The sequence below is a fragment of the Phaenicophaeus curvirostris genome, chromosome 25, assembly GCF_032191515.1.
Source record: "Phaenicophaeus curvirostris isolate KB17595 chromosome 25, BPBGC_Pcur_1.0, whole genome shotgun sequence".
NCBI classification, from domain to species: Eukaryota; Metazoa; Chordata; class Aves; order Cuculiformes; family Cuculidae; genus Phaenicophaeus; species Phaenicophaeus curvirostris.
In genome coordinates this window covers 5,058,195-5,199,603 of record NC_091416.1, presented here as the reverse complement: position 1 = coordinate 5,199,603, position 141,409 = coordinate 5,058,195, and the positions used below count along the sequence as shown (strand labels likewise).

The 141,409-nt window shown below is 44.2% G+C and overlaps 1 long non-coding RNA gene across 1 annotated transcript; it reads right to left on the bottom strand.

Annotated features, from left to right (window-relative positions):
* Positions 1 to 55,362: 55,362 nt before the first annotated feature.
* LOC138730921 (uncharacterized) lies at positions 55,363 to 125,364 on the bottom strand. Its single transcript, XR_011339117.1, has 5 exons — positions 125,118 to 125,364; positions 120,335 to 120,391; positions 83,466 to 83,637; positions 56,070 to 56,147; positions 55,363 to 55,421 (listed from the first exon to the last, which is right to left on the bottom strand). It is a non-coding gene; the product is annotated as an uncharacterized lncRNA (long non-coding RNA).
* Positions 125,365 to 141,409: the final 16,045 nt, after the last annotated feature.

The following is a 141,409-nucleotide window of genomic DNA, read 5'->3' as shown; positions in this document are numbered from 1 at the left end:
GAAGGAAATAAACCCATCCAAGCCCTACAATCAACCGTAGAGTCACGTTAGAGGTGGAGGTTGGTACTTCTCCCTCCCTCCCAGCCCCCCAATCTATTTTTTTAAAGCCACTTTCTGCAGCTTGCGACTGTTCTTTCTCACTGAGGATTTCTTCCAAGGGGTTGCAGGGAAGCAGAGGTTGGGGAGCAGCCTAACAAAAGGATTCCCCCCCTGCACGCAGGCTCCTACCCCACCCTTTGGCTCCTTCCCTCTGATAGGAGTTCACCCTTGCCCAAACATCACGGCCTTTCTTTTGATGCAATAACACCGCGAAGAAGCTCAGCATCACGGAGCAAAAGCTTCCATCAAAATCCAGTACGGGGCTGCGAATACTTCCTTCAAACACATTCATTTATCGTAAGCGACTGATTTTATATATATATATTTTTTTTAGATAGTGTGTAAAAATAAGGTGGGAATAGATTTTTTTAAAAGCCCCTAACTTCTCTGTAGATGAGTCGATTTATTTTATTTTACTTATAGAATCATAGAATCACAGAATAACCAGGTTGGAAGAGACCCACCGGATCACTGAGTCCAACCATTCCTATCAAACTTGATGCAACAACAAAACTATTGGGACTGGTACCAAGGCTAAAATCCATTTAAATGAACAAACAGCAACAAAAAGTCGTTTGCGATCCTTCTCAGACTTTAACTAGCTATTAAAAGCGTCACGGCGGCTTATGCTCAATATACATCATGAAGTATAGAATGATAGAAAGCTTCCATCTGTGGGAGAGCGTTCAGACACACACAGAGTCAGACTGAACGACTGCTTCTCGGTGCAGATGTTGGAGGGACGTATACTTCATATCTGAGTAAAGAAAATCCCCCCTCGGACACGGTTCCTTGAGTTACCCGTGCGGGCAGCCCTACAGGCATATGAAAAGCAGGCAGAATGGCTGGAAATGACTATTTTTCCCAGTATATAGGTGACTGTTTGTACAGCCTACGAGCCAGAAAATGGAAGCTGTTTCAAACATGCAATAATCGAGGGTGAAAACAGCTCTGACACCAGCTGTTAGACGCGCAGAGGTTTGCAGCAGAACCAACTGCAAGTCACAGAGGATGAATTCACCCCCGTATTTCAGATTTTTAAGAGGAATAAAAAGAGCCTACAGACAACTTAAAGTTTCTCTGAAAGCCAACAGGGTGAAACAAAAGCAGCGTGAATTAAATAAGGGGGGGGGGGTGGGTAGGGGGGGAAGAAAACAGAAGCTTTGTTCTAAAGTGGAAGCATAAGATGTGAAATTTCAAAATCAGATGGCTTGGTCTGTGATTTCTTTCATTTAAATGAATTGATCTGTTGCTAAACTGCTGCTCTTGTGCCAAGAAACTTTAACTCTTTCGGCTCAAAGCTCCTCATGTTTTGCTGTTTTCTCTCTCCTCCCAAGCAGACTAGAATTAAAGCAGAAATTAAAAACGAAGGGGGGGGCAATAAAAAGCAATAGCATAAAAAGAACAGGGGAATTAAACCCACGAGTACATGCAGAACGCAAAAGAGCCACGACCTGGAGAGTATCGGTGCTTCATTTGAACTTCTACTGTATAAACAACGTGATCCTTTTTCTTACTAAAACTTGGAAAGGAGACAGAAAGGCCTTCAACCTTCACAATTCCACATACGGCAAGAACTCCAGGGCAAACCCAACCGAAACAGGGCGAGCAGCAAGGAAAACAACACAACTCCTGACCTGATTCAATGCAAACACTCACTTACCGAGAATGCCTTAAGCATTTCCAACAGAACCCCCTTTTCTATACATGCTCGCCTATATGAAAATGAACAACAACAACAACAAAAAAACAACCCGAAAAACTCACAAAAACAACCCAAAAGAGAGCTGCTCTGGTAAAATTTTGAGTGAGAGTTCCTGGTTCCTGCTGCTTTTCCATTTTGTTTTGGATTTGGTTTGCCCACTTCAAAAAATAATTAAAAATATCGAATTAAAAAATTGAAAATAGACTTGTAATTAGCGATAACTCCAGGGGGGGAAATATTTACGTGTAGAACAAAAAAAAAATAAACAAAAAAGAAGATGTTTCTATATCTCTATCTCTCCCACTCTCCAGTTCTGCTGCAGTTCCCCCTAAACTGCTGCTGCTCGCTCCAATCTGCTGCCTGCTTAACAACGGAATGACAGGCAACATCTGTTTGTATAGAAGCCAAGATCAAGCCTTCAAAAATTTTTTGGCTCGGTTTCTTTTATTTTTCACCCCCCTGCTCCCCCCACAGAAAGCCTTTAAAAAAAAATAGAAGGAAAAGAAAAAGTAAAAGCAAGATTTTGACAGCAACTCAAGTGAGGCAGTAACTATTTTCCCGTGAGTTATTTCAAGGTACAGTACTTCGAGGAGAGCTCTTTCCTCCCTCTCCACCCGCCGTCACCTCCTCCCCTGCTCTCCCCACCCTCCAGCCTCTCTTCTTGCCCCGTGCTATCAATAAAGCATCACACAAACTGGGGGAAAAAAAAATAATCCAACGTACCTTGATCACTACAAGGCCACTCCCTCTGATGGGGAGGGAGGGGGTTCTTCAGGAGGCAACTAAAAAATATCATACAGGGAGGGGAATAACAGGCTAGTTCGGGGTACAGTCTCACCCTGCCTTCCCCCCCTCACCTTACTCCATTTTATCAGTTCTAAACTATATTTTGGAAAGAAAAAAAATTGTTTTACAATAAATAAATATGCGGGGGGGGGGAATATAAATCAGCCTAGATCCAAATACAATTCAAATGACTAACAATGTCAGGCGACTGCCAATTCTGTGGCAAATCGGGAGAAAGCACAATAATTCCACATGCTGAGATGCGAACAACTGGAAAGAAACCAACTCGCTAGAAGTCACAATGAAAACTCTTACAGTGCCCCCACCCCCAGCCCCACTGCCACCCCTTTCGGAGTCTGCCCCGTACCCTCCTCCCTCTAGGGGGAATAAAAAAGAAAATTAAGCCACTAATTTAACAAAAGGAGAAGGAGAAGGCAAAAAATCCAACACAAGCATCAACCAATGCTATTTAAAAACTCGGGGAATGTTTAATTCACTGGTGAATTGGGACAAGGCTCCCGTGTGTGTGTGTGTGTGTGTACACACACACCCCCCCCCCCCCAGGAAAGCAAAAAATCAGACAAGTTGCTACGGAGACTTGTGTAAACTCAGCATCCAGGCACATTTCTGGCCTTTTCCCCCGATATTCCATCTCGTATTCCGATCACGCACCACTGCGGCACGATTGCACCAATGCACTGCATTAATCTTGGCCTTAAACGGGCTGCCTGGCAAAGCAAACTGTGTGTATATATCATCTTTCCAACTTAACAAGTTAAAGGGAGAGAGGGTGGCGGTGGGTGGGGAGGGCTGGGGGGGGCGGGGACCTCGGTGCTGAATATAAAATATAGGAGCCGAGCTTAGTAAGGGAATTTTAAAGAGGAAGTGTTATCCAGGCATATATATAAAGCTGCAAGCCTTCCTGAGCTTTCTGGCGTCTCTCTCGCTCCTCTCTCTCTCTCCCACTTCTTCTACAAAATCCCTCGTCCCCTGGCAGATGTCTGAAACCCTGCCAGCTCGAACAATGTCAGACCCACTCGCTGCCACCAGACACTTGGGGCCGCAGACCAGCTCATTCTCTCAGCACAGTGGGGTCATATATACATATTAAACAACCTCTCCCCCTGAGCCCAGTCCCTGATCTGCGTGTTTCTAAACGGCAGAGATAATATTTTCACCTTCTGCTTTTAGGAAGCGGCGGTTTAAATCAAAGCCTGACCCAGTCGTGGGAGATTTGGGCAACCTGATGCAGTGGGAGGTGTCCCTGCCCATGGCAGAGGGGTGGAACTGGATGGGCTTGGAGGTCCCTTCCAACCCAAATCATTCTAAAATTCCACGTCTGTCGCTTCACAGCACAATCCACCAACAATGCACCAGCCCTTGGCCGGGACAAAATTAAACTCGGGGGTTTATTTTTCTGTTCCTTCTTATTTGAGCACAGAAAATGCGCCCCTTTCCTAAAGCCTTCCCTGCATGTATCACAATCTCAAATCCTCTCTCCCCTGACAGGCAGCTTGGTACAATCATTCAACACCTTGTACAACACCTGCCTTTTGCTTGGTTTTTTGTACACTGTGTTTCACCAAACAAGGATTTCAATCCTCACGTAAGGAATCCAATAACCTACAAATTCAACAGCAGCACATGCAGCAAAAGCCAATTCCACGGGTTGTGCCTTGGAGCCAGTCCTAGAGCATCATGCTGCTTTCAGGTCCAACCAAGGGCTTTTACTGAAGGCAGCGTATTGCAGAATGGGAACCCAAACTGCCCTAATGGACATCATCTTCACTTTCATAGAATCATAGAATCACCAGGTTGGAAGAGACCCACCGGATCATTGAATCCAACCATTCCCATCAATCACTAAACCATGTCCCGCAGCACCTCATCCACCCGTCCCTTAAACCCCTCCAGGGAAGGTGACTCAACCCCCTCCCTGGGCAGCCTCTGCCACTGCCCAATGACCCTTTCTGTGAAAAATTTCTTCCTAATGTCCAGCCTGAACCTCCCCTGGCGGAGCTTGAGGCCATTCCTTCTCATCCTGTCCCCTGTCACTTGGGAGAAGAGCCCAGCACCCTCCTCTCCACAACCTCCTTTCAGGTAGTTGGAGAGAGCATTGAGGTCTCCCCTCAGTCTCCTCTTCTCCAGGCTAAAAACACCCCCAGCTCTCTCAGCCGTTCCTCATAAAGACTGTACCCAAGCCAGCAAAAGCGAGTCCGTGCACTCAGCCTCAGAGCTGAGAGCGGTCCCTGGCTTCATTTCAGCACAGTCGATGTCCCACCACGGTGCCTCCCCATCCAGGAGAAGCCCCCACCATGTGTCAGGCACGTAGGGTCGAATGCTCACTCCCTGCCCCGGTACTTGCTTTTCACATCAGGGACTCAAACCCCATGAGGGTGCTGAAAGCCACACGTCCCAGGGGCTTTGTCTCAGCTGCAACATAAGATGCGAATGGATAACTGTGACTAATGCTCTTGACAAGGCATAAAGAAGGGACAATATGGCAATCTGAAAGAAAAAGTCTAGCTGGACTCCAGAGCATCATGTGGAGGAAGGAGAGGCTGGCCCTGAAGAACAACTCCACTGGTATCTTCCACTTAATCTAATGACAGTCTCACTCATAAGACTATTTATCATGGCACCCGGTGGGGTCGGTTCTGGCAGCGTGCCTTCCTTTCAGCTCCAAATGACAGTGTGAGGGCATTACTAACAGAGGAGAAAATTATAAAGTTCTAATTGCTGAATTTGGGCTCCAAAGCAAGTCAATCTGTGGCACTGCACAGGCATCACGGAATTAAATGTATTTAAAAATGGGTTAGCGCTCAGGTGGCTGTAGAGCCACCCTGAACCTCGCTCTTTAAAATTCAGAAGTGCCTAGCGCTGCCCCCACTCATCTTTTCTCTTTTCCTTTTCCATAGATCTACTGGAAAGCAGGATGTTTGACTCACCTGTCTGCTTATCTTTGTTCAGGAAGAACTACCTGAAACGATAAAAGCAAATTAAAAAGTTAAATCAATGTATTTAAGAGAAAGGTTTATCTTTTCTCCTAGGTAAGGAAAAAGTAGGAATTGTCATGAAAATATTATTTCTCACATACTAGTGGGGTTTTTTAAGTTAAAGGAGAGCACACAAAATGAACATTCCCCTTTCCCAGCCTGGCAGTCCCTTCGAGCAGACAGATGCTCCAAGCCCAACAATGTGGAGCTGAAGCACCAGCCAGAAGGACACCAAGTGTTCAGCTCCACACATTTAGCAAGGGCTGAAAGGAGGTTTGAGATGTTGTTGCACCTTTAACAGCTTCTGAAGGAGGTTATGGCTTCTATGGCAGAGCCAGGAGAAGGGACCATGCCACAGCCTCTCAAAAGCGTCAATGAAAAATAAATCATTTTAACTTAAAATAAGAAAAAGAGATGATCTAGACCTCACCAGACACTGCGCTAGCAGGAATTAGCAAGGCACCAACATGGAGAGAAAACACAGAAGGAATAAAGCAAGGTAGAAGAGGTAAAAATACATTAAAACCACTGCAGAGGCAGCACCAGGCACTTTACGTGCTTTCCCAGTTCTGGGCCCAGAGGTTTTCAGAGGAATTTCTAGTGCTGAGGTTGACTAAGTAGTTGACAAACTACATTTTTGTTTTGGCTGCAAACTGGAAGCCACTATTTTTATCCCCAAGTCCCCCAAAGCATCTGTTTCTCTCTAGCTATTTAAGACTTCCTTTTATAAGACCTAGTTAGAGGGATATCATTATTTTTAAATGTTACTCCTTGCAGTCACACTTACATTTTTATCATCATTACGTGTGCCATTATCTGTGTGTTTGAACTGTGTAATTTGAAGATGAGGAGATAAAAACCTTGCAGGGGGTCTGAGAGTTCCTTTCCCTTGAGCAAATATTTTGGGATAATACCTACCATTTGGTACAAGCCAGTGCATCCCCAATGAAAGGAAAAGCAATCCTTTTACAGGTCACGCTTTAAAGTCACCTAGAGAAAGAAACTGTGTGGAAACATCTAAAGAGTAGGCTAAATCCCCAGCAGAGAAGGAGAATACCCTGCTTGTTCCTAGCTCGTAGTCAAGGCAAAGCCATCTAGAAAAAAATCTGTACAAGCATCGTTTGCTTTCCCTGGAAACGCTGCATTCACAGGGAGTTCTGTTCATCGCAAAGAGTAAAAGATGGGGATATATCAAGCTGTTTCATGGTTGGACTGTAAGACAGAAGACAGTATGTCTTATTTAATGAGCTACGTGGAGTCACAATTACAACAGACCTGACAAGGCGGTAGTTTTGGACCACTTAAGGGTTCGTATAATGTGACGTAAATGCAACTCAGGTCATTTAATTTAGGAGGCCACTTTGGTTCTGCTGCTTCTGGAACTGATTTACCTTGCTGCTACTAATGGCTATGGGGATTTTTTTATTGCCTCATCACCGCTGGCCCTAAATGACAGGCAAGGAAATGAGATCTACTCCAATCTCATCCTATAGCACGGAAAACACACCCTCCTGTCACTTGACAGGCCTGGTACATCATAAGCTTCCCCAAGAATGTAAAGCACAGGTAGTGGGATGCTACCACAACGCAGGCAAAGCAGCAAGAGACCAGAAGTCTCAACCTCTGGGTCTAATCTGAGAGACAGGTGCATACAGGAATGATGTCTAAAACCACGTGTCAAAGGAACAGTCAGATGTGTCATGCAACCAGCAACAAGACATGTAGAATTTCAGTTCCTGACAAGTAACAGCCCCAGTCTAACCTAAGACTGTTGGACTTGATAGTGCACTTGGAGTAAAGCTGCTACACCGTCCAAGAGAACAAAGGAGTGAACAGTCACACATTATGGGTTTGGGTTACATTTTTCACACCTGCCAAGGCCTTCTAACAAGAAATTTTGTCCTCTCTGTAACCTGTCCTAGAAATCCTAAAGAGAAAATCACGTTTCCTCTTCCACTCTGGAGTTAAAGTTGTAACGAAGAAACCAATCACAGAATGCTTTGGGTTGGAAGGGGCCTTAACCCAGTTCCATCCTACCTGCCATGGAGACCAGGATAAACAAAGCTGAATTTTAGACAGAATAGCAATAGTTCACCAGGAGTGACAACAGCTGTTTGTAGGTAAGAAAAACACAGTGGGGACAGTAGGGGACCTTTTCTTCGACTTCTGCTATCCAAACCTCGATCAAAAAGAAGCTGCCACATGAAAGTTCAGTGAGTGAAAACTAACTCCAGTGTCCTAGGCTGAGTAATACACCCAAGGACTTTGTTTTCATTACCAAGTGCCACATCGTGCCACAGGGACACCTGGAGGTGTGGGGAGGCGTGTCAACCCATGGACAATTCCCTTCACTCGTACCCAGCACACCCTGGGTATCACTGGGAGGTGTGCAGGGTGCTAAGACCACGGCCGATGCACGCGTAGCTCACCCAGGCTGCCCAACCCTACCTGGAGCTGCCACTGCCTGCCACGTGCCCCCCAGGGAGAACGTGTGCACACACCTACGCATTCCTTCTGCATTATTCCATGGGAGGTTCATTCCTTTGGCCACCGATTCACTGCGCTCCAAGCAAAGCAGCTCTCTGAGAGTCAGCAGGAAGACAAAAAGCTTGACTGGCATCTCATCAGATATGAAAGACAGATACAAATCATGTGAGAAAGATGTTTCAATAAGCGCTGCTGTCAGGTTTATGTGTCTCCAAACCTTCAAACAAGAATCACGACATCCCAGAAGAGGACAATTGATTCTGTGTATTATTCTAGACACACAAACCTACAAGTAGGTACAAGTGAATTTCGTCTGAAATAGATGTTGACATACTGAAGGGAAGTCTCCAGCAACTGCCTTTCCTTCTTCTCTTCCCCCTCAACAGGAAGCTGGCAAGTGTCCACACCAGGTGCCAGGGAGACAAACCTTCATCCTAGTCTTCTCCATCACATTGTGACTGTCATTTGGGGAGTCCTTCTCCAAATGAGTAGATTCCAATAATCAGAACCGCTGCATTTAAAATTTATTAAAATACAGCTATATAAGCATACGATATTGATTCTTCATGGCCAGCCTTTTAGCATTGCCCATGGCGAATCATTCCTTGAGCATCCAACTAAACCTAGAGAGCCTTCATTTCCCAGTGTTTCTCACTGTCTTCAGGCTGAGTAAATAGCATTACTCACTGTATCCGTTGAACTTGTCATGCTTTTGTGCTCTTACTTCCAAATTTTAAACTATTTCCCTCTTGTAGGTGCATGGGGCTAGAGCACTAATTAACTCTAAAGTTAAGACTTTCAGAAAATTACCTGTGCCATCAGTCAGAAGCTTTCAGAATTGCAAGTTTGCTACAGAAATCATGAGAGAAGAGAATGGAGGCACGGAGGGAAGGAGCAATTTTCAGAAGCTGACAGAGGAAGTGCACCACTGAGTTTGGAATTCATCTCGCATCTCTTGGTTCCAGTCCAAATGCTTAAACCACAAGATCATCCTTCAGGCCTAGGACACCAACAAAATCTTTAACTCTTGTGTTGTAAGATCCTGAAGCATTTATAATAACTGTTTTGTAGCACAGGTGGCCTCCAGTTTAGGAGAGGATCCTGATCTGACTGCTCAAGGCTTGAAGACAGAGAGACAGGGTTTGTGAGGGGTCTGTTGGATGACAGCCCCCACAGTTTTTAACATCTGCTTTGGGCATTTCACACCCTGGACATGATGTAGCACTCTACATATTTCTGCCTCAGCTGTGCTACAACATCTTGCAGGGATCTGAAAATGGTGAGAGAGATTTTTTCCAGATACAACGTCTTACTGAGTGTCCTTCACCAATCCTTCCCTGTCCAACCTCAGAGGGGGAAAATGAAATATTCAGAAGTTTAGGAAAACTGTAAAGTTGTGAGTAGAATTTCTAAGTATCTTGGAAAGAGAATATTTAAGCACAAACTATCAAGGTCTCTCGGAGACAAACTGTGGGGAGGAAGAAGGGAGGTCTTCTGCTGTCCAAAATCTTGCTTTTCAGAAGGTATAAAAATACTGTGACCCCATTTCCCTTCAGCACAGAATCAGCCAGAAAACGAAGTGAAACATGTTAATTATCATAGCAAGACTGATGGCTCGGGAGGGAAAGGAAGAGGAGGAGGAGTAAGAGACATGTGTCTACATGCTCAGTACCAAAGCAAGGAGGGCTGAAACAAAACAGATGCATATTTAAAAGCAGCAAGTCTCACTGAGGACAGACACATGCACGCACACACATGACCCTCACGGCCACTCACCCATTTCCCCTTTGGCCTGAGACCAGAGAAAGGCCAATTGAAACAAACGGGGTCACAGTTTAGCACGTACAGAGCCACCTAACGGGGAAAAAACCTTCCTCTTTCAATTTCCAATGACTGAAGGAGAGATTGTTCCACCACTTCAGCTTTTTGGCTGCATGGCCCCTTAGAACAGAGTGCAGCGAGCATTTTATCTCATCTCCATTTTCTAAATCTAGGTCACCTCAATCTGTGGCTGCACTGCTAGTGATACCTCTATGATGTGCCACAGCCTTGGCTTCTAGCAAGTCAGCAGCAACTTAGGAAACACTGAACAGCAGGCAGAGAGCCCAACTAGCAAATGGAGGAGCTGCTTATAGAATCACAGAATCATAGAATCACCAGGTTGGAAGAGACCCACCGGATCATCGAGTCCCACCATTCCCATCAATCACTAAACCATGTCCCTCAGCACCTCGTCCACCCGCCCCTTAAACCCCTCCAGAGAAGGTGACTCAACCCCCTCCCTAGGCAGCCTCTGCCACTGCCCAATGACCCTTTATGTGAAAAATTTTTTCCTAATGTCCAGCCTGAACCTCCCCTGGTGGAGCTTGAGGCCATTCCCTCTCGTCCTGTCCTCTGTCACTTGGGAGAAGAGGCCAGCACCCTCCAGTCCCTGCACAACCACTGAAGGACGCAGATCACCTACCTCTCATCATGGCTCACTTATGGAGAAAAGCATCTGGGCCCACAATTAAAACCCAAGGATCGTAAATAGTTTGAGTTGGAAGGAACCTTAAAGCCCGTCCAGTTCCTATCACCCTGCAGGGACACCTTCCACCGGATCAGGTTGCTCAAAACCTCATCCAACCTGCTTTGAACCCCTCCAGGCATCAGGCAGCCACAACTTCTCTGGACTCACTCTAACAGATCTACATCCCTCCTGTGCCGAGGACTCCAGAACTGAACGTGGGACTCCAGGTGAGGTCTCATCACAGCAGAGTGTCCTGCTGGTCACACACCTTTTGATTTACTTCTTCAGCTGCTGGACACAGCAATGGTAGAATGCATCAATCTGTTACCACCATGCTGGTTCAGTACAGCTACAAAACTCGCCTCTGGTAAGATGAAAAAGGGATGGAACAGCCTGAGAAAGTGCTTCAAACACTGCTGTCAAACTTTCTAGAGACATCCTGATGTCTCTCTTTGGGATACTGGCAGATCTAAGACCAGCGTAACTGAAGTAAGGAACTGCAATCTGAAATCCGCCTTTGTAGTTCAAGAAATGTGGACTTCTCCCTTTCCTTGCTTGTGTGGGATAGTTCCTTGAAAAGGCCTAAAGGATGTACACGCAGAAGACTGACTTATTTGTCATAGCAACGTTGACTGGTGCTAACTAGAAGAAGTGGTGCTTCAGATCTGCTTTAGATTAGGAAGAGACAGGAGAAATAAAAAGAGCATCTGACACCAAAATAAAACTATTTTGGTCACTGCCATCTCTCTCATTCTAAATGAAGCAATTGTGGGCTACGTTTGCTTTGCATTCATAATTAGCAGACAGAACAGATGGCAAAGGCGTCACTTAAAGCCACACGTCCGACAAAATAACCCAGGCTGCCAGTGTAATTTTTCACTAGGAACAAGGAATACTTTCCCCTCTTCTTCCCATTGAAACGTATCCCAAAGAAATGAGGCCAGCAAATGTTTGCATCAAGTAGGGGATCCACCGCAAGAAGAAACCCATTGTGTTTTAGAGCGTGTTGATTACTGGCTGAGCAAGGAAGAAAAGGACAATACCAAAAGGATTGCTAAGAGAATAAAAAATAGGGATGGAAACTAGCAATACATTGCCAGCAACGTAACAAGGGGCTCAAATAAACATATATTCTCTCCTCCCTTTAGTCTTGTGGTTCAGGCATAGGCTGGAAGTCAGGACATCTGTGTTTCATTTATAAGAGAGCTTAAGAGGAGGATCATTATCTGTAAAGGTAACCCTTGTCCCACACCCACCCTCGACTATATAAGCGTATTAAATACACTTGCCCTCTCCATACCTATCTCAGTTTAAGGATAGTGGAAAACAAGCAAGGCACAGTTCAATATCTCACTCACTGCATGCAAACAGTTTGTAACCATGGCCAGGGGAGGCTCTTTCAATAGAAATCTGGAGCGTAAAATGCACGTGTGGCACTCTCATCCTATTTTCTCTGCCACAAGGAATGAGATAAAACCCCAAACCAAATACAGCTTGCTGAAAATGCCAAAGCATTGCTTCTTGGTCTTTTGGATAGTACTGTACTGTGTTTGGCTTGTGACCTTCAGAACACAGGTATGTGAAGATCTCAGAGGAAGAAGTTCTCTGAGGAATCTCTTCTGACAGCCCATCTGGTGTGACCAAGGCCCTTTGTGAAGTTCTTAACCTCCTACAAAACCCTGACAATTTAATCACCATGAACATGCCTGCTTGTTGAGAAGAAAAAGGAGATAGATACTAATATAGTTTTGCTCCTTTTATAGCCTTGTGAGGTCCTCCGACAGCCTCGCTGATGGACTACAAGAGGGTTTTGGCACCCCATTCTCTGAATGCTAGGGATAAGCTGTTCCTAGCATGCATGACTGAGCAGTATCAGGACACAGACTGATGGGCAATATAATAAACGTCATGAGCCTCGACGCACTCATATTGCAAAATTGCTAGTAAGCAGGGGCTTCTGTAGCTGTTGCAGTCTCAAAATGTTGTCTCTGATGCTATTAAGATGTTAATAATTGTGAGTCTTTTTCAGCTATTGCAGCCACAGGTCTCCCCTCTCAGGCACTGCCAATGTATTAATACTTGTATTGCTCAATAGCTACTGCAGAGTAAGACTCTGCTCTCTGATGTTGTAAATACACTGAAAATAATGAGGCGCAGCACTACTGTAGCCTGCTCAGCTCATCCTCAGCAAAACAAAAACACTTGGAGAAAAAGCACAGACCTCTAGGAAAGGCATAGGTGTCTAGGAAAGAGCACAGACCTAGAGAAAAAGAGTATAGGTCCCTGCAAGAGTAACGTACCTAGGAAACCATGTAGACCTAGGACAGACCTCAGCAGGACCCAAAGCTACTCTCTCCACCTCCCTCCCTTGGTCAAAGACTTCTGAAAAATGTGAAATACATTGAGGCAACCCCTCTATCTGCCAAGTGTGTCCATTAGGAGCAGTATAGACAGGCTGCCTTAACACAAACCCTTTCAGTGAGCCTCCCAGGATCCCAGTGATGCTTTGAGCAAACCTCTTAGCAGTTCTGCTTCAGGCCCTTCTGTCCTTGATTAACCCCATTTTCCTCCAAAAGAATTCATAGAAATTGATTAACCCCATTTTCCTCCAGAAGAATTCATAGAAATTCATTGGGTTGGAAAGGACCTTAAAGATCACATAGTTCCAACCCCCTGCTTTGGGCAGGGACGCCTCCCACTGAACAGGTTGCTCAAAGCCTCATCCAACCTGGCTTAAAACTCCAACTGCTGCGTGTGCTGAGGAGACCTTACAGCAACCTTCCAGTATCTGAAGGGGACTACAAGAAAGCTGGGGAAGGACTTCTTACAAAGGCTTGTAGTGATAGGACTAGGGGCAATGAGTATGAACTGGAAAGAGGCAGATTTAAACTAGGCATAACGAGGAATTTCTTCACTAAAGAGAGTTTGGAGGCCCCCTACATGCTAAGCCATCAGGACACACAGCCCAGGGGCACAGCTTAATACCCTCCAAATTTAGAGCTTGACATTGGTCCACTGGCATGACTTTAAAACATTCAGACACTGCTCTGAATTAGGAAAGTGCTCCACAAATGCTCCTAGAGCTGTGTTGCATCTACTAGGAATTCCCTTTAGACTTGTAAGAGAGGGAAGAGCTGCTACCAGGATCCTGCTCCCACCACCTCTGCTGCTTGCAAAGAGGCCCAGGAACGTTTCACAGGGGCTACAACTCTTGCAGGAAAAATATCACACTGCAAGAAATCCACCCCAACGTTCTCAGGCTCATTCCACAAACTGACTCAGATTGTTTACAGCAAACTGGGAATCTGAGGTGCCCAAGAGAACAATTCGCAAAATATCAGACTCAAGTCTTAGCTACTCAGTTTGCTGCTCCGATCCCTGCTTCAAGGTCTACATCTATAATCTGTGTTAAATAGTCAGCAATTAAAATGCACAAGCAGTCTTCAAATACGTAATCTTAATATAAAGAGTCACCAAAATAAAACAATTCTCGAGTCAAATCATTAATACAATCACTGGAGGAGACAGGAAGGTGAATACCCACCTTAAGACCTGTCAATACTTAGTTATTCATGCAAAGTGGAACAGCGTTAGCATAGGCTGGAGTTCAGCACACATTCCTGCAAGCTGGATGTGGTTCAAATTTCCTAAAGGTAGGGGCGGTAACTGAACCAGGGTGTCCTACATCTGAGGTGACCGCACTCCTGAGACGCATAATGAAAAGAAGATGCTACTATGGCTGCTGCTGCCCACTGCTCTTCCTTCATCTTGTCAAATCCATCCTCCAAAACTCTTTGTTTTGCTTTCTGAAAGCTCAAGACTTCTGTCAAGCATGAGAAAAAAAATGTAGGGGTAAGAGATTCCTTTTTGGGGAGGGGAAACGTAGACTTTTCTCCCCCAAATTCCCAATTATGCCACTGACCTCCCTCATCCCTAAAAACAGTCCATTATTCACACAATCCAGGGACAGGTGAATCCCACTGAAGTCAAGGGTAGTTATAAGACTTCTGAAAACTTGGTACACTTCTAATTTAGGCGCCAATTAATTCAGCAGATTAACAGGTGCCAACATATTCACGCACAGGGCTTAATAAGAGCAAAAGGCATTTGGTCCCAGAACTCAACAGCAGCAGAACAAAGCTGGTATGCTTATTGTTTAAGCATGCACACACGTTACTCATCAGTTCACAAGCTGTATCATCATGCTATCCATACCCATATCTGTTAGTCACTATGTTACACAGTAGGCACGTGTACATTCAATATTTAATCTGCAATAGCACTCGGGTCATCAATTAGACACATGTTCTCTCTTTTAGGACATACATAAGTAGAGAGAGATGAGTCTTGATGCAGAGGCATTTCAAATCTTCAAAGGTGAAGCCCTTTACAACGGGATTGACTGGGTCAGTTCAGCTTTATGAACAGTCCTCCTCTAAATCTTAAGTGCTGGCTATTACGTGGTGTCCTCCCAATTATTCATGGTGGCAATTTTACCTGATGTGTGTAAAACCTCTCGTTTCCACAGCGTTAATTTTTGCCCATAGGCAAGATCTCAGAAGTGCCATAAAGTATGCACTTACCTCATTCCTACTGTCTAATCATAATTTCAAGAGAATGAGGTAACCAACCTCACCACCAATAAATATATTATCATTGTTCAACCCAGGTTTCCTCCTTTCTTTTCATTTATTTAATTAAACCTACTTAAATCTATGGTCTTGTATTAATGCCGTGCCTTTATGGCACTTTGAACGACAATTCCACAGTAAGACGCAGCTCTGAATTCCACCTAGAATTCCAGATCTCCTGCTGGAAGGACCCTAAACTTGAGATGAGATGTCTCTACCCAGTTCTCAGCTCACAAGAGAAGGGATGTGCAGCACTACTGGCAGTGCAGAGGCTCCAGGTAACTTCAGCAGAGCTACCCGAGGCTCTTCGTGGCACAGGTCAAGGAGGCTGGAAGTGCTTTCCCTCAACTAAGCTCAGGCAACTCGGCTGAGATACCTTAAGAACGCCTTAACAATTCTCACAGCCTCTTGAAAATCAAGCTTTTTATTGATTTTTGCATTTCTGAGCATGCCGCAAACCCTCAGAACTGTGTATTACCAGTCACCTCTGACAATGGGACTGTGTTATTGCTTGGGGCTTGCAAAATACAGATAAACGTTATCCCAACATTAAGACATACTTTCTGATAACGACTTTAAGGTTCCTTTGGCTTTCTTTCATCCTGATACTATAAATTCCTGCCTAAATTTCTCAGGAAGGCAGAATTCAAATCCATTTAGATACACCCATGCAGTAATAAAAAAAAAAAAAATAATTAATAGCTTACTTAGATAAAGGCTTTCCATCTTAAGGCAGAGGAAACTATTAGTTAATTAATCATCAAGTTGGCATTAACTTATCTTTTGGCACCTACAATAAAATGTAAATCTCAAACGAGCAGTAGGGGGGGAACAAAGGAATAAGAAACCAACAATAGTTTTGGAAATGGATGACAAAATCCAAATGTTCTGCCTCACTGCTGCTAAATTAAGCACAGTGTTATCAGTGCAAAGATTAAAAAAAGAGAGATTTTCCTCTGAACCTGAAGTCACACTTCTTAGCTGCACAGGACATGACAGCAGTAGTGAAGACAAGAGAATTCACTCACCCTGAAAATGAGTGGAAATAATAAAAGGTTCTGTTCAGTTCTTGATTTCCCCAAGTGCAGTTCTATAGAGCAGAAAAAGAAAGAAGGACATTAGTTTATTGTATGCAGCAGACAAAGAAGTGATGCCCCGTGTTCCTTCCCCTCCCAGGCAGCATCCGATCCACCTTTGCCTTCGGCTGTTCTCCCCTACAGGGCACGAGGCAGGAGTTAGAGCCAACCTGCAACTGGAAAGGGCTCTAGCGAGATCCCCGCTTTAGCCAAATACTCCTCTGGATTTAGTTTGGTGTAAAAAGTATGAGAAAAATTGTTTTCCCACCTTCCACCAGAGGCTCTCAGCTGCTGAACAAAGATGAAAGATCCTCACGTGGAATTGACTTTTCTCCAATTGATTTTGTTTAGCTTTTGAGTAAAACTCATTCTTTCAGAGAGAGGTCACGGCCAGAAACACACGCACAGCGTTCAGTGCATGCACCAATTTGGGCATTAAGGGATGCCCAGTTCTCCCATGATTCCTCTACCCACAGCCAAACCGCACCTCCTCTGCCTCTTGCTCTGTCTGCGTAATGAAAAGTCGGTGAGGTTCTTGTTTTGCCCTGTTATGACTTTCCAGGATCTTTGCAGACGCAAAAGAGGCCTCTCAACACCTCTGTCCATATAATACAACAGCAGCACAGAAGACATTAAAAAAGGACATTATACTCCCCTAAACTTCTTAAAGAATCATCTCTTTTCCAGATTAACATTCATGTGTGGGAAACCTAATCTTTAAGCTGCTCCACTGTTTTCCTCTTGTTTCCTATTATTACTGATTTTTGACGGTATCACTGATAATTACAACTACACCAGACCACAAACTGGTAGCCTCAAGCCTAACGGATCCAAAGACCTAAGAAAAACTCTCTCTGCTACAAACCCTCTCTGAGACCTTGGGCAAGTCACATGCTCTTCTGGCACATCAGTTCTCTATCTCTTAAGGTAAGACGAAAGCTCTTCTCTAGCTCCCAGTGATGCAGTGCTATGGGGTCCTTGAGTGCTACAGACATGGAAGTTATCCAGGAACCAAGTTGGAGAGACACATTTTGATGTTCTTGGGCTCAAAGGACACTTCTACTGTAAAGGTTTTGGGATTGGATAGTGAATCCTAGTCTTTACTATTGACTTGGTAAAATCACTTAATCAACCTGTATCACCATTTCTCAGATAAACCTAATGATATTTCCTCCCTCAGAAAAAAAAGACGGTGAAAACAATTAATGCTCTGTAAAACACTGCTAAAAAGAAAAATATTACATCTAGCACTTTTACTCCAAGTCCAGAGGAGAATCAGCAAGGGAAACAATTATACACATTTCTTGCAAAACTACAATTCATAATCATTCAGTTCAGTTCCATGTCAAATGTTTTGCAACCACCCGTGGGTGTTTATTTGATTAAAGTGAATGTGCTCCATCCTGCCCAGGCACAGAGCTGCCTGGTAAAGGAGACAGAAGTCTGGATGTGCACTTTTACTCCTCCAGAAAGCTGGTTTATTACCAAATGATCTGTGAATAAAGGAAGGCAGAAAGACAGCCTTAAACTATCTTTGCTCCTGCCTTTAATTCAAGATATCCTGCATTTGTCTACAATGACTTCCCAGGAGCCTTACTACCTTCCAAGACTCTCAAGAGTCTATAAACCCAGTGTGCCAGAAGGCATGAAGGCACCTGAGACAGGGCAGCTCCAGCAGCCTCATGGCACCTGCAAAACTCATGGTATTCCTCTAAGCCAAGTTGATAAAGCAAAAATCAATGTATTTCTAACCAGCAGGGCTACTTAGGCACAGCACAGAGCCCACAGCTTCTCCAAGTCCATCCAAATGAAAACATGACTTCCACAGATTCACATACTACCTCTAACATTCTCTTTCCTTCTGTTCCCCTTTTTCCACCAAAACGATGGGAAGTCCAACAATCCAGCATGTTCTGATTGAAGGCACAAAGCCCACCAAGACCTGCTCTGAGCTGCATCAAATTCCATTCAGAGGCCACATTTTTTTCCCCTCAACTTGTCCAGCCACAGTGACTCACAAATCCAAAGCAAGGAGAGACAAAACGTTTCTGGATCTCTAAAGAAAGAGAAGATGCACTTTTAGGTGTTGCAGTTTTCTCTTTTTCACTGCATCTTGCATTCATTAATTTCATTTCAAGAATGAAGTCAAGATTTTTTTTGTTTTAATGTGGTTGGTTATTTGACGAGTGAAGCATTAGATTTGTGAGTTGTTCTGCAAGCCAAAACACGCTCCCCTTTCATTCATAACACTGAGCTGCTCTGCGTTAAACAGCCGATTATCATGAATGAAGTGGGTGTAACTTCCTTGAAATCCTCCAAAGACCTGTCAAAGCAGAGCTACTGCAGCTCAGTTTTCTCCTTGAAGCGCACAGATCATTGGTTTAATTGTTCCACGCTGAACTTGAAATATGCTTGCCTGGTTCAAAGCATCAGGCAGTATCACTTTTGGAGGAGGAAAAGGGAAGGGTGGAGAATGGCGCCTTGGGATAAGAGAGAAAAGTGGCTGTATGTCTCAACCATCACATTTAGATTTTCTTTTGGAATCTAAATTGAGCTTCATCCATTTAAAAGTGTGTCAGGCAAAACCTTAGAAATCAAAGCCCTGGCCTGTTTTGCATGGATAATCAAGAGCCGCTGGCTCTTTTTGTAAGAGGAAACATTTAACCCTAAAGAGAAGAGGACCGATCATATGGTTAAAGTACTGGCCAGTGACTTGGAAAATTTAAATTTCACTCCAGGTCTGTCATCCTCCATCCTATCCCAAACCTTTTGGTGCCACTTTTACAATGGAATATGCTGATATTTGCAAACCGTGATGGTCTTTGAGCCTAGAGACTGCGAGATTGCACTTACACTAATAAATAACCATGCTAAAATCTGTGTCTATCAACTCTTTTAATATAAGGAGCTTACCAAGGATGGCCATTATCTTCAACAAGAAGACCTGCAGCATCTCATCTCTACATATTATCAGACCTTAGGACACTCATGGATGGATCTTGGCTAGTAAAAAATTGTGACAGTACCATTGACTTCGGTGGATCCACTAAATATCTGATTCACACCTCATCTCTTGCCTAACATTTTTAAAGCCTGACAAGCTAGAGATTCCTAGAGTCATGGAATGGTTTGGGTTGCAAGGGATCTGAAAGCCCATCCAGTTCCAACCCCTCTGCCATGGGCAGGGCCACTTTCCACTGGATCAGGTTGCTCAAAGCCCCATCCAGCCTGGCCTTGATGGTCTAGATGACTACAGGAAAGTAAGCAGAGAAAAACACAACCCGTGAGTACTAACACACTTATAAGGGTTAGTCTCAGGAAACACCAGGGCACCAGTGAAAAGTATTATATGTTTTATATTTCAGCTCAGATTTTCTGCTAAATTTAATTATCTCCCTCATAACAAAAACCACGACAATAAATCTTGATGGTAGTTTCATGACAGCAGTTTTTACACTACCAAAGGCGGGTGCTCTTGGAAAATATAAATATTTGTCCAGCATTTTGGAAATCGTAAAACTCATAACACACCACAGCCAGCTCCAGAGATGTAACAACTGCATCCAGCTCCAGAGACAGCGCTGCTTCCCACCGGCTCCTCACTCCTTTATCACCTCCCTGCAATGAGGTGATGCCCACCTGGGACCATTCACACTCGACTGGAGACCGTGCTCTACTGCAAAGCCGTTCCCTCTCCTCAAGGCACCAGCACACTGAGCTGAAGGTGGCAACAGCCTAAGCTAAAGGTGCCCACAGCAGGGCAGATCCTCTACCAGCTCCATCTTATAAAAATCCACAACTCCTCCGTATGGAAACCACAAGACCGCGTCCCGCAGCTTTGTTCTGCTCCCATTAAAGTGAGCAAGAATTCTGACAGTGGTTTAAAAAGCAGCGAGAGCTGGCTGACATACAAGCAGGTCTGACAGGTTGCATTTTCATTCTCATTACTCTTACGGGCATGTGGATTCATTTCTGTTTATCTTTAGCTGGCATTCGGTCCTGGACTTAAACTGCATCTGTGGTTGCATTGCTGTGAAATGTATCACTACTTATGACTCACACGGCAAAGGACACGTTTGTAAACTGACCCACCATTGACAAAATCCTCTCTTTCTTCATTTGTAGGAGGCGAGATGAGGCATAGGTTCCTCGTCTGATTCATTTCCTGAGGAAATTTTTACTCTATGCATCTTTTTCAGTCCTTATTCAGTCAGAGAGTAGTGAAGTGATTAATACAAAATCCACGCTTGACACGGAGTGGAAGGATTCTTTCAAATTCTTTAAAAATCAGCGCTTAATTAATTGCTTAGAAAAACAACCCGCCGCCAAAAATGTGTGGGGTTGGTTTTTGCCTTTTTTTTTTTCTTCTCTTCTTTTTTTTTTTTTTCCCAGTTGAGAAAGCTTTTTCAGTTGAGAAACTAATTACAGGCAACGACACACAGCAAATTGCACGAAGGACAAATCTGGCATCTTTGGAAATCAGCCCCTCAGAAGGAAGAATGAGCAACCTGGACAGAGCTCCGGGCAACTCCAGCTCTGCTGCGTCTGGTGCTCGATCTAATTCACTTACAGCCAGCTCTGGTTCTTTCTCACAACACTGCAGAAATCCGAGGAGAGCTGGATATCTAACACCTCTGTCACACACAGACAATGATCAGGAAATTAAAATTGCCAGAAATAAAAGATAACAGACAGAGAGCCCTGAGGAAACTGCAGTAAGTTTCTTGACCGCTTTTATCTACCTGATTATTTATATCAAGACAGTACTAACCAAGTCCGGATCGGGATGGGGTTGTGAACAATCCCTGGGGCTTGGAAGGCTGTTCAGAACTTGGCACTCAGGATCAGGCACTTTTCTGCATCCTATTAGGGTGGACAATGTTAGCCTAAAGAATCAGGGAGAAAAAAAAATGAGTGTGTCCTTTCCCTTCGTTTCTTCTCCCTCTCTCTGCACATTCTTCTCCTCTCGTCTTTTTCACTGCGAGCACTGAATGATGGGATTTTTGACATCAGAGGAAAGTCATCCTTTCTCCACTCCCCCAGCTCCTGTCCGCTTCCTCCTTATGCACGTCTGTTCGTTTGCATATTATATCCCTGCTCAAAGAACGGGATCAGCTGATCCGACCACAGCTTCATCTAACTAAGCATCCTAAATCCTGCTCAAAGTAGACCAGACTGACTGGCTCATTCCCCCTGGCAGCCTGCTACCAACAAGCCTTTAAAGTACATTTTGTAACCGCTACGTAGCTGGCACCGACTATAGCAAAGTCATTATTCAGTCAAGGTAAAGTGACCTCTGTTTACTTAGACAACTCGGCTGCCTACAGGGAATAACTGGATTGGAGATAAGTGACAATTTGCTGGGAAAGTTTCACTTTGGCTGGGCTGACGCTTACTTACAATCAGCTAAATGTTTGGCTGGTTCATGCCCTTTCTCCTACAGTTTCTTCAGCCCTTTGATTTATTACCTGTGACTAGACAGCAAAGGACCCCATCCGATTTCAGCAAATTTGTGGCAAGCCAAAGACAGACGAGAGGCTTGTCCAAGTAAGTATATTTTGTGATCCCCAATAAATACCCTGTTGATGATCATAAGCTGCCAGGCACCTGCCATAAGCTGTTTATTCGTGTATTCAAGAACAGCATAACTCAATCAGGTCTTTTTCTACATGCAGTTCCTCATTTTTACCCCCTCAAACGACTCCAGGCATCACTGCAAGAGTGCAAGTTCATTCCAGCTGCATTTTAGGGGGTGGTGACCAGGACCGCACACAGGGTCAGGATCACGACTGCTACAAGCTGAGCACCACCCCAGGAACCACGTAAGCAGTGACTCAGGCATGACTTTGAGTCACAGCTCTTCTCTGGCTTCCTCCTTTCTCCGGGGGGCGGAGGTAGGAATTTCCTGCTGCCCTATCCTTGTAAATCACAACGTCCTGTTGCAGTAACACAGCTGGGAGGGACAGTGAGTGGGAGAAGTGGAGCCGGTGCCCAGTCCACCTGCCCCAGAGGAGGAGAGATGGGGCAGACTGCCCCACTCAGGCACGTAGACTGGGAAGACGGCAGAGATACCAGAGCAGGACCTCATTCCCCTTGCTTCACATCATTGTTCAACCTGTAGAAGAGCCCTGACACCTTCAAGCATCTAACAGCTTGACTGAAATTGCACACTGTCCATCCAGCAAACAACCCAGGAACACAATTTTCATCTTGCAAACACACAAATTACCCTGATATAACCTAGGTAATTTCTCTGCCTTTCTTCTAGACAGCACCACCAGTGAGAAGAGAATCAAGTCCTAAACGTCTGCATGTTAAGGTGAAAATCAAGACATTAAGTTGAGATTCTAGGACAAATCCAACCATTAGTCGTCACCCTGTGCAAGCCTGCCCTGATGTCCTTCAAAAACGTTGAACTCAATTGCAGTTGCAGCTGGAAGGATTTCACTATCACAAAAGAACTCAAAAACATGAAGGAGCTGTGCCATGATAACCCTGCAATAAACCGAGGTATACCTGTAAGAAAATGGACCATGCATAAGTAGGAAGGGAAGGAAACGTAGTAGCCTTGTGAGGAGCACCTTCCAGAGCAGATCTAACCCAGTCACTGGTGAAAACTGGTGTTTGGAGTAAGAAACTGAATGATGGAAAGGAAAAGACGGATGCTTGCAGAGATAGTTCTAAGAAGAGCTCATAGAATCATAGAACGGTTTGGGTTGGAAGGGACCTTAAAGCCCATCCAGTTCCTTCAGACTCCACACAAAGAACTGGCCTGACAGACAGCGCTAATTTACTCCACAGGCTCACCTGATTCACAGACACGTTGTACAGTGCCTAATCACTTTACAGAGAGTAACAGTTAAGTACCACACAGTGACAAATAATATTAAACAACATTAATGGCACCCACCACAATAGGATTATGTCCCCTCAACTACACTGGTGCAGCTACATGACTTGCCACCAAATGTGGACACAGCCAGTGGGACTTTTAGACTCCTCTCTGTATTTTCAACTATGCACCTTTGCATTGGTTTAATTTCATTCCTTCTAGGGATAACTTTGCTTTTAGCCATTGCAGGGAAACACATCACAGTGTTCAGCCAATGGAGACGTGTGCAAGAAGATTCTCACTTTAGACCAGGACTCTTAAAAGCACGCTGCTACTGGAGGGGGATTTTGTGGATAGTCAAATCTGAAAGGGTTTTGGCACATTCTTTAAGAAGTATGGGTTTTGAGAGAGATCAAATGGTTACAGTCTAAATTTCACATCTTATCTAGAAGACGATGGCTCTTGGAGCATCTTTTGGAGCACATAGGATGTGGGCAACAGAGACTTCAACAAAAAAATTATCACAAGAGCTCTTGTAGTCTATAGATAGAGGTATAACCAAATGCAACAACAAAAAAATTAAAGCTAAGTACATTCTTACCAAAAATAAGACACTCATTTTTAACATCCAGAGGCAATTAACCCCTGGAAGCACTTCTGAAGGACAGTGGGTGGTTTTCCATCACTCAGTGTTTAAAAATCAAGGATAGATATTTTTTATCTCGACAGATGCAGTTCAGACGGGGAAGTCTCATGGCCAGCATTACGCAGAAGGTCAGAGCAGACTCTGATGAGGGTCCTGGCCGCCTCCAGAACCTACCCAGCCATTCACCTACTGACTCCCCAGCCCTGCTCTTGCAGAACATAGCCTTGTTGTTCCCAGTCAGCCTGTTTCCCCACGGATGACCAGACCTGACCCTGCTTAGATTACAAAAGTTAAAGGGTTCAGAAGTGAGGAAAACAGGAAACCCAAACAGTGAAAATCTAAGCAATAACGTTTCCTAACAAAGACCTTCAGATCTCACTCTCAGCCAACAGCTGTCTTCATGACGTCCAAAAAGGACGATGTTTAGCGCAGTGAAGACCGTCTTTCTGCCATTTATTTTTACCCCGTTTATTTTTCTATATGGTGACATTTTCCTCCTTGTCAAAATCTTGGTCATAAATGAGGGCGCTAATCCAGACCTAAGAAAACATCCACGAACACACATAGTCCATATGCTTCAATTACATGGGCTCACAGGGTGGAATTCTCCCTACAGAAAAGCAAACTAATACCTGTGCACCACTTCAATTCCCCTTCGGGCCACAAAACAGGCTTGAACATTGCAGAGCCTTTTTATTTGAAGAGAAGTGAAATGAGATGACCTGTAGCTTAATTTATTACACCGCAAAGTCTGGGGCTGCAAAGCAACTGAAAACATCATCCCGTGGAGAAGCGTGAACAAAAGATGAAGAGTAAAGAAAGCTTAATTTTGGAAGAAAAATATATTTGTTTGCTTTACTGTTTCTGCATTTTAAACCTTACCCATATTTCCTGAGCCAACGTCATACGCATGCAAATCACAAGTAGGGGTGATATTTGTGTGAGCAGTGGGGGCCAAATCTGCGGGCGGCATAAATTGGAGTAGCTCCTGTGCCATTGGGACATAAGTGAAGACCTTGTCCTAGGTCTTCAGACAGAGCATTACGGGAATTTGAGAAGACTGAATGGGTATTTTAAGGTCTGGCTGGTTTGCATTCAAATTTTAAATTTCATCCACTTTTTTTTTTAGGTGAAATTTGAGTTTTCTGCCTGGCAGCACAGGAGGGCAGGTTTTTTGCCATTACGCTGCCATCTAGTGATGCGAGGTTGCAAGGCAAAAGAGCTGGTGAAAAAGATGGCTGGCCAACAGCAAATGCTTGTTCTGAAAGGAGGATCCAGAATTAAATTACATAGAATTAAACAAAAGGGCACACCCAGTGGTGGCTCTCAACCATCTATGGCAAAGATAAGCATTACGGTACGTAAGATAACACGTGAGGAGATACTGCATAGAAGTTCATCCATTATCACAGAATCATAGAATAACCAGGTTGGAAGAGACCCACCGGATCATCGAGTCCAACCATTCCTATCCAGCTGTTATCCATGGTAAGGGACATGTAGGACATATAAATTTGCAACTATAAGTCTCAAAGTCCAGTCTCTCAGTGATACAAGCTGCTATGGCTCTACTGATTTATAACTGCCAAGTTCACGTTCAAGCAAAGCCCACGCAGAAGTTTTTCACAAGAAAAAAGCTCTTGCAAGCGCCTGAATGCCTTTGGCCATGTTTCTTCCAGCTTTCCTGGAAACGTTCCTCAACAGAACTCCCTCCTGCATTCACCCCTGTTGTATCAGACTATCTGGGTCAAATTTATTCTCTTTGTAATTGATTTCAGAGGTTTCCACTATGGATCATTCTGATAGTCTCCATCCACAGCCACTACAATGGTCAATCAGCCTCCAAAAAGGATCTACTAAGCAAGCACGTTATATTGCTTACAGAAAACCCTCCTTATAATCCCCTCTCTCAAGGACTGGCCAGCAAAGTTAAGGCTTAACCTCTGAACCTGAAATGAACTGACCTTTATGAGTTAAAACCCCAGCCCTAGTGTTTTACTCATCGTGAGGATATTTGTCCTCAGTGGTATGTGTGTCAGAGGGCGTGAAAGTGAGAGTGTCTTGAGGTTAACAATTGTTCATACTCATAGTGGATGAATCATATGATAACACCACAGCTACATCCTGTATAATTGTCGGGAGCCTCTATTTCTGGCAGTGCGTCCCTAGTCTGTCTCATGAGTAAATGTTATTTGTGCTTTACTATATAAAACCAAAACCAAACAGAATTAAACAACTGGACACTATTCCACAGGCGCTGGCCAAAAGCACAAGTGCCTAATTGAGCCTTCAGTTACCCACTTCAATGATGAATTGTGTGATGAAGTTAATAGGGCTGAGATGGATATCTCTGTTCTTCATCTGATTAGTGCATGAGCAACTCTCCACATGTGAGGAACAATATTTGTGTTTCCTTAGCCACAATTGAACTCAGTGGGACTACCACACACGTAAAGAGCTGGGACTTCGCTAGTAAGGCAGTGGGTGCTGAGGGAACAAGCATTGTATTGCAGGTCAGAAGATTTATGCTTTCCTTCTGGATGACTACCAGCAAGTCGCTCCCTCCTTTTCTCCCTCTCGTCTCTTCAGACCTACAGCCTGCAGGCTTCACTGCTCCTCGAGCAACAGAGCTGCACCAAGAGGACACCCAGCTCGCTTCGCCAACCTAAACACCTGTGGAAAGCAAAACGCAACCTCACAGGCAACGCCAGAGCATTGCAGCAAGCCACAGATTTAGAGCAAACCCCCTGGGACGCAGCAAAAATACCGAGTATCTGGACCACCCCTAGCACAAAAAGGCACCGACCCAGCTGGAGTTTCAAACAGAATCACAGAATGGTTTGGACTAGAAGGGACCTTAAAGCCCATCCAGTTCCACCTCCTACCACGAGCAGGGACACCTCCCACTGGATCAGGGGCTCCAAGCCCCATCCAACCTGGCCTTGAACCCCTCCAGGGATGGGGCAGCCACCACTGCTCTGGGCAACCTGGGCCAGGGACTCCCCACCCTTGCAGGAAAACCTTTCTCCCTAAGATCTCATCTAAATCTCCCCTCTTCTGGCTTAAAACCATTCCCCTCATGCTATCCCTGCACTCCTCAATCAAGAGCCCCTCCCCAGCTTTCCTGGAGCCCCTTTCTGTACTGAAAAACATCACACCAGGGGCCACACGGCTAGCATCCTCGGGTACCCACTCTTTGGGGTGCATACAAGGCTGCTGTCAGGCATTCCTCTGTTGGGAAATGTTGTCATAGGCACTCTCGTAACACACACGCGCAGGGCAGAGGGCAGCTCTTGTTTGCCCTCATAAGGTGATGGCAGGATTTTGGCCTGTGGTTTGTGACTCCGGTTCCGATGCGCTAATGAAACAACACACTGGCTAACATCTCATGTTTTATCCATAATCACAGAAGCTTCAAGGGAATCGTGGATACATCATTCTAGGAAAAAGCAGACCAATGGTGCAATCACCCTTTTTGCATGGAATAAGACTAGGGGAAACCTTTAAATCCTGTAAAACCATCTATTCAAAAATTTCAGAACAGATCATAGAATCACCAGGTTGGAAGAGACCCACCAGATCATTGAGTCCAACCATTCCTATCAAACACTAAACCATGTCCCTCAGCACCTCATCCACCCGTCCCTTAAACCCCTCCAGGGAAGGTGACTCAACCCCCTCCCTGGGCAGCCTCTGCCAGTGCCCAATGACCCTTTCCATGAAAATTTTTTCCTAATGTCCAGCCTGAACCTCCCCCTGGTGGAGCTTGAGGCCATTCCCTCTCATCCTGTCCCCTGTCACTTGGGAGAAGAGCCCAGCTCCCTCCTCTCCACAACCTCCTTTCAGGGAGTTGGACAGAGCAATGAGGTCTCCCCTCAGCCTCCTCTTCTCCAGGCTAAACACCCCCAGCTTTCTCAGCCGTTCCTCATAAGGCCTGTTCTCCAGCCCCTTCCCCAGCTTCGTTGCTCTTCTCTGGACTCACTCCAGATGTTTTAGTTCTCATTAGAAATAACTTCTTGCTTTGACATTTACTAGCTTTACTGTCCAGTTTTGATACGTTAAAGAAAAACTCAACGTTGACAGAGAACCTTTTTAATTCATCTATGGAGAACAGATTCTATTGTTTAAAACAACAAACATGCCTATGAAATAGTCAAATCTGTTCAGATATTTTTCTGAAGGAGGAGAGAGATAGGTAGAAGAAAAGCTTCCTCTGGAGAATTTCAAACTACAGGCTTGTTTCTGAAAAAAAAAAAAAAGTTGAATTTGAAATCCTTTGCAAAAATTATCTTCTGTTTAGCTCTAAAAATAACATATTTCTAAAAATGCCACTGATTTCAGGAGGCTCCAGGAAAGCTGGGGAGGGCCTCTTGATCAGGGAGCGCAGGGATAGCATGAGGGGTAACAGTTTTAAACTGAAAGAGGGGAGATGGAGATGAGATCTTAGGAAGAAATGTTTTGCTATGAGGGTGGGGAGGCCCTGGCCCCGGTTGCCCAGAGCAGGGGTGGCTGCCCCATCCCTGGAGGGGTTCAGGGCCAGGTTGGATGGGGCTTGGGAGCCCCTGATCCAGTGGGAGGTGTCCCAGGGGTGGGAGTGGATGGACTTTGAGATCCCTTCTAACCCAAACTGTGCTATGATTCACTAAATGATTACCATTACAATATTTTCATTATCACTGGAAACACTTTCAGTGTTTTACCCACTACTTGCAGTAGGAATTTGCAGGATATTCACACTAATAAGAGCAAACGTTTTAATACAATCTAGGGGATTAGGCACACATCTTCCATTAAAACCAAAGTCCCCGTGACTGCTTTAAAGTCTCATGAGATTAAGAAAGTCGATTTAAAATGAACACAGAAGTGGGATCTGAAACCCTTTTCACTGTGGTGGCAGCAGAAGGGACTTTCTACACACGTGGCACCGGAAAGGTACCGGATACTGAAGACCTGAAATTATTTAATTCTGCATCCAAAACAACCCAGAGCCCTAAAACAAACCCAAGCAAACTAAAATCAAATGAGAACATCAGCAACAGAAAGCAGAAACACTTTATGAAGTCGCATTTACTATTTTGGCTTCAGATATTTGGAGCATTTCGCTGCTTTCAAACCTCAAGCCTCAATCCCAACGCGGGTCTAACACAAACCCAAATTCTGCCACCTCTTCCCAAAGGTTTCAACAAAGCCCTCGCTGCAGGACCCGCCGGCCTGAGCGTTCCTTGCTCCAAAATATGAAAAAATCCCGTCAAATTCAAAAAATATCTTCACTGCTGCCTCCTCATTTCCTGGCTGCAGCCGAGAGCGGAAATAGCTACATTTCCTGAGCAAGGCTGTTCCCCAGGGAACGTCAGCCTGTCTGCAGCGAGCAACCACTGGATGCTAGGGCTGGATTGAGGCATCTCAGGGGGGTTTAAATCTGAGCTGGAATAGCAGCACCGCAAGCGTTCCAAGTTAGCAAGGGACACCTCGGAAGACAAGGCGAGAGGGGCGGGAGGGAAGGTGGGAGGAGATGGATGTAGGAAAACAAGATGAGAATATAAATATGTGTTGAAAAATAAAAAAGACGGGCATGAGAAAGACAGAGGAGAGGGTTATCAACAGCCAAAGTCTGTGCTCAGTGAAATCAGATGCAATTCCACAGCCCCACAAGTTTTAAAGCAGAGTCCCCCCAGCCTGCGTTCTCTATCTGTTTGGTCCCGATGACTCTGAAGGGGTTATTTTGCTCCAAAGCACACTCACGTTCAAGAAGAAAAGCAATTTATTAAGACAAGATGAAGGCTTCGCTTTAGCAGAGTGGGAAGAAATTTAATAGCTGGGGGGAAAGATGGATGAACAGAGACTACTTCTGAGAAACTCCGCAAATAGGTGGAGCAATTGGCAATCCAATAAACCCCACAGGAAAAGCCTTATATTTTCTTCCTGCATTGGAAATCCATTCTTCCTTGGCTCTTTGTGGCCAGGCAAGTCTCTAATTATCCAGAGAGGTGTAAAGTCCAAAGGAGTCCACACACCTTTCAGGTAGTCATCTTAAATTGCTTTTGCCAACTGAGAAGGTAACCAGAATTCCAGAGTTTTTACCACATCACCTTGGCAATGTCTTTGGGAAAAGAGTGTTCATGGTTACGGAGGCCAAGAAGCAGCTGGAATCGTATTTTGGGTTTGTCCTGTGCAGGGACAGGAGTGGGACTCAATGATCCTTGTGGGTCCCTCCCAGTTCAGGACATTCTAGGATTCTACATTAATCTTCCACCTGTAACCATCTAATGGTTGGGTGTCAATTCTCATCTAATTGTTTAGTGCTTTATATCACAAATTAAAAAAAAAAGAGAGATACAGGAACCTGTGGGGTCAAATCAATCAACAATAAAGCAGAGGGAAATGATAGAGACAACCCAACTCAAATGCTACCGGTTACTTTCCCAAGTAGCAGCTTGGTTTAGAACTTGGTTCAAGAGAAGTCTCACTCACATTAGCAATTTAAGGGAAAGTAATAAGAAGAATCTATATATAAAGGGCTTAACTCCCACTGTAAATAAATAATAATCTCAATAAATGGCCATCAGTGACCTAAGTTTTCAGCTGCGAACCATGAATCCCTGAGAGCCAGTCTACTAAGAACCAGGCATGGCCCTGACCTCTGTATCATCCTGTGAAGAGGATGTTGGTTGATAAAATTGCACTGAGTTTAATTGCAGAAAATATCACCACAACCTGCCCATCACATAACCCAATCAATCTGCTGAGTCTTCACAATTTTTACCCACAAAACATCTTTGCTTTGGTAATTATCAATCACCTCTATGCAGAAAGGTTCTTCCAATTTTTTTTTAACTGCTCAATCCTTTGAGAGACAGATGAATTTTAATTATTTAGATTATTAACCTAAAGGTTGCTCCAGACTGGAAGGAACAGAATAATTTGTTTAATCATTATTATTATTTATAATTATTTAACATAGGGGAGAAAAGTATCACCTTAAATGTCATCATGATGCTTTTTAATTGCCTCAGATGAAATTCAGAATACTCATTGCTCCATAAATGTATACAGATCTAATTTTAAATACCCTAAGATGCTGGATATTTATCTGGAAAATGCAAAGAATGCATATTCATTACTGTATAGGGAGTTGCAAAGACAGAAAATAATTGATCAACCATTTATTGAAAACTCATTCTTTTCCCAATTCACAACCAGGCTGTAACTTGACACAAGGCAGAAAAATAAGCTGAGCCAGGTAATTTTTCTTATTCATTCATTCCAGGGCTTTAGTGCGTGTCCATTATGAAGACGTCTGGTTTATGGGTGTGCGAGAACATACTTTTCACAGAATCATAGAATGGTTTGGGTTGGAAGGGACCTCAAAGCCCATCCAGTTCCACCCCTGCCATGGGCAGGGACACCTCCCACTGGATCAGGGGCTCCAAGCCCCATCCAACCTGGCCTTGAACCCCTCCAGGGAGGGGATGGGACAGCCACGACTTCTCGAAGAATGTGGCTATAGTTCATAATATATATATTGTGGAGCTACCTCTGCACTCAGAATGGTCACGCTGAGGGATGCCCAGGATACCAGGAATTTCAGGAGGAATTTTGGTACCCAGGCTGATGCAAGGAACATCAATACACAGGAAATACACGATACTCAGTAGTTTCAAAGGATCTATGGTTTGGTTTGGTTTAGTTTGGGGTGGGTTTTGCATTCATGTAGCTACTTCAAGCAGATGCACATCCATGTAAAAAAGGAGGGTTTCGGATGAAGGACAATCTTGTGTAGGTCCAGCATCTCAAAGGAACGAAAAGCACTGAAATGGGATATGGGAAAGGTAGGTATGGAACTACCTGGGGATGTTCCAGACCTGTGCTTCTCAGGAATGGTTGGACTCAATGCTCTGGTGGGTCTCTTCCAACCTGGTGATTCTATGATTCTCCAAACACACCATAATTTAGTGATAATGAGCCCAGTGCGAGTTACATTCAAATTTAAGTGAAATGGAAACTGTTTGCTTGTTTTTCCACATTGAAAAGACTGTCTGTTGTCAAAAAGCCTAGGCAAACAAGCTCAAAGAATTAAGCAATCATCTTTTCATGTTTTAAGATAATGGCAAGCTTCAAGCATAAAGACAGTCATGCCAGTAATTGACTCCAGCTCAAAGCTGATGCTCTGGGAGAGAACACAGTTTACATTGCATCAGGTCTGGATGCAGGACTAATTCAGAAATGCTGTGACCAGCTGAGCTAGCAACACAAGTAATAGTTTGTATGGAGTTAGGAAAGAATAATCGTTATTAAATAGGGGCAACTCTGAAGTTTCAGTACTAAGGAGCATCAAGGTACACCAGAGAAAGAGGGAAAAGATCTTACCGGTTCAGAGAAACAACTCTATACACTCATCACCACTCTCAGTTAAAGACAAACTCCTGCACCCTAGTAGACACCATCAGTGTCTGATTCACTGGCTCTGATGCTATCCCTCTCGAGCCACCCATAAAACCTGGCTCCAGTGCGAGAGGGAACAGCCCTCGAGACCAGGGCTCCTCAGCTACAGCAGCACAGACAAGGAAGAGCTCAAACCATCAAGCAGGGTCCATCAGCTTGATGGACCTTCAACAACAGCCTTGCCACCAGGCTCCACGTGCAGAAACATCACTGGTATCTCCCAGCTCATCCTATTCATCCCCACAGGTAGCAAGGGGCTGGGATGAGTCTGTGACCGCGGTTCTCCCAGAGCAAATGGTCTCCAGTGACACACTGGTACCCAACACCAGCCGTAAGGATGCACTCCACGGCAGCATTCCTGCACTCGGAGGAATAACCTTCCTTCTGACAGGAAACCTTCTACAGTGAAAAACAGAGATAGATAGATAGATAGAGAAAGAGATATCAAGTTCTCCTGTAAATTAGTAAAGGATCCAACAGTCCAGTGCCAGGTGAGAGGGTAATGGACTATGGAAAAGCCAGATTTCCAGTAGGTGCCCTACATTTTGCCCTGGTCTGCCTTATTCCTGCTTCGTTTTCCAAAGCCCTTTGTTTTTGAGTTAGAGCAAGACCTCCCCATTTCCCAGCACATCCATGTCTCGGTGCCCCCGCTGCTGCCGCTATCGGAGCTGGGGCACAGGCGCTCCGAGTGCCTCTGCTCGGGGAAACATTTGCATTTTCCTTGGCACAGGTACAGCATTCAGGATTCTTTCAGGCCAGGCCAATTAAAACAAGCTGAAAACTGCTGAGTGAAGCAGTTTCAGCAAGGATCTGCTTACATTCCCCCTCTGAAAAAAGCCGGGGGCCCACTTGCTGTAACCTCCCTCCCTCTCTGCACGGCATGGGTTTTGCTTTTTTTCCCCTTTTTTCTTCCCCCCCCCCCCCCCCTTTTTCTTTTTAAGGTGGAATAACTTGTGCCCTTTACACTGTGCCTCTAAGAGATGGCTGGCAGAACTTGGGAATGCAGCTCCATTCTAAAACCAGAGCCCAGGCTCCAATACAGAATTCAGGCATGGGAAAAAAAGGAAAAAAAACAGAAAAATCACCGCCCCAAAGACTGGTAACCCTCCACAGATTAACACACTTTACCTCCTTCACAAACCTTGCATGGCATTTTCTTAGAAAGGCACAGAGCCACATAATTAGCAATCAGTCGAAGCCTAAGGCTTTTCTACCACCACAGAGACTATTCAATGCCTACTGGCTCTACTAACACACTCTTATTACTCTTGGGTTTCTTTTTGGACAGCCTCTTTCAAACCTCAGATGTGTTGTAAATGCATACTGACAGGTTAAAAGATACCACTTCTATACCCCTGAGCCAAAAAAAGAAAAATATCCCATCCTACCAGCGCTGCCTTCTTTTCTACTGGTAACCCTCAAGGGCTAGAACAGGACACGAGGATCTAGGAACAATGAACCAGCTCAGAGAGTCTTAGGGAAGGAAGGATGTGCTCCAAAGGGTCACGTCTCTGCACACACACACACACACGTCTTAGAAGGATGGCAAGAAATGGCTGATGGAAGCAGCCCTACAAGAGCCCAGCTCTGCTAGTCACCGTGGCCACTCTTCCCAACACCTGCATGCCAGGATCCGGCGTCAAAGACAAGCACCACAGAGCAAACCCCCTGCAAATGCCCTTGCATCAGCCTGGGGAGGGAGAGGGAATGGGCTAATCCAGCCGAACAAACCACACACAGCACATGGATTTGCATTTGTTTTCATCTCTGAGAATGAGGCAGTGTCAGTCTTAGACTCGGGCTGAATGGACGTGAAACACGTATTGCATGTAAAATTTGGATCCATTTGGAGTTAATCTGGATTTCAAACAATGACAGGACCCAGAGGAATCAGAATCAAAATTTCTTCCTTCCCATTTCCACTTAAAATGATCTCACCTGAATAAATAAGTGCTGGGTTTATACAGCAATCTACACAACACGGTTCCCACCAATGCCCGTGCACCCAGGAGTTGTGGCAGTACAGCTAGAAATGAAATTGCAATGCAACACTGACACATACTCTGCTCACCCAATCATCACAGCATTACTAATATGTTAATAGGAGCAGCATCGAAGAAACAAAGCAGGTGACAGCTGGAGTAAACAAGGAAAGATTCAAGACAACAGAAATACCAGATTTTCTTAGATCATCCCTGAGAGAAGGCGATTCTCTTCTGTTCTTTTCTATCTGCTTTCAGAGCCCTGTTCTAGGAACAAGCTGGCCCAAGGGACCAGGAAACTAGGACATCACGACTATTCTGGATCAAAATCCTTTTCTTTTTCAAAGGTTGCTGGAATGCCCTCTTCAGTGACCTCAAGCAGCTCCACTTGTCACCTGCTACACAGGTGCCTACAAAGGGCATTTATTGATTTAATTAAGGCAGACAAAGAAAAGACATAATCAATCTCTGCAGTACATGGAACACGCAACGAGCATCCTGTGATCCCAGCTCTGCCTGTTGGAAGAATGTGAGATTATTCATCCTTAAAAGTGCGAGCAGACCCCTAACTTTACTAATAACGGATAACAGCATCTGACCTTCACACGGTGACTTTTATGTTGGAGCGTCCTCAAATAGTTGAAAAGACACAGAGCTGTACACCTCTCCCTCCTGTCCTGCTCTGCGGCTCCACCTCCGCAGTGGCCTCTCTTCTCAAATAACCTGCAGGTTGAAACAACCCCTGTCCCTTTTATCCAAAACCAGTAACGGTTTCCATCTTTTAGAAATCCTTCTGACCCTTTTTCCCCTCGCCAAGGAACCTCATTCAGTCTCCATTTTTATTCATTTCCCCGCAGAGGAAGCAAACAATAACAAACAAACATAGAGTAAAAGATCCTCCATGCAGGGAAGTCCTCTTGGGGTATAAGCAAGGACTGGAATGAATGATATTCAACAGAAATCCAGGTACCACAGAAAATATAAAGAAAATCTTTGCAACTGGGCTACCTTGGTGAGTCAAGGTTATCACTCTCTTGGGACACTTGGCTTTCTAGTGACATTTGCTATTGGCATCGCCCATGTTGGGATTCCCCCAGCCATGCCCTGCTGGGCAGCCGTTTTTTTCCTGGCTCCTAGGGGAATAAAAAAAAAAACAAACCAACAAACCTAAAAGAGGGGATCAGGAAACACTCACTTGGTCATGTCCTGAGCAACTCCCAAGATGCGAATGAGCCTAAGCTTCCTGCTGTCCCCTCAAATATGTTATTTTCCACTCCCACCTTTCTTCCTCCTACTTATCTCCCTCCCTCCTTGCCTTCTGAGCCTGACTGAGTCAACCAGTGCAGATTAGATGCCAAGCAATGCAGTCGCTGTACAAAGATTTGACTCCCACAGACAGGCTAGAGAGATAAAAGCAGTCTAGTCAAACACTGTCCAGAGACAGCACGGGGAGAGCTGGGCTCCCAGTGCCCCTGACTGGGTGATGGCTTGAACTGGTGACACTCCAGCAACTGAACTGCAAGCGCTAGAGGCATAAGAGCTTCTTCCTGGTGCCTGTGCTTAAATAAAAAAAAAAAATGGGTCAAATTTGCCAAAATAGCTGCTCTGTGGAGATAAGATCGACTGATGGAAAGACTGATCCGGGCATCAAAGATCTGCTGCTGCTCAGAGGTGCAAAGAAGCAGCTCTCCTCCTTACATCACTTTACTGGGACCTGACGCTCCCAGGCAGACAATGACAAACACTGTCCCTGGTCCAGGAACGCTCATATTCCCTTGGTATTGATACAGTCGTAGGCAAAGACAACTTAGATGCACGAAACCATTTCTCCTGCCATTTGAAGTGTGAGAATTTCTACAATGCAAAATGAAACCCATTTAACAATGCACATAAACAGCACACAAACGTGTGGCAAGCACTACGGTAGGTATCTGAACCCACACAGAGAAGCTGTGGCAGTCTGGAAGGCAATGACCCGCAGGGAACGTGGACAGATCCTCCCTCTGCAAAACCTGCTCTAACAACACATGCTCTGGGTAGGCAGACTTGCCGAGCTGCAGTCACACCATTCAGTCTAACCTTGTCATCGAAGAGACCCATAGATTGGTTTGGATTGCAACGGACCTCAAAGCCCATCCAGTTTCACCCCCTGCAGGGACACCTCTCACTGGATCAGGGGCTCCAAGCCCCATCCAACCTCGCTTTGAACACCTCCAGGGATGGGGCAGCCTCCACTCCCTGACAAAAAGCCCCTCCGCAGCTTTTTCTACTGGTATTGTTTTCCTCTTGAATGATGCTTGGAACACGACAGCGTTCACCAGGGTAAACAGCTCAGTGGCAAAGTGTCCGTCCCATCTGCGGACCTCGGAATGACCCTGAACGCTGAGGTAAAGAAAAGCTTTCCACGTTCACTTGGCCCATCTCTGGTTACACGATAAGAAATGAAGTTGACACAGCAATATTAACACTATTACTGACAACGTTAAGATAGACAGTGGGTGTGGGTCAGGCCACAGCATCCAGGGGATACTCTATAATGGTAGCTGTCATATTTATCTCTGGCTTCTTCAGAGCCAGTCTTAGTAGCTAGAGACAGAGCACACAAAAGGACTATTCAGTGTGATGCACGATCTGAAATAAAACAGATGCGATGTGGAAGTTTGCAAACTCCCCGGCACAGAAGGTTGGCAGATCTCCGCTCCGTAACTAGGGCCCATCTTCTTGGCAGCAGCAGCAGCCCTTCCGTAGCCCTGGTGCCATCGTACTGCTCATGCTTTTAGACGAAGGACAGTCTGGAGGACAAAGCACTTAGCTTGGCAATTAGCAGGGATGCAGAAGTAAACCAAAGCTCAGAGGCCACCCGGGCATTTAAACACTTCTACTAATTTTGGCTGGTAAAGTCAGGTTTCTTTTGCTTTTTTTTCACTGTTCTGAGCAAAATGGGGAAAGAACATAGCAGCTGATTCGCTGGGAGTTTTATTCTGGGTGAAAAACAAGAGGTCAAAGTGCAAAGAATATATCTAAAGGTCAGATTTCAGAGGCTGCAGCATGGCATGAAGCAATTTTGACCGTCTAAAGCATACAGTAAAATGGGTATGAGACCAAGAACTGACTTAAACAAGGTCTATTTTCTATCTGGAAAAGCATAAAGGAAGATTCAAATGCTTTAATTGGGGGGAAAAAATATCCCGGTTTGAAATGCATTTCGTACCCACTTTAAGACCAATCCAAAATGCTTTTGTTCACAGCTGGTATTTCAGGAATGAGTACAACCAAAGGCACCTGGTCTGGTTTTACAGACTGAAACGCTTTTGGAAAGGAATCAGATATGATTTGGACAAAAACAATGGAGGGCCAGACACAGAGGCTGCCCTGGGAGAGTATACCAGCTGTCTGCTCAGTCTCAAACGTCTAATCATATTCTTGGAGAGGAAGCAAGGGGACCTGTTAGGGGTTGCTGAGCTCCGTGCTCGGGGCCAGGTCCAGACGGTGGAGCCAGCGAGCATGAGTCCTCCCTACGCAGAGGCTGCTCCATTGCCTCACACTCCAAATTCTGGCACCAGGACAACCTCAAATGAGGCCGAGACTCTGAACAGACACCAAGGGCTGGGAACGAGGCAGGAGGAATAAAACCAGCAGCACGAGCAAAGATGAAATACTGCAACTCGGGAGAACAGCAGGAGGAAGCTTGGCAGTGCCCAGATAGGCAACGCACCTGCTGGCATCGAACGGAGAGGACGGTTTTTAATAGGCAATAGGGCCCACGGGCAGCCAGCATAAATCAGCCCTGCTTCTCGCCGGCAGCCCGGCTGCGCCCAGGCACAACAGTTCTGTGGCCCCGCTCCAGCGCTGATGGCTTCATCCCACAGACAGAGGCAGTGAGCTGCCTGGGTTAATGCAGGATGGGTGGCAGAGCAATCCAGGCTAGCGGTTTGCCTCGAAGCAAAATAAACCCTTGGAAAGAAATGTATAAAACTACTCCTGTGCCTTCCTTCTACTCTTTAGATCCTCACCCGTGCCTTGAAACTACCCAGGCTGTGATGCCTCTTCTCTGCAAACCATTTCATGAGAACCTAGTGTTCTCCTTTTCAAGTTGTTTGGGCCACACGTTGTCTCACCGTGTTGAGTGGACGCCACATCTTGGCTTGCATTCATCCCAACAAGGTGCAGGCAATTGAGAACCTTAGCAAGTTTGCAGACGATACTAAGCTGGGTGGAAGCGTAGACCTGCTGGAGGGTCGGGAGGCTCCAAAGGGATCTGAACAGGCTGGATCCATGGGCTGAGACCAATGGCAGGAGGTTTAACAAGGCCAAATGCCACGTCCTGCATTTGGGGCACAACAACTCTGAGCAGCTACAGACTAGGAGAAGTCTGACTGGAAACTGCCTGGAGGAGAAGGACCTGGGCATGCTGGTTGACAGCGACTGAACATGAGCCAGCAGGGGCCCAGGTGGCCAAGAAGGCCAATGGCATCTTGGCTTGGATCAGAAACGGCGTGGCCAGCAGGTCCAGGGAGGTTCTTCTCCCTCTGGACTCGGCACTGGTGAGACCGCTCCTCGAATCCTGTGTTCAGTTCTGGGCCCCTCCCCACAAGAAGGATGTTGAGGCTCTGGAGCGAGTCCAGAGAAGAGCAACGAAGCTGGTGAGGGGGCTGGAGAACAGGCCTTGTGAGGAACGGCTGAGAGAGCTGGGGGTGTTTAGCCTGGAGAAGAGGAGGCTGAGGGGAGACCTCATTGCTCTCTCCAACTCCCTGAAAGGAGGTTGTGGAGAGGAGGGAGCTGGGCTCTTCTCCCAAGGGACAGGGGACAGGACGAGAGGGAATGGCCTCAAGCTCCACCAGGTGAGGTTTAGGCTGGACATTAGGAAAAAATATTTCATGGAAAGGGTCATGGGGCACTGGAACAGGCTGTCCAGGGAGGGGGTTGAGTCACCTTCCCTGGAGGTGTTTAAGGGACGGGTGGACGAGGCACTGAGGGACATGGTTTAGTGATTGATGGTTGATGGTTTAGTGATTGAATGGTTGGACTTGATGATCCGATGGATCTTTTCCAAACTGGTGATTCTATGATTCTGTGATTAAAAGCACAATCCTCTTGGGCTCCACAGCAGTGCTGCAGTGTCTCCAAAGGTGATTCAGCCCACTCCATCGATTCCAAGAGCTTTGTGACACTAACTTAGGTCCTGGTGTTAAGCACCAAAAAGAAGGTAGAGTGAATTAATTTCGGCTTGTGTACACGTGGTTCTGATCTGTCTGTTGGGCCTCTTGTTGCTGCCACTAAGCTGTAAAATGCTAAACATGGCTCATACCAATTCCACCTCTCTCTAAAATGTTTTGTCAGCTCATCACAACCTTAAAAGAAACCTTTAAGTGCTGGGAGGCATCCTGATTTCTAATTAGGCTCAGTCAGATTTTGTGGCCTCATACGCCTATTTAGCCAAGTTAATCTGGCTCATGCTGTTGCCAGCTACAAACTTATGTACTTGAGATCAGTTTTTCCACTTAGAAAAAGATAAAGCCTACAGCTTCCTCCTCTCACATAAGCTCAAGAAGAAAAAATAAAATGAAGTAATGTCCCTGCCACCCATTATCCATGTGGTTCTGTATCCCATCTCCACAACAGCTCCCAAACTAGGACCATCCCCTCCCTGGCCCCGAGATGGGGCATCTTTCTCTGCAGCACATTTAAAATTGCACAGCAGTGCCCCAAATCCACCCCCTTTCTGCTGTGCCCTCAGCTCTCCCTCTGGTCAGCAGGAGAGATGGACAATTTCAGAGCAATATTCCATCTGTCTGAAGTCTGAGTCACCTTTTGCACACGTTCCTTTCTCTCTGCTTACCCAAAGCTCTCCTGAGAAGCACAGGAGTGTGACCCAGGCACTCAACCACATGCTTAATGTCAGACAGAATCAGAATGGGTCCAGAGGAGGCTACAAAGATGATCCAAGGGCTGGAGTACCTCCCATACAAGAGGCTGAGAGAGTTGGGGTTGATCAGCCTGGAGAAGAGAAGGCTCCAGGGAGACCTCATAGTGACCTTCCAGTACCTGAAGAGGCTACAAGAAAGCTGGGGAGGGGCTGTCCACAAAGGCTTGTGGTGATAGGACCAGGGGCAATGGGTATAAACTGGAGAGAGGCAGATTTAGGCTAGACATAAGGAGGAATTTCTTCACTATAAGAGCGGTGAGGCCCTGGAACAGGTTGCCCAGAGCAGTGGTGGCTGCCCCATCCCTGGAGGTGTTCAAGGCCAGGTTGGATGGGGCTTGGAGCAACCTGATCCAGTGGGAGGTGTCTCTGCCCGTGGCAGGAGGCTGGAACTAGATGATCTTTAAGGTCCCTTCCAACCCAAACTCTTCTACGATTCTACAATTCAACAAAGGGAGTTTGCACATACGGTACAAGGGAACACGAATTACCCTGGTGCACTCACAGTATAAAACATTACACACCTAAAATGTTTTCTAAGTAAGTCACAAATATGAGGCATGAATGGTTTACACTGTCACCTGGTCTTCTCAGAAGCTGAATATTCATAACCCAGGCTGAAGTTATCTAAAGGAATGACCAAAGCACCAGGAAGCCATCATAAAACTGAGTTCTGATTATGGGAACTGCTAGGCTAGAGAACAACTTTTGAACTCATCCAAACTACAGGTCTGCTCCAGTTGCAGATCTGGCTCTATTTGAAACTCTTTCAAAGAAAGCAAATTGTATTCAGCTTCTTCAGAACTGCCCCAGACCATAGCTGCTCATTATTGGCATCCAAAACCAGAAATCAAAGCACAGGATACTTCAATGGATGAACCAGAGAGCAAAAGAATTCTTGGATTTCGAAGCCAGCACAAAACATTTTGCTAGGTTGCTATTCATTAGCACTATTATTACTATTTGTGTTTTCAGAGATGTCATAGTGCCCTCAGCACTTTGCAAACAACAGGTCAGAATTCACATAATTTTCCAAACAAACCACCTCGTCGAGTTAATGCAAAAACCCAAAGGCCATCCAAAAAGGCACAGAATTCAAAGATGACTCAGTCTGCTTCATTACAAAGCACTTTGTAAAACTTCTTCTCATCAACCGCGTGCTTACTATAAAACATTAGGTATAATACTGTTTTTAAAATCATTTAAGCCTTACAACTCTGTAATTCCTTTCTGATACAAGGGAATTTCAGTTGTGGCACTTTTATCACCTTTAAATCCATATGCTGGGTCTGACTGATCACAGATGCTGCTCACAGAACTCTGACAGGGACTCCAGGGAAAAGGCACTGACCTGTCGAGGTGGTCGTATACGGATCGCATGGCACTTGTGCCCCTTTTGAATTCAACTTGAATCTCGCCTCAGTAATCCTTCCTTTGCAGAGGCATCCCCTCCTCATCCAGCTGCCAAAAGGAGATCTGAAATGACCATAATTAACATCCATTAGCAATGGGGTTGTTGTTTTCCTGCTAAGTATCCAAAAACCATCTTAGATAAACAAACAAAACAAACCACTTGGCTTGAACCAAGTCCTGGCTCCAGACAAACCTAGATAAGAATTTGAGGTTGGATCTATCATATTAAATCCAGTGAAGTAAATTTACCTCAGATGTGTCCATTACTATGATATCTGGACCCCAAACAATTTGGTGGGTTGAGTAACACCTTCCAGGATATGCCCGGGGGTACATCTGCATTCTGGGGTCAGGGATGCTCAAGTGGTGACCGAGAGCCCTAATCCAGACCCAGAAACACTGAGCAGTGGCAGAGGAAGGTGGACTCAGGTTGGGTTTACATGAGCCGTCTAGCTGTTGGCATCAAGCATGTCTGTGTCTAACTGAAGTCAGGACCAGCTTTGGGATCTCTTTCTCCCCATGGACATGCCCTGAGGCCAGGATATACCTCACTCACCTTTAGGGACCTGCCTGAGGTAGCTCAGGTGAGGGACATCCCCAAGGCACTCATGCAATCGAGAGGTACCTTTGAGACTTTGATCTCCCTTGCCATTAGCTGCAGCGCCTTAGGGCAATTGAAGCCAAAAGGGCTAAGTCAGCCAGTGCCTCCAATCCAGCTCTTCCTTTGTGCTGTTATCCTGGCTTGCACCCAAAAATGCAGCACCTTGGGAAGCCTGCAGCACAAGCCAGGCTTTCCAAACAGCGTTATTTGCGTAGCTGGAAGGACGCATGCAGATCTTCATTTCTCAGACAGCACATCTTTCCTTCTCACTGACTTTTCCATCCCTGCTCAGATTTCCAGGAAACACAAGGGATCTGCTGTGGCATGCAGGACTCGAGAGCAAGACATCTTGCTAAAATCGAGGCGGGTGAGATGCCACAGAGCTCTGAATGGGCTGCCATGCCTTTGAGGTTTCCACCGAGATCAAATTTTGCCTAAAAGGGATTTATTAACATCAGACAACCCCACAGTGATTCCTCATCAGCTCTGGAGCAGAGGAGCCATCACTATGGTGAGACAACATTAAAGGGTTGGGTCCAAAACAGTATTCTGGCAGGAAGACGCAAGCACCAGTCCAGAAGCTGAGGTGCTGGGTGAGCTGGTTGTAACTCTGGTGTAGACACTCCAGGCTCACCCTGGTGCCACCCAGCCCAGCCCTGGCCTGCAGCCTTTGGGGAAAGCTCCATCCTGTCATGCAGATGGTCGCCCTTATAATTTGGAAGGGCTGAATGACTTTTCAAACCTTTGATTCCTGACTAATGTATTCACTTTAGGAGACACAAAAGTACAAAATCTCAGCATGGAGTGACTCCCGTGCTTTCTTTTCCTTTCCTTCCCACCACCTCCCTCCCAGCCCCCACCCCTTGCCTTTTCTTTTCTTCTCTCCCTGGATAGTTTTATAATTTTGGCTTGCGGCCAGCGTGTCTGTCCTTATTAGCTTGGGCTGGCTGTGAAACACCTGCAGCCCATTATAGCAGGAGGAAGAAAAAAAATCCATTGTCATAGGTAAAGTAATGACCACTTATTTCTTTGTTTTATCACACTAAAAGGACAGTCGAGAGGGGAAGCAAAAAAATGACACTGCTTTACCATCACACCTGCCATTGACTGGACTCAGCTGTAAATACTGGGTCATATTTTTATCTGATAAGTGATGCCAATAAATTGTTGTCACTTCACAGCAGTGAGGGTGACAGTTTATGCAACATGGCACACACTTGCTGCATTTGAATACTGTCTTGTGCACCTTTTCTCTTAATCTATGTCTTTATTATGAACTCGACAGGCACTAGGAAGAAACTTCCCTCTGGGCAGGTTATAACTAGAGCGCCTACTGGCATATCCCTCCAATATCCCAGCTGGCACTGGCTGCAAACACTGCCAGATCAAGCTGAGGCTCTGCAATGGCGAGGAAAAAGGGCTACAGGGTGGGACAGACACTTTCCGAGTTCCACAGGCCACTGCCTCAACCAGAAGGGCTCCACATCCAAAATATCTTAATGCTCATTTAGGCTGGATATTAGGAAGAGGATCTTCCCCCAGAAGTGGAACAGCTCCCAGGGAAGCAGTCACGGCACCAAACCTCACAACATTCCAGAAGCATTTGGCCAACACCCTCACGGTGCCCAGGTTGGACTCGATGATCCTTGTAGGATCCTTCCAACTCAGGACATTCTATGATTCTATGAACACACCGACCAGAGTCTAAACATGGAAACCTCCATCTTACTTCAAAGACCAGCTCACTGTACTTCTGCAAGACCATCCATCTGGAGATGAGCCCTATCCACGACCACAAAATCCTACTTCAAAAGATGTGTTTGTACACAAGCAAGGCTGTTACTCAGAAGAGGTGCTTGGTACCCGCTAAGATGTTGACAGTAAAGAGATCAAGCCATCCTTTAGATTCCCTACTGGTTAAGTAGCACAACAACCAAAATACTCCCAGACTGAAGGAAAGGCCACAACCAGACCTCCTGGTGTATCTATCTCACTGAAGGTGTGTGTATCATCATCAGGGATGCCAGAGAGAGAAGATCTGGGAGGACAGCTAGAGGTCTAAATAATTTATCATGCTCTTGAACTATGAAAACAAAGTAGGCAGCTGCAATGCAGCTCCAAGAGTTTTGCTACTGAAAACAGACTCGCCCTCTAAGGACTTGCTGGTATTTCAATCCCAACAGCCCATTCAGGGAAAATGCCACAGTCGGGGTGTCAAGAGACCCAGAGTTCCTTCCAAAACTTTGCTGTTTTAATCAAACTTACTTGTCTAGCTGCAAGGCAGTTGAGACATTTACCTCAGCAGCTGACGGTTTCAGTTCTGCATCAAGTGGAATGCAGACATTTTGTAATAAAAAAAAAAGGAAAAGAAAACTTTTCACCACAAGGGACTCAGCCAAATATTCCCTCTGCTGTCCTGGAGCATGAAAAACAAGTCTGCTGTTGCACACAGGTCTGACTATTTGCATTTTTAATAATTCAAGAGTTTAATTAGTATCACGGCCTTAATCAGGGGCTGAATATATAGCTGAAGTCATCAGAGCTTAATTAGTTTCAGGAAAAAAAAAAAAAAAAAGAAATCTTCAGTCTGAAACTGTCTCTAGTAACATGATGGTCTGGCCTTCTGGCCTTAGCTTGATGTTCTGGGGTTCAGCTGAGCCTTTACCTGTTGCTTCAGGTTGGGTTTATATGAGCAGTCTAGGTGCTGGGATCAAGCATCTCTGCGACTCTGTGTTTGTCTAATTGACGTCAGGACCAGCTTTGGAATCTCTTTCTCCCCACGGACACACCCTAAGGCAAGGACACATCTCACTCACCTTTAGGGACCTGCCTGAGGTAGATATCCTGTATCTCCCAGTAACTCAGAATCCCCAAACAACACTGAGTCAAACTAGCAGGCTTCCTCCTTTATTCCTATAAACAGCTTTCTTGAGCTGGACTCAGAAAAACCGACCAGATTGAAGAGAGCATCTTAAATTAAACCAGGTATATCCCACACACTCCATGTGAACTTCCCCTCTACAGAAAACAACCTTCTTGGAACATGAAGAAGTATCACTGGATCTTCAGCCAAGCCAGCAGGAGCACAGGGAATGTGAGGGAGATAACTGTTTGACTAGAAAAGTCACCATTCCGTAGTGGAAATGAAGAAGATAACTTGTGTGGGAGGTTGTCCTGGTCCCTCGCAGCCCAAGTTGGGTGGTGAAGCGCAGGAGGTCCAGTGCTGCTTCGCTTCTCATGTGCAAGGTATGGATGAGGTCTCAAGGGGAATTATCACCAATTTGGAACCTGAAGCCCTGGCACCAGCCATCCATTTACTCCCTGGACAGATTGATAGCATTGTACAGGACATCCTGGATGAACTTTTTCAAACAATATGTGATTTAATAGTGGGACTCATCGCTACCCAGTGCTGTGGAGGCCAAATATATAAACAGGTTCAGAAATGGATTTGCAAAATTCGTGGAAGACGGGTCAATCACAGACAATTATATATGGTAATCCGGATGCAACTTCCAGTTCAGGAAGTTAGTCGGTTTAATGTCCTTCCACCTCTGATTTACTTGTAAAAAGGAAGCTAGAAAAATTCTCCCTATGCCAAAATTGTCCCTTGGCTCCAAGCATTAGCTAGAATCACAATAAATTCTTTTTTTTTTTGGCAGGGGAAGGGGGATACATATTCTTTCAGTAATGATATTACAGCATGCTATTTATTTCCCTTTGCAGCTCCTGAACCTCTGTGTAACCTCCCATCTCCCTGCCCCCTTAGGAATTTGGCAAATAAATTAGTGAGACCTACTGGAAGGTGATGGCAATCACAGATAGCACTAAATTCCATTTAGCAAGGAATTAGGGAACCAATCACTTATGTACATAAGAAAAGTCTGACTGGATCATACTGAAAAAACAGTCTGCCTTTGTGAGAACCAGACTAGAGGAACATGCTGGCAACTCAAAATGGAGAAATATAAGTTGGTTTGCCCACAAGAGAAGCTTTTTGTAACACCAGGAGAGTTGCTGTTTGATTTATTCCCTGACACATGCCTGTACAGAAGCTACTTTTATATATAAATAAAAAATACCTACACACAGTGCATTTCATAGAATCATGATGCGGGTTGGACCAGAAAGGACTTTGAAGCCCATCCAGTCCCACCCCTGCCATGGGCAGGGACACCTCCCCCTGGATCAGGGGCTCCAAGCCCCATCCAACCTGGCCTTGAACCCCTCCAGGGATGGGGCAGCCACAAAGTGCCTGGGCAGCATTTTCTACTGCAATGTTCTGCATCCCCATCCCCTTTGAATCCTGCTAAACTCTCGCAGCCCCCTGACCCGCCGAGCAGTTTATGGCACGGGTTGTCCGATCTCTGCTCCCTCGTTGTCTTACCTGCTGCAAGCTTTTCTATCCATTGCCTGGTTTTGAAGGCGTTTGGGGGGTTTGGTGGAGAGCAGAGGACAAGATGACAAATGAGCGAACACATAGCAATGGAATGTAAGTGAGTCTCAGCTATTTTTAATTAAGAAGCGATGACAGCTGACTAAATTCCCTGACACTGCAGTTAAAGGCTCCCTGACCCAGACATTATTGGACACACTCCTAAGACCAATATATATTGGTCCCGACGGTGCTTCTATTATTGTCCCCGCCGTCTCGACAGATGCAGGACTAACAAAATCTATGCCTATTATCAGCATGCAAATAGTGAGATAAACGTGTGAATGCTTATGAGCAGGAGGAGGCAGCAGGTGAGAGGAGGACAACGAAGGTCATTTTCAAGGGAGTGCTGAAGTGCCAATGTTTGGTTCCTATAAACGTTCAAAAGGTTTGGACAAATTTAACTGCCATTTTCATTTTTGGTTGGTTAAGCCAATGATAGATTGAGCATGAGAAAGGCAGAGAGACAGAAGGAACATTTCGTGCTGAAAGGCAGATAAAAGATAAGAGGTAAAGCAGTGTGGTGCCTTGGACTGGCTTTTCTCAGCCCACAGATCACAGGGAGGGCTCCAATGAATGAGAAAGCTTTTCTAATTCCCAGACCAGAGAGGCCAGGAATCTGATTAAATGATCTGGATGTGGAAGGACAGGAATTCACCTGGCTTCATATAAGGACTCTTTATATTAGAATATAGCCAAGGTGTCCAGCTCCTACGGTCACAACAGACTGGCAAGGAACCAACTGTTTCAATAATAGACTGTCTCGGAAAGATGTCAAGAGGAAAATACCAACCGCAATAAAGACAGTACAAAACCCAGTTTTGTTCTCAGGGCTCACACAGCAATGAATCCAGCAGCAGATCCCTTTCTCTTGGTCTCACTATTTGGTTTTAATAGTACAGGTAAAGAAAAGATTCCCTTCTACCCTTTCCAAAGGACCATGGAGAAAAGGGGTAAACCAGCACACGTGGCAAAGTCACATTGATCACGTACAAACTTGGCATGAGCGAGACAAATACATTAAGGGACATCATCAGGAACTTTCCAGCATGGTTGCAGGGGAAGGAGGAAAGAGTTGCTTTCTGCTGTTGCTAAGACAGTTCCCCCACCCTTGCACTCTCCCAGCCCAATCCACAGGCTTTCTCCTCTCATTGGCTCACCAGCTGCATCGAATGATCATGACAGGTTTTCCTCCTCCTCCCTCTATTGGCTTCTGCCTATGGCCTATTATCAGGGGAGAGCAAATCAGACACGTAATCAATAGTTTGCGAGAAGGAACAGGGCTGTGTGATGCTATATTTGCATTAAATCTCTTGCTGCCTGTGTCTCCGTGTTCGGATAAGCACGGATATTGGCCACGCTTGCAGAGGTGAGCGGAGATGGCAGACTGATAGCAAAGCAGCACTGCGGAGGGAAAGGCAGCCACTACACGCTCCAGTCCTGAACTTCAGGCCAGGCTCTACCTGATGGGAAGGTCAGATCCTGACCTTGCAGGCAAACCAGCACAATTCAAGGACCACCCTACATAAGCTCCGATGTAGACGCAGACTTCCTTCCTCGTAGCCTGTCTGAGTGGTGTCCCCAGTTTGGGTACTCATTAGTGCAGCTGGCTCTGAAAATAAGGAAAAGGGGTGGAAATCTATCCTGCACAGGGGAGAAACCTATCCTGCAGTACCATAACTGGACATTAGGAAAAAATTCTTTACAGAAAGGGTCATTGGACACTGGCAGAGGCTGCCCAGGGAGGGGGTTTAGTCACCTTCCCTGGAGGGGTTTAAGGCACGGGTGGACGAGGTGCTAAGGGACATGGTTTAGTGTTTGATAGGAACGGTTGGACTTGATGATCCGGTGGGTCTCTTCCAACCTGGTGATTCTATGATTCTATGATAAGTGATGCCCTCTCCAGCAAGCTTTTAGAAAGCCGATTGGTCTAAAGGCACCTGGAGGCAGGCAGAGAGCACAGAAACACTCCACATGGCCAGAGAGGGTTTCCTGGCTTGAGGCAGGACTGTTGATGACAGCCTTCAGAAATTCAGGAACAGTGGTTCCTTCCTCTTGTCAGCTTGGCTCTCCCTACCCCACCAAAACCCTATTACTGGGCAGCAAAACACAGCAGCAGTGGGACAGCTGGATCCTACCACAGCAGAGAAGAGGTAGAAGAGTTGGAACAGGTTTCCAACTACAGCCAAAATGGGCTTGAGTTGACACCATGCATCAATGAAATACCAATGCCAAACAAACAGATGTTGCCAATGGCTTTAAAACCAACTGCTAAAAGAAACTTACTCACCAGCAATCAGGACGCCAGACACCAGGACATCAAGAGCACGGCCAAGTTAAGTGTCCATAACTACTTAACTGGACTTAAAACTCTGCAGTTTAACTTATCCAAGTAAGGCAGCTGATGAAATATCATAGAATCACAGAATGGTTTGGGTTGGAAGGAACCTCAAAGCCCATCCAGTTCCAACCCCTGTCATGGGCAGGGACACCTCCCACTGGATCCAGTTGCTCCAAGTCCCATCCAACCTGGCCTTGAACACCTCCAGGGATGGGGCAGCCACCACTGCTCTGGGCAACCTGGGCCAGGGCCTCCCCACCCTCACAGGAAAAAACATCCCCAGGCGCACTGGTCAAACAGCAGCCCTTTGGCTATTTTCTTCCACCACACAGGTGAGTCAGCATCCGGACTACGGAAGAAAAACTGGTGTTTCCATTTCTGTTCAGGACTGCAAGTGCCTGGTGGCAGACAGAGCTCAATCCAGTCTCTAGCCTGTTCCTAACAGACGTGTAGACAGACTACAAGAGGTCAATGAACCCAGCAAAGCCATCCACTGTGGTTGGATGCACATAATTTGGATGTATACAGTCCCCTAAGTACTAGATCTTCCTGGCCTGGACAATCCACTTGCTCTCTGTCCTTTCCAGGCTAATGAGGTTCAGTCACAAGAGTTATAACCTAAACTGTTGCAAAATAATACCACTGAGGGAAGACACAGGGAAATTTTCTACGGAAACTTCTGCAGCCAATCTATTTGTTTCTGGGGTGGGGTGTTTGAACACAAAACACCAGGTCACTTAAAAAATTCCTAAGCGTCTGACCTGAATACATCCATTTCTCCAAAATCCAGGGGGATGATTTCTTCAATCTTAGATGGAACGTCAAGTTAAAAGGAGGAAAGAGAAAAAAAGAGCGTGCATAAAAATCAGGTTCAAATCCCAGCTTGGCCTCACTCAGTGAGGACTTTGAATTAGGTCTACAGTTACTTAAATGGCTTCAAGTATTTTGGGATCTCTCTCCAGTTCGTATGATCTAAGTTTCATCCTGAGGCAGAACAGGAAGAATGTTCCGAGCTCTCAAAAATGCTCATGACTTTGGACAAATATATTATACCCAGCTTCAAAACAGATCTGTTCTCTTTTTGAACTTATGTAATAGTCTAGATGCCTGTGTTTTGATTCCTCCCAATTGTGCACTCAAACTGGTACAGAGTTCTGTGAAAGAAAATTAATGGACTGGAAGGAAACCTATACTTATTTTTTTTGTATCTCTAAACCATGGGCCTCTTTTCCAGATACCTTCACAGAGAAGAAAAGCATGAAATGTAGCAACAGCAAAGACGATAAAAATGAACTCAAATAAGAATTTCTATGATGAGTCAAGCCTGCTTCAGCCACTCAAGAAGGTAGAGCCTACAAATGGAGCTGTTTTGATCAATAAAAGCCTTTTAAATAAAATAAGATAAGAGGCCTTTACGACTAATTCAAGAAGAAACACACAATGGAAAAGATTTGGTCCCTGACCGCCTGGGATCAAACTTGTTTTCTCTTTACTGCGAGTACCTACACAACAACATTTACCTGGACCTATCAGATTTGCCACAGATGGAAAAGTAATTAGATTCTTAGCAGGAGGAAATATCAGAGCTGGTCCGTTATAACAGATGCTACAACTACCACTATGGCCAGTTCACTTGTGACTGCTCACCCCACTGCCCGGGCGAGAAGGTGGGTTCCCTTACCTGGCAACACGTTTGGTGTTCAGCGACCACGCTGTGACCATCCTCAGTGAGGAAGGCGAAGAGGATGGGCACGCGCTTCCTACCCTCCAACACTTCAGAGGCACCACCTAGGGAAACAGGAACGAGAAATGTATTAATATAAGGAATAAAATGACGGATGACCTGACAGGAAGCCCCAAGTGGAGGAAGAATTGTGTCCGTAGCTCTATCTCCTCACCCCATTTCTGCTCATCATGTTCTACCTGCACCTAGTCCCAGGCTTGGACCTCAGGGCTTCCAGGCTGTGGTCACCACCTGTCTGGCATGGTTGATGGAGAACAAGGATCCAAGAAACCTGAGAGCTATTTCTGAGCCAAGAGCGTGTGTTCCCAGGTTCAGCTTTGTTTTCATGTTTCCAGTTTGAAAGATTTTCATTACTCCCAATGGATTTCTTTTCAGATTTGTCTTGCCCTAAAATTTACTGAAAAATTACTTGGGTTTGTTATAGAGAGGAAACTATTTTCCATATGTATTTCAGAATTTGTCACAAGAAAAAATTCAAGGATACAGCCATCCTTACTTAGCATGTTGTTTAGCTGTCCATAAAGGGATTTGATTTCTGTTTATCTGCTTCTGGTTGTTTCCCAGCTCCATTTCATTAACAAAATTTCTCAAGAAGTTCATATCATTAATAAAATCAAACTGTAGGAATCCTTCTCAAAGCCTGCTCTATTTCTCCAATGCCAAAGGCTAGTTAAAGGTCTCCAAACTTCAATTTTGCCTTTAAATAGTTGTACACAAGGTAACTCAGTGTTATTAGCCCCCTTTTGCTATTAAACAGAGGCACAGAAGAGTGCTAAGAATTGTCACAGGCCATAAAATCAGTAGAAAAAGACAACCAAACCCTGAGCGCTGATCCACAGCCTCTTGCTCTATCCCAGCAGAAAACATTCTTTCCTACAACTACTAAAAATATCAGGGTCTCCTGTGAAACAGTGGGACGTTAATTTTTGAGGTGAAATGACCAACCCAGCATGGGACATCGTATAAGTGAATATAAGACTCTCAACTTCCTGAACTCTTGTACAATAAACAGCTTAACAACTTGTTTCCCACAGAGGCACCTGTGTTTTAGTAGCAGATAAGAAATGACACATGGATGCAAAGCCCTATTTCCTTTTCTTCTAGCTCTACACTCATACACGTATTTCCCCATATGCACCAATATTAAATATATGCATATATATATGTTTATATCAAAGTTATTAGAATCAGAAGGAACTTTGATGTCAGACTCAGCGTGGTCTGCAAAAATGCTAATTCCACCAGAGCACAGCTGTGGGAATGAGACACCAGCCCTGTGCACAGCACTCCAGGCACAGAAAATGCAAAGATTTATTTGGCTGAGAGCACAGAGCCAAGACGCTTCCCTCAAGCCGCTTCTTCCCACCCATCATCACACCTCTCACCTGCCCATGGAGATGAACTTCCCACATCTCCACTGGTGAAACCCTTGACCCCTGCGCCATCCCACAATACTCGCCGAGTATCACCACAACACCTGGCTACCTAACAATTACAGGTTTTGAAGTGAAGTACAGACATCTCTCAATAAGCCAGGATGGGATGGCTGGATGCCTCTGGTGCTAACGCCAGTGCTCTCATGAATGCTTCCAACTCAAACCAGCCTATGGTTCTATGACTCTTAAAGCAAAACAAGTAAAAAAAAAATAAGTAAACTAACAAGTTTCTAGACTAATTTGTTTAGGATGACGGATCGACAAACACAGTAATTTTTTTAATTTTTTTTTTTTTAACAAACAGCTTTTTATAACTCATAACCCAAAATAAGCCCTGACCCAGCTGCGGTGCCATGTTAAACAGTAATTACTCTATATAAGGCTAACCAAAAGGGAATATTTGTGGGCCAGCGGAATGAAATTATTTTCAGGCTTACACAAACTGTCTCTGGGAGTGGTGAGACAAGCTGAGGGCAACGTGGTGCACCTAAGGAACAAGCAGACACAGAAGGGGTTTTTTTTCCTTCTTCCAAGCCTCCATTAAAACTCACTAGGTGACATGAAATGACTTTTCCCAATTTCCTGTTCAACAGAAAAGGAAAAAAAAAAATGGAAGAAGTAGAAGTGAGATTTATTGACCCCTGTATACATATTGTGATTCTCCCTCAACCTGGCTACCTGTCATGCCTGCTAAACCACACCCAAACATACCACAGAACAAAGTAAGCAAAGCTGCAAAGCAAAATTCTTGTAAAATTTCATTATATTTGAGGAGGATGGGGGAAATCAAACCTCATCTGCAGCTCTTACCTACCATTCAGGTTGCTTCACCATGAATCATCATACATGATTGCAGGGCAACTGCCTTAGAGGAGAGGAAGCTGAAAGGAGAGGGGGTTCACTTTGTATAAGACAGGACCTTCTGGAGAAACCTTATAGCAGCTTTCCAGTACTTAAAGGGGCTCCAGGAAAGCTGGAGAGGAGCTCTTGATCAGTAACAGCTGGGATAAGACAAGGGGAAATGGTTTTCAGCTGAGAGAAGGGAGATTGAGATGAGATCTTAGGAAGGGTGGGGTGGCCCTGGCCCAGGCTGCCCAGAGAGTGGTGGCTGCCCCATCCCTGGAGGTGTATGGGCTTTAAGGTCCCTTCCAACCCAAACCATTTCACAATCAGCCACTGAAATATCCATCACAGGCATTTTCCTGGCTAGGACTATCACAAGGACCTCTCTTCCAACGCAGCCCACACACGACTCAGTTGGTTCCTTGCCACTTCACTGCTACAGAGACTGGCCTCATGGCACGTTGGACCTTTTCACTTGACCTTTGCTTAAAATGATGCTAAACTCCTTCAATACACATTGATTTTTCATCCTGATATACTACAGACGCATTTGCACTCCTGATCTTTTAGCAACGTTTGGCCTCACTGGACCTGTTCTGCTGAGGCTAAGGGAGGAAAAGCCCATAAATCCAAACTTCCTCATCCTCTCAAATATTCAGTTCATCGTTTCAAAGTGCCTCATTTTGAAGCAAGTGAGGCAGCACAGCCTGTAGAGAAAGGAACAGAAGTCCTGTAACCTGGAGCACGTCCTGCCTTGTAGCAGGGTGGGGAATCCTAGAAGAGGCTGACAGAGCTTTCAGAGGGGTGACGCTCAGTTCAAAAAACCTGCAAAAATTAGTGGCATGCCATTCAGGTGCAAGTGGCAGTTTTCCAGTTTCCAAAATATCCCTCCTCCTTATGTCACAGTAAAACGGAGCAAAAATGGAAAGTGGTTTAGCAAGTAGGAACATTGCAATTCAAAATAGAATCAGAGAGGATTAAAGCAAATACCCAGACTGTTCTAACCTGTGTTTACGGCCCAAATACTGTACCAATTCCTGTTATTTTCAGGGGTTTCTTCCTGTGTTGTAACGTTCTCTCTGGGATTAAACTTGGCCCATGCAACACATGACTCATCTGACAAAAGTCCCTGGGCATGTGCTGCAGGTTTTGCAGGTGCTTATCGCTGACAAGCCATCCTGCAGCCTTGGAGCCTAACACAGCACGTTACGCAGGAACGGGGGTTGCTGGAGGGGTAGGAAGAAAATGATAGCATCAGCCTAACACTAGATTTTCATCCCTAATTAAGGATTTAAAAAATAAGTCCATCTTCTGAGTAGGATGGTGAGGAGAAAATAAAATAGAGGTAGTTTTTAATCATCTCCAGTCCATTTTCTAGTTAATACGCACCCGTGCACTCAGGGATTTCAGGTTAAAAATTCATTGCTATGGAACTCGTGTTATCTGCAGCACCAAGTGCTGACAACGGCTAAACTAATCCCAGGTAGGATCCTCTGCCATCACTGATGTAAAACAGATTCGCTGTTTTCAGGTTTGATTTTCATTCTACCTGACTTTCTGCATTCCAGAAGATAACTTCTCTCTGTGTCTGTTTCTCATTAGTACTTTGAATCACCTCCACACAGGTGATTATTCAGCACTGAGTCCACCCTGCCATTTTTCATTCTCTTCCCCTGACCTGGACAAGTGCCAGGACCATATCCTGATACTCACTTAGAGACACAGTAATGCCTTTAGCGTTACAGTGTTAAATTCACAGGTGAGATCAATTTTAGCAGCAACAAATCACAAGATGTAGCAGGATGCAATTCAAAGGATAAAAATTCACAGAATAGGTAGAGAGGAAGAAAGAGGAAAAAGATAACCATGCAGAAGCCATGGGACTTGTGGAACAGACTGCAGCCTTACAGTACCTTTGTACAAGTTTAGCAAGTTATAGAGCTTCTGAGATTTTAATTATTCGTTCAGTTCACAACTGGTAAGGCCCCTCTAAAAGAAAGGAGCAAAAAGCTAAGCATTTCATAGAATCATAGAGTAGTTTGGGTTGGAAGGGACCTTAAAGCCCATCCAGTTCCAACCCCCCTGCCATGGGCAGGGACACCTCCCACTGGATCAGGGGCTCCAAGCCCCATCCAACCTGGCCTTGAACACCTCCAGGGATGGGGCAGCCACAGCTTCCCAGGGCAACCTGTTCCAGGGCCTCACCACTCTTGTCATGAAGAAATTCCTCCTTATGTCTAGTCTAAATCTGCCCCTCTCCAGTTTAAACCCATTGCCCCTCATCCTATCACTACCAGCCTTTATAAACAGTCCCTCCCCAGCTTTCTTGTAGGCCCTCTTCAACCTTCAGTTGACTGGATGCAGGATGCTGAACATCTCACCTATAAACAGCTCCTCCTTAGGTTCTTTGCCGGTGGGAAGGAGCAACTGTGAACTGGGGCAGCAGTTTCTGTTGTGTGGTTTGCAGAAGAGACTTCACCAGCATTGGTAGTTCCTGAAAGAGAAGGAAATTCACAGTCAATAGTGGAATGAGATGTGATCTTTACATTTTACTGAGTCATTGATTGCTGGAGAGCAGAGTTCTGTTCACATGTTGCATGTCTGAGAGTGCGTCTAGACCTGGACAATCAGGTATTTCAGTACATTGGTAAGTGCATGAGACCCAGCTGACCGCAGTGGACATGCCTGTCAGTACAAGTTAATCAAGAGTCAGAGCCTCTTGCTGAAACGACGCCTGAGGTCAGAGCGGGCTGTGCCACCTTCTCCAGTGTTTGTCTACAGAAATCAGCAGAGTTACATGGGCAGAAGGTAGGTAGCTCAAGGTACTTGTTGACCTTTAGGCATAAACCTTAGCTGCAGAGCAGCAGAGCCGCTCAACACAAAAGCTGTGAGCCCTCAACTCAAGGCTCTGCTATCAGGACAGCCAGACTCCAACCTTCAGAGCCCCGATCCACTCTCTCAATGCTCCACATTCCCATTTCCACTTCTCTTGACTATAACCAGACTCGCGTGAACATCATCCTTAGTTTCTTCTTCTTTTGATACTTATGAATCTGCAACAATTCCTTTAAAAACAATCAATGCAAGCACAACATAGATTACAAGATAACTAAGAAGAACTACAGAAAAGGAACATACGTACCCCTTTGTTCCACTGGGTTGCTGTAGAACACAATGCTGTGGTTTATTTCTTCTCTATCAATCTGTCACCAACACACAGCTACATGGAAGAAAACAAATTGAAATTAAACTCAAACATTACGCCCAGTTCATTACTAACACCTTCTAAACAGTGTTGAACCTTTTACACAGATACTTTGGGCTATAACCCCAAACTATATGGCCAATAAGGTCACAAGAACTGACAGCAATTACAGACTTGGTCTATATTCTGAATTAAAATATAATAAACAAGTAATAAAAAAAGCAACACACACACACACAAAAGCTTCCTTCTGCAAAAGTTACTTAACTTCCAAATGCCCAAAATCTTTGTTGTAGGTGTTGTACAGCACCTTTGTACAAATATCGCATTGTACAAATAGTCACCAGCTAATTTCTAAATAACTGTGTTAGGTGGCATCGTCAACACCACCCCTAGTTTTACTGATAAGTAGGCTGAGAAAGAAGGGTGGAGAGGGCTGCCTAAAGTGAATAAGTAAGCAACATTGAGAACTCCAAAGCATCCTCCCATCTCTGAATCCACAGACAGGGTTTTTTTCAATTGCAAAAAAAAATATATTTGGCATAATTTGACCCAACGCCAACTCAAGTTTGAAGACTTAAGAACCAAACAAACAACAGGCTTGAGCTCATAACCTAGGTTTATCGCTAATGAAGCATTTACGTTACATTGAAGATGTGTCTTAGCTTGAATATCCATTTTTAACTATCAACTGAGGTGAAAACATTAATTCATGCAAATCAATATTCCCTAAACAATAATTTTCCTCTAGAACGTTCCTTCTTTTTTAACATAAACTCTTATCTAATGTAACCCTTCTAAGGTATTATATCTGCAGAGTTCAGCAATTAGCTCCATAAATTGTTTTCCTTGAGCGTATGGAAGGTTATATTACACAGTGAAATATAAAGTGTAGGCTATAGTGAATGAAAACCTCGCTTTGAACAATGATTATGTTTCAAAAAGGCTGGGATAAGGGCCAGATTACCAAAATGAATTCAAGCCAGCTATTAGAGTTCTACTTGTACATCCAAACTCCCCTATTATTTCATGTAAGTATCAACTTTCACTGCACCTTTGGGGGTTTCCAAATGTAATTGTTTATATGTAATGCCCACAGACGGCGTTCTCCTCAAAACATGGCCAGAAAAATCCAAACTGAAGGATAAAAAAAGCAAGGAAATAGGAAATGGGAGCAAAGAAAAGCACAGAGAGAAGGAATAGTATATAAAACAATCAAATATATGTGGGAGATGGCACTGAGGGAACTTCAGATGCTATTGAACGAGAGGAGAAAGAACAAGAGGCTACACCTCATCTGTCCACTAATCCTGGATAAACTCGTAAGAGTCACAGACTTGTGAAAAACCCAGCATTTTTGCATGGAGGTCATACAAGACTCCAGAAGTCACCTAAGCCATCCTTCTAACCTCAAAATTGAATCCACTTGAGCTCTGAAAATCCCTAAGAACAGAAATCCCACAGACTCACTGGGGATCCTTGCTCCAGTGCTGCACTGCTCTCCCAGGTTTGGGTTTCCCCTCCCCTATATCCAATCCGAATTTCCCTTCTTGCAGCTATGACAGAAGATTTTTTTTCCCACAAATTCAGCTCTTCCTCTCAACCAGGTGGTTCACAGGAGATGCCCACCACGACATTATTTGTGAGTCTCCTCACTCTGCTCCTGACCCACACGCTGCCAACACCCACAGCTGATCCTCTGCACAATTCACAACCCCGTCTTATTTTCCTATATATCTTTGTCGAAGAGCAGTATCCACCCACTGCAACACTCCAACCACGTGAACTATTCCACCCTGCTTGCCATTCCAGTTTGATTAAAGTCCCTATCACGAAGGTACTAATGAAATAGAGACAGGGTGAGACAAGGCACACAGCTACTATGAAGACAAATTGCCCAGCACCAAGTGCAAGTGACAGTGAAGACAATAAAGGAACCCAAACTCCTCATCTCACATGTTACCTTTTAGATTAAACAGCCTTTGATGATGCCCTAGAGGGCAAAACGAGAAGGAAAGCTTCTCGTGGAGAACAGTCACACGGGGCCAGATGCTCAGCAGATCAAAATCCGTGCTCTCCACCGCCTTCAATGCAGCTATGCCAATTTACATCAGTTGACGTGACCTATATAATGAAAACTAGCTTGAAGCAGCTAAGGAATAGAATCCTGATTTATTCCAAATACATTATATTTAACGCTGTCACTTATCTTTTACATGCCAACATGCAAGCTCAGGAGGCAGACACATTTGGATACTCTCAGCTGGGAATCGTGTTCTTGCAGCACTCCTAGATGATGCACATACTGTCTCTACTCGTGTTCACCCTTTCGGATGGCACGGTGCCCATAAAACAAGCTGATTAGCACTTGCCCTGGGCTATCAAGGCAAGGCAATAGTACATTTAGATCAGCAAACTGCATAACAATATAAATGTCATCTATTCTACAGGAAGCTTTGGCAGTATTTGCATTTTGAGCTTCGTTGCATATATGTGCCAAAAAGAAACTCAAAGACTTGCAAAAGAAAGACAGGCACGGGATTCGCCAGCCCAACCGATTGCCAAAACACGCTGTAGAGCAGTGGGTGCCTCATTATAATCCCCAAGGACCATCTCCTGGGTGTCAGATTGCATGTAATGCGCACACTACTGGTACATATATATATAGCCTTTTTTGTTCAGCCAGCCTCATAGGCAGAAAACGAACCGCAAACAGCGTGTCTGGCACAGTTTAAGACATGATCTGTACACTTGCCCAGAAAAGGTGGCATCCAGCCTAAACAGAATAGCCCTGGGTGGCCACTGGCTGGTTGTGCAACATCTCTGCTGACGAGGCAAACTGGAGCAATACCTAGCAGATACAATGGGTAATGGGCTAGGGACAGCGGGTTTGGGGACACTAGCTGGAGGGCACGCCAAGCCTCTAATGGCCTGGCACTCATTAGCGTTTGATTGTTATTGGAGACGTATATGGCACGAAATGATGGGCTCACTCCAATTCCTGGCGAGCAAATGTCAGCACCATTATCCCAGTAAGCATCCATCTTCGTGGCCGCACCAAAGAAGCCAAGGGCTGAACGGGAAGAAAGGCTGATCTATGTCTCATTGTCAGCAGAGGGGGCTTTCCAGGACAGAGCTGGGGCAAACCAGCAGAGTTCAGAACTGCCGCCTGTACAAGTCTGGCTTAATTCCTTAGCAGATGGGACAGGACGCAGAAAGAGGAGATAGGGTGCTGGAAAGATGCACAAAAAGCAAGACTGCTGTCTGACAAAGGCAGGGGAAAAAAACCTGTGCAGATAAACAGAAAACATCATGGTATGACATGCTAAGTGTGATAGCGGAATAACACACCTAGAGCAACAGCAACAGAAACCACATTCATAGAATCACAGAACCACCAGGTTGGAAAAGACCCACTGGATCATCGAGTCCAACCATTCCTATCAATCACTAACCCATGTCCCTCAGCACCTCGTCCACCCGTGCCTTAAACCCCTCCAGGGAAGGTGACTCAACCCCCTCCCTGGGCAGCCTCTGCCAGGGACCAATGACACTTTCCATGAAAAATTTTTTCCTATTGTCCAACCTAAACCTCCCCTGGTGGAGCTTGAGGCCATTCCCTCTCGTCCTGTCCCCTGTCCCTTGGGAGAAGAGCCCAGCTCCCTCCTCTCCACAACCTCCTTTCAGGGAGTTGGAGAGAGCAAGGAGGTCTCCCCTCAGCCTCCTCTTCTCCAGGCTAAACAACCCCCATTGTAAGCACACAACTAGGCAGGACACTGAGGCAACCACAAAGAGCCTTTACTAGATTTCACAGATACTTCTCTGCAGTTAACGTGTTGCTCACACACTGAGAGACAACAACAGAGCTAAAGGTGAACCCCTCAGCCTGGGTCCCTTAGCCCAACAGCCTGAAGCAGAGCTCTCAGTGCTCCGAGTCTCTCAAGAGGCTGCCCAGGGAGGTGGTGGAGTTCCTATCCCTGGAAGGGTTTAAAAGATGGGCAGACGAGGTGCTCAGGGATCTGGTTTGGTAGTGGGCAGGGATGGTTGGATTCGATGATCTCAAAGGTCTTTTCCAACCAAACAGTTCTATGTTTCTAACAATCTCCTCCTAGAGCAAACCCAAGAACTTTCTGTACAGTTTGCATAAATTCACAGTTAAACGCTTTATCCTAACTACTTATTAATGGATATTCGTTGCTTTATCAAAGTTTTATCTTCTCAGTAAACACATAAACCACTTGAACTAGTTATTGTACCAACCCATTTGTGTGCAAGGCTTCCTTCTCCGAGACCTTCCTTCATTGGTCCGTGTAACCTCACTGCATTATCTGTTTCATATACAAGTCTTTGGTCAATGTTAGAGCTACAGCACAGACAGTAAGACTGCAGAGTGACCTAAGGAGATTATGCAAAGTGTCACTTAGCATTACATTTCTATTTAAAAATGGGATTTTTTTTTTTTTATTCTTAGTTACACTAATGAAAATCAGAAAAGATACTTCGTATTTCTGACATGAAAGTGGAGCCCTTAACTTTTTAAGAATCCTTAGTCATGCCCTTCTGCTATAGCATATTCCTCATATATTCATATTTACAATACTTCATGTTAACGACTTCTTTAATTTCTGAAAATAGAAATGGGTCTGAAATGCTATTGTTTGCTTAGCAGGATCCAGATGCATTAAACTTCTATTACATAAGAGGATTTGCACTTTATACTGAAGTTTTCAGGAGAGAGATATTTAAAAGATTATGGAACGTGCTTGTGAAAAAAGGGATGTTGGAACACATCCATCAATATTTCAGGATGAATTGTTGAAGCACTTGAATTACACGGTATGATTATCTTTCAGAATGTATAGCTCCTAGCACTGATCTTTACATTTAACAGAAAAAGTGGTTTAATACTTAGTAAATGAATGCTAATTAAAGTGTTGGAAAACGTTCTGTCATAACTGAATAATGAAACTAATGCAACTTGTGCATTTCTTTAAGAAGTCTCTTCTGCTTCACCTGTACCAAGCCCAAGTGGCCTTTTAGGCAACATAATGCCAACATAAATCTTTATACAAACTCTGATTCTTTCTGATTATTGACCAAAGATCTGATTTGGACTCTCACAACAAGCAGTGCCACCTTTAACAGAGTCACCAGTACTTAAGATTAGCTGGACAACTGCTACCTAGCTCCAAAAAACCAAAGGGCTGGACATTAGGAAAATATTTTTCACAGAAAGGGTCACTGGTCCCTGGCAGAGGCTGCCCAGGGAGGGGGTTGAGTCACCTTCCCTGGAGGGGTTTAAGGCACGGGTGGACGAGGTGCTGAGGGACATGGTTTAGTGATTGATGGGAATGGTTGGACTCGATGATCCAGTGGGTCTCTTCCAACCTGGTTATTCTATGATTCTATGATTCTATAACGACAGTCATTTTTTTGTTTGGATTTTTTTTCCTTCTTATATTCAGCCTTTGCAGAAATAGTTCCCCATTGCCTATCCACTGATCCACCTATTTTCCAAAGGGATTGACAATTCAGTCTGGGGTCTGATCACACACCAAATCAATACGAGGAGGTCCATTTATGGCATGTATGTTTAAGATGATAAACGGGGCAGGTTTTGCAATGGTAATGTGGGCCGTAAGAAGAGCCCAAACAAAGAATCCCATTGACAGAGCCGTGTTTTGGATCAGGCCCGCTGTGAATCTGAAGACGGAATAAGAAGCAGGATGGCTATTCCCTTCCAGTAAATATGCAAAGTTCTCTTCTCACATACAATGGCAACAGTTTTAGCCTGATGTAGATCATGGGCCATGGATAATCAGCCCACTATTCAACTTCCCCAGCTTTGCGGAAGCGTAATCAGGAAAGCATTATGAAGAAAAACCTGCCCTGCAGGGATAGACTTGCTTTAATAATGTTTATGACTTGTCCATATTGTATTTATGTCTGGAAGTTGATTCCTTAGGTTTTCCCACCCTTCCCCCACTCTCAGCCCCAAAGACAATCCGCAAGCTGAATCCTCCACCAGGATAAATAGGGGAATCACCAGTGACTGACAGACAAGACTCTTCCCTCTGTGCGCTCAAGATCACATTCAAGAATAATGTTTGATTTTACCTAACACACAGGTCAAAGCTCACCTTTTCCTGAAGTGACCAGTCCAAAATCAAGCTTATGCTCTACAAATTATCAGGTTTGGACTAAATTGCAAGGCTTACGCTGGTCAGCTGTTGGCCCCTTGTCCACTTGCCTTGAAAACAGCCCAGATTCACAGCAAAAACAGCAGTAATAAAAAAAAATGATTGAAGACTTCCCCAGTTATCTGCCAGCTTCACAATTTTTACTAAGCCTTACGAATGTGTCATCACTACTAGTTCTTTTAAAGCCATCAATCTTAGTCACCCAAATCCATCACAAGAAACAAATCCCCGAGAGGAACCAATCTGCAGAGCAGTTGAGAAAGACGGGCTGTGAGAAAACCCATGCAGAATTTTGCTTGGTCTCTGTACTCCCTCTCAGACATGTTCTGCAGGCAGACAGCTGCTGGGTTTCCTTTTGTTGTGTTATTCCATTTTGGTTTCACTGATCACTTCTGCAAAACCTGCTTCAAACTTCCCAGTTTTCCAATGATTTCAAGGACTAGTGAAGCACCAGCAGAAGCTGCCCAGGGCGGTGGTAGAGTCTCCATCCCTAGAAGAGTTTAGAAAAACATACAGACCTGGCATTTTGGGACATGGTTTGGTAGGCAGAGGGGTGTGGGGCTCATGGTTGGACTAGATGATCTTGGAGGTCTTTTCTGAACTTAATGATTCTATGATTGAGTTGGCTTGTGTAGCAGTTAGATTTGATGCCATTCAGAGGCACGCACTGACATGAAATTTCCAGGTTGCTCCAAGCCCCATCCAACCTGGCCTTGAACCCCTCCAGGGATGGGGCAGCCACCTCTGCTCTGGGCAACCTGGGCCAGGGCTTCACCACCCTCGCAGCGAAACATTTCTTCCCAAGATCTCATCTCAATCTCCCCTCTTGCATCTTAAAACAGTTCCTCCTGGTCCTGTCCCTGCACTCCTGGATCAAGAGTCCCTCCCCAGCTTTCCTGAAGCCTCCTCTTAGGTACTGGGATGCTGCTCTAAGGCTTCCCTGGAGCCTTCTCTTCCCCTCTCCAAAGGGCTGCTGGCCTCGCTTGGACTTGCAAATTCCCAGCATGCCTGAAAATAGAGCACAGCCTATTATAACACAAACACCTCAGAAGGAGACAAGACCATCTTTAGATTTTTGGACCCAGCCCATGCAGAAGCAAGAAGTCTATTTGGGCTCCCCAGACTCCAGGCTGCTCTGTGGCTCCTTCCAAGCCCTGAACCAGGTTCCTGTTTGCACATGAACACTGTGGAAAGCAGATAAATCTGAATCTGAGGAGCCGAGCAGTGAACTGCACTGAGCATTGCTGCAGAGGTCACAACCGAAATGAGAAATACAGCTTTTATTCCTGGCCTTGGAGCACTCTGACTTCTGCAAGGAGATGGAGCCACAGGAGTCAATCTCAATGGCTTTGCTGACCTCTCCTTGGCAGCAAGCGTGAGCACAACCAAATACAGGTGGAGGGGAACATCTAGGGCTCTTGTGCTTCACAGCTGCACTGGACTTGTATCTTTGTTCTGTTTTATAACATTAAAGTTCTCCTAAAAGACATAAAATAAACAAGTCAGTTATGTTTTCCCTTTCCCATGCACCACTCGGCACCCGTAGCCCTCTACAAGAAAAGCCCCTGAAAGCCACAAGGTTTCTTTTTTATTTACTTCTTTTATCTTTGCTTATTTTCTATGAAGAAAAGTAACCCAGCCTTGGTTTAGTACTAACCGAGCCAGAAACAAAAACCCTCTTGAATTCCTCTTCATTATAAATGGATTGTCAATGTGTTAAATAAATCAGTGAAAATGGAAATCCAAAAATAAATAGCCACCCTGCAGTTGCTAGGACAACTCTAATTTTTCACCTGGACAGAGATTTTCTGCTTCACAGTTCGCAATCACTGAAAAGGAGGGTCAAAATTTTTAATCCTGGCACATTTCACCACCTACCCCCAACAGAAAAAAAGGGATTATTTTCGGTTACTTTTTAGCAAGTGAGGGAAGATCAAAACCAGGAGATATTTTTCATTGCAGACAGGAGAGACGAGTTACACGTACCATTTACAACATCATAGCTTATAACGTCTACTCAGCCCAGAAAGGACAGCGAGCACAAAAATATTACAGTAGGATTTCAAATCTCTAGCGTCACCCTGCTATGCAAAAAGTGCAGCATCTATAGAATAAGATTAATATATCTTAAAACCATATTTTTGGCTCATACATTAAGCAATTTTACAATCAGAAAAAGCAACATCATCTAGGTCTCAGCAGGAAGTAAATCTTTTGCAGCTTGTGCCAACACTCATGCCAGTGAAACGCGTGTCTAAACAACCCAGCAGTCAAGGTTGCAAAGTTAACACACTACCTAGTCCTTAAAACAGCAGAAATCAACCCAGCTCATCCAAGGCCACGGCTAGAGAAGTCACAATGCACTCAAGAATCAGGGCCACACGTTACAGTGGAATTAACTTCTGGATTATATCTGCCACACGCGATGGGAAGAAACACTCTGGGATGGTAAACAGAGGGAAATTCAGCAGTGGAGAGAGGAAGAGCAACAAAGGAGACGCAAGGTATCACAGAGCTTTGAGCTGGTACCACCTGGGAATCCCTCAGCCAGCCCAAAACAGTCACATGAAGGTCTTTTATTTCATTTTATTTGCCTTAAATAGTCTGCTTAGTGCCTCTGTGTCTGGGGGCTGGTGGGTGGATTCACTCTGGAATGGGTCAGATCATATCCCTTCATCTCTTGGCTGATATCCTATTGCAAGCAAACCTTACCCTCACCCTGAGAGGTGACCAAAAAAGCCAAAAATCTCTAAAAAGTCCAGTAATTCAAAACATAGGGAAGAAAAAAATCTCTTGAAAATCGTGTGTACATTTCCACTGGCCAATTTTTGCAAAATGCTTACAGTAATAAGATGAATTTTCAAAACAATATGGGCTTGACTGAAATATTTTCTTCAGTTCCAAACTTTGCAACTTGTTTCCAAAAAAACCTTTAGGATCAGGGTTAGGGAGGAAGCACCACAGAACCACACTGCTTCTTGTGAAAAGTCTCCATAAACCAGCATTCCCCACCAAAAAAAATACATTTTGTCAGAAACTGCCTCGATCGGCATTAAAAAGAATTTATGAATCTCAGATGAAGCTTAGCTTAATGGCAACAAAATCATAGAACCATAGGATGGTTTGGGTTGGAAGGGAGCTCCAAGCCCATCCAGTTCCACCCCTGCGATGGGCAGGGACACCTCCCACTGGATCAGGGGCTCCAAGCCCCATCCAGCCTGGCCTTGAACATCTCCAGGAATGGGATCTAGGGGTTCTGGTTGAGAGCAAGTTAGAATCATGGAACCATGAGAGTGTTTGGGTTGGAAGGGAGCTCCAAGCCCATCCAGTTCCACCCCTGCCATGGGCAGGGACACCTCCCACTGGATCAGGGGCTCCAAGCTCCATCTAACCTGGCCTTGAACATCTCCAGGGATGGGGCAGCCACAACTTCTTGGGGCAAAAATGCTAAATAGTCCCCAAATCAGACCCAAGATCCCCCATGGTGAAGTGATAAATTCTTACAGAACCACACACAATGTATCTGGCCACATTAGATGGGGGTTTTTTTTACAGTGAAATGTTTGTACCAACGTACAACCCTCCCAGCCCAAGTCTGTATGCAGTAACTCTGATTTTATATAGCTCTGTACCCACACATATGCACACACACTGCGATTGTGAAAGCGCTCTAAACAAATACGGGGGTTTGCATCCTGCCTTGCCCGAAAAAGCAAAGCAGACTGTTCAAGCAGCAGCCGGTGAAAGCAAGCATTCAATTCTACTCCGAGGCTCGTTTTCCTCTAAAAGGGCCTCTCAGACTCAGTGACAACTCTTCGCTGCCTGAGAAAAAACACTGGAATCAAAAAAAAAAAAAAGGAACCTATTTTCCAGTGCAAAGTAATCCCTGTTCCATTGCCATGGCACCAGACATCCGTCTCTTTCTTTCATTGACCAGACGAGGTCCTCCTCAGCCCCTCGCTTCTTTTTTTTTCCTCAAAAAAAAAAAAAAAAAGATATTTTTTGTTTTGTTCATGCGTGTGTGTGTGCCTGAATTTGTTTCCTTGGTAGGAAAAGGAGTCATTAAAGTATTAGTTTAGGTTGATTGATTCTTCGGGGACAGAAGAGGGCTCTGGGGCTTTGTAATCGCTGACATGATCTCAAAACAGAGGCTCTTCAGCATGATACAAGATTGAAATAATAAAAGGAAGATGCAGCTCGCCCCTCAGAAAACCAAACGGCATGGTTTACAGGCTGGGGCGTGAATCCCTTCCAATAAGTTAGTGATTTCTTCAAGGTACAGTGGTGAAGTTAAGGAGGAGCATAATGCAATCTCTTTTTCTTTTAACTTCAGAGCTGTTGCACACATGGTATCATTCCAAAATGCCCTTAACACAGCAGCAATGGAGAACCTGGCTGTAGACTGCAGCAAAAGGAAAAAAAAAAAAGAAGAAAAAAACCCCAATAACTGAGTCCGTTTAAAATGAAAAGGACAAGGGGAAAAAAACTCAATCGATGTTCAAAGAAATACCAGTGCTGACAAACACACAAACCCTGCAGAGGCTACCAAAACCACCTGAGCTCTGCCCCCCTATTCTTGGATCCCTTCCTCTCCTGCTTCCCGAGCTCAGGAAATCCAACCGATTTCCAGCTTCTTTGGGTGAACGATGGAGAACAGAAGTGCTGGGCAATGACTCAGCATCTGTTGCTTTGTTTCAGCGGATGATTCTATCGGGGAAGTTTAAAAGACATATCTGATTGCAGCTCAGCAGCTCGAGGAAGCTGCGGCTCACACGGTACGTGGGGGATGCTGCAGGTGCTTGGCTTTTTCAGGAATAACTCAGCACCTTGGCAGGATGCAGCTCTTTGGTGGCAAGAAAACACAACACGCGCAACTAGATCTCATAAAGAGAAAGAAAATCTGGGCTTACTGATGGGTTTTGCAAGGAAAATGAAAGAAAATGTCTTCCCCCCCCCCCCCAGACAAATCCATCTTTGGCTGCAATTTATGTGGCTCTTTATTAATGAATAATTCCAAATAATCATCCCGCGTGCCCTCCCTCCAACGAGAGTCCTGACAAGATGGATGGCTCAGAATCACTGAATGCCACAGTTCACCTTTGTATTTCATAAAAAAAAATCAATTTTCTGTGGCATCCGCAGGGCCAGCGCAGGAGGAAGCAGAGCGAGGGAGCAAATGTATATGCAGGGCACACACAGACTGCGCTGCTGAGGGCGCACGCGCTGGCGCACACACACAAAATCGATTCCCTGTGGCTCCTGCAGTCTGATCAATTTTGCATTCAGCGCAGACCCAGAGTGAATTTATTACTCCTCGGAAACTTTCTAGCAGAAAGGGAGATGGATCCATTATGGCAGAGCCCAGGGTTTCAATCAGCCACCTCCTGCAGGGCCCTTGCAGTTTTTGACCCATCCCTGCTTCCCCTGAAGGTAAGTGGACCTCTGATTTAAGACCTGCAGGTTCAACATTCCGGGTCACACGATTGTTACTGGCATTATGGTATATCCCAGAGGCACGGTTTGGCATTACACCACATGAATTTCAATATTTAGATTGCAAGACACGGCAAGAGGCAAAGCAGATGGAGAAACGGAGGGGTGAGGTGATTTAGAATCATAGAATCATAGAATAACCAGGTTGGAAGAGACCCACCGGATCATCGAGTCCAACCATTCCCATCAATCACTAAACCATGTCCCTCAGCACCTCGTCCACCCGTCCCTTAAACCCCTCCAGGGAAGGTGACTCAACCCTCTCCCTGGGCAGCCTCTGCCAGTGCCCAATGACCCTTTCTGGAAAAATTTTATCTTAATGTTCAGCCTGAACCTCCCCTGGCAGAGCTTGAGGCCATTCCCTCTTGTCCTGTCCCCTGGCACTTGGGAGAAGAGCCCAGCTCCCTCCTCTCCACAACCTCCTTTCAGGGAGTTGGAGAGAGCAATGAGGTCTCCCCTCAGCCTCCTCTTCTCCAGGCTAAACACCCCCAGCTCTCTCAGCTGCTCCTCTTGTTCTCCAGCCCCTTCACCAGCTTCGTTGCTCTTCTCTGGACTCGCTCCAGAGCCTCAACATCCTTCTTGTGGTGAGGGGCCCAGAACTGACCCCAGGATTCGAGGAGCGGTCTCACCAGTGCTGAGTAACACATTAATGACATCACCAGCAACCAAACCAAGACCCTCCAAGTCCAAACTATTTACCAGTCTCTAGACCACAGCCAATCCCTCCTACCCAAGGCAAAAAGGGCCCTTCCCTTGGACATGTGAGATAAAGTTAACTGGAAACATTCTGGATGCTTTGGCATTTACACCTCTTGGAAATCATCTCCCACTCCAGTAAGGAAAACACGTCTTTCCCAGTTGACACAGCTGTGAAATTTCACTTCTGCCTTACACTTCCATATGTGACAGGAGCACACACCGAAAGCCAGAAGAAAGCTTCTTCTGTCACAGGGCAACATTGCAGGATCAGGATTTCTAGAAAAGAGAGGGTTATTTTTCATTTCAGGACAGCCTGGCCTCCAGGAAGATTCTCTGTCTCATTTTATATGCAACAGTGGGTTCAACATCCATGTTCAATCTCTTTTGCCATGCGCAAGCAGGAATTACTGTAAATTCAGCCCAGGAGGGAAAAAAAAAAAAGAGAGAAGACTGTTCAGCTCATCATTCACTCTGGGAAGGATGGATAAAAGTAAGGAGACGCTCCTTCCTTAAGCTGAGGGGGGTATTACGTGATCCCTCTTTGCTTTTAGTTCTTCCAATTTAAACCCAGTTTGTAATTCAATGCCTTCCCAGAATGGTTTCCTGCCTCCTATAAAACGTCTGGGCAGAGGTTATGAACTCCAAATGTGATTACTGCTGCAAAAAGGAAGAGGAATAGGATGGAGCAAGATGGCAGATGTTAGACAATGAGGCAGGAACACCTCTGTAGCTCAATGACCTTTATGATTAGATTCAGTTTCTGGAAGATGAAGCTTGGGTGTGGACATAAAGTTGGCTGCTTACCTCTACGTCTGCTGGGAGCCAAACAAAATCTTGGTACCTACACCCAGAGAAACGCTGCAATACTCCCAGCCCAGAAGTTTCAAACCTGATCTCCTGTTTCATTTTCCCACCCCCACATACTGCGATGGATTTGCTCTTAGCTAGCAAGACTGTCCATGGCAGACAGATTCGGCACCTGACATGATTTTTTTTGCTTGTTGTCTATTCATGCCTCACACAATCCCTCCCAAGGATGCTCTAGGCTTGGCTCTAAGCTGCCTCCTACCCATCAAGACTTTTAGCTAGACGAAATCTAAAGGACTATCAAATCAGAATGGCAGCATTTCACACCTTGACTTCTCGTAGGCACAAAAGATGATGCCAGATGCCAGACAGGGGAGAACCAGTCTCCCCCATTGTCAGCCCTGCAAGACACACTAAAAATAGAGCCATGCCAAATATAGCTGAGCTGCACCCAGCTGCAACGCAGACCCAACTCGGGTTTATGCAGTGTGCAAATTAACACCAGTGAGAGAGTTATGCCAGGGGGAACCTGATAGAATCATGGAACGGTTTGAGTCGGAAGGGACCTTAAAGCCCCTTCAGTTCCATGGGCAGGGACACCTCCCACTGGATCAGGGGCTCCAAGCCCCATCCAACCTGGTCTTGAACCCCTCCAGGGATGGGGCAGCCACCACTGCTCTGGGCAACCTGGGCCAGGGCCTCCCCACCCTCACAGCAAAACATTTCTTCCTAAGATCTCATCTCAATCTCCCCTCTTTCAGCTGAAAACAGTTCCTCCTGGTCCTGTCCCTGCACTCCCTGATCCAGAGCCTCTCCCCAGCTTTCCTGGAGCCCCTTTCAAGACTGGAAGCTGCTCTAAGGTCTCCCAGGCGCCTTCTCTTCTCCAGGCTGAACAACCCCAACTCTCCCAGCCTGTTAAATCCACAGCAAAATTACAATTTGCTATAGAATTCCAGAAAGGTCTTTCATCAGGATAATGAAAACGACAGCCAAGATTTGCCAAGTCCTATTGTCTGTGCCAGCCTGCAACATTTTCCTCTGTGACCAATTCCACCGACCACCAGAAGAGGGGGATCACATACTGGACTGACCGAGAGGGGAGTTCACCACCAGGAACAGGTTTCCTTCACCAGATTTCTTTATTAATTTAATTTTACCCTTTCCCCTTCCAGTTCCTGCTAGTCAAAGAAAAATAGCAAGGGGAAAAAAAACCCTTCCTTTCCAAGAATCCCTGTGCCATGTGAACAAAACTGCAGCCAGTAAGGTAAGGTATTAACATAGTAATTTATTGTGGAAAAGTCTGGTTTTAAGTTAAACCAAACTAAATTTAAGAAAAAAAATATATTTAGTTGTTGAGACAAAGCAATAACAGAACAAAAAAAGGCATAATGGAAAATAACGGCCCCCTGAGCAGCTTTTATGAATCTGGTTCAGGTTCAGGTTTGGATAGGAATGGTTGGACTCGATGATCCGGTGGGTCTCTTCCAACCTGGTTATTCTATGATTCTATGATTCTGTGATTCCACACATGAAGTTGCAATGAAGTAGTGCAACGCTGACCAGCAGAGCCTGGCTGCAGTACACTGGCGCAGAAATCAGACTTAGTGCTGTTTGCATTCGGTTTTGGAGAGAAAAGGCAATCCAGCACACCAAAAGAATCGAGCGGAAGCTTCATGGGTACTACCTGAAGTAGGGGAGAACCCAGTTCCTGGACTGGCCCAGACTACACGCATCCCCCAAGCAGTCATGGTCTTAAAACATACCGTTAGAGCCAAAGAGAAATATTAGAATTCAAGGAAAATCCCTGAATTCTGAAGCCGTTAATAGACAATGAAGAATTTATCAGCTTTTGCAGCCTCATGAGCTGGCTTTAGGCAGTGGAGTTGGCTGCAACGAGTTCTCACTCCCTCTCTGCTCTCCAACATCTGACCCTCTGCCCAGTCCCAGCTCACACATGCCAGGACCTTGCGTGGTAGCCAGATCCCTGCTTTCTCAAACATCTCAAAATGCAGTGTACACCGAAGATACTACAATGCCCTAGAAGCACTCTAAGAACTGCAGTCATATTGACAGAGATGGTTGGATTTACAGTGATTTATCTGTTTAGAGAACCAATGCCTAATTCAGCAGATGCCGGCGTAAGAAAGCAGAGCAGTGGATCAGGCATCCAAATCCTACAGACTGAGACACAAATCCTTGTCCCCAACTTTTCCCCCATCCCTTCTAGCAGGTCGATGCAGTGCATTACCATGCAGCGAGTGAAAAAAAGAAATTCTTTATAATATAGGTCAGATCCTCTACTCTGGTGTAAATCAAAACCAAGGAGGGATGATGCATGCTGATTTATTCAAGGTGGGGCCCAGGTGCTTCCCAAAAAACCCTACCAAATATTGGAATCTATTTTCACTGGCTTACTTTTGCAGAAGAAAAAGCCAGGCTTCAGAAATAATCCAGCCAGACCCCTGGGGAGGAGGAGAAAAAAAAAAAAGCAAAAGCAAACCAGGCTCCTTCTGGTGTTCACAGCAGCCGCGATACAGACTGGGGGTGGCGCCGGGGGGGGGAGTCTGGAGCTGGAAGGGCTGGGACCTGGGACCCCAGGCTGGACAGGGCACACTCGCTAACCTCTCAAACAATCGGATGAGCAATCTTTGTCAGGAACAAAAGACATCTGCTGAGTAAAACAGGAATTGACTCAGAGCAAGGACAAAGCCAGACAGTATCACATGACGCACCAGTCTGTTCCAGCAAGATGCCAGGGTCAACGGCAACTAATGCACCCAATAAGTCAAGAGGAATCAATAATGCTAAACAACTCTGTCTTCTATATGAAGCAAATCAGTGCAAATGCAGTTAAAACGGCTGCAGACGGGACTCTGATTGAAGCCCATCATGTGACACGGTGGCATTGGCAGCCTGAGGTTCCCACAGCTGCGGGAAAATGTCTTTTCAAGCTCGATACACGCAGAAGGCAGGTTTGAATATGGATGCTTGTTATCCATCTTTTTTTTTTTAGAGACCTAAAATGGGACGAGAGCAAGGAGATACTGGATTTTTAGAAACGCATACATCTTGCCCACGCAAAGAGGCTGTTTAATAACAAACCCCTCTTCCAAACCACCCCCTCAACATTAAAGTATTCCAGCTTCTAAATGCTGGTTGTGCATTTCTGTGCATGTACTTACAATAGGCACGCGAGCGATACACGCCTACCCGAATCGCCCACCAAGAACCAGCCAACAGTTCAGATGCTGGAAGCAGAAGCTGCTGTGCTGAGAGGAAAGGCTGAGCTTAAAAACTCAGAAGGGTTCTCACTCAGGTTCCTAAAATCATAGAATCATGGAATGATTTGTGTTGGAAGGGACCATGGGCAGGGACACCTCCCTCTGGATCAGGGGCTCCAAGCCCCATCCAACCTGGCCTTGAACCCCTCCAGGGATGAGGTAGCCACCACTTCCCTGGGCCAGGGCCTCCCCACCCTCACAGGAAAACATTTCTTCCCAAGATCTCCTCTAAATCTCCCCTCTTTCAGCTTAAAACCATTTCCCCTCGTCCAATCACTGCATCGTGCTCTGTATAATTTTGGGTCAGGTCACTTAGCCTCTCTGTGCCTCAGTTTCCCATTTCTCAGAGGACATCACCACTGCACTCCGCCTCTGGGATGCTGCGAGAAGAAGACGATAGCAAAATAGGACACACCCTGATATCGCAGCAATATAGGGCAGGCAAAAACCTACATTTCACAAGAAGAATTATTATATGGCTCAACCCAATTATTCACAAATCATATACTCAAAGTTAACTACAACTCAAGAAAGTATCAAACTCACATTACCTAGTATTTCAACAGGTCCTTCTCTTTCTCCACAGCAGACTTGGCATGCAGTTGATTTTGCATCATCGTTACACAAAATGGTTTACTGATTTTAACCTTTCATTCTGAATTGGCAGGATCCTAACTACTTGTCCTCAAAGATAACATTAAGAACAAATATCCCCTCCTTACTTTGGATCCAAACCCAGATTATGTCCCTCAGGGAAGCAAGCTCAGCTCCTCACTTACCAACTCGCCTGACCACCCATAATTCAGCACGACGACTCCACCTCTGTATATTGAAAAAAAATGAACATTGATTTTCCTTTCTTTAATCTCACAAAGCTGTGGAAAGATTACATTCCCCTTGGAAACATTGTAAAAAATTCTAAAATTTACTGTGTTTGATACTTGGGGATTTTTTTAACTAGATTTTCCTTCCAAAACCACTTGGTCCAGTTGAGAAGCTTCGCAAACAACACAATATTTTAAAGTTGCATTTTCTACTTTTTAACAACTCTTCTTTTCTTGCTAAAAACTGCTGCGTGCCTCATTCAGTACATGCTCAACAGTTCAGTCCACCTTGGCAATTCCTGGAACTACAATGTGAATTTTATTGCTAGATGGCACAGCACCGTAGGGAAAACCACAATCCAAAATATACAGATTAATTCTAACCAGTTCAAACCAAGAAATACAGGAAAGGGAGGCAATGCAGAGGGAGGCACTACTCAGCAACCCACATCTAAGAAAGTAAGTGAATGGAAGTAATCTGAATCAAGAGTAACAAAACAGCATCACAGCACATATTACCACTTTCCCTGGCAGCTCTCCTTCAATCATCTAAATGCTTCATTTAACCTGTTCCTAAGTGCCTCTGTGGAGGAAAATGCAAATTTTTATGCAAGTAAAAATGACTCATCACTTAAGCAGGAGGATCTTAACCCTAGTCAGCAAGTAAGTTGAAAGTAAAATTATTAACTTCAATGAGCCGCAAAACCACGAGCAAAGATGCGCATACATCAAAGACAACACACCTTAGATATGTTAATGAGTGCCAGAAAGTCATGTCTTGGCCTGAAAGACTAGAAAGTTCAACACAGAGCTCTGCTACCATCACAGCAACCAAATACGGAAACACAGATTTCTGCAACCTGCAGCAAAAACTCGTTCGGTAGGAGCCAGCAGGCGTACGCTGGAGAAAGGCTGTCAAGGAGAGAGGGTAGAATCATAGAATAGTTTGGGTTGGAAGGGACCTTAAAGACCATCTACTTCCAACCCCATGCGATGGGGAGGGACACGTCCCACTGGATTAGGATAGGAATTGTTGAGCTTCCCCCAACTTGATTTCCCATTCCCCATCAGTTCCACTCTCAACTATCAGAAAGCATGCCCTGCTTTGGCTATTCAGATATATTTCTCTACCCCATGAGCACATGACTTGCAGGTAGAGAAAAGCTTCTCTACACTTCAGACATCATAAAGCACAAACCACAACATAGAGGCTTTCACAGAGCAGGAGAAGAGAAGGAATTAGGACAGCTAACCCCAAAGAGGCCCCAACACTACTATGAGCTCTGTAAAGCACCTAGGCAAAGTATTTCAGGATGAACAGGACTAAGCACAAATATTATTGTTATTATTTATTATATAACATCCCATCTTGCTGCATTTTCAATTCGCCCACAACCACCTCCTGGAGCACTTACACTGTCACTCTCTTCTTATGTTGCCCTAGTTTTCCAGCTTTCTTCTATCTAGGTAAATACAGAGGCCCCATCTCCGAAGCAGCTGAGTACCTATTATACCCCGCTGTTTCTCCCTCGCACTTATCCTATTATGCTATTACAGCTGGTGTAGGGTCGTGTGTTTTCTATTTTGTGACATAATATTGTGGGCCCAATTCCACCACCACTAATACGCGATATAATAAGGGTGAGACGCGCAGGAGTGCTGGTAAGAGCACTTCATGTGGCAGGAGTCAGGGCTGCAAATAGTTAGACTGCTATCACTCAGCAGGATCCGGGATCAGCTCATTCCCACAGATACTGTTATGCCTTCCATTTATATATCAATTACCATTTTATATAGAAAGGCAGTACTGACCTAAAATAACAACCGTAGCAAATGCAGCCAGTTAGTATGTGCAAATAGAGACAACTTGGGTGCAGAGCAGAATGAAAACCCTCTCCTCTGCCTTTTAAGCAGAGGAAAACATTGTTTTAGTACTTCCTTCTTCTCGGCTCCCTCCATCTTCTGCAGCTGAAGGTACCTGAGCCCTGACCGGCAAAAATGGGAAGTGAGGAGTAACAGTGGTACATGGATTTTTCACTTCTCCCAGACTCTCTTGCAGAAGAATTTGTGACCTTTCCATAGACTCATAGAATAACCAGGTTGGAAGAGACCCACTGGATCATCGAGTCCAACCATTCCCATCAATCACTAAACCATGTCCCTCAGTGCCTCGTCCACCCATCCCTTAAAAACATCCAGAGAAGGCGATTCAACCACCTCCCTGGGCAGCCTCTGCCAGTGCCCAATGACCCTTTCTGGAAAAATTTTATCCTATTGTCCAGCCTGAACCTGCTCTGGCAGAGCTTGAGGCCATTCCCTCTCATCCTGTCCCCCGTCACTTGGGAGAAGAGCCCAGCTCCCTCCTCTCCACAACCTCCTTTCAGGTAGTTGCAGAGAGCAATGAGGTCTCCCCTCAGCCTCCTCTTCTCCAGGCTAAACATCCCCAGCTCTCTCAGCTATCTCTCTTTTGTCCTTAAAACCTCCACTGGTATTTTTTCTTCTCAGAACGAAGTCAAAATGACCCTCTGTGATGCTCTGCAGTGGTCACTGGCATTTTGAGCCAGTGGTCACGAGGGTTTGGAGCCTGCACACATTGGGCACCTGAGGCCAGGCTGAATTCCAGCCTGCTCCAGTCCACTCCGCCATGGATAGAGAAGAGTTCATCAGGAGGAGCTTCAAGCCAGTTTAAAAAGCATTGAAAAGAGGCAGGGTTTAGCAATTCAGAGCTCTCCACTAAAACAGCAATGCGTTTTCAAGCCCAAGCTGTTGTCTCCTTGACATCAGGTCATGTAAGACACAAAAGGCAACTCCCTACCGCGTGTTGAACACCCAGAAGTAGCAGCTACAACAGCAAACAAAGGAAAGCCAAGGTGAGCACAGGTACAACACGCAACAGAGCAGAGATGCACGATCTGGTGACAGCAAAGGCTTTAGCTTTTCATCTCTGCCTGAATCAATGCAGCACAGGCAATGAGTGTGACCAGAAAAACCACCACACAATCCCTGTGACTCATTTTATAAACATCTGGGGCTTATTATTTCTTCTACTACACATGAAGGTACCACGCAAGACTGGGTGGTAATTTACTTAGCTCAATAGCAGCAAAGAGTAAAAATCTTTGAAAGCAATGGGAATTACTTGCCTCACACTAATACCACCTTCTCAGCTGAGACATATGCTATTTTTAAGAATAGAGCAGGTTCCTAAATCTCTTTCTCAAAATGTTCCTTTCAGGGATTTGCCTCTGGTCACAGAAAAAAAGTAATGTGGGGCTGCCAGACCCAGGTCTAAGCTGCTTCAATTCCAGCCCTTGGCAACAAGAGCAAAGGGCCTGGACCAAGACTGACACAATAGACATGGAATAACGAGCACATTTCTGTCCTATTCAAAACTATCAAATGATTGCAAAATACCATAATTATCGATTACTTAGGGCCTTTTGTCAAAATTCCATTTTTTTTAATAAGGACTCTAATGAAACTATAAATTATATTGTAAATATTATGTTGTAGTCATACCTTCTGTGATGGTTATGGCTAACACGCTTGTCAGAAAGATAAGCAAAGAACCTTATAGCAGCCTTCCAGGACTGAAAGGGGCTCCAGGAAAGCTGGAGAGGTGCTCTTAATCAGCGAGGGCAGAGATAGGATGAGGGGCAATGGGTTTAAGCTGAAAGACTGAGATGAGATGGTAGGAAGAAATGCTTTCCTGTTCATCTTTATGGTCCCTTCCAACCCAAACCATTCTACGCTTCTATGATTTGACCAATGTAAAAGATATGTAAAAGCACTCATATGGTGTAATCCTGCTGAATCTTTGCCACAATCTATGCGACCCTATTGAAAAAATCACAGCTTAACCAATTGTACCTTCCACAGATCTTGACATAAATTTCCCATTTGTTACTTTTGGTTTGCACCTCTTGCCAGTGCCAGTCAGTCTTTTACGAAAGCCAAAATGAGTTCCCCCTAATCACACCGAGCTTTGGACTTCACTGAAATCCATCCAGGAGACATCACGAATAGACCAATAACTTACAGCAATTTCATAACTTGAGCATCTGGTGCTTTGTTCAACAGTTCAGGTGGCAAGCACAGCCATGTAAACTGAAGAGCAGAACCTGCGCTGCATTTTAACTGAAGGGTTCAGGAACAGCACAATGAAGAGTGCATTTATAAAAACTCCTGCTTGTTGAAAGAGCAGAGATTTTAAACCTTCTTAGGCAAATGCCACTTTGCACAACTATCTGTCTCTTTTCTCTTTTCAGTCCTCTACAACCTTTGGGGGGATTGTACGTCCCTGTGATCCACTTTCCATAATATCATACATTCTTTTGCAACCGCTCTAATACCCTTGTTTTATAGCCTGTAGTGGAGAATCCCCCTGAACTGAAATGATGTTACAATGAGAGACAAAGCAGCAAGAGATGAGAATTAGGTTCGCTCTTTCTATTTCTCTTGTAATAAACCAGTAAGCATCATAATCAATGTCCATATTTATAGTGGATTAGTTCATTAAGCCATCTGAAGTCACCTCTTCTCTTCTTATACTCAGTCCGTAATGTCACAGACACAAAATTATATTAATAGTTCATAAGCTTTTTATCTACAAATGTGCAGCCTAGGGCTTTTTAGCTTGCTAACTTGCCATAGCTACCTTGTCCAGCTTTCTTGGGACTGCACCCAGGACCTCTGAACTTAAACCAACAAGGCTTTACAGCCTCAGCTGCAGGGTCGAAGTCTGAGAGCCAAGACAGACCCAGCTCCTCTGCGACCTGGGCACTCAAGGGATGCACAGTACACACTGACCAACAGACTTTACCCTTCTCTGAACAGCAGAGTTGACCTGGAGCATCTCTGTTGAGCTTCCACTGATTATGGTGACTGTTGGCCAGAACACACAGGCAATTATAGCTTGACCTAGAGTTAGAGGACTTCAAGAAAGTCTCCATTAGCAGGACTGTGTCACATACATGAGCTAACTCCAAAAGATCTATTATGCCTATATATCTCAGTCCTGCTCCAGGGAGAGAGATCAGCTCAGGACCTCAAAAATATAATGCCACATTAACCTGCCATAATCAGCCTCTGCATCAGCCGGGCTGGTCCCGCTTTGTGCATCTGAACTAACCCGTCTGCAGTTTGTTCTCTATACGTTACAGATACCCAGCGAGTGGAACGGCCAGCTGGCAAGTTCAGGGGCCAGATCCAGTTCACGAGGCAGAAAATCTGGTCCCGGGGGAGGCTGGCTGATCAACAGGCCAGACAAACTAGTATTTCTGTGTGCCTGCTTAAGTGCGTGAAAGGGCAAGGCACAGGTCAGCAGCTCTTATTAAGTTGCCAGTTAAAGGGGACACACATCAGACGCATACCAGCGGGTTACACCAACACGTGTTTGCAGAACTGGACTCACATGTAGCCTCAATAACCTTAACGGGACCGTTCGCACGTGTGCAGAAGTATCTGTGGAATTATGGACCAGTTCTGCGCGTAGCCGGCCCCCATACGATCCGCACGTTAAGGGAAAGCTTCGCATTTGAGGTCTGTTTCAAATTGTAAGCAGCCCTGCCACAATTAATCACAGCTCGGTTGAAAAAGCCTACTGCATTGAAATGACAACATGCATTCTGGGAAACTAACACTGTCATCTCTAGCCGCAACAAGTTTATTTTAAACCTCAGAACAATGAAGGTTTGTCACCGAGTCCCTTGTCTGCTCTGCTCTTCTGAATGCAGCTTTCTAAACAAGTAAGAAGCAGATGGCCCAAAAGACGACAGGCTGAGAGAGTTGGGGTTGATCAGCCTGGAGAAGAGAAGGCTCCAAGGAGACCTCAGAGCATCTTCCAGTCCTGAAGGGGCTACAAGAAAGCTGGGGAGGGGCTGTCTACAAAGGCTTGGAGTGATAGGATGAGGGGCAATGGGTATGAACTGGAGAGGGGCAGATTTAGACTGGACGTAAGGAGGAATTTCTTCATGGTAAGAGTGATGAGACCCCAGCCCAGGCTGCCCAAAGAAGCTGTGGCCACCCCACCCCTGGAGGTGTTCAAGGCCAGGTTGGATGGGGCTTGGAGCCCCGGATCCAGTGGGAGGTGTCCCTGCCTATGGCAGGGGTTGGAACTGGATGGGCTTTAAGGTCCCTTCCAACCCAACTACTCTATGATTCTACAATCATTAACCAAGGTTTTGATTTCTCCATCGCCTTCTAGATGAAGGCTTCCAAAACCAGGTTCTGCGTCCTCAGAAACAAAATATTGTCTTAATGACTGATGTTATCAGGCCAATACATGGAACATAAAAATGAGAGAACGCTCGTTCCTCAGCAATCAAGAACAAGGTATAAGCTACATGATGCAGTACCTTTCTATACATACTTAATTGCTGAACACTCACAACATGATTTTATTAACTACTAAATAAAAGTACATATTGGATTAATTACTGCCTTTGAACTAATGCTGGCATTTCTTCAATTCTCTCTCCCCATTCAAATTTTCCTTTTATAGTATTTTACCCACTTTACCTACATAGTTAAGTCTATCCTGGAAAGTATCCAAAGTTATCTGATCATCTTGAATCATAGGAAATGAATATGTAACTATTTGGGTTTTTCAAGCATTTTTTAAAACTTTATAAAAACCAAACTGTTTCTCCTTTTTTTCTTCTTTTTTTGCAAGAAGATATTAAAAAAAAAAAGCCTCTTCCAGGATTTAACTTACTAACCTTTTCTAGAATCATGGAATGTCCTGAGTTGGAAGCAGCTCCAGCTATTGGGAATTTAGTAGGTTTGGCTAAAATAGGTCATGTAAGAGAATGACTAGGCAAGTTTCTTCCTGGAGGAGCCATGAACCTACAGCTTTCCCTATAGGATCTGCAACAGAGACTCTTTGAGATATTTAATGTTTGGTAGATTACTTGTTCTACCACATACTAATGCATTGCCTGATAATTCAAAGAGGGAACACAGTCAGTAACCAAAGGAAAAAAAATCCAGTAAATGATAAAATATGCAAATAGACAAATGCATTTTTGTTAAATAAGCAGATAGGGGTTGTGTGACATTTGCACACACGGCAGGTTTCAGGATGTTTAGATATGAAAATAGTCCAAAATTATAAAAGACATTAAATTAATAAGATATGTTACTCTACACAAGGTTCTGACCCTTTCTTGGCTTGGCATCAACCTATGATATCCTCCTAGCCCTGCCCCAGACAGACTTCCACGCAGAGCCCACGAGAGCATCGGCTGGTGGCTCATCTACCACATCCATCAACCTGGAGCCTACTGAACAGCCTCACCCCGATTGGTGCTGTCTGGAGAGTTACCCTCAGTTCCAACCCAACATCAGCATGAAGTGGCAGTCAGTCAATATCACTCTCAATCATGGTCTCGTATCAGAGATTAGGCTTCTTTAGGTTTGGATGTTCATAATTTCCCAGCATCAGGCCACCTACATCCACCAAATCATAGGCTATTTCAGGTTGGAAGGGACCTCAGGAGGTCTCTAGTCCAACCTCAAGCTCAACGCAGGTTCATCTGTGTGATCAAACCAAGTTACTCTTGGCTTTATCCAGTCTTTCATCCACTCTGTTGCTTTCAGCAAGACATACTCCTTCACTGACAATCATCACTAGTGTGCCATTTCCATCGCCCACTGCGTGTTGCTGAGTCTTAGTGCCAACCAGGCATCTTGCTGAGCTTCAGCTTGTACCTGAATTATCTTTTTTTACCACTTACCTAGTATTTACACAGATTTCAAAACATATAACAAGGATAAATGAAATCACTTGACACGATATCCTAACTCAAGAAGTTTACCAGATCATTTCACATTAAAAACAAGGAAAATGACAAAGTTAAATAAACGAAGGGGAAAAAGAACCATGGTTACAGGGAAAATATCACGCAGGACATTTAAGTATGGACCTGCTGCCCAGCCAGCCTATCTGCAGCTTTGGCAAATATGCTGATACATTAGAAGAATAAATTATTTCTCATGGTCAATACTGAAGAAGTGTGGTTTTTAAGAGGGATTTGCATGTTGAGAAGGTGATGACTTGGCAAAGGCCAGAAGGATTTTCTATGCACAGGTGGGAATGTGAACCAGAGATGGATATCAAGGTAGGTATCATCAGCAGAATGGAGGGAGATATGAACCACAAACCAAGTCTGAGGCAAATTCTGTAGGAAGAACACGACTTGCAACTGGCTTACTGTCCACTCAGCATTTAAGCATAATGTTGGCACATTCCTGCAACACTTGGGGCTAGATCACACCTGTGTGCAGTGTCTTCTTAGCTGATTATACCCTCTCTTTACAGAGCATATTATGTAGTCTCTTAATCTCATTGTCATTTTGCCAAGTAATTGCAAAGCTGGACAAGACAACGAAAATCTGTGATGGATGGAAAAATTTTTAACAGTGCAAAGCTTGATTTTTTGCTTTGATAAAAGCTCGAAGAGGCCTCTAGACCTTACAGAAATTACTGTACATTCTGTAGCAATTGGAAAAATTGACCAGAACCAACTCAGTGACAAGTCCCTTCCATCAGACTTCAGTCCCTTCTCAAATCATGGACTTAAAAACCCTGAAAAACCAAAGGAAGAAGTGGCAGGTTGAAACCCAACCTGTGTGTTGCCTTTTTTAAGCATACGACTCACGCTCAGGTTAAGTCCAGGAACACTTTTGTTATCCAAGTCAATGTAAAGAAACCAAATAATACCCACGATTTTCAGCACATGCACATCTCCACACTGACTACCCTGGTTCAGGAAGATGTATTCACATAAACAGAAGTGGGAATTCCACATCCAGGTAGGAGATTTTTGCTACCCTGCAAAGCTCAAATAATGTTCTGAAATCTGAATTAAGATTGATGTTTGAACACATGAGGCACTCATGACACAATATCAAAATACAGCAATTGCCCCGAGTTAGAAAGAAAGCAATAAATATTAAAAAAATTCTTTTCTCTTTCTTGCCAATACTGTCACATGAAAGTTTTCTATTGTCAGAACACACTAACGGCTTTCAAAGTTCTGTTTTTGTTAAACTATGTCATGTGTTTTGAATAAGGAAGAATGAAATCTGCCAGCACAAAACTGTCTCAACCTCAGGGAAGAACAGACCAAGCAGGACAGAATCCCTGACAGTTTTATACAAGAACTTCCATCTGCCTCTCATCCCACAGCTGAAGGAGATCTCTGATTGATGTTGAACACTGTGGCAGTTTTCATCAGATAAGGGTCTGTCCCCTTACACTCTCTGTATTCAGAATCTTCTCAATAGACATAGTTAACCACAGATTTGTACTAATTTACTGGAAACCAACATAATCTTACCCATTAGCAGAATAATTGCCTGGCTAGTCTGTCACTCCACACTTCTTTCCCAGCTTCCCATGGATAAACGAGTCCTTCCAAGCACGCTTTTCCCAATGGAAACATGTTCTTCCATGTCTTAGTTCAGATGCATCCCCTTTTAATAGGGCTGTAACCATCCCAATTCTACCTGTTAAGCTGAAATTGCTTTAATCTGACTGAATAACACCTAATTCTGTAAACAAACACGTAGAAACCATGGAGAAGGTTCTGTCCACGACATGCAAAGCCTACCTGGACACAAAATTCATTGCAATGGCTTGGCTCTGGTGGTCTGTAAAACTCAAAAGGCCCTTAAATGCAATGGGTTACCTAATCGATGAGTTAAAATGATAATGCTCTACCTACGTGCATCTTGGGTGATAACAGGATAAGAATTTGGAATTGCTAACAGGTTAATGAATCGATGGTTCAGCTTTTCCTGACATGACTCAGTCAGGGTAGCTCTTCTTGCATTTTGGACTGTATAAGCCCACCCTGTTCACGAGCACCTAACACCACAGGGGCAGGGGGTGAAGAACACATTGGGGTACAAGAACCTGCCCTCCGATTCACTACAAAACTTCACTGACACAATTTATATGGATGAGAAGTTAGCACTTCTGAGGACTCGCCAGTGAAGGTCCAGGCAGGAGAAAACAACACTTACATGAACCTCAGTGTGGGACGGAGTCTCTGGAGAAGAGGCAGCAGGTGAGATCTTCTTCTATCTTAGGTAGGTCTTTCATGGAGCCTTCTGGCCTTGACTTGCCTTCAGAAGAAGCCAGATGACCCTTTTTTCTTCTATATGAGCAATTCCTGCTGAAGTCATCAAGTTACTCCTACGGGTGGGAAAGAAAAGGAGAGGGAAATTTATTCCTGTGCGTAACAGGACTGCAAGGGTTGTGCTTAAATGAAATCCCACAGGAACAAGTTAAAGAGGTGCCTGTTTCTAGAGTTGACACTGTACACAGAACACTTCAACCTCAGGTAACAGGTAACATCTGGGGGAGAAAAGACTTTCTTTTTTAATATTAAAAACAAGAAAAACACAAGTTTTCTTGATAAATAAGGAGGTAAACCTCATTTAAAAAGATTAAACAGAGCAAAGTTTTCCCTTCTCTACCTTAAACAGTTCTCTCAGTCTCAAGACTGTAACAGTTTTCCAGTCAATCCTCCTGAATCATTCTTTTTTTTTTTTTTTGCAGCAAAATACACCTGTGGGGTCAAATGTTGCTGCCTTTGCTCTGAATACACTTCTTTTTCCTCCTAGGTAGACCTAACATCCCAGCCACCACCACCACGCTCCCACTGACACTGTGGAATGTCCAGACACACAAAATTCCACCCCAGTTCTTTGGAGAGACTATTTCCCTACCCAGACCTACCTAAAGAAAACACATTGAGCTATTCAAATATTTATTCCTAGATTCTGGAAGGTCAGACTGAACTCACTTCTCAAGATGTGAGTCCGGAGTAACGACAAATTCAGGATTTACACCCGAGTGTTTGCAATCAGCACGAAGTCACTCAGTGGGCATCTATCAGCAGAATAGTTTTGCATGCATAAAGCATGCATAAAGACAAGCCCACAGCCTCAGAAAGCAAAGAAATAAGCCAGGCCTGATCCTGGTGCTGCATCAGTATTCAAGCGGCGGTTCCAGTGGGACAGCTCGGTATTTACACTGGAGTAAGGAAAATCGGGATTAGGCACCATCTGTCTCCGAGCCAAGCAACCAGAATTGCTCCACACATTTGAATCCTTAATCTCTTAGGCATTCCAGGTTTTCCAGCCAGCTCCAGTGACAAAAGATTTTTATAAAATGACAGTCAGGAGTGAGAGAACAGAAATGACAACCTCTGACAAAAGGGATCCCAAACTTTTATCAATGACAAGTGCTCCTTCCGCACAGTCCTGGGTCTGCAATAGTAAATATAAGGCAGATGTCGAATGGAAATTCAACATTGTGCTCCCAGGGTGGCCCCGGCTGCATTCAGAGGTTGATTTAAAACAAGGCCAGAGTTCTTTCATCATCTCTTCAAAAAGTTTCAATTGTAAAGATATTCCAAACAGACCCTCGCTTGACCTAGAACTTGGCAATGCAAGACAATATGTAAGTGTAAAAAAAGACTAATACAGAGAATAAAAGGCAAAGCAAGTTGTCTGCAGGGTGGTATAAGAGAACTTGTTCATCAAACCACTCATATTTCAGCATTCTGAGAGTTAAAAGTGAATTCAGGTGAATATCTTTCCTCATTTCTTTCAAAGTTAAATTCACACAAACATTTCTCGCTTGGGAGACTCGGACAACTCAAACACAACCAAACCTGGAGCTTAACTATGCAGCACTTTAAGGAATATTTCTCTGCAAGCTGCTTTAAGACTTAAACCATATTTACATCTGTGAAATCGCTCTGCCTGTTATTATTAGACATGATAAAATAGCACTAGACATTTGCAATGACTTAGATATTCAGACCCAAAAAGCACATATTGGAATGGTCTGTAGTGTTTTCTTTTTATGATTTCTGATAATATAACAACAGCTCAGTCAAAATAATGTAATAATAGACTTGCAAAAATGAAATTCCAAACTGCTAAATGTACTGTACAATTAGGAAAGGGAGTATAGGAAAGTGAGTATAAATCTAAGAGTTAAAAAGATGCTCATATTTACAAAAGCATTTAAAAGCATAAAGCAAATTGCATTTGCTTTTCTTTCACTTTGTTAGGTTTTTAATAGAGGAAAAAATCCCCCAAAAGTGAAATTACTGGCTTATTTACAATTTGAATAGGGAAATACGTTTGTATTCTGCTTGGAAGCCATATTTAAGGAACGATTTCTCCTTCTAAACAATTTCATCTCAAACGCAGTAAAACAAAAAACTTTGAGGCCACGACTTTGTAACCTCCCTAAAGTTTTGAACGCCGGAAAAGCCGGCCTGTGCACACAAGACAATCAAACACAGACTTAAATGTCAAGTAAAGCCCTGTTATACATTTTTCCCTCCACGAGAGGAAGAAATTGTGACAAGATTTTACTTTTAGATGACCTGACAAACCAGCACCTCCTGGCACAAGCAGGACAGTCATTCCCCCTTCATTTCCCACTACAAGATTCTATCAGCTCAGACACAAACCTCATTCTGCACTGAGATATTTTCACATAAAACCAACTTGCAAACAGTCTCCCTGGCCTTTTTAAAAATCATTTTCAATGGCTTTAAAACATAAAATATAGATGAACGGATGAATGAATGGACAGCTCGAGAAACGCTTTCAGTCATGCTTCCTCCCCCCCACCCCCCTTAAAACTGAAAAGCATCAGTATCCAAATAGCAACAGGAAATTTTTACCTTGTGGCTAAATAGCTCACTGTTCACTTTGCAGCTGCCTCTATTTTTTGCTGGGCAAAAAACACCAATACAAAAGTCTTTCCTAAGAAAACCAAGCTTTTAACATAAGGGCAGCGACAAAACGCAAACCTACAAAGAATTTTTTTCCCCCCGTCCCGTCGTTATAATTCCTAATTTTGTGGGATGTATTGCTGGGCTGTTTATCATAACAGTGTGCAATAAAAAGGACGACTAACTCTTGCAATTTTCTCCCTACTCCTCCCCTTGACAGGGGCCACTGATAGGGAAAGAGGCTCGGAAAAGCAGAGCAGTGAAAGGCTAAGAAACAATAGGCAACCATGGCTTTGACAATGCAGCCCTGAACCCTTTTTGCTCCCGCTGTGACACTTGCATTCAAGAGCAAGGGCGGCTGCCATCATAAGAATGGACAATGGCATGAGGAATACAAGGGAGAGGGGGGATAAAAAAAAAAAAAAAAAAAAGGAAATCAGATGAATTCAGAGCTAAGATGGCAGAGCTCTCACCTTTTCCGCTTTTTTTCGAGTAATCTGGATGGAGACGTCCCGCAGAGAAGAGATAAAAAGGGTGTGCTGAACTGTTGGATGGTTCTGAAGACTTCTGCATTTGCAAACGCATTTTAGAACTATTTGTAGGGGTATATATGCTGCATGCCATCTCTCTGTCTCTGTCTCTCTCTCTCTCTCTGTGTCTCTCTCTCTTCTGTTTTATGTCCTGCTATCTCCATCACACACCTCTAATAGTATGAAGACTTTCTGCCCATGTAAGTAAGTGAGAGTGTGTGTTCCTTAATGTTTGAATCAAGACACACGTCTGCATGCATTTCTAATCTAAGGAGCCTATAGCAGTTACTACAACTATCAATTAGTCAGCAATAGCTTGAGATCCCCATGTGTCTGGGTGAACAAAGGTGAGAAGCACATGCAAATAGTACTACAGCACCTGGGTCACGTACAGTAACTTAGCTAGCAACAAATAATTGCATCTGTTTCTGCCTTTTCCATGCTTCTTGTTCATTGTGATGTAAAGTTACAGGTTATTAATGTGAATAGTAACACAATTAGACATGGCATTGTATATTTTCATTTGAGCAACACAATAAAAGGAAATTAAGCTGAACTAGATGGAAATAAATGGTGACTTAAAGGCTTTAAACTAAAAGATGCTCGGATCTCTTGCAGTGCTTCCATTTTTTGATCAATTGTTCCCGAGTTAAAAATTCAAATGATGGAGATGTATTTGGTCATTTCATATATATTAGATAAGAAACTGATTATAACAGAGGAGACAGAGGACGTCTGATTTCCTGAAGTTAAGTCTATAAAAGAGGGTAAGCTAAATCTGTTACTATTTTTATTAATTAAGCGACTGTTACTTTTAAGATCATTTTAAGGGTGTCTTTGCAGATGTTTTACACTTAAGCCAAAAAATTAAGAAGAAAGATACAGTACCTTTTACTCTCTCCTTCTTCTTAATCTCAAAAAAAAAAAGAGCTTTACCTTTAAAAACTGCCAAAATGGACTAAAAAAAAATAAATAAAATCGAAAGCAATAAAACAAGAAAGCTCCAATATCCAGCACCACCCTGACTCCACCACAAGAAACAAGAGAGCGAGGTTGCTATCCATGAGCAGAGAGCATTTCAAAGGTGACAACACAGCCTGTGGACAATGTTATTTACACAGATTTGATAAGAGCGACTACGGCTCCAAACCGTAATTTAATTTGCAGAAATTACACCCCGTGTTTCGAAGTGCAGGGAACTCGGAAAATTAAGCAGTTTGATAGAAAGAGTTGGTTGCTGAGAAGGAAGCATTTTTTTTCCTCCCGTACAATATACTCGCAGAGTCCTGCAAGGATGCACAGTGCACAACCCTCTACCGTTAGCTCTCTTTCGACTTCTATCAGCTTCCACGGGAGGCTGATCAGTGACACCAAAGGAAAAATAGTCTTAATTTTGGACTTGAAGAAGCTGTCGAGTTTATTTAGCTTTTAAATAGAATTTAAAAAAACAATCTTCAATTTAAAACAACAGAAATAAGTCCTTAAAGGAAGCTCCCTCACCTTTTAGAACAGGCTAGTGGCTCAAAGATTACAGCCGGCCCCTGCTAACAACAGAGAAGGTGCTCGCAGTGAAGCAAGATTAAAGAAAAGCTGCAGTAAAACAACGTCTTTGCCCAGAGAAGCCCTGAGTGCAAGCGTCCCAGAGCAAAATCAAGCACTAACGGGCTTTAAAAGAAACGGGTGTTGTGCTGCCCCGCCATGCAGTTTGATTTCCAAACTTAGCTGTTGGGAATTGCAGGCGCTATGGAGACAGAAGATTTTTCCAATATGCCAAGCGCAGAGTTTATCGTAGGCTCTCGGGAAAGAAAGGCAGCACATAGAGGACCAGCACAACACGGAGAGCTGGCTTTGCAACTCCACCAGAACCAAATCCCGCTCGCGGTCCCCATGCCAGAGGTCCCACCAGGCAGACAAAAGCATCACAAAAACTACAAAATAATCTCGCCCTTCGCCGAACAATGAGACCTTAAAATATACGTCCGCGAGGGTATTACATGCAGAATAGGCAGGGGGAGGGGCGGGGGGGAGGATGAGAGCAACATTTCCCATCGATGCATTTTATTTCTTAGTGTCTGAAAAGGCTGTTTCCCACTTTAATGTGAATTACTCATCGCTTTTATCGGGCCGGTCTGTTGCCTGCGAATGTGCATCTCAGGTGAAAAGGGGGCATTTGTTTAGGAGTTCAAACAGAAAACTAATCGCTCGATACTTATCTGGGGGTGGAAAGTAGTTAAATAGAAGAGGAAAGACCGTAATCTTTCCCGTGGCTACCTATCTACGAGCACCGCTTGGGCACACGGGTCCGTCAGACGGAAGGGGAGCTGGGGGAGGAAGGGGGTGAAACTGGAGCGCCGGATAATTTATTTTACTACTGTATTTTATGTCCAATTCCTCTAGCTCCTAGACCGAGTCCTGACACCATCGCTCCTTCAAACACACGGCGTTCTGATAAAGTAAGTCAGCTTGCTTTAAAACCAACAGAGGAACAGACACCACTAATCAGATGTAATGTAATCGAGCGCTCTTCTTCATCTAATCTGTCTGCTCTGTGTAATCTTGCTATTCTACCAGCTCCAGCATTCGTAATAGGCATGACATTGATTCAGAGCTCGTATAATGTTATTTCAGTATTTTATTTTTAAATGAGGCCGCAATTTGGGTGGCTACTTGGCATTCCAAATTCTTCATCAACTTTGTAAACGGCACCAGGCGGAAAGCAAAGCCGATCGGCACCTTTGACGCTACGTTTTAATTGTTAGGTTTCCTAATGTCACGGACAAATCTCTAAGCACGCCATAAAATTTTAAACAGACAAAAGAGCAACTGGAATTTAACCACAGAACTGCCCAGGATCAACAGCGAAAAATGAAAACCACCGAGTTATTTGATAAAATCTGCCTTCAGACACAGTCTAGAAAGAGATGAAATCTCACCAGCACACAGCACTGATATCTATTTATATTTTCTAAAACGCAGACTGGTTTCCTTCAAAACAAGCATTTAAGCCACATCCACCTAGGTTTCCCCCAAAGAAAAACTCATCTTATTTTACAGGACAAGCAGGATTCGCAGATTAAGGGACAAATCAGTCTGCTAGGTAAACGACAGCAGTGGAAAGAACAAACCTACCTTCTCATACAAATATATTTGAATGCAATAAAAATGTTCACAACAGTTACACGATGAAAGCAATTGTTTTCTTCATTTAAGGCCTTATCATTGAAATAATTTAAAATTAAGTGAGAAACATCAGCCCCTTGGGTTTTGCAGAGAAGATTTAATTTGTAGGAATAGTTCTGGGTATTTTTTTTTTTTTTAAACGCAGCTATTTTCAACATTGCAAGATAAAGCCTCCCCTTTTTTTTTTCTAATTTTATTTTAAGAATAGACCCCATTTAGGATTTCACATTGTAAATCTCCCTATGTCTGAATGCTGTTACAAGGTTTGACAATGAAAGAATAATTCATGTCAGACAAAAAGAGCCCTTCAATCAGCTTCATGCAGCTTTTCTCCTGCAGGGCTATGCCAAAACGAATGTGGAATCCTGAACTGAACCATCCATCACATTTCCCGAGTCTTTCAATTAATGACACTGCAATCAGATCGATGGCGTGTAATAAGAAAAGAGCTTTGCATTTCTATACCTATTAATTCGCTGAGTAACTCCACTGGTAAAACGTGACCAGAAAGGGAAAAGAAAAGAAAATTTCATCCTCCTAGCAAGATTTTTGGGGATGTTTAAGCCACTCTGTACAAGCCTCGGTTCCACATCCCTGCCTCACGCCAAGTTAGCTCTCTTCCAGGCAGGTATTTTGTCTGTGGAACACTAAGTGTTTTCTAGGTAGACACTCTAGATTATAAAGGAGCCTGTTTTTCTTCCAGCTCAGACTAGGCAACCCCCATCAGCCTCCTGTTAGCCAGAATCGTCCTCTCTGCAGTGTGAACCACGGAGGAGCGCAGTCGCTTACAGGGCAGGACTCTGCAGACTCGTTCTCCGGTGCGAAGGCAGTAATTAGTGACCAAATTTCCAGATCACAGAACATGCCAAGGATGGAGTTACTTCACGCAGTGATTAACCTCCAACAAAACGAGGTGGGGGAAGAGAGCTGGGCAGGGGGTGAGGGCAGTCGGGACAAAAAACCGTCTACTAGCAACCATGGGATGAAATTAGAGTGACCTCACGTCAGCGAACTGGCATAAGATTTTGGATCGATGACAAAAATTATCGAGGCTTTGCAGAACGGAGCTGCCAAGCACATTTCAATTCCCTTACTGCAAACGCTGTGGGTATTGTTTGGAGAAGCCAAACACTATAGGAAGGAGAAAAGTGCAATTAACCAGAACACTGTGATCATTAATAAAGGTGTAATTCAGAATTGTCTTTTCTCTTAAAAGGTAGATTTGAGGGAAAAAAATGCCTAAGTTATAAAATACCCTCTCTTTGAATACCGCGTGGCTGTGCTTTTCCTAAAATGCTACCAAGTCTCCCGTTTCTGGGTCACACGGGGAAATAAGAGCTCAAACCAAAAGGCTTTATCACCTCGTGGCTGATGAGCAACTTAGAAGGAAGGAGGGATTTGGAGGACCTCCCAGGAGACCAGGGTGGGTCACCGGCAATGAGAGACACATCTCGCCTACAGAACTGATGCTGTTGTGTTGTCTTGGACAGCAAAGTGGACGCGAGCTGCCCCTGCCAACATTAACCCCTTCCTCTGGAGCAGGTGAAGCCTTCAAATCACCAGCGCTGACGCTTATTTCAGCAGTTTTGGCTTTCCCTCAAAGGAGAGAAGCTGCAGCTGCAAGAGGAGATGGACCCAGGTCAAAACCTACCAAAAGACCTTCTGGGAGCAGCAGAATTTCAGTGAGGTTGTGCATTTTGGAACTCCTCAGAAAGGGAAAGGAAACCTTTATGAGAGAAAACAAGAAATGGAACAACAGAAAACAAGGGAGGGTTTTGAGGTTCCCTTCACCAATCCTTTAAAGTATCAACGGGTGCTTTTAAAGGATCATTTCTGGCTTTGCCTCTTAGCATCTTTTACAATCAAAACATCAGCAATTTTGAATTTCAACGGCACCTCAAAAGAAAGCCTTGGTCATGCTGTAACTGAACGGTGCATCCATGCCGTACATGGAGCCAGACACTATAAGCTTGCGGGTCGAAGAAGGGAGCTGAAAACACCACGGCAATAAGTGAAACAGGACCATGCCCGTGAGCTGACTTGCAAAATAACTGCAACGAAAGCACACTGAGAGATGCCCACTTGCTGGCAGACAAAGAACAATAAATAAATAAATCATGCAGAAGCAAAGATAACGCGTTTACAAATAAAGCATGAGAGCTGAATGTAGGCTAAAGAAATAGGGAGAAAAAAAAAGAAATCTAGGATGAGAAACCTGTAAAACTGAAAGAAATCTTGACTAGGAAGCTAAACGCAAAATATTTTTATCGCACATCACTGTATCTTGCCCTCTCGATGGAGCACGTCAACACACACAACCACAGGGTCCAGGATCCCACCGCATTTCAGAACAGCAGGTTACAGGGTTGCAGCACAAATCCTTCAGTGACCTCCAAGGTACAAGCAGCCCCTCAGCCTAGAAGTCAGCCCTGACCGCTTCTCCCAGCTTACAGGACACCAACAACAGCCCCAACTCGTTTTTGTGCAGATGTCAGCATCCACACGCAGGGAGACGCTTTTAAACCCAAGCACGGGGTGTGGGAGTCGAGGAGGCTCTGACATTAGACAAGATTCTCACAGCGAATATGCGACTGGAGATTTACAGCTCTGAACAGTGCCCTGCACTGCCCAGTTGCAAAGCACAGTATGTGCTCCACAGCTTAATTGTGTACAAAAGTCTTGTCTGCTAGCAGGTCAGGGAGAGGGGAGAAAAGGGTGCCGCCTCGAGCCATTATTTCAGCACTGGCTGCCTTCCAGGAGCTAACAGAGCTTCAGAAGACTCAGGCAGGCTTGCTTACATCTGCTTCCCTCTGCTGTAGCTGCAGACACACACCGCTATTTGCTTTCTTTTATTTTCTCTTTAAATATGGGTTTGGGCAAGCTTTCAGTGAGTATTCTCGGGGTTCTTTTCCTCATCTCTCACAGGAGCGTCGGGAGCGCCCACTGCAAATGAATTTGATAAAGAGAAGGCTTCTGTAATTGTTTATCTTGCTCGGTGGCTGGGGCAACGGCAGCACCTGGCCTCGCAGTAATGCGTGTGTCCACAAAAGCCGTGGAGCCCCTGTCAGCTCCTGTCAACAGAAGCCACCTACCTGTCCTGTTGCCACATAGACAGGCACAGAAAAGATCCAACTGTCCAAAGTCACGTCCAAATGTAAAGCGTTGGGACTTAAACCTTGTCCCGTGCGATGCATTTCTGGAAATCCAGCTACAGAAACATGAACGTTCAGCTACCGAGGTCTTGGGTTCAATCCCTACTGATCACAACATTGAAATAACGTCGCTATTCAATTTCCTTCTTTCTACTGAAATAGTAACTAAAAAGACACCTCCAGGAGGCTCCTGGTGCTCTAGCACATGATTAATACTACAATTAAATACCAGCATTAAAACAATCAATTCAAGAAGGATGCAGCAAGTCAGCCTCCACTATAAAAACTCCCCTGCGTCTCCTTATCTAGGAATCCTACCCTTAGCTTTTCCCAGCTCCCCGGTTCAAACCTCAGCGTCACAACCATTCCATTAAAATTGAAGCAGGAATACTGCAGTACCTGCATTTTACAAATACTTACCTGGCAACAAAATATTATTTAAAGGTAGATATGAAAATCAATGGAAAACCTGAAGGTGAAACCATAGAATCAAAGAATGGTTTGGGCTGGGAGGGACCTTTAAAGATCATCTAGGTGCTAAAATATTCTGAGGATGTGCATGGGATTACAAGGCTGAAAGAGGTCAGACATGGTTTAAATTCTCAAGGAAGGGTGGGGATTGCCAGAAGAGGCAGGGATGAATGTCAGGACAATTCTACATGTCCTAGGCTCCGAAACAAGCCAGAGAGGCACAGAGGCCTTTTGAAAGGACAGTGTGCTGCCACTGGAATGAAAAAGAGATTGAGGAGCACTGCTTTAGGAGTCAAAGATCAGTGTGGAGTGAGGTGAGGAAGGGGGTGATGCCAACTTCACATTCCTCATGATGCCACGGATGTAGAGAAAAAAAGAGCACTTTAGTTTTGTTCTGGGCTCCCTCCACCGACCGATCTCATCCTCGGATAAAACAATAGAATTACATATACAAATATTGGCAGCTCTCAGCCTTGTTTTTCACTGCAAGCCCAAAGGGCACACAGCAGTGAAATTGCAAGCTCTTCTGAGCATGCCTAATCAGCTCTGCCTGCCAGATTTTCAATCTCTGGTGGCCAGTTATGTTCCCAATTTATACAAAAATGCAGCTTCTAGTCCGTGTGGTGTTCTGAGGACAAGCTCCACTCCTCAGGCCCATCTGAAACAGCAGAACACCGCACATGGAGGGACGAGGCACAGGAAGGAGTGTAGTAATTGGCCTTTCTTGATCTCCCTGCATGGGGCTTGGTGAGAACAGCTTTCCGATGGATTTATTTTTCCATTGCACCTCCTGGAGTTATAGCCTTAGAGATACAGCACAGAGGGTGGAAGACTAAACCACACCAGGACTTGTAACTGCTCTGTAAGCCAGTGAAACACAGAGGATGCTCCATAGCAGAGAGCAAGAACCACCCTATGCACTCATCAGTCCCACCCTGCTCAGAAATGAGCAGACAATATTCCATCATCACCTGGACAGATGCAATTAACTCTTGTTCCCTCATTGAGGCACTTTCTGAACCATTTAACTAACACCAATAATTCAGTAGTGCCAACTTGTTTTTAAAGAAGGGACAAGTGCCTTTTCTTTCTCTTTTCAAGAGTTGCGTTCGTGCCTACAGATGCTATAAAGAATTCCAGACATATCCAACAAATAGGCTCTATTTAAAAAAATAAACCAACAAACAAACCCTCCACTACATCTTCCAACAAGTAAATAAGCTTGACAATATCAGCATTGCATATCTAGAGATGATATAACTCATATAACTTCTGATGGAAAAAAACAGTCGCTCAAACTATTCATGTAGTTGCCCTCTACAATGAATGGAGAGAGCAACACTTCCAATAGGCAATTCACCTCCTCCTCACACAGGATCTAAATCAGCTAGCATAATTCATTCTCTAGACACGTCCCCTTCTCTCCAATGGCTGGAAAGACATCCTGACTGACCAGCATAGCCCTAAACTACCCATTTTTAGACATTTAACACTAGACAAGATTAATCTTCTCTGAAGTGTCTAGCCCTTGGGATTCCCTGCAGAGATGTAGCCACCTAAAACTGATAAAACTCTTGAATATCCTACGTCAAGAGAAAATAGCACATTTCAAAAGCCCTAATGTCCCACATGACTTTTTGACACGCAAACTTACGTGTCTCACGCATTCCTCTTGTATCTCAGGAGTGGAAACCTGTCAGGAAGAGGTTATGGGCAGGCTATTTATGTTACTGAAGCAAATCTCTTAATTTCAAACGTTTAATCATTTTCTTGTGCATGTTTATCCTGGTGCTCACCTTCTCACTGTTCTTCTGTCTCTGTTGTATTCGTATACATGCAAACACACACACATATATACATATATATTTGGTCTTGACAGATACGGTGATAACTCTTGCAAAAAGGAGCTTAATCTTAAATAGTGCCAGGATCCAGAAAAGAAAATATCTAGTTACATTTCTGTGGGCTAAGAAATAAGTCTTATTCACTCAAAAGCTGAGAAGTGGAATAATTTGAGCTGCTATCAGATGCTTATCAGATTTATGCCAACAGTTACTCAGCCTTAACTGCAAACACAGACATATCAGTGTTCTTGTAAGTCAGCTGCTGCATGTTTTAAAGGGACATCACCTCTTCTCCAAGAGTACGTTAGTCATGTGTAAACTGTTGAACCTGGAGAAATAAAACTTTCCTGATGGTCACAGTAGTTGCCTTATGGAAGACTTTATTACCCTTACATTAGCCTGTAAAATTACCATTATTACTGAACTCAAAAATAACCACTGGTGTTTCAACTCAGCAGCCTTCTGCAGCAGCATACAACAGGCTGACCGTGCACTGTGAGGTTGATTCATACTTTCAAAGGCAGAATATAAGGATTACATACTGCTTTGGCTCAATGGAGAACGTTTATGAGTTTAAGTATCTGTGTATAAGAGTTTAAGACTAACAGCTCTTTGATTCCCGTCACTGAGACCAATTATATTATATATATTATATTACATTCTAGTGAAAATCTGATAAAACTCATATCCTCTAACCACTTTTTTGGCATCTAAGCCCTTGCACAAAAATACATGACCCTACAGAATGCACACAGTGGAACTGAACTCTTCGTTTTACCTTCAGCACCTACAGGGATCTGGGACCAGCTGCCCTAGAAGAGTTTCATGTGTTTCCTGGACACTTTTATCCAAACACTAAAACTGGTTACTGGGCTATCGTACGATTTTCCAAGTTTTACAATCCAGTTTCTTTTAGGGATTTGCCTAAAGAACGTGCGGTAAGAAGATAATAGAACGATTTGGTTGGAAAGGACCTTTAAAGCCCATTCAGTCCAACCCCCCAGCACTAAGCAGGGACATCTTCAAGTCCATCAGGTTGCTTAGAGACCCACTCAAGCTGGTCTGGAATATTTCCAGGGAAAGAGCTTCTACCACCTCCCTGGTGAACCTGTGACAGTGTTTCATGCCCTCATTATAAAAAATTTCTTCCTTATATCGAGTCTAAATCTCCTTCTTTTTATTTAAAACTATTTCCCCTTGTCCTGTCGCAACAGGTCCTACTAAAAAGTTTGTCCCCATCATTCTTACAGGTCTTCTTTAAGTACTGAAAGGCCACAAGGTACTCCAGCCCTCTCATCATTTCTGTGGCCTCCTCTGGACCTGCTCCAATAGGTCCATGTTGTTCCTGTGCTGAGGGCTCCAGGTGGGCTATTTCCAGAGCAAAGTAGAGGGGCAGACCCCCAAGTTCTTGGCAGGGCTGCTCTCCATCCCTTCGTCCCCCAAGCCTGTGTTGATACCACGAGTTGCCCCAAGCCGGGTGCAGGACCTTGCACTTGGCCTTGTTGAACCTCATGAGGATCACACGAGCCCACTTCTCAAGGTCCCTCTGGATGGCATCCTGGCTCCCAGGTGTGTCAGCCACACCACTCAGCTTGGTGTCACCTGCAAATTTGCTGAGGGTACAGTCAATCCCACCACGTCATTGATAAAGATATTAAAGAGTACTGGTCCCAGTACGGACCCCCCCAAGGGACACCACTTGTCACTGATCTCCATCGGGACACTGAGCATTTGAGCACTACCTTCTGGATGCCACCATCCAACCAACACCTCATCCACTGAACAGGGGTTGAGTCCCCTTCCCTGGAGGGGTTTAAGGGACGGATGGACAAGGTGCTGAGGGACATGGTTTAGTGTTTGATAGGAATGGTTGGACTCCATGATTCAGTGGGTCTCTTCCAACCTGGTGATTCTATGATTCAAGTTTGGGCTCGGTATAAGGAGGCGGTTTCACTAACAGTAGAGAGGTTTGGGCCCATTTTTTCAATTAAAAATCTAGTAAAACGGAGCCACTAGAACTGGAGAAAACATATAAAAATCGTGATCAGAGACTCAGGTTTCTAAACTGCACTGAGGTTGCAAAAACAAATTGACATCGACATATGGGAAAAGTCTGAAGTTGCAGCAAACAGTCGCATATGTGAGAAACCTTGGCGTGAAAGAGTCCCATTAAATTCAAATACACAATGCACAAGATTAAAGTTATTCAGAGGCCGTAGTGCTTGCAAGATCAGACCCTGAGATTTCTCTGTGTAGTAACAGTTACTTTAGGTCTAATCTGTTATTGCATTAATATCTATAAACAGCATATATAAATACAAATCAGATGGCAGCTGCAGTCTTACTGAAGACAAAAAAAAAAAAGATTGGAGGGCGGGGGGGGTTATAAAAATTTCCATGATGGCCATTTCCAACACCATGTATTTTGGGATTATCATCCTGCTCAAACTGCAGCTATTTTTTCCCATACACTATATACACAAATATACAAGAGAATGAAAAAGGCAAAGAAATGAATTTGAGAAAGAAGAGAAGGACAATACTGATGGGGGAAAATTGCTTCAAAATGGACAGATTGCCCTTACGGAGGAGCGAGTGACAGTCTGGAGTACGGCAACCCCCTCCTTCAGATTCCCATGAAAAGCCTCATGTGCTCTACTTAACACTTAAGAAAATTCACTAGGGAATAATGACCTCTAATTTCTTTTGGCTAATGTGATCTTCATCTGTGCTTCTGTTAATCTCACTCTGAAGATTTCAGGGTACTTTTTACCAGCGACTGACTCACCCTAGCTGCCCAGTAGTTAATCTGCTCAAATATTCCCCTAAATAACCATCTGCTCTACCTTGTATTTGTTTCACTTTCAGACTATCTTAGTTCTTGGTCTGTCCTGCTGGCTTATTCAGCACTCTTTAAATTTCTCCTCTGGCCTTATGTCTGGTTGCTTATGTTTTGGACAGACAATAGAGGTGATACAGGCCATTATTCATGAGAAGCTTCAAGTGTAACGTGAGAAACATCTCATCTCCTGACCCCTGTTAGCATAAGAATTGCTGATAAAATTCTGGACTGAAAGAGAAGAATCTTCTGGGAAAATTATAGGCAAAAGTTTCACTTGAGAGATGTGTTTTGTAAGAAGAATCCAGATTAATTCCCTGCCTAAGGACCAGATCTAACTCCTAGTGCAGTTACAGGGAATCTAGAGAGGTCATACATGCTTGTGAGATTTTAGAGAAGGGTATTCTTTGCCATTCCTACAGCTCTGTGCTACTGCTTCTAATTTTTTATCCAAGGATCACAAAATTATTTGCACACTTTCGTGAACTAAAGCCTCCCACAATGCTCCAGGAGAGGGTGTAAATGCATTTCTACTGATTCTACGTTTGGATCACCTAAGTTAAAGACAGAAGAGACCTCCTCGGATCATGCATTTTCACACATCATCAAGTTACCAAGTTTTAACCAATTTCAACTGATTTTAAGAGTTACCTCTGAAAGAAGTTGGGGTGATGCATTTGAGAAATCACATATACTGAAAGCACAGTCTTTGTCAAAGGCTTATCAGACACTAAACAGAGTACACCTGGTCACAGAAAGCAAATTTTAGTAGCAGTAGAGCATTTATCTGCAATTTAGAAGCAAAGGTGGGAATGGACCCATCCTGCTGCCTTTTCCTCCTTCTCTTTAAGACACTGTATCAATCCCAGTTAGACTCTCAAAGCGTTTATGCTGTTTGTACTTCCATTGGGTATTATTTCACTCCAAAGCTGGCATATTTGGCATCAGTAGGGTTGCCTCAGCAGAAGGCAGAAGCAGAGCACCAAGTCTATCAAATTTAATCTATATGCTGTACGTGGACAAGATAATATAGCATATCACAAAGTGGTAGAGAGATGTCTGGTCATTCACACCTTCAGCTTTAGCTGGTGGAACTGCACAAACCAAAACTGAGATGGTTCATGTGCCCATTCACCATACAATAACAGACTTGGATGTGAACGTCGCTGAAGGTGTTCAAAAGCGTGTAGATGTGATGCTTTGGGACATGGTTTAGTAGGCATGGTGGTGTTGGGCTGATGGCTGGATGATCCTGGAGGTCTTTTCCAATCCTGATGATTCTATGAAAACTTGTCACATCAAAGCAAGCACAACTATTCAATTCGTTTCTGTCATCCACAAATACTTAAAGGTTGATCGTGCATCCAAACTCAACAGGGTAAGACCTGGCACGGATGGAAAGGATGCCAATGAGTCACAGCAACTTGCAACAGATGGTCCCAGTCCATCTAACTGGAGCCTGAAGGGTTTGTCATCCAGCTGCAGAGCCATGCATGGGATTCAAAAGGCAGGTGCACTCCCAGGGCAGCCTCTGTGCCTTCACTGCACGATCCCAGAGATGAAACTGGCTTCACTAGCTCACATCTGCGGTGAATACAGGCCAGCAACACAAGGGGATCAGTACCCCCCTGAAGATTTTCAAATGCATTGGAGCCCAATTCGGACAAGTAATTTAACTGCTCAGCAGCAGTGCCCCAAGTGCCCCAAGCTCTGCCGTTAATAAAATGCAAGCACTACACTTTTAACATCATTTTGTACCCATACTGTTTAAATCTTATGACATTCATGAGGGGGAGGTGCTACTTTCATCCTTTTACAGTTGGGTGAAGTGAGATGCAGAGGTGCATAATGCGACCCAGGATATAAATTATGTTGGTGTAAGTCACAGACCACAACGGTTCCAGCTTTCAGGTGAGTTTTCACTGCACTGGCTGTTTTGATTCAGCACAAACCAAGCCAATATTACTTTAAAGGGAAAGTATTAAATAAATGGCAAACAGAAAACCAAATGGGCAATTCATATTCTTGGATGGGTTAAAGGAATAATCTACATTTACAAACTCAAACTATTCCAGAACAAAATCTAAACATACTGAGAAACGTTTGGAGATGTTCAAACTGCTAATGGCATGCAAGAGGCTTATCTTTCAAATATCATAGGTCAATGAAAAGGAATATGTGAATTTCCAAACGCTCCTCGCTTGGCTGATCCGTCAATATGATAACTAATACATACTTAAAATCCTCAATGTACTCCCTGAAATTAAAATAGCCAGATAGCACAGAAAGAGCTTAAATAACCATTATCAATGGATTTCAGATAAAAATCAAGAAATAATTTCAGAAAGATCACCCAACACAATCAAATGAAATAGCTTTGGAAATGGGTCAGGGAAGTGTGAGCCGGCAACCAATTACATTTCATATGCAGCAGCAGTTCAACAGCAAAGCCTCCCCAGATTAAAAGCCTGACAAAGTTGGCCCAAGCTACATTCCTCCGTAATTAATGGGCAAAAAAAACCCTGCAGTAAACTAACAACTTTCTACTTATCAATAGTGTTGGTGATGCAGTGGATATTTGCTCAGAGACAGGGTTTGTGTGGATGCTGCACCTTTTCTCTCCTGGTTTTGGGTACTTAGTGGTCCCCATTGCCTCCCAACCCACACAGTGAAGGACACAAGCCCCTCCTTGACCCGTAACGTGTCCCCAGCAAACACAGCACTGGAGGCAGGACTTGCTGGGCATCCCTGTGCCAAGAACAAGCTAAGAGGAGCTCAGGGTGGCTGTACCATCACGTTGCCTGCACAACCAGGACAGCCCACAGCTCAGCAGTGGCTCTCCTGACACAGCATGTTTTGACATACACGTTGAGTTAGGAAAGCTGACTACCTCAGTGCTAAAGCTTAAGGGAGAAAAGAGAAAAAGCCTGGAATGCTTACACAGGTTCACAAGTCACCAGCAGTTCAAAGGCATTTAGGGTCCTAAAGATACCATTAGGAACTGAATCTTCTGCAACACTGAAACACTAAAATGCCATTTATTTCAAGAGACACTAGACACCAAGTCCATCCTTTGTTGTTTGGTTTTATCTCACTTTCAACATATCCCTGCCATTATCAATGGAATAGCTTTCAAATTCTGGCCCTTCAGCACATTGTTTGTTTAAAAGAGGACTCAGAAGTCATTTCCACACTCTTGTGAATGGTACCCTGCTTTCAGCAAAGAGGAGAGTCCTAGAAGACTACAGCACAGAAAAGAAATTCGTGGTATGGGAGAAATGAAGGAAAACAATCAAAGAATTAACACACTGTTCTGATGAAAACACTTTACAGGTTTCATGCATAGAGATGAAGAAACACTATTATTTTCCTTTATAAATGGTGTTGCTGTATCATCCAGAGGTTCTACCTGAAATTAGAGAGCCTCAACACTATTGACATGCTCCTAGCACTCTACAATCCACATTCTCGAGAAAAGCATCAAGCATTTTGTGGATGCTTCATCACTGGAGGTGTTCATGGCCAGGCTGGATGGACCTTCGGCAGCCTGATCCAGTGGGACTTGTCCCTGCCCATCGCAGGGGGGTTGGAACTAGATTGTATTTAAGGGCTCTTCCAACCCAAATTATTCTATGATTACCCAACTGACCACAAAAACATAAAACTCAGGAGCCCTGGGAGAGCAGTCTCACTGATTAGTTTAAGGGAGGGCATTTCAAAACAAGGCAATGGAAAGCACAGGTTGAGGTTAGCACTGAATTCACACACATCAAATTTGAGAGGAAAAATGCTTCTCTGGATGTTCCTTCCTGTTAATCTTGTTGCGGCGCTGGCTGGCCTCCCCACCTCTCCCGCTCTCCTCTTTCCTGGGTGGAACCCTGCAGCTCTTTGATTTCCTTGCATATTTGCAGCTATGTCATTTCTGGCTGACCCTTCCCAAACCTCAGCTGTTTTCCTCTTGGAGCTGCAGGAGCATCATGTACACTTACCATGAGACGAGCCCGGAGCTGGGCTAGTCGGAAGGCTTTGAGGGTCTTCAGCAACCTTTTGACTATTCTGAGCGGTTGGGGAAGCCAATTTCCCATAATTTTAGCCTTTATTCTCCTTTCCCCCCACATGCACCCAGAAAGATAACACCACATATTTTTCTAGCTGAAGAGCCATTACTGTCTTGGATAATAGAACAGCTCCTGACAAACATCAGTTACTGGAAATCATGTACAAAATTGTCCTGTCTCCACTTCCCGCTGTTCTCTCCCCCTCCATACAGAGTCTCTTCTAAAAAGAGCACAAGTAACTGTCATTAAAGATGAAGCTTGTGGGTTGTGAAGTTTGGGCTGCTTGAAAAATCAGACCAACTCAGCTGAGCCCAGCTTAAACTACGGAACTACCAGAGATGGCCAAGCAATCATGGGCTTTTGCAGAGAGGAGCCCAAGCTACACATGTGGTTTGAAATCCTGGGGTTTCACTTGGGGTTGCTCAGACCTAGACTGCAAAGCTCAACCTCTCCTCCTACATCCGTGTCGCTCCTCCACTGGTGTTGCTTTGGGGTTTAGTGGAGCTATGAGGATATGTTTTGGTTACTGGGTGAGAAACTCCCTCTGATAATCTGTATTCCCCCAGGGTTTTCTCATCCTTCCTGACTCCCAGCACATCAACTGCTCCTGAAGCACCGCAGCAACCTACTCTGCTTGCGCCTGAGCAGGACTGGTCAACAGCACCACACAACCACCTCTGCTGGAAACGCAGAAGATGGATCACGCACAGAACCTAGAAATGGCACCCATAAAAGCCTAGAATGCCCTCATTTCATAAGAATTAAAGTTAAACACCCTTTGTTAACATTATTAAAGCTTGTGCATTTAAACACGGCATCATCCATATCCCACTCACAAGCCTACCAATACAATGTGAAGCCAACCCTTCTAGGTGTTCACTCTTGAAGGGGCTGGAGCAATATAAATTAGTCCTAAACATCTTGGATTTTCCAAGGAGAACTATTTCCATGAACAAATGAAGAAAAACTCCCAGGGCCCCTCATAAATTCTGGCACAGAAGGGCATGTGCTTCCATTGAGTACATTTCAGAACAATATTTCCTAAGGCATTTCTGAATGCCGTTGATTTTACATGCAAAAGATTATGTCTGCGGCCATGCAAAAGGACTGGGCCACAAAGGTGAAAGAATAATGCATCAAGAAACAAATGTAGACCTTTTTTTTTTTTCAAGTTAATTAAAAGAAACTAGGTTTGATTCCCTTTGTTTGACACCAGTAGGATACCATTCACTGCTCGGGAGTTAATCCTGATTTACTGCAGCAAATCAGAGTGATACGCGCTCAGCATATGAGCCATTCTAAGTTGCAATCAGACAGAGACTTCAGCACAATGCTCCCTACATCTGCAACAAACTCGGATCAAATTTTACTAATCACCTACCTCTTTTCAATCCATTATGTTGACCATTAAGATAATCATATGAATTTGTAAGTCTGAGATGGGAGAGCCATGTGAGCCTCCATGGTTGTGTTTCTATGGCAACAATTCCCCTGGCATCTTTGGTCCACATTCGGTATTCCTGTCTGTCTCATTCGCATGCTCAAAATCCCTGTTTTTCCAAATGCTCATTTCAGGAGGGCAACATTTTCTTCTTTTTTCTACTCATCCATTGAGCTGGACAGCACAGGGATGACGAGGTATCTGGCAGGTGACTGCATCCCACTCCTGACCCAGAGAAATCAGGATAAAGGCAACAGGATGGCACAGCCTTTATAGTGCTTTGGCTTTTTTGGTGCAACCAGTAAGACTGAAAATTAGTCCCAATTATATTTAAGAGGTTTGGCCTCTTTCATTCCTCAGTCAAGATCACAAGTGAATTACAACAGGAACTGATACCTGTAGCAACTTCCATCCAGAAGCTACCACACTCCCATCTCTCTGCTCTCTGGCAGCTTCACCCATCTCACAAAAGCAATCACTTAGGTGAAAGGCGGCAGCTTCTGAACTCCACGTGCAGCCAAGCCACGTTGCGCTTCAGCCCTGGGACAGAATAATTCCCTATCCAATCAGAACGAGGAGCAGGCAAGGGAGCCAGAAATTAACTTCTCAGTTAAAATTTGGCCGTAATGCTTCAATTAACTCTCTATCCTTATGAAAAGTACCACGTCCCGAGCAACAAGGTCTCCATCACCTCCCTTCTGCGACTATTTTGCAGTACAATGGGATTCACGTTTAATTTCCCATAGAGCTAGCCCACATTTTCAATTGCTTGGTCTCACTGTAATCCAGTCCCCATGGATCAGCAGGAACGATTCATTCCTTGTGTCTGCAGAATGGCCATCGTCTTGATCAACTCGGCAAGGACTGGACTTAGGGTTCCAAAGGCTCAAAACATGAGCTGCTATACCCTGTTCCAACAAGCTACACTCACTAACTGAGGTATTCACAGACTACTCCTCTGTGCAAATGCTAACCAGGAGGAGGCACATCACACCCATTCAGCCCTGGATTACACCTGCAGCTTCTCAGTATTTCTCATGGCAACATCCCTCCACTTTCTGGGGCTACGTTAGACTTATCTCTACTGGCTTAAAAGTTCTCTGTATTTCTGTAAAAGCAGGTGAAGAGAAAGGTAACAGAAGTGTCCTTTCAGTCCACCCTTCTACCAATATTTAGCTGAAGACATAAACTAAATTTAAAGCTTTCTGGTACCAGCTCTTCATTAGCACTCTTGCCCCAGAAAAGACGTCAGTAAAAGCAGAATCCCCACAGAAGGAAGATGCCCAAGTATGTTCTGCTTTTAACGATTCTGTATTCTGAATATACCAGGAATTAACTTAGAATCACAGAATTGTTAAGGTTGGAAAAGACCGCTAAGACAACCAAGTCCAATGATCAACACAACCCCATTGCACCTACTAAACCATGTCCCAAAATACCATCTCTACACGCTTACTAACACCGCCAGGGATGGAGACTCCACCACTCGCAGGAGTTAAAACACCAGTTGCCTCCCTAAACTACTGCTTCCACTCCTGTTGTGACCAGTTCCCTTAAAAAGCACAAGGGCCACATTTTTAACAGTGTAATCTGGCACAGAATCCCTTTGGTTCATTGTTTTCACCGGCTCTGTGGTGAGTTACACCAGATGAGGATATTGCTCTAAAAAGATTTTGCTTTAAAACAAAACACACACACACAAAAAAAAAAACCAAACCCCACAGGTTCAGACAAGACTGGGGATTTTGAAGCTGCATTCCAGTCTCCAGAAACTTCCAATGACTTGCAGTAGTCTTTGCCTCACCAAGCCACAAATTTGTAATGCCTTTCATCTTTCCATGTAAATCAGTTCCTCTACTCCCTTAATCGTTTTTGTTGCTCTTCTCTGAATTCCGTCCAATTTACCACACAGCACAGACTACGGGACATCTGAAAGGCCAGAATATGGTGTACAGAAGCTCATTTTCAAATTCTATGACCTCAGTTCTTGGGAGGATTTCAGAGACCAGACATCAGGCTATAAATGAAGAATGTGTGCCCATATAGCTGGGTAATTTAAATGCATTTTCTGTGAATAAATCTACTTGGTACTTTCTTGATCTGTACAATCTCCTGCCATAGGGGCCTAACATAAAAATACTTCAAAGGCTCTAACAAATTCCCTCAAGATGTGATCTTCAGCATTTCAAAAGCTGAACGACATAGACAAGGTTTAAAGTGATCATGATATATTTTCAGGGTAACACTCTTCAGCGACTCCTGTTCACCCATTTCTTGAAAGTGAAATTATAACACCTCTCTCTATATGTATCTTTTTAACTTATTGACTACCTTATGAGCAATGCAAAGATGAATTTGACATTTGGTTAGGGTTTACTATACCTCATTATCTTTAAACGAAGCACAGCAATGCTCCCTTCCTTCAAATACCTACTAGATGGTTCCAAATGGAAACCCTCCAGCCACAGACCCTCACCACTTCCCTTGCAGCACTAAAACTTTAAGATTCCAGTTCCAGCCCCAATCTCTCTCCATGTGTTGAGTTAAAACAAGACCCTACGTGCTAACATTTTTGCATAAGATTATTTTTACGTCACACCTCAGTCCCATCTCTGATATCAATTACACAGTTCGAGCTTTAAGCCAAAAGATATTTTGAAACCGGTGCTCTTGGCTGAAACCAAGACTCCTCATGTCCTCCAACTAGTTTGATAACAAACTCTCCCAGGCTGCAGCATATTGAATGAGAATGCGGATGATCAATTGCAGCCCGCCTCGCACGGTTAACTCAATCAACAAACTACTAATGACTCCAGCATGTTACAGCTTTTTTGGGTAATGAGAACCGTATTGACCAGATTTTTCCCGTTCTCCCAGGATCAAATGCCAATATGGAACGAGTTCTGGTACAACTGTAACATTAGACTGCAAGCCAAACGCTGACCAGCAAGTGCAGGACACAGCCTGAGTGTTATTAGGGAGCAAAAGATCTCCCAGACTTGTGGGGCTGGCCTTTCCGAAACCTGCCATGGTTTGTGTCTGGCTGGTGAAACCAAAACCCTGAGAAACAGCCACTGTGTGAGCACGGACCTTCCACCTTGGTGCACGGCGCTTCGAGATAGAAAAGCCTTTTGTTCCTGGCTGCATCATTCCTCCTCCTCCTCATCATCGCATTCTGCCGCAGGATAATTCATAGCAGGTGAGAAATAAGCTTTGCTTCCTCTTTCTTTCACTTTTGTGCTGCCTGTTGCTGCAATTCACCCTCACCTCCATTTCTTCTTCTCTCCTCCTTCAAACAGAAGTCAATTGACCCTCTTCTGTACAGAAATCTACCGCTGACCATGCTCTAAGTGAAGAGCAGCATTCATTGCAGAGCCTGAAGACTGCAATGGGAAACAGTTTGTCGGATGCTATCTCGCCTGTTAATAAAGATTTGCTCCCATGGAAAGAAATGGAACAAAATTCCATTGACTTCAGTCATTTTCAGAGTAAGACTGTGTTTCCTTACAAAAAAAACTTCAGTTGCCAGTACAGTCTGATTTCTAAAATGACCAGTTTCTAAAACAGACCTCCCAAACTGCTGCAGTCTGACTGATTTCTCTCTGTCCAGGGGAGACCTTGGTTCCATTTTTGTCCACACTATCATTTCGCTGGGTGACAAGTCAATTCCTTCCTCTAGTCCTTCATTTCCCTGTATCAAACAGGGATAACACAGTATGCTTTGTCCTCTAGGAAGTAAAACTGCTACAGAAAAAAAACAAAAAAACAGGTATTACTTAGAATTTGATCAACTTCACACTGAACCACCTGAGAGTCACGCACTCTGGCATCCCTGGCTGCAACCAAACCAAAGCAAAAAGTAAAAACACACTGGGTAAAAAGGTGAGAGAGAAGTGATGAGGGTTTTTGAATCAACTGGAAAGGGTCAATTCTCCAAAGCTTCTTTTCAGAATAAGCTCATTTCCAAGTACCACGTTCAACATAAATCATAGAGAATGTGTACAAGTCATCAATAGGGATTGTGTTCCTTCCACTTTAAGAGGTGCTCCTACACAGTTCTCTCCACTTTAAAAGGCTTAAATATTAAATATTATTCAGCTAAATCATAGTGGAGGTCCACGCTTGACTTCATTCCTCTCTTAATGACCTCAGGCCAGCTGCCAGGAATTCAGACACTTAACTTCCCCAGGCCAAGAACTCTTCACCGCAGGCATGCTCTTCTCTTATCTACAGTGGGAAATGTTCCCATTTATTTCATGGTCCACTCTGATCACAGCACTACTCGCTTCACTGACTTTCTCCTGCATTATTCTCCAGGTTCAAACTTCCAAGTCCCATCGGCAGGTCCAGGCAGCCTTATTCTGGTAGCTTCCTACACCCTCTCAGCCTTAGCTTTCATGCTACATCTAAACTCTCTCTTTCCTTCTCCTACTCTGACTTCCATGTCTTCTGGGCCACCATCCTTGCAAAGGCTGATCCACAGAGCTCTAGGACTTTGCTAAGGTGACCAGTTCTGATAAAGGATCTTTTACTCAGCCTTCCATTTTCAGTGCTGAAGAGCCTCGTTTCAAAGCCGTGTTTCTAACATTACGCCACCCTCTTCTCATAAGCACTGAGCATTGCAAGAGCAATTGCAGATACAAATGGAGCTCTGCATTTGCAAGCAGGTTTCTGCTCTTCCCTGCTCTTTCCCTAGAGCCTGCTGATGTCTTGCACAAATGCTGATCATGCTTCTCTCCTCCAACCACTTCAACACTCCTTCCCATCCTCCTTTTTTTCTGAAAGACAGAAGCCAACTAGCCAGAAATGGTCAAGGAAAATGTGCTTCCACTGATTTACTCTGCTTTGATCTCCTTCCTTGCCTTGCCCTGTACAAAAAGTTATAAAGAAAAAATCAGAACATGGTCCAAAACAGTGTGATTTAAGCCCATTTCAATCCACTGCTAGCAGACAGGAGCCATTCCCTGCCAGCGTGGTGTCAGAAATGTCCAAGTCACTCAAGGCTTTACAAGAAGCCAGTTCTCGATAGATATGATTGGCAACTCCTGGGAGTGGCTGCGATCTAAAGTAAATTAAAGTTACAGAAAATATAACTTTGCCATTGCTCTTGGTTTTCTTATTGAAATGGAACAGGGTATTGGTACAGCCAGTTTTTGTACTACAAGACTCCTTCCTCAGATTGCTTTTAAGTTCATTTAAGTTCTAGCTTCAGGAAGAAAATGGGAGCATTTGATTTATTGGTGCAGGGAAAGAAGGATGAACTAAGCAACAAATCTAGCAATCGCAGTGTTACTCCAGCTCAATGCAAGGCAGTCCCAAGGAGCACGCAGATTAGCACATCTATCTGGTGTCCAGGACAAGTCCTCTCCTTGCTCTGTGCCTCAGTTTCCCCTGCTCAGAAGAAGACAATGCTAACTGTGAAGCTGAATTATATTTGGCAGAGATGTAAAAATATAAAATCATGTACTCACAAGCAAATCCATGGAGACAGTGTTATCAAGCAGCATTCTTCTATATAAAGTATGTCTCTAGGATACATACAAAAGAATCAGCACGAAGGCATTAGGGCAGTCCTACAGTTGTGACACTATCCTCCACCTCGAGGTATTTTGTTGTTACTGACTCTGCCACAGAACCCGTGTGAACCCCTGGGCAAATCATCAATTTTTCCCCATCTGTAGAACAGAAAAACAATCCATCCTGCCCTGTTTTTTTCCTCCTCTCAGCATTACAAGCTCTTAGGGCCATAAAGTGACTCCTTCTGGATACGTTTGTAAAACCGATCTGATAGAACCCCAAATTCAGCTGCTACACTACCAGTACAACTAATTGGCTACCAATACACATAATACAGGAGTTACAGGCAGAAAAGAAGGAAATTGCTTACCTGGAATGGATTATTTGTGACTTCTGAAGCAAAAATAAATAAAATAATACATTTTCTGTTTATTTCTTTTTGTCTTTTTTGCTTTCGAAGAGCGGAGAGAAATGACTAGATGGTTCTCTGGACAAATCGATGCATCTAACGCCCAACGAATGACCTTTCCTCAGTGTCTTATAAGTACCTGTCAACTTCAGGAGTGCCACCACAATTGAACAGGGAGATTTAAAGCCAGACTATTCATTAGAGACCAAACTATTATTCTAGAAACTTAAATGAATTGGCTAGTGGCCAGCCTTCCTTGCAGTAGGTACCACTAGTGAAATGGAAAGCGGCTGCTATTTGGTTTCCACAAAAGCACAGAAGAGGGGGGCAAAAAGTCTTTTAAGAGGAACAAGAACCAGACTGTTCAACTGATGATGGTCTGACATCCTCACAAGATGGCAGGGAAAGCAGATATACAGCATAATCAAGGAACCATGAAAACAAGCAGAAGTCTCTAAACACCAGAGATGGCCTCTCTTTTACGGCATCTCTAACAACCAACCAACCAAGCACACTATAATGAATGCATTCATAAAATAAAGAGGCTGGGAGAGTGTCTCAATAACATTTTCTTTTACACCGTAGATACTACTAACTTGCCATGCACCATTCTGAATTAAAAGTCAAATTATTACCTTCTCTGATACAGTTCACATTTGCATTCAATGTTAACATTGCAAAGTAGCAGTTACAAACTTCACCACTGATCACCTGTTTCGTATCAACTGATATTGTCCCCTTTATCTCCCTAGAGCCCTTTCCTCTGGATAACCTTCTTCTCAAATTTCTCTTCTAAAAGTGTTATTTATGAAGAGGAGACAGAAGTAAAGGGGACTAAAATGAGCTCCGTTATACAACATCACACAGTACAACTAGGAATAGCACCTCACCTAGCAGCCAGCAAGCCAGCTCTGAACAAGAAGAGGACAGCTGAACTGGCTCTTCATCACTCTCAAGTTAAGTAATGCTGTTAGTACACCCACAGTATATTGAAACAAGGCTATTATTATTATCATTATTGTATCACTCCATAAAAAGCAACCTCCAGGAAGATCAGAATTAGAAGTCCACTATGCAAAACTGAAATTAAAAATGGGGCAGCAAGAGTAAGTAGGCACACACCACATCTTTTTCCAGCTCCTTGTCCATGCTTTGCCCCTCATGGTTGGCTTTCTCATATCACAAAGCCAACAGCTCTCCCCGTGCTCTCTTCCTAATACCTTTGAGGACTGCGTCTTCCAAGTCCTGCCCTCCACATACAACGTGGATGGCTTTCCTGCATTGGGTTGTGTCTTAGCGTAGGTGTTTTTCAGTTCAGTTGGCTGAGGAATAGGTACTTCCATTAAAAAGGTCTCATCTCTCATCTGACAGATGCCACCTTCCCCTTTGTTTTCCAAGAGGTTTCTGCTACATTCTCACCTCTCTCATTTACTCATCAGTCCGTATGAAACCTTACTGTTCCCCAGCACTTTAGCAAAAGCTCGTGGTTATTTGTGCTTTTCAAAAAATGAAGGGTGCATTTCAGATGATACATGGTAAAACAGTCTAACTGTGTGTAAAAATAAGATTATACCGCACAGTCCGTGGTTCCAAGTAGTCCAGCTTTGCCATGGATAAGGCAGTCTGAGCAGGCTTAGTATGCAAATCGAGCACCACTTCTTCAAAAACTACCCAGCTGCTGAAAGTGGAAAAAGCAGAGTTTTCGGATAAGGTTTATGGTGCAATTTGTTCTCATCAAACTCTGCTTATGATGATTTAGCTGAGTGCATCCAGAATCTGTTACAGTAAAACAGGTTGAAGCGGATATGGAAAAAGATATTCCCATTCTTCAAAGGCAGAAAAACAATCTTTCATCTTTTCTGACCTGATACAGTTAAAGATGATTACTTCTTGTATGATTGCTTTCAGCAGCCTAGAATTTGACCTATAATTCTGTAAAAATATAACTAACCCTTCATATGTTGACTGTCAAGAATTTTTCCTCCACATGCTTTTTGTTCTTCTCACTCTACTTTATATGGAAAATTTACCATATTATAGATCCACATATGAAGACTCCTGGGGCCTATTTCATCACCAGACAGAAAAGATTAATCATAGAATTGTAGAACCATTGAAGTTGGAAAACACCTCTAAAATCAGCCAGTCCAACTGTCAGACCACCACCACCGTGCCTAAACCATGACCCAAAGTGCCACGTCTACACGCTTTTTTTAACCCCTCCACACATGGTAACTCCACCACTGCCCTGGGCATCCACTTCCAGTGCTTCACCACTCCTTAAATAAAGAATATTTTCCTAATATCCAGTCTGAACCTCTCCTGGCATGCTCTGAGGCCATTTCCTCTTGTCCTATCACTTGTTACTTGGGAGAAGAGACCAGTATCCACCTCATTACAGCCTTCTTTCATGCAATTGTCTATTAAAACAAATAGAATAAAATCACAATTAAAAATTATGTCTGGTCATCTTAACTACCCAAGAGAGCGTGCCTTCAAAACAAACAGGATGAGGAAAGGACAGAAAAGGAAAGACTGTGTCTCTTCCTCGTGGCCAAACAGTTGAGAGAGCACCTCAGTGCCCCGTTTCTCCAAAGAAGCCAAAGAGCAGCAGCTCTGAAGGACTGCAAGCCACGTTCACTACTTGAAAAATGAATCCATGTTGTAGGAACACAAATGGGGAGGCGGCAGATCAATCTGCCTGATCTGTCCTCCAACGGAAGACAGCACTGCTTCCCGAGACACCGCAACATGATGCGCAACAGAACCACGTTACGAAGCTGCCTTCATTACACGCGGGCTTGGAAGCTGAGGGAAACATTTGTGCAGAAGCCCAACCTAGTGCGAACGTGTTGACAAAGCTCAGAGGAAACAGCCATCCCGCATGGAGACTTTCTGCTCCCACTGCAACAAAGACGGAGGAAAAAAAAAAAATGCAGAGTCTGGAAGCTGTTTCCCACCACTGCTGCTTTGTGCAGCCGTAGCACTATTCAGAGAAATACCACTGCAAGCACCGAATGGTAAATTAACTCTCTCTCACCTCTGTGACACAAGCTAAGAACACATAAAGTTCAACATCAGCCTTACACACCACACCAGATGCAGCCTGTGCTTTAGGGAATCCCTAAAATACGGATTGCTAGGAGCTGGGAGGAGACAGACCCTGCTTTTAGAGTCTGAGCACGTGCCACTCACTACCAGCAACAAGGTACAAGGACCTGCTGTAAACCCTTACCTTATTGCTGCCATCACCATCACCCCTGCACATCACATCCTATTAAGCCACAAAGGACAAATATGGATAATCCTACCGACAGAGAAGGGAAGCTCTCCAAGCATTGAGCTCGCTATGTCCCACACCAGTCCTGGGAGAGGAATCCCTGCTTCCTCCATCACCAGGGAAAAATCCTATGCTCTCCCGAGAAGGCCCTTGTTCACATGCAGACCAGCCTCAGCTTGCCCACCTCGTGAGAGCTGATAGGAGCTCAAGACCCCATCTTAGACACAGGGATTGCCTTCTGATTTTTGGTGACCTGTTATTGATGACAAAGATCTTGGCATATGATGGAAAAGCAAGGTTAACGCAGCTAAGCACAGAACAGGTCCTATGCAACTCCTTACTTGCCACTTTAAGTTTAACTTTCTCTATTTACTTTTTAATTTAATGTATTCTTTTGATCTCTCTTCCTCTCCTTTCTCTTGTCTCCCTGAGTTTGCTGACACAGTAGAAGCATGACAAGCTCAGACAAGCTAACCTACTTTTTTCTTTCTCTCTTGTACATGTTAGTGCTCCCACTCTTCCACCTTGCATATGAAAGCATATTGCAAGTATCATTATAATGATACTTCCAATCCCCCTGTGAAGTAATTCCCCAACTGACAGGTGAAGAAACTGAGACACACAGAGCTCTTAAATTACTTGCCCCTCAAGCTCACAGAGGAAGCCAGCAACACAAGTGGAAATGAAACTCAGACTTCTGGTTTTCTTGGTCCCAGTCTATATGGAACGATCACACCTCCACCCATCACAGGTCTGTCAAGTCCCTCCATTGCTAAATACAGCAGTAATAGCAAAACTTTAACCGTATGTCACACAGACTTACTTATTTCTGTGATTTAATTGCATCCAAGAGCACTCGTTGCTGCGTCCTGTGTGCATCAGCCTGTGATGCCACCCATCAGCTTGTCTTCAAGGGGTCCGTGCTGCCTCTAAACCTCAAGGTACATGCTCATGGGAGGGGGCCACAGCTTACCTGCTTTCTGTAGCCCAAAGCCTGAATGGAACAGTTCGTTTACACATTAAGCCATGTAATATTCTCCTATTTTTTCCTTTTACCCTGAGTTTCCAAATGCTCTGGACTCTGTTCCCTGTGTGTGCTCACGTTCAGGAGTTTCAGCTGGACTTGGACAGGTTCAAACCCACTCCTGACTGCATCTCATCGTACCCACGGGTATCGCTCAGCCAAGCTGTTTTCCCTCTATGTATGGAATAACTCAGTGCTAAGCCACAAGCTCTATTTTACACAGATTACATTTCCAGTTATGACACTGCCTAGAATTCAATATCCATCCCTCCCTCCGGGGTACTGAATAATTTTCAGCATTTACAAACCCGGACTTTCAAAAGCAAGTACACCTTTAAAATTAGTCTAAAATGACTTGAATTCAGATATTGACCCCTTTGGGGTTAATATTCTCAAAGATGTTCTCTGCAACAATTCATGCCTTTTTCTATTTTGTGAAAGCTGAAATTAGCACATTATCCTGGAGCTCGGCTGTTAAGGCAAAAAGAAAATAAATCCAAATACTACAAGAAGTAAATGATAAAACCAAAAGTGGACTTTGAACAAAGCACGTAATGTTTTTGTGGCAGATGGTCTGTCTACCCCAGAGCACTCAAAAAAATTAAACCGTATTAATTTTTGAGGTAAGTTAGTTGAGCACCATTTAGATCCCTGCATGGACTTTTTGCTTCACAAAGTGGCTTTAATTAGGTTTCACTAAATTTATTCTGGAAGTGAATCAAGTTTAAACGAAAAGAAACCGCTTTCACCATAAGCAAGAGTGACTGCAAAGGGGTTTGGTGCAGTTTAACTAATGCATTTTATATACACATCATTAGTTTAATACAAATTAACTTCTGCCTATTCCAGTGTAGACAAGCCCACAGATCTTTCCATCTCAATGTGTAATAATACTCCCTTTGTCCTGTCATTTTGAACATTGAGCTTTCTGGAACAATTACTACACTGAATGTACAGGGCACATCAGGCCAGGATCTCTTGGGATTCAGATCCACACAGCTCCTGCTTGGAAGCAGTAAGGAGCCTCTTTCGACTACTCAAGTGAGTCAAGTTACCCTCACACATACCTGTAGCGTTGGATAGAAATTAAAACCTTAAGCCATCCGTAATCACAAGCAACACATGCTGACATACTCACTCCTTACACCCAAAGTTCCATCCACAGGCAGGATCCTGGCTGGATCGGTGGCTTCATATTTCAGTTCTAATGTTTAATTATCCTAAACACAGCGATACCCACACCACTCCAGAAAGAAATCAATTCTCCTTTTGCTCTCAGCTATAACTGCATTTACATTAAGAGGTGTGAGCCTCAATGTTTTCTGAGGAAAACCTGCCCAGTGCAGTAAAATGCACTGTTGGAAGATGTTTCCTTATCTATTATTACCCCAAATTTGCTTTTAATTATGATCATTCAGTTATTACTAATCTTTGTCCATTAACTGAAAATAATTTCTGTCCCATTTCACTGCTCGTGACTTGCCAATATTTCAGGCTGATTTTCTTACGTCCTTTCACCACAGCCTTAATTTAATCAGGCATTAATCTTTTGATCTTCACCTGTAAATCACAATGTCCTGATCTTTAATAATTTCTTCTTCATCTTTTCCATAAATTTCCTGTATGTTTTGTGATGCAGGCTTTTCAGAAACAGGAACACAATATTTTAGATGTAGTCTTGTTGGTATATTCAACAGGATCTTTCTTATATCTTGTGTTGGAGCTAAATAATACTGTATTCCTTGTTCTGCCATAATCAGCCTAACAGAACAGACAAATGGGATTGTACATGCGGGGATCACATGAGGCCTTATTAGATATAGAAGTATTTTTGCAAAGCATCTCTCTCAGACCCAGCTTTAGGTATTCTTCCTTCATTTTAACGCTGGAGAATTTGACTGATGGTTTTGGTCTACGCGTTGTTAAATAATGAACCACGCAGTTGCATTACTGGAATGCTTTTCACTCCTCAAACCTCCCGCTGCACCTTATCGATCCTATCTGCTGTATTTCTTTGGCGTGCCAGCACTCTCTGTTTCTGCCATCAGCCCTGGGACTCATTTCTCCCATCACTGACTCAAGGCTGGCTCTGGGGTTAAACCGGGCACACAAATACCTTTCGAGGACAGGCCGGAACGGATGAACGATCACAAGGCTTCCAGAACAGCAAGCAGACATAAAACAAACATAAACTGGAATCGGACATGTTTTCAGAGCTCTGAGGGGTTTCTAAAACCAAAGGAGGAGAATTCCTACTGCAAGGAGCCCCTCAGGAAGGCACTACCACCATCAGTGACTCCCAGAAGATGGCAAGCACCTTCTTAAAGAAAACTCACAGCAGCAATCAGAGCTGCAGCGCTGACTTAAAAATGATGTTGGCCCACAACAGGCTCCTCACGAACCAAACAATCTGGTCACCTTCCCACCTGAGAACTGATTTTCCCTTCCTTGCTCCACTGGCAACAAAACAAGGTGGATCAGGTGCCCTGGGCAATTCTTCATCTCCAAACTGGCAATAACATTTTGTTTTGCCACCTCCTGAGTGCCACATCTCAGGGTCACGGACTCCTACTCAGTACCTACAGCACTTAATACAATGAGGGGTTAAATTCAGCAGAGGGTATCAAGCATTCCAATTATTATATTTCTCTTTTTGAATTCCACATCTGTCCATCCCACGTGGCAAGGAGAAAACACAAATGAAATGAAAGGCCATATGATGAAAGTGAGCCTCGGAAGAAGCCAAACCTGTCCACAGAAGAAACCTTCATCCTATCCCACAATACTCTCTGCACTAAAAACTGAAGACCTTTGCCAAGACATGAGTCTCATGGAGGGACAGGCATACAACAGGAATCAAGCTGCACACATTGATTTATGCCTGGAGCACAAAAGCATTTTGATGGTGGTGACACAAGAGTGGAAGAAACTCTGAAATCTTGAAGTTTCCCTCCAAGCTGTAAACTACCCAATTTTTTCCCATTTCAATTAAAATGCAGCCCTTGTGGAAAAATTGAAGAAATACCATTTTAGGCAACTCTTTCCTACAAAAAAAAAATCCCTGTGAGATGTGTTTTAGCATCGAGCTTAATCAAAAAAGGTGGCTGCTACTGTGTGTTAAGAATTTGTATTCCTCTCTCTCTCTTTCAGGTTTTCCTTGGAGGCTCAAGATATCATTTACAGGAGCACAGCGTCTCCTCTGTGCTGGAACTGCCTTTCTTTTCCTTCCTCCCTCTGTTTTAGGAGAGTGGCAATGCTATGCAAAGACCGGATCTTGTTTGACTTTATTGCTATTAGGGGCAAAGTAAAAAGACCGAGACCTATAAACACAAAGATGCCAAGATACAAGGAGGCTACATGCTTGAACGCCCTGCCCTGGCTGCTTTGTTCCGTGAGTAACAACCAAGATGTTGGTGGGGGTCATATATAAACGTTTGCCACAGCACAGAAAGTGGAGGTGCGAAAAGATGCACTTCATACCAACGAAGCATTTCATTTCTCCTGTGGCAGAGCATCCCTTTGCCCTTGCACAAATCATAAACCTTCTCTTGATCCGCATTTCTCCTCTGAATCGATACGTCCTGCTCTGCTTTTCCTCTCTACAGCAGTAGGTGCTACAGAAAGGTTTCTGAGTGATTCACTGCCAAAAATGTTTAGGGGAAGAAAAACATTTACAGCTGTGGGACATGGACCCATTTGGAACCCAAATCACATGACAAGTAACTATAAACTTTGAATTCAAGCCAGACCGGTTGAAGTTTCACTGAACTCAGTTATCCTGGTTTAATTTAGTGCTTTCTGTGGCAACAGCTCACAGCAAATCACCTGGCAATCTCATATGCTTCAACTCCACGGCACTCAGCATTTCTCTGAAGCTTGACCTTCCTAGCTGGCCTCGCTGCCCTGACCCACCGCAGTAACCCCGGGCCAGGTACTTCTGGGTCAACCACTCTGAAGCCGAAGCCCTAAATTCCCAAGGAAAGCAGTAACTTTGCTTTATGGGAAGCTCATGTTTTGGTACAGCTCCTTAAAGCTGCCTCTCCTCTGCTAGAGAACTCGATGTACTCAAACCCGAACACCAAACTTTGGTCTGAATCGCAGAGTCCAACCAGTCAGCCCAGGAACTCATTCAACATCATCATCTTCCCAAGCCAGGGTTCACTACTTCGTGCCTCCAGTTGCAGAGGACTCAGTGGTTATTGGTCAAAAACCCAACTGAGGTGGGAGAAGGGGGTCTATGAACACTGTATCATCTATCTCAGGGCTGGCACGCATCCCCAGGACATGAGACTGGTCCAACAAAGCTCACTATAACCCACTACAGCACATGATGCTTGGCCTTTCTCCTTGGAAGCACCACGTTTGCCCTAGAGAAACTCCACGCGATTGATGAGCTGCATGGGGCAGGAGGGGAAGACTTCAGCTGCACAGGCAGGTCAGAAGAGCAAACCCACTTCTTTCAATAGGATAATGAAAGGGGCCAGGTGCTTAAGCTCAGTATTAGCAGAGTTTAAGCTTCAGTGCTTATTCATCATTGAAGTTTCATGTTACTGTCTGTAAGAACTGAAAAGGAAAAATATGAAAAATAAAGTAAAATAAAAAAAATAGTAAAAAAATAAAATAAAATAAAATAAAATAAAATAAAATAAAATAAAATAAAATAAAATAAAATAAAATAAAATAAAATAAAATAAAATAAAATAAAATCCATCACACCCTCTACCACCGCGGTCCAAAAGGAGCTTTAGCCAATAAATAGCCTTTGTCCTCCCACATGCCACAACACAAATTTAAATGAATGAAAGCAACAGTGCTGAGATCCAAGACACTTGTAGGCCATCAAGGTGAGATTTTTCACTCAGGTTTATAAACTAGGGCATCACTGTAACTGGTTCAGAAGCCTAGCAAACTGTTAATATACCTGCCAGTGCGTGTGACCGAAGGGATTACCCCACCTCACCTGATTAGTTATACAAATGCCTGCCTTTTTTTTTTTTCCCTTTTAATCCAAGCCGTGCAGAATGCCAAAGGGCAGAAAGGAGCAGAGTATGTACTGGAATGTCTGAAAGCTACAGACTTGGGATTTATATTCCATGTTGAATTCATTGTTCTCTCTCCTACCCCTGCTGCCCTCTAAAAAATGCTGCAGCCATGACAGAAATAAATTAGCCCAAGGTACAGGTCACACCTTCAAGGGCAGCAAGCATTCTGGGTAAAATCAAGAGAGAAGATGGGAGTCTCTAACAGCTGAAGCAGAAAGAATGACGCATTGATAGCTTTACATATACCCAAACAAAGGCACTTTGGAGAAACCCTGGTCCCTGCTGCCTTGCGAACACAAAGCTCGTTTTTTTCAAGCACCTGAGTTTTTTTCAGCACCACAGAATCAGAAAGGCACCCGTTTCTTGGGAGAATTTGCATGCAATGAAGAAAATTCTGCTTCTTTGCCCAAGAAGGAGCTCCAGATGCTCAGGCTGCAACTCTCACAAACGTCTATAGAGATCAGAATCTGCACCAAATTCCAGCTTTAATTTTGTGGCAGAAATTGAAGCCTCTGACAAAAAAAAAAAAATCCCGTGAACTTTGGTGAACACAGAAATAAGGCACCAACAGACACTAACAGTGGGTGTTGCAGGCGTTATTTTCACTTGTCGGTTTAAAGCAATTGATAACATGCTCAAAATCACTTACATCCATTGAAAACCTTAAACTCAAGCTCCAGTAGCTGTGAATCGCGCTTCCTCTTCGATGAGGTGATACAGGATTTATAAGGATATGAGACAGATGAAGTGGGAGGTGTCCCTGCCCATGGCAGGGGGGTTGGAACTAGATGATCTTTAAGGTCCCTTCCAACCCAAACCATTCTATGGTTCATGCACAATTCCAGTGGCTCTTACTAACGTCCCAATGGCAAGTTAAGTATTAACTCTCAGAGCCAGGCACATAACCTGTTCAGACACTTCACAGATCCCACGGGGCTCCTACCTGTGTTTTCAGGTTCCTAAAAGCTTTAAAGCCTGATTTAAGCTCCCACCGTACTTCTAAAAATAGGACTTAGACTCCTCAGTCCCGCAGGAGTTTATGAAATTGCTACCCAGGAGGTTTCTCAATAGACAGAACTAAAAGCTTTTCCTCCTCTTCTGTCCCTCCTAGACTTCTCCAGAGGCAACTTTGGCCCAAATACAGCAGGATCTAAAACCAAAAGAACCCTGATTTTGTGCAAAGCCAGCAAGAGAATGTCAAATATGTAACTTTTCCCTAGTTCCCTTGTTTGTTTGCTTTTTTACAAACACACACATTAACATTTGTATTGTTCTTTGATCATTAGACTCACACTTCCATCTGCAGTGAAATACAGTGCGGTTTTGATCTGTGTATGTACTTACATTTGTGAAGACCGTGAACAATATTGTAAATAGAATTGTTCTCATTCCCACTGCTACCTGTAAAAATAAATGGAGGAATTCACCATTAGTACTGGTGCTGCACTAAAGGATTGTCTTTTGCTTACGGTCTCTGTTCTATGTCTCAAACCCATAGTGATGATGTGGTAATACCTGCAGTATCTCTCTGCCTTCTAGGATAAACTACAGTAAAATCAATACCTTGAGGAAAGTGTTCCTCAGCAATCCATGTCTTGCTGCTTCTGCTCTAAAGGCCTTTGCATCTTTGGATGGCTCCTTGAACCCAGCAGCGTGCAGAGGAAAGAAAGATTGCTTCAATCAACCAAGTGAAGCAACAGTCAATGGAGATGAGGCAAGCACTACTGAAGCTCCTCAGCAGAGCAGATCCCTGGCTTTTCAGGTGGCCCTATGGTAATCTTGGACACTGAGACTCTACATATGGCTACAATTTGCTCAGGAACAGACCTGAGCAAGAGCTGACCGAGGGCACAGCATCAGATGTGGTTTCTCCAGAGTAGTGGAGCTGTGAAAACCCTCTGGTGAAAAGGAGTTACTTGTAGACACGCAGCCTCCACCCGAAATCATAGGCAAGGAAATCAGTTTTACTATGAACGCGTAAAGATGTTTTTAGCCAGAATAGAGGCTTCTAGCTCCTACATGGCTCACTCCCTGCATCTACTTTCACACACTGCTCTTGGGGACAAGGAAAGTGGGGAAAGACAGGCACATTCAAGACCTTCCCAAGAACAACCAAGATCATCTGGCTCAAATCAAACATTAGACAGAACAACCTACAATGAGTTGCGCTGCTGTTCCTTGGCTCTTCTCAAGGACAAAAGCTCAGGGCAATAATCCACGTTACTGCCTGCAATACTCTAAAGACTGCCTGACTCTTTTGCCTTGCACTCCTATGCTAACCATGAAAATATACAGTTGTGCATTCTGACATGTACTGCGAACTCTGTGCTTCCTCAAAAGACACACAATGTCATCCAGTGCAGCTTTCTCTAAAATAAATCATCCCCTATTTGTTTTATGCTTCATTGCACTTAGCGATATGGAAAGTCCTGCCCAGTTTCAGAGAACATTCCAATAATCACAAGGGTACATTATGTGAACAGATCACATTAAGTACCTGTAGATCAAGCATGACCCATTAAAGATGCACCCATTTGGGGTCTGGTTTTCTACAGCAGTGCCAGATACCAGCTGGCTTGCTTTTCTGGGTGACTTAGCCAGGGTGTTTCAGATGAGTCCTGACATCCTGGTACTCAAAATGCTCTGTGCCATCAACTTTTTCAAAGAAGGCATTAGGAGGATGCCTCTACGCAACCACCAAAACAAGGAAGCTGCACCAATTAACTGCTCCAGAATCATAGAACAGTTTGGGTTGGAAGGGAACTTAAAGCCCATCCATTTCCACCCCTGCCATGGGCAGGGACACCTCCCACTGGATCGATGGGGCAGCCACAACTCCCCTGGGCAACCTGGACCAGGGCCTCATCACTTTCATCATTTAGAAATTCTTCCTTATGTCTAGTCTAAATCTGCCCCTCTCCAGTTTATACCCATTATCCCTAGTCCTATCACCACAAGCCTTTGTAAACAGTCCCTTCGCAGCTTTATTGTAGCCTCCTTCAGGTATTGGAAGGTCGCTAAAAGATCTCCTCTGAGCCTTCTCTTCTCCAGGCTGAACAACCCCAACTCTCTCGGCCTGTCCTCATATGGGAGGTGCTCCAGCGCTCTGATCATCTATGTAGCCTCCTCTGAACCCGTTCCAACAGCTCCATATCTTTCTTATGTTGAGGATTCCAGAACTCAAAGACCAAGAAGCTCAAGACCATTGTGCTGCTGCTCTGCACACCCCAGGACAAGAACAGACTCATAGCAAAGGTAACCTACTGCGAGAGGCAATATGATACATCCTATTCCTGCACCAGTTGCTTCCTCTATTCAGATTTCATCTCTGCCTGTTGACTATGGCTGATTTCAGCAGATGCCTCCATTTTAAAGCGCAAGATCCCAGATGGAACTCAGAGATGAGAGACCCACTGTAAGTTTTTCCCCATTTAATCTTTTCAAAAAGTCAGGATACAGCACACCATGAAAGACAAACAGAAAACCACACTAGACACATTTGCAACAGCTTGCCCCACTCTGGAGGTAAATGAAACCTTAGAAAGAGCTGGGCCTTTCCAGGAACTATGGAATTCCTCTGCCTGGTTTTAAGAATAAAGGATTTAAATCCAACCAATGAACAGTAGCGGACTTGCCTTAGTGATAACTGGGAAGATGAAGGATGGAGATGAAGAAAGGCCAGAGGGTTAAATGACCAAAATCTGGCTGATAGTAAATGGACTTAACTATTGTGCATCACTGGTGGGGTTGATAACATCAGGGCTCCATGGCCTAAGAGTTCCTCCTGCTTACAACTCCTTCAAGCCCATAAATGGCAAAATCTCAGCCCTAGGGGGGGAAACGAAATAATCCAAAAGTGTTTCCTCTCCTTAATTATATCTTGCGCATGAAGTAGATTGACATGACGCTGTTGGACCTGGATACCTGAAAATGAACAATAGCAAGAGGAAGGCCGTGCTGTTGCCTGGACAAGGACAATATTTTCCATCATCACTATAAAGATCTAAGCTAAATCCTAAAGTTAGTGTTCAAAACCCAAATCTGGATGTGTAGCTTAGCAGCCTGGTTTTATCACTTCTCTGCAAATACAAGGCATTTTTCTGCAATAAATATGCAAAGTACATCACAAAAGACCCTCCCCATTTCACAGCTAGGGAGATGGAGGTGGTGTGTGCAAAGAGGGGAGAGACGAGGCCGTGGCCACCTCAAGTTCATGTCCATCTGCAGCACAAGCCTGACTGCCTCCAGAATTCCCTGTAGGCTGCGAAATCAAAGAAGAGGAAAAAAAAATGCCAAGAAATGTTCCCAGCCTTCTCTCATCAAACACTTCCTTGGATCTCAGGGGATAAACGTAAGGCGAGATCAGAGAGCTGCAGCTTTGGTCATTTGCAGATTCCTTCTGCTTGGCCTCGCTGCTCCCCGTCCCTCCGTGTCCACATGGCAGGTAATCCCGGTGGGAATCAACTGAGAGACCCAGTGTAACCCAGTCCCTTCTGCTCTGCTCTTGCCCTTTGCAAAGAAGAGATGCTGGGGGGGGTGGGCTCTGCAGAGCCTGCAGCTGGAAATGGGCAGCAGCAGCACAACCCATTGTAGTTTGTGAACTAACCCTGCAACTAGGAGCATGCACCACAACTAACCTGCTACCCTTTTCCTCTTACTGAGATCCTTTGCAGAGGAAATCAACTTCCAGTTTAAAATAGCTCCCCAAAAAAATCAATAGATAGCTTTTAAACAAGGATTTTACGCTTGCATGTATAGCTACTTAAATTATCTCAAGTTTATCAAATTCATATAATTCAAATATTGAAGGCTGTGCACACTCTTCCCACTTACAAAATGAAATGCTAAGTTGTGATAAGCAATACAACTATCCTGAAGAACACTGGAGGCCAAACTTTACTAGAAACTACCAAATGTTTCTCATCTACTTCAAACAATCGTTAACTGCAGCCAGTTGCTAATAATCTGAGTCCATTTCACTTCTGATTCAGTGGTCATTTTGTTTCTTGCCCACTTGGCCTATGTTCAGAAAAACCTCCATTAGGCAGCACAAAATCTCAAAAAAAACATCATTCCCCCCCCCCGCCCTTTCCCCAGGTTGGGAATATTTCAAAACCTCAAGAGAGAGGAGTTTTAAATATGCCTTTAAAACCAAGAAGCGGAGAGCACTTAAATTCAAAAGCACAATACTTAATACATTAAAACACATTGTTATCAAGTAAAATTGCTTTCTCTTACCCCTCTGCTAACAGTTTTGCAATGTATTGAAAAGCAAAATATCTGCACTCAGGATGGAACTGATCACATGAACAAGCCACAAGATTTGCTTGATAATATACAGAGTTTATTATTCACGAATGAGTCTCATTCCCAGCTTTTAGGGGAGGGCGGGGAGAGAAAGGGGAACAGTCTGTTAAAACGCACACACTGGAAGCAAAGGATTGCATTGATAGGAGCCACAGGAAAGAGAAAGAGGAAAGAGAAAGAGGAAAGAGAAAGAGGAAAGAAAAAAAGGAAAGAAAAAAAGGAAAGAAAAAAAGGAAAGAAAAAAAGGAAAGAAAAAAAGGAAAGAAAAAAAGGAAAGAAAAAAAGGAAAGAAAAAAAGGAAAGAAAAAAAGGAAAGAAAAAAGGAAAGAAAAAAGGAAAGAAAAAAGGAAAGAAAAAAAGGAAAGAAAAAAAGGAAAGAAAAAAAGGAAAGAAAAAAGGAAAGAAAAAAAGGAAAGAAAAAAAGGAAAGAAAAAAAGGAAAGAAAAAAAGGAAAGAAAAAAAGGAAAGAAAAAAAGGAAAGAAAAAAAGGAAAGAAAAAAAGGAAAGAAAAAAAGGAAAGAAAAAAAGGAAAGAAAAAAAGGAAAGAAAAAAAAGGAAAGAAAAAAAAGGAAAGAAAATAAACTTCTATGCAACTCAAGTTTTAAAAAACTAAGCTCAGCTCCCACAAAACTGCTAATATGTTCACTTAAACCAAATTTACCTTATCAGAGAGGCTGAACAAGCAGAAAACTGCTAAACTCTTCTAAAAGTTCAGCCCTGCTAAAGATGGGAAGGGATACAGGAGAGCAGAAAACAAAGGCAGGAGTTCAAAGTCAAAAGCTGCTCCAAAAGTTTGCTCCTCTGCCCCCCTCTTACTGACCTACGGAGCCTTCAGTTCCCAGGTAGCAAAGTTTGTCCTCCTTGTCCCCTTGCAGACTCACACGCAGCACGACTGAGTGCTCTGAAGAATATTGTTTCCAGCCTTCCAGTGCCTAAGGAGGGAAAGAAAAATGCAGTCCAGCCAGGTACAGTTTCTTCGTGAAAAGTAAATCCGGCCTTCTGGAATGAGTTCAAACATAGGGCTTGACAGGCAAAAGGAGAAAAGCTTTTTTCCCCGAGCATGCTTAGTCCTGCACTGCCTGCACACTTAATGAACATTACTTCCTTCCCAGTGGTTACTCCTAGTAGAAATCCACACCCCCTACTCTTTCAGAAGTCAGGAATGCAGCTGAAACCAAAGTCCAGAAAACATGCCCGACACCCAGACAAGGCCCCACAGATCAATAAACTCAGGTTGTGACCTGCAGGTCAGTTTGGCAAACAGGACATCAGGCTGAGTTTTTTCTACACTTGGTAGAGTTTGCTTTATGCTTCGGCTAATGCTACTCACTCCCCGGAGAAAATAAAACTGCACCAGCCTCTAAAGAATGATTAAATGCTTCAATAACAGAAGGGAATTCTCTTTCAAATCTTGTCTCTCCCAACCTGCTTTAAAGCAGGGGGAGAGAAAGCTGCATAAAGAAGTTTTTTCAGACAAAACTTCTTCAGTCCTGAACAAAAGTGGCTTGAATTTGTCATAGGTAAGGAATATCCAGGGACAAAAAAAAAAAGAGGGGAGAAAAAAAGAGCCCCGTTTATTTAGTTAGGGCCTAATCCTGTTCCATTTGGAGTTTTGTCCTTCCCTTCAATGGGAACAGCGCCAGAGTTTTAGATTACAAATGCTTTCAGGCAAGATCTGTGTCTACTTCAGTGACCTGTACAGGACAGACTGGTTTTAGCACTTCAGTTTGCAAGTTACAATAACGCTGTGGCTGAGCGTTCGAAAACTGAGCAGCAGAACCCCCCCCTCCTCTCAATAGTCACAAGAATCACCGCAGAAAAGCAATTCTACAAAACTGCTTGCCTTGGTTTTTAAAGCACTTCATTGTACTTCCAGCTTTTCGGTTGCTTTCCAATTTTTTTCCTTCAGGTTACACTTCGCTCTCACATCTGAAATCTCCTCCACAAACAGAAATTTAGCCTTTTTGGAATGAAGTCTGCTGGCCCCATGAAAACACCCGGTGTCCCAAGAATTATAACACAATAACAAAAACCATAATGTCATCAGAGTGAAGAGGACTAATCAGAATTACAACTGCATGGGCCATTATCACTTTCAGACCTCTAGGATAACGAATATTGCTCTGCATTTTAAAATATGTTAGGACTCAATCATGACCTCCATGTCTGAGTAACTCCAAACTTCACAAGACTGTGGGTCCTGATTTAAACAGGACAGACCACGACAGAGATGAAATCCCTGGATTCCAAATGGCTCAGGCTTTTAGAGTATGACCTGGATCTGTTGGAATGGGTTCAGAGGAGGCTACATAGATGATCTGAGGGCTGGAGCACCTTCCATATGAGGACAGGCTGAGAGAGTTGGGGTTGTTCAGCCTGGAGAAGAGAAGGCTCCTGGGAGACCTTAGAGCAGCTTCCAGGACTGAAAGGAGCTCCAGGAAAGCTGGGGAGGGGCTCTGGATCAGGGAGGGCAGGGAGAGGATGAGAGGGGGTGGTTTTAAAATGAAAAGGGGGAGATTTGGATGAATTAGGAATAAATTGTTTTCTGTGAGGGTGGGGAGGCCCTGGCCGAGGTTGCCCAGAGCAGGGGTGGCTGCCCCATCCCTGGAGGGGTTCAAAGCCAGGTTGGATGGAGCTTGGAGCCCCTGATGCAGCAGGAGGTGTCCCTGCCCATGGCAGGGGAGGAACTGGATGGGCTTTGAGGTCCCTTCCAACCCAAACCAATGATTCTATGAATATACACCCCAATTTAGATTGCAAATTTTAATAGTGGACATTGGGACTGTATCCACGTGGATACGTTTCAGAACCACTGAGAGTCCTTTGCTCTTAAGTGCAACAAAGTTGGTTGGTTGGGTTTTTTAAAATAGTTTAATTGTCCACACATCCCTGCTTTTCCCAATTTCATTCAAGAGCATAAAAGGAAATAGTCCTCAAACTGCTCGGCAAAGCCATGCTGTATTTCCAGTTATTGAATCAGAAGAGATTTTGGAAGTCCCCAGAGAAAGTTTCCTGCAGGTTTGGAAAAGCAGCCATTCTAGGCTAATCAAACGTGAATGCACAAACCAAAAGACTTTTCCCTTTGGTAGGTTTTCTCTTCATATCCCGAAGCTTCCCTTTGGTTAGGAAAGTCCCTAACAGGGTGTTTTCCTAGCAGGCAGCTAAATTGGAATTCTATCTCTGGACCAACTCCCAGACACTTTTCTTGGCTGTGCCATGAACTAAACTTATTTGGTGTACCTTGCGCCCCAGACGTTGAAGACAGGTGGACTGAGCATTTTCTTCATGACTAAAAGGAATTACCCTAAAGTTCTGGACTGATGAACCCAAGGCTTAAACACACATTCGCTTAGCAAACAGTTGTGGTGATTTTAGACATCCTTGTCTCCCTCAGTTGTTCATTACCACCCCTGCAGCCCAGCAGAGGCGCCTGCTTCCATGTGGTATCCGGGAGCTTGAATTGCCACCAGAAGAAGGGACCACGAATGGACACAACACTGAAGCACCTTAGGAGCATGCATAGGTGCTTCATAGCCATGGCATGACCCTGGGATGGTAACAGGCTAAGAGACACGAACACCACAGCTGTCCACAAAATGAACAAGTGCTTCAGCCCTTCCTGGCACTCTACAAGAGAACTCTTTCATCTATTCAAGCTGTAACCACACACTGTCATAGACTCATGGAATCGGTAAGTTTGGAAAAGACCTCTAAGCTCATCCAGTCCAACCATCAGCCCAACACCACCGTGCCTACTAAACTGTGTCCCAAAGTGCCACATCTACACACTTTTTGAACCCCTCCAAGAATGGAGACTCCACAACTGCCCAGGGCAGCCTCTTCAAATGCTTTGCCACTCTGCCAATAAAGAAATAATATCCACTCTAAACCTCCCCTGGAGCAACTTTAGGCCATTTCCTCTCATCCTGTCGCTTGTAACTTGGGAGACCAGCACCCACCTCACTACAACCTCCTTTCAGGTAATTGCAGAGAGCAATGAGGTCTCCCCTCTGCCTCGTCCAGGCTAAACAGCCCCAGGTCCCTTAGCTGCTCCCCGTAAGTCTCATTCTCTAGACCAGCTTTGTTCCCCTTCCTCTGGACATGTTCCAGCAGCTCAAAGTCTTCCCTGGACTGTCACCGCAGACGTCCTCCCTGCACCACTAGCGATAGAGCTGCTGATACCTCAAGGCTGTTGAACGCTCAGGATCCATTTTTCTTGCGAGTGGCCCAGCGCTGAAGCCCTGGAAGCTAAAGGCACATTGCAAATACGCCGTCTGTGAGTCACAACGGAGGGAGCAGACTGCTGATTCCCTTCATGCCTAATTACCCATAAGCGGTTGGCACGATGATTTATTTAGCACAGTGTTGGCCTAGCTTTCAGACGAGTCCTGTGTCCAAATGGAAAACACTCTACCTCCAGTTTTCTTCTTGAAAGAAAAATCATGCGGGCCATTCAAGTCCTCAAAACCTTTCTCCCCTGTGAACTATTTTAAAACAATATGGGTCACTGCCTGCCAAAGCTACAATTCCTGAGCCTCAAGATGAGCTCAGCTCTGTGCCTTCTGTCCTGACACATGGATATTGGTTTCTCCAAGGGAAACTGGGATCAGTCCTACCTGTAACTCAGCTGCCTTTTCAGCTGAGACTGCAGGATGACACCCCAGCTAACAGTCCAAATTGAATTTAAGTGAGAATGAGGTGCTTAAACACCCTTTAGAGTCTGCAATTAGGGCCCTTAAAGAGCAAAGAGTCAGGCAGGATTATAAAGGAGCAGAAAGAAAAGACATGCACTGTGCCTATTAAGTGACTCCCAGATGGACCTTGAGCAACAGAAGAGAACACAGTCTCCTTCAGACATCCGAGTCAGGACAAAAGGCTAGGGAAAGCCTGGATTAGTGAAAAGCCTGTAGGAAATGGTACAAGCGTTGGACAGAGAAATGACTTGGGTTTTGGGGTGCTGCCCACATATTCTCTTTAACCAGTAAACTATGCCCTAGGGTGCAGACCTGAAACAGACTTTGGCGTGGCATCAGTCCTCTGCGGCGGCATGAACAGCGGAGCCCACCAACGCACATCCACCAAGATCCAATAGGGAACTATTGTTACTTCAGATGTTGCCACTTTTAATGAGAGCCAAATGCCTGCCCCTCCCAGAGCTAACAATCCAGCTGGGGCAGCTTTGCTTCTCTTTTCCCCCTAGGATGCATAAAATGCATTTTTGCTCTCCTTCCTGACACCAGAAAAGCCTGGATCGCTTCCCACTGTACTGTGAGAGCTTGAAACTTGGCCATGCTATTTACAGCATCTTCTTTGCCCGGAGGAATTGGAGGCGCATCATGATTTTTCCACCATATGCAAGCAGCAGGCACTGCAGCGTGTGCCAGCACTGCTCTACGGCACTCTTAGCCCTACCTGTCGATGCTGCCTCGTCACGACTCCAAGCGCTACCATGAGAAAGAAGAGAGTTTTCCAAGGGGTACTGTCTGCTGGCTCTCATCTTCATTGTTCTTGGTTTCCAGATGCATCCATCCTTCAATTCTTAGTAGGAAAGGACAAATTAAAGAAAGACTGTAAAGGGTGGGGCTCCAATTCCAGTCCTCTTAACTGCAATGTCAGCACTTGGCTAAAAGAAAAGCTTTTCAAAAAGACTTAAGTGACTCAGAAGCGTCAAATCTATTGGTTTTCAGCAGGAGTTGGGCTCCTAGGTTCCTGCTGGAACTGCAGAAAAATCTGTTCTGCCTATGAGTGCCTGGAGAAAGATCCAGTCCTTTCCGCTTCTCATTTTAGCAGCCTGGGAGAGGTGGTCTGACTGATGGGGTGTAACGCAGGGGTGACTTTTAGAGTCTGTCCTGGCAGTTTGACCTTGGTGTCCAGCCAGACACACACACCCCCACTCCCCTTCCTCAGCAGGACAGGGGGAAAGTTCAGATGAAAAAGCTCACAGGTTCCCAGAGGCTGCAGACCTTCAGGATAAACCTGCTCCAGTGTGGGCTTCCTATCAGGAGACCCCAGCTTCGGAGGAAACATTGGATAGTGCCTCCAAGCATTGAGCCCAATAGAGAAGTGGTCCTCTGCAAGCCATCCCAGTGTACAACAACCACAAGGAAAGGCAAAACAGCGAAGGACAGCAGAGCTGTAAACAAAGCATGGGGGTTGGCATCGACTACGTATCACAACACGGCCACGCTGGAAATCTCCATTGGCAGGACAAGGAGATGCGAGTTTCCAAAGATGTGTTTTTCTCCTTTGCTTCCCGTTGATTCAGCAGAGCTTATTCCTACCTTGCACTGAGAAAGGACCCAGGAAACCTCACTCTTTTAGACACTCAGCTGGTAAGGGGGCAGCCCACACAGGTAGAAGAGTTCAGCCTGGTTTTAGATAATGGTGTGTACACCAACATCCTAAGAGAGGTGTCTCCAGGAGATCACATCACTGGACTACAGATACCAGCTAACAGAGCAAAGGATGCTGAAGGAGGAAGGTTTGGAGCTGGTACCAGCAGCAAAAGAGTCCATCTCAAAGGAAGGGTGATGCAACACTGCATATTGGCCTTCTCTTTCTGCTCAGGTAGCCATAGTAATGTTTAACATCTATGTTACAGAAGGATTTTTCACGGAGCTGCAGTGAAAGCACAAATTGGACAAATTCATTCAAATTTGGACAAGATGCTAACCACTGTTACTGGTGATAAAGTATTAGACTATTAAGACTAAATATCCTGCTGGAGATACACTTTGGTCAAAGCTGAGAGGCTGGACTCAGAGGGAAGAAGCTGAGTGGAACTGTATGGTTATATACAGAGAATGACCAAACTGGCTAAATATTTCTTCCAGCTTCAGGATCTACCAAGGTAAAGAAGGAGTTATTGCATCTATTTTTTTAATGAAATACTAAACTGAGGTATTTGGTGTGTTTTCCAGAATGCAGAGGTAACCTAGACATATTAAAAGTTAAACCATGTGAAATTTAACTTTGAAGATGGTGCAAAGTACCTGCTTTGCTAGGACAGGAGGACAGACCAGTTATTGTGCAGCAGAGTAGTTTCCAAGCCTGCCCCACTATCCCACTGCTCTTCCATGCAACTTTGGGCAAGACACTTCAAACCCCTGCTTAAAAATAATCAAAAGGAACTGGATTTAATCGTTACAAAGATTGCTATGATAAATATCAGACAGCACTGACAAATGGCTACAAATAACACAGGGAAGATCCAGCCACAGCCACAAAATTCCAGGGGATTCAAACACAACTTTACGTAAATATGTAAAGCAATTACACATCAGAAAGAAAAAAGTGGAGCGAAGCAAGCACAGTATCATACCACTCAGTGATTGCTTTTGAAGCTCCAAATGAGCTGACTGCAGGCCTTTTTGCAGCAGAAGCCTTTTCAAGCCCTGGCCCAGGTTGCCCAGGAAAGTCAAGGACGCCCCATCCCTGGAGGGGTTCAAGGCCAGGTTGGATGGGGCTTGGAGCCCCTGATCCAGTGGGAGGTGTCCCTGCCCAGGGCAGGGGGTGGGACAGGATGGGCTTTGAGGTCCTTTCCAACCCAAACCATTCTAGGATTCCATGAACTCTTTCCCACCAGAGCAGAACGCTACCTGCTGGAAATGACCCCATCCTACACGGGGCTTGGCCAAAGTGGAGCAGCTCTGCTAAGGTCGAAGTGACCAGCTCTGTTCACACGGGCTGAGCCAGCCGTGGTCAGCAGTCCATCATCTCACAGAATCACAGGAATTGGAAGCCACGATTCACATTCGGTTGCTGACTCTTCCCTTGCATTTCTCAAACGTTGAACTGTTTCTTTCCTCCTGACCTATAACACGTTTCAGGTTCACAATTTAGAATAACTATGATTTTTCAGAGTTTTATTGTAGGATAATAAATGACAGGAAGCATTTCCTATGACAACCTATTGTTTTATATTCCAGGCAAAATAAAGTGGATTGAGGGAGGAGAAAAGACAAACTGCACAAGCAACAGCAGTGAGCTCAGGGAATTTCATTTTCCTCTCTCACAGGAGAGTTGTCTCAAGGCAAAATGTTTTCTGTGCATAGGTACATATGATAAATGCTTGTAGAGAGCTGTTGAAGTTCAAATCTTCTGAAGGAGTTGAGCTACATTATTTGTGCTCTGTAATCTCAATACAGCTAGACTCAATAAGACATGATACTTAAAGAAAATAAAAAGGAGGGGCAACAAGATTTGTTAGTCATTTCTGATAAAGGCAAAAGGTTTAGAGATTTGTTTCTGCTCATGTATACCTAAAAGCCACTTACTGAATAGGCTGGATGCATTTTTGCCAGCATAAAGGGACTCACCACCTATCAGTCCCTAGAAGATTAATGAGTTTGCTGGTACCTAATCCCAGCAAAGCCATCAGGCTGGTAAAGGTATCTCAGCTGAGAAGACCACAGTGCAGTGAATGCCAGAATCTGAATGTAAGAAAGTTAAGAGCAGCTAATAGCCACAAGGAGCAAGGGGCAGGTCAAAAGGCAGAATTGCAGACATTGCAGTGGCATGGAAATGAGACTGGACCCTCAATCTAACTGCAGCTCCTACAAAACCCAGAACAAGGTCAGACGTTTGCTTTTCTGGTCTCCTTGATCATGCAGCCTTGGCAAAGATGAAGATTTCTTTGCAAGGCAATGGCTACGTTCCTCTGATGGGCTCTTCCAACATAAATTAAACACCCTACTATGTGGCTAGCCAGAATGAGAACCTAAGTCTACCAGTTCCCACATGCAAACCTCCGGACTTAGCACCTCCCAGGCACTTTCCAGGAGCCCTCGGCAAAAGCAAGTCCCTAAACATCTCAGAGAAAAATGACAGCTGCCTACATGCAAACCAACAGAGCCAAGACATTAAAACCCAAGGCAATAACATCCATCTCCTTAATCATCTCCCTCAGCTAAAAGCCTGTACAGTCTGCCTTAAATTTCAGCTCCAAGTGCTTTTCACAGGATACGCATCAAACCCATGAAACAAATGGATCCATTTCATTTTTTCCACTTAAAGTTGCTGGTGAGTTCAGCTTTGGCACTCCAACAAAAAAGGTCTTCATTAACCAGCATGCACAGTGCTCTGGAATTGCAGTGGGGTGAGAGGAGTGGAAAGTCATTTATAAAGCAAAGTTTGCAGCACTGACAGAACTGCTAAGCTTTACCTCTGGATTTTATACTGCATTTCTTTATGTAAAACTGTGTTTAACTCATAGTAGTCTCTTGCGGCAGGGAGGGGGAGAAGGTGACAAGTTTCATTTTCTCACTTCATTTTTTAGATTTACAATAACAGAACCATATCAATGTTTGATTTTTTTATGAGATTTTCCTGAAGTTTTCACATCTAGGAGTGTAACTGCCTGTCTCTGGGGATGTCATTGCTTTGCTAAGGGTTCCCCAAGCACTTTGCAGAGGCATGGAACAATGTGAGAGTGAACAGGCTTTTCCCCATGGAGCATCTGTGATTGAGGTGTTCCCTGAGTCTTGTAGCTCTGAAGTGGCTGCATCGCATCCCCGTGAGCAAGGTGGTCCCAGATGGAGTATTTCAAATGTGACCACCTTGATTTGAGAAACCTCGGTATAATGCAACAGTATTTTATTTGACAAGATTGGGGAAACTATTCCCCCTCGTCCTGTTCCTGCTCTCCCTTATCAAGAGACCCCCCCCAGCTTTCCTGCAGCCCCTTTCAGTACTGGAAGCTGCTCTAAGGTCTCCCTGGAGCCTTCTCTTCTCATCTTCCCATCTGAAAGAGGTCATGGAAAAAGTCATTAAAACTGACACCATGAAAACTTCAGCTTTGGATATGTTGACAATTTACTATCCAAAGTTCTTTATCCAGAAATTCCCAAACAGCTTTCATTTGCACCAACTGATTGTTAAATTTCACCTGAAAGCATCTGCTGGGTTTTCTTTTTTCCATCAACTACGCATTCCCTCCCCTTCCAGCCCGATAGCTGATTATTTCCAAGAACTCTTTTTGGTATCTCCCTCATCCTTTCTTTGCCTGCTGGTAACTTGTCTTAGCTTATCCCATTTAAGCAGTTTGCAGGGTCACAGCGAGTGTCATGGGATGTTTGTCTTATTTCCCATGAATTTAAAAGCACCCTGTCCTGCAAATGCTGTTGTCTATTTACATCACTGTCATCACCCCTTTAACCAGGCACTACCCCACTGCACATAATACTTTTTCTTTTAATCAGCCTGTTTAATGATTTAGTAGTTTTTTAACATGTTTGGGCGAATTCAGGTATCACTACAGACCTTGAAGCAACCACCTCGGTAGCTACTATGGAAGCAAAAGCCTTTCATTTGTTAGAGGTAAATCCAATAAATACAGACACAGCTTTCATGCAAGCAGAATTTTGTGTTGTGTTTACTTGGAAACCACTTTAAAATGTACTTCTGCCATAAATACACAATTGTAAAACAGTCAGCGGGACTAAAACTCTGGGTTTTGAGTGCTACACCTAGTGGTAAGTGCTTGCAAGATCTGTAGCTCTTTTGACATTTAAACAAATAATTACATAAAAACAACGTTTAGAGAAACAAGCCATAATACCAGGAGCAGGAGAGGAAAAAACACTCCAGAGTGCTTCAGATACTTACGCAGGGGCGCTATTTTTCTACCAGCATGCAAGAAATTTAAGCAATTAAATTATAATCATTAATGAAACTTGCCTATGAATATAACCTATACATCGGAAGAAAAAGCCCACCTACTTGAGATGCAATTTTAATGTAACAAAGCAAGAGCAACAGATGGTTCTCTGCTATTCCTGTTCCACGGTGCAAGGAGATGCTATAGTCTGCCTCCCTGTTTTCCTGTCTACTGACCCATCAACACACTTAAAGTATTTCAGAAGCAGCAGCCACGTGAAAGAACAACTTGCAAAGTACTCAGCGTTGCACACCTGTCTGGATCAAAGCAGGTTTCTGTTATGAACTTCAGCAGAAAGTCACAACTGTCAATAAAGAGTGAACATGCATTTTAAGTGCAATGCCTTTAAAGACAGATATTTATTGCGTACATGTATTTGAAAACACCAAAAGCTTCACTCAGCAATGCTTCTTTTTGCTTTGCATTGAACAGCCCTAGGACAAAACCAAGATAAAGCGCCTGGAATGGGGACCGACACCTGCATTCCCCCTCGCCAGGGGAGCATCACAGCACTCAGCTCAAGAGTCACGTTGCCTCTTGCTAGATTAGTGACCTTTAAAATCTCTTCTGCAAAGTACACGGCCTTCTGCGGGCAGGCAGAGCGCTGAGGCAACTCAGCCCAAAAGCTCTTATTGCAAAGAACTTCTAAAAGAGGAAAAATAATTTCTCTGCCTTCTTTCTTTATTAGCAGTTTATCTTCCTCCTACTGGAAACTTCCAGTGGAAAAAAACTTGCCCCCTAAAGGTGCCTCCTTCGATCTGAATGCTCCTGTTTCACCAGATCAGTGCCTACACGCAGACCTCTCAGGTACAACACAAATTCTGCTCCTGCAATTTGGAGGTCTCAGCCTGCTTCAGAAGCTTCACTTTAGCAAGTCTTCCCTAAACTCTTGCCATCTCCAGTTTGTTAATTAAAGCACATGTAGACTGAACTCTCCGTACCTCACGTAGACCTCATTGCTTTCTCCAACTACCTGAACAGAAGTTGTGGAGAGGAGGGAGCTGGGCTGTTCTCCCAAGTGCCAGGGGACAGGACGAGAGGGAATGGCCTCAAGCTCTGCCAGGGGAGGTTCAGGCTGGACATGAGGAAAAAATTTTCACAGAAAGGGTCATTGGGCACTGGAACAGGCTGCCCAGGGAGGGGGTTGAGTCACCTTCCCTGGAGGTGTTTAAGGGACGGGTGGACAAGGCGCTGAGGGACATGGTTTAGTATTTGATAGGAATGGTTGGACTCGATGATCCGGTGGGTCTCTTCCAACCTGGTGATTCTGTGATTCCTGGGGATGCTCAGGCTGGCTGCCTGCCCCTCACCTGAGCTGGTGGAGCAGCAGGTGTTGAACTGTCCCTGCTTGAGCCTTTCCAAGTCAGTCATCAGCACCTTTCAACACTTGGCTGTTAACTGAAGCGGTGCCACAGGGAGCTCACACGTACCGGGGTGCTGAGGGAGAGGAATACGCAGACAGCTGGGAGCCTTCACGTCAAGGCATCCCGAATACTTCTACTCCCACTCATAAATGAGAGTTTGCAGTTATGTGCTCAAGGTCATTCATTGAAATTAATGGAAGACGTGAGACCATAAATCAGGAGTCCCAACCTCCAACACCAGTCAGGCCCACACTGCATGATGCGCAGCAGCACGGCACCATCCAGATAGGACGTGTGGGAAGGGAAGAGACAGAGCAGGGTCTGAAGCTTCCTCTCAAGCAGAATTCTGCTGGAGAACTCAGCAAGACAGACTCAGCTCTGTTATATGGTTAGCACTGTTCGCTTGCCAGTTGGAAGGAAACACAAATTTCAGGGGTCAAAACTCTTAAGTAACTCTCCAGTTTCCAGCTCATGTCTCCCGAGATGCACAAATAGTATCCAACTCACTATGGACATCATTTCCTTTTTTCTTTTTCTCTATTTTCAAATTACTAAGTAATATAAATGCTTTTAACAGCCATTTCCACAGAGTTGATGTACTCCACAGTTTCTAAAAAGATTTCCTCATAACCCAGGCTTATCTACATCACTTATTGTTGGTGTTGTCAACAAGCAGGAGTTAAGCAATTGATTAAAGAGGAAACAACTGCCTGGTGTCTGATATGAAATGAGCTTCCAAGTCTCAGAGTATCAAGCAAGTTCCTGTCCATATCAGAAAAGAAGCGAGCAGCAGGTTTTTTGTGGTCTCTCTTTGGGCAGACTGGGAGGAGCATTTCTGAGTACTGGGCTCACGTTAGCTCGCTGGGACTCTGCGCTCCTTGTCCTTTCTGTTCTACAGCTAGAGAAGAGCTCCATTTGTAAAGCTCCTTGTATTGCCTGGAGAAGAGAAGGCTCCGAGGAGACCTTAGAGCGACCTCCCAGTACCTGAAGGGGCTACAAGAAAGCTGGGGAGGAACGCGTCCCTGCCCATCACAGGGGGTGGAACTAGATGATCTTTAAGGCCCCTTCCAACCCAAACTATTCTATGAGTCTACAATTCTATGAAGAGTTAACACAATAGGTACATAATTAAATACATAAGCATTTTGAGATTAAGTCATAAAGAGTTTAGCAAGTCTATTTGTTGCTTATAACCATTCCTGCCACGTATTATAAGCTGCTCTTATCCCTGTTCCATAGCACCCGTTATCCCACTGTGACAGACCCTCTGCAAATACAGGATTAAACACAGATTGGAAATTTTTGGAGCAAACACCACCAGTCATATTCTCACAGCCTCATATCCACTTTCTGCTTCATGTCACCTCTTGGCTGGCTTCAGAGGAACCTGTGCCTATAGAAGACACTTGCCTCAGGGACTTTGGTGACTAGATGGAGCCTTTAGCATAACCACAAGAAGAGCAGGGAAGACAAAGATGATGACAACATAATTAACAAAGTGTAACTAGCCCAGGGAACATCAGTCAAATGCTGCGTCTGAGCCTGGGCTGTCGCTGTGTAACGGGCAGCGGAGGGACCCAGGCTCTGACCTTTCTCGCGCGGGGCGGCTGCAAGCACAGGTGTTCCCGTGTTGTGGCTCCTTCGTGCACCATTAAAAGCCTTTGAACCTGAAACACTCAGCAGAGGCCACAGCCACTCGAGTCCCAGGCATAACTCCATTGGTTACTAACCCATAATATGCCATTATTCCTTAACCTGACCAGTCACCAAAGGCAAATATGCTTCATTTTTTTGACTGCCTCGTTTTTCCTTGCTGATAAAGAGATTAGGGATTTATCCCAGCTTTTTCTCTTAATCTCACACTCCCATGTATTTTGAGAATTAGGGGAAGGTTTAGTGCCAATATTATCCTGACAGATCTCAGCCTAACTTCCAGGCATCCTATATATGAAAGAAACCAGAAATCTTTTATGAAATCTCCACCGGAGACATTTAGACAGCTGACACTTTAACATCCTTTGGAATATACAATCATCATCACTTCAGGCAGTCATGCTTTTCAGGCAATAAACCATGAGTCGCCTTGTCCTTCACCTACAACAGTAATTTAATCCACTTCACTCAATTTAGTGACAGTCCTTTAAAAAAGAAGAGCTAGAAACCTAGGTAATTAATTAAGAATAGAGGCTGAACTGTACCGGAGAGTGAAAGTAATCCTAAGCAGTTGTACAATATTATTCAAAATTTAAAGTTATTAAACTACATGCACTGCAATGCTGGGGGAAAGCAATCTTGTTATATAAACGTTCCTGGGCAGCAAATGCTGTACGTATGCACAATGCACATGCAAATGTGTAACAAGATTATGAGATTAAGCACCCTGGAGTCAAAGACTTCACAAAGAGATGGTTACTCCCACAATATTAATTAAACCATGTTTTTATACCTTTACGTCTGATATTAATACTGCTGACAATTAATACCCTAGGATTTGCAGAGCACAAGGCAAAGAGGAACGGGGAGCACTGTACAACTGACACATGGTTGATTTAAAATTGCTTGAGTACTACTAACTTCCAGTGAAGTCATAGAATCATGGAATGGGTTGGGTTGGAAGGGACCTTAAAGATCATCCAGTTCCAACCCTTCTGCCATAGGCAATCCCCAACTCCCTTTTTTGCCTTTGTCAAAAGGTGATATTTCTCTGAAATTTCAGGGGAACTCCAAGAACTTTGTTCAGTTGTAATGACTGAAGCGTAGAAACCACATGAATTTCAGGGCAAGCTGTGCAATCGCTGCAGATGAATTGCATCAAAGTGTGGGAGGCACAGAATCATAGAATGTCCTGAACTGGAAGGGACCCACAAGGATCATCGAGTCCAACACCTGTCCCTGCACAGGAAAAACCCAAAATTCACACAATGGAGTTCTGAGGTTTGCCTGCCAGCATTAGTTAACATTTCACTGCCAACTCAAGCTTAGCAAAACAAGCTTCGTAAGATTAAACAGCAGAGGAAGGTCTTGAGATGTCATCTTGACCAGGTCCATCCCTGCTCCCCCATTACAGATTCCCCCCTCTCTGCCCTTATCCCAAATTCTGATAAAACCTAAAGCTGCCATGAATACTCAGGAGAAAAATCTGAATGGGCTTGCAAATGGCTCTTTGCAAAGGTGATGCATTATCTCTCAGCTGCAGCAGGTGACAAGGTGGCAGTGCTCACGAGTTCTGCAGTGCATACTCAGACTAGCTAGGGAAGAGAAAATAAAGAGTATGTTAACCCAAGCAAAGTGCTGCCACCCTGCTTACGGGGGCTACGGCTACAAGGACTCTTCAGTGGAAGAAAACAAATCATTAGAGTTATTTTCTATATGCAGCACATCTGGGAAGGGTTTCTTTAATGACAAAAGATGCGGTGACAGTAAGGTCTTCAGAGCAGCAGCCACTTCTAGGTAGAGCTGTACATAACAGAATAAGGGCTCTTTGCTCTTGGAGAGAAACTCCTTGGCCCCCAAGAACTTAAAACCTAAATATTTGGGGATACATTTGCACACAGTCACTCCCAGCTCTACGGAATGGCCATCCGAGCATGGCACAGAGCAGAGACACCTTGAGCTGCCCCACACCAGCACAGGTCTAGCAGGTTAAAGCCAAACGCGGTGCTCAGCACAGGTCTGGAGCAAATAAACCCTTCTGGAACACAGCGAGCCCAACACAGGGATGCTCCAGTGGCACCACATTCAGTCCCAGACTGGATCTGGTCAAAACAGTGGAAAAAGCTGAACTAATTGGCTCCCCTGCACCTAACTCACTGCCATTCACTTATTTCTGCTCCGCACCCCTTAGTAACTCTATTATCCATGTTTTCCCATTATCTGGAGTTTCAGTCGCCCCATTATTTTGTACAATGGAAACCAGACTGCACTGTGGTACCTTTCTGGACATTTTTAACACTCACCCCTTCTTCTTGCCCTTGAAAGGATGGGCAGAACAAAGTTCAAAAAATAAAATTAAATAAAACCTTTACCTTGGGTTCTGACCCTCAGCTCTGATCTGCTTGGGCAGTCTGACAGCCTGACAAGCTAAATGATCTTTTGGGGAAAGGAACTAAACACATGTATATATATTAAGCTTTTATTTAACAGTTAATTAATTAATATTTCTATAAAAACATACACCTCTCTGTCCTAAGTTCTGTAAGTCAGTGCATTTTTTCACCACAGATTGCTGTAGCCCCCCCCCTTTTTTTCCCTTCCAACTTTATTATAAAGCCCCAAAAGTTCACATAATGTCTCACTATTGTTTCTTTAAAGAGGAATTCTCCTCCCCGCCTCCTTCTTTCTCTGTATCTCTGAGGCACCACATGGCACAATAAGAGCCCTTTCATGTTCAAGACTCAGAGTCGTTGCTGTGGCAACTCACCCAGCCTGGCCGAGTATCCAAATAAATAGTTAAAATGCAAAAATAAAACCAGAAACCCAGCGAGTCCGCAATCTTATCTTCCCCCCGATGGCTTTGAGGGACATTAAGAAGCAAAATAATAACCTTGTGCCCAGATTAGTCACCTAAAAGTGGCGATGCTCTAAAGACAGGAGGACATTTGTGCTGTTCCAACAAGTATTTGGCTGAGATGGGACCACAAAGACGGAGAAGACGCAATGCAGAGTAGCCAGTGGCGTCAAAATTCGGGTGGGGAGGTTTTAACTGCTTACAGCCAGATTATTTCTTATTGCTCCTATAACGGCTTCGGGATAGATGCTATAAGGAAAGCTCTTGAAGGGTTTTGTCTAACAGGCAATAACCATATATATATATCTCATATATATATATATAAAACAGGCGATGGTATCATTAATTGCTACCTTGCAGGAAATGATGCTACAAAGAGAAACCTATGCTTTCTGTATGAAAAAAAAAAAAAAGGGATTTTTCCCCCCTCCTCTCTCTACGTGCTCAGACAAGCCACCGCTTGAGGCCCCCAGTATCTGCTATTATCAGTTAAGTCACGTCTAGTGCCAGGCAAAAGGTCATTTCAGGTCATTCCCAAGATGAAAGGAAGGGGTAATGTATGTGAGAATGCCTGAACTGGAGAG